Source organism: Pollicipes pollicipes, unplaced genomic scaffold (genome assembly GCF_011947565.3).
Source record: "Pollicipes pollicipes isolate AB1234 unplaced genomic scaffold, Ppol_2.1 Scaffold_3087;HRSCAF=3621_pilon_pilon_pilon, whole genome shotgun sequence".
NCBI lineage: Eukaryota > Metazoa > Arthropoda > Thecostraca > Pollicipedomorpha > Pollicipedidae > Pollicipes > Pollicipes pollicipes.
The window spans coordinates 14,324,710-14,465,945 of NW_023596225.1; the positions used below are offsets into that span (position 1 = coordinate 14,324,710).

The following is a 141,236-nucleotide window of genomic DNA, read 5'->3' on the forward strand; positions in this document are numbered from 1 at the left end:
CCCATGGACTACTATGGCCCCTATGTGTCCTAACTGTTACACACCTAAGATGGCACGAAAACTCTGACAATTTTGTCATTTATAAGTAAAACAGCACGACGCACCACGGCACTGTGTAAAACCGAATACGACGCGAACAACAGCCGGGCATCCGCCAGTCCTACGGCCCAGCAGCGCCGGAGCTGGCGGCCGGCACCGCGCTCACTGTAGATCATGCCGACGCAGGGCGTGTAGCTGGCGTCGCTGCTGCCCTTCATCTTGATCTGATAGTCGAGCTGCAGGTCCGAGTCGCGGATGGTGGGCGTCGGCGGACTGTGTGGATGCGAGTGGTACCAGCCCACCTGCGGCGCACACAATCAGACCGGCGCCGGTCAGCCGCGGCGGCCCCGCCGCGCCAGACATACCGCCGCCGCCGCCGCCGCCGGGCGCCGATGGCAATCGGCGGCCCAGGACTTGCCGAGCGACAGTCGTGAGGGAGGACAGGCCCTGGCGCCCGGCTAAACCGCTGCCCCTACCGATCAGTCATGTTCTTCCCTGATACTCAGGTGAGGTCAACGACCGTTCAAAATTAGCTAAGCACCGAACGAGTTAAGCAAGCGAGAAATGACACACTCAGTAAAACACCGAGGCACATCAGCTGTAATACGCGATCACTCTCAGCCCCGTTCATCCTCTGAGGGAGCCAACCTAAAGTGGACGGGTATTGTGAGCACGTTTGTATGCTCTAACTCTCCGGCATGCCCAACATATGTTGCTAAGCGACGATTCGCATTCAATTCGAAACCTGCCTCTCGGACCACTGTTCAGTGGCAGACGTAACGTTACCACGCCACGCTGCATCCTCTCCCACTGGCCGGGCCTACCAGCGTGAGTTTGCGCTCCTCGATGGCCGTGTAAATGTCGTACTCGACACGCTTCCACTTGTTCTTCTCCGCCAGACGGCAGCGCACCGGAAACGCATGGGTGATGGCCAGATCTGGCCAATCAGCGTCGCGTCAGTGAGTGACGTCATTCGCCCGGACGACCGAGCGGATCCTGTTTCTTACACCCCACCCGCATGAATATTTATATGATACCTCGCTTATTATTTTTTTTTAATAAGCGAGGCATCCATCCCCACACGTACCTAGGCTAAAGGTGCGCTCGATTAGTCCGGACGACGCAAAATCTACGTGACGTCACGAACATTCTTTGCCGTCCGGCTCGTCTTGGCTGTTCGTCGACAGTTGGACGGTGTGGATTTTGCATGAAGTCACATCCAAATCAGGAGAAATGCGCGGAATATTTTGGGCGCGCTTGATCGCTACGAGTCAACTGTGGCGGGTGAACTCACAATGTAAAGAGGTGAAATCAAACGCCATACGGCGGGAAATACTTAAACACATCGAGCAGTTTCACAAACACAAAAGCATTCAAAGTTGCATCGTGCCATAATGATTCCCGCGCTGTTCTTCTAATAAAATAAATCACGAAGCGCCTCTCCAATCTAATGAAAGCCTGCAGCGTTGCCGCAGACTATGTGCGGATCGAGTGACACCAAGAGCCTGCATCATATGACTTTACGTATACTCTGTTGTTCTGCAGCAATCAAACGCACACCAGCACACATCAGCTGGTTCCCAAACAGTATGCCCCTATCTTACCCAGCCGTCCTCCGGCCCCTCCCCCCTGAACAGTATCCCGTCAGATCACACAAGCAATGTGCACTAAACAGGGGCCACCAGAGCTTATAATGATGACGTTTTCGGCTTAACGGCCTGGTCACCTGGCGCATAAACATGAATGATCATGAGACGCTGGTGGCCCCGTGTGCTAGTGTTCCAGCGGCGCCGCCTGTGCCGACGTGTGCTCCTCCCCACTGACCGTGCGTGTTGACGTCCCAGCGGCCGGCCAGGTATCCGACCACCTCTGAGTCGGTGAGGTGAGAGTGGAAGCCGACCACGGTGAGCGCAGTGCTGCTCGTCACCGTCACCGTGAACGGCTGGATCTTGCCCAGCTCGCTGAACGGCACGCACTCCAGCAGCGTACTCGGGTCACTGGAACGCAGACGCGTGCTGAGCACTACCAGTAACGCGTTCAGACCGCTGGAGCACTCGCTCAGAGCGCTGATGGCTCAAGCGGCGTGCTCGGCCTATTGCAAGACGAACACATGCTGAACCGTGCAGCGTGGTCGGGTGCATAGGATATATAGATAGATAGATAGATGTGCATATATATATATATATATATATATATATATATATATATATATATATATATAAGGTATATCTTGTACCTAGGATCCCTCACAACACGGCTTTTCCGGCATCCATGTCATATACGTTGGACACAAAAGTGAAAACACATGGACGATACACATGACGATAACACGGCACAACAGATTCATCTGAGCCGCAGGCAAGCGACGGGCGTGCCGTTTAAGGCCCGAGCGTTTACAGCGGAAGACGGGGAGTGTCTGATGGTGGCGAATACCACATGCAAGTTGCTCGGAAAACACACGGTCGACGCGAACTCGTTGCGCGCTCGCGGGGACTGTCACACGTAGTCAGCTTTGGCTCGGGTGGCACGTGCGGACACTGAGGCACGCCTCCGGTGCGCGGTGCGTCAATGGTAAGATGGATCATCTGATACAACAGGAGTACGCAAATATATGCAGTCAGACAGACTTACTGGTCTGCGCTCCTGGTGCCCAGCACCTCGTGTTTGACGATGATCTTCTGGATCAGGGCCCGTTTCTTCAGCAGCAGATCCTTCTTCTCATCCTCATATGCTGCGGTTCGGCAAAAGGACCATACGACAGTTATGGCCACAAACGATTATTCGTCGGTCTGGACCCACGGAACACACTAACTGCGGTTTGGCATAAGGACCATATGACAGTCATAGCCACGAACGATCACTCATCGTTCTGGACTTACGGAACACACGAACTGCGGTTTGGCATAAGGACCATATGACAGTCATAGCCACGAACGATCACTCATCGGTCTGGACCCACGGAACACACGAGCAGCGGGCCTGGCTCACAAATGCTCGGCTGGATACGCAGGGTACCATAACCTCGAACTAAACGCATTACGATTTTAAAAGGCCCATAATTCCAGTCAAATATTCAACAGCACAGGCACTATAGATGCTACATTTTCAAAGGTTATTACCCGATGACCCACGAAACCAAATGTGCCTGCAAAGCTCCTTCGCGTAGTACTCATGGCAGATGACCAAACTCCTTGACCAATTACGCATCTAACGACATGTCCATACGAACACTGCCGGTGTTACACTGACCACTCTCATATTCCTCTTCTTGTTCTCCTTGCTCACGCTCTCTCTCCCGTCGCCTTTTAAATAGCATGTTCTTGAAAATGTCCAGTTTCTTTCCACGGTACTTAACCTGTAAGAGAAGCGAGCATTGTCAATGGTACTGACCTGAATTATAACCATGGAACCATTGCATGAACAAACCCTGAGCAGCGTCAACCTTTCCCCTGAACCTAACAGTACCCCAATTGGTGCTGCAAGAGTAGGCGGCCAAAAAAAAAACATTTAACGGCAAAAACAAACAAACAGAAAACAACACAAATAAAGGGCCAAGCGCGCTATGCCGCGCTACGCCGCGTGTATTTTCGCGGGCACCAGCGGCGTGCACTACAGTCCGGTAACCGACCATGTGACCCCGGCGGCAGACACAGACTGCCCGTACCGAAGCCCAGCCGCAGCCCCACCGGCCTGCACTACAGCCCGGCGACCGACTGTGTGACCCCGGCAGCAGACACAGACTGCCCGTACCGAAGCCCAGCCGCAGCCGGACTTTTTCTCCGGGTTGACGATCTTCTTGCAGTGTATGGCCCAGGAGCTGGGCGAGCTGAACAGCTCGGAGGTCTCTTGGGAGCGGATCTGACCGTCGGCCAGCAGGTCACCGCGGAACTTCTGGCCCTGAATCACGACACGCAGGCACACGCTGTCAGGCACTGGGGACGCGCATGGCAGCGGAACACGCTCATCTGAACCAGCTTTAACGGTTCGGCCATGACAGTTGTCAGTGCACCCCCAAAACGGACTGGTTTAAGTATGGACCATAGCCCGCTCAACGTCAGGGAGGGATTGGCTTGCGCTGATTTTTTGCTCATGGCAAATCATCCGCTAGTGATGACTACAACGTGTGCTGTGGCGCTGACTTGTGAAAATATACTTCAATGGCAGTTCAATGTTGACCCTGATTTGTTCAACACAGCCCACCTCAACACTCCCTGAGTACATTCAACAAACCAGCTCGTCATCGTGCCTGCCCTGCATTCTGCCGTCCAGTCAGAAACACGTAACTAACATTTTTCTCGAAATTGGGTTATTGCTGTCATTAGATTCGTCTCAACGAGCCGCGTATTTTGACCACGTGAAAAGCGTATGTTCATGATTTTGAAAAGAATTAAAAGGGATATGAGGTTGGTAGATTCAAATATAAATAGCACCTGTAAGATTTCCAAAGACAGAAACGAGTAGCTGGCACGTATCTGTGAAACACTCAACTGCTCCCATGCGCTCCGCGTTCAAGGTCACAAACGCGTATCCGCTTACATACGCGATTTGGCCACTTACGATCAACCTCAGTACCTTGTCAAAAACGCGTATCTGTGAAGTTACGTGTTTTGTCATTGGGAACCGTTGGAAATTGAGCAGTTACGTGTTTTTCGTCTCTTTCATACACTAGAAGGATAACAGTTTCGGTGTGTTTATACCATAGGTCTAAACCAGGGGTAGATCCAGTAACAGTGGGTCTTGACCACGGCTATTTACCACCAAAAAACCATCATCATTCTGCCATGCATAACGGGTACGCCTGACTCCACGTCTGGCAGTACACCTAGCAGATGGTTAACGTTTGTAGAGACGTCCCCGACCCTGAATGGGTTAAGTGCGGGACATGACAACATCCTTCCTTGGTTTCATGGAATAGTTCAATCACCCATACGATGCGTAGCAACTGCACGACAAACGCGTAACTGTGCAAATACTTGTTTTTGCCGAGATACGAGACATTGCTGAGTCCCTCTGTACCACTGACAAAACACAAATGCTATCATATACACATTTTTGCCCAGATATGCCTTTTGGTTTTGACCACCATTTGGTTTCAATACAGTCTTCCCATGCCAAAAGACATCCTCAGCAGTTAGGACTGGTTATTGCCAGTTATTTTAATTTTGTATATTGCAAGATAGGGAATTGTTTTGTCTCCTGATTGGTGTACAATTTCTATCTAATGCTTCTTATTTACAACCATGATGCCAAAACAACATAAAAATGGTCTCCTGAACAATTCTGAACTTGCTGGCAATGCATTTCTTACTTTTGACAGCAGCACTGCATTCATGGCACACATTCACTGCCCTCATTTCTGCCCTGATACGTGCCATTTGTTTCACCATGTTTCACCATCCAACTTCCTGGGGACTTGGGTAACCAAATCCCACAAACTGGCTGCGTACAGTCACCCCTGCAGAAGCCGCCGTCGGCCGCCGCCACTGACCAGGTAGTCGATGGACATGGCACCATCGCCTGGCTCCAGGAACCCCTCCTTCATGAGCAGCGGGAGCGTGACACCGCGGCTGGCCAAGCCGCCGCGGCTGCGTGCGCTCCGGCCCGACGGCAGCGTGTCTGAGTCAGCAGTCGACTGCAGGTCATCCTCTTCCTCCAGCACACTCGCGTCATCATCGTCGATCAACGACTCGCCAGTGACTGACATTGTCCTGCTGGTGTGGGGGAAAGGAGGTCAGAGGTGAGCAGTAAATGCTGGTGGAGGCAAAGAGACCATCAGGTTGGCTGTGTTGATAGTGGTATGGTACTGCTGCCACATGTGATGCTGATCTGAACAATGCTGGAGTGTGGGGACGTTGTGTAAAAAGAAGAACATTTTGCATGATCGGTCAAAAATGTTTTGACAAGCATTGCTGAGTGACAAAATTGTAGTGCAGATGGAGAAGTTTATAAAAAGCTGACTGAGAGCCTTATGATTCCACAGACAATCATCCATGGAGCATGGTAGCTGTAAACATTTGCATAGTAAAGTGTTACTAGTGAGGGTAACCTTCTTTAATACAGTGTCATGAGATGAAAGCATGCATAATAAGAACATAACTTAACTTTATTAGGATAAATAGCCTTTTACATTTGGTTTCTAAGGATGTGTCACAAGCAATTGAATATAATTGTCCCTACAGAAAGAAACCAGTGGCCTTTGCATAATCCACAGCTCAGCAGTCTTATTAAAGCACAAATGGGCCAGAGCCAAACATCTATTTTTAGCCTGTGATCATAATTACAGCATTATATTTTCTTGAAACATGTCTCCCTTGCACCAGACTGCAAAAAATACACCTTTGCCAAACATGTCTGGTAAAGCAAAAACATCTGCAACAATTTAATAATGGATGCATCATAAATCCTAGCACTGATCAGTAGGCATCACTGATCAGCATCACCTTCACTGCATGTAGAATGTATGTGTCAAGGTGCTTCTGGCAAAAACACCTTTTACATGTCTGCATGAAAAATGTGTAAGAGTTTCACATAACCAGATATTGCATGGTTTTTGCACATGCAAGCATAAAGTTCAGCACACCAATGACACATAAGTGCCAAGCAAAATTAATGAATTTTTAAGACTGGCCCATGCCCTGAACTTAGTGGCAGATGTTCAGCAAATTCAAGGCACTTGGATTTACAGCTTACATGCACGGAAATATTTGACGCAGTTTTGCCGCTAACCGAGCACCCCCCAACGGTCCACGCACTTTTAGTCCGGATCGTGGACCGGCACGTCAGGGCACCTCGACCCCCGTGATGTGCCCGCGAGCCATCAGTCACAAATGGTGGCATTTCAGACATAACGAACAGCACACATTCATTACCCATGTAATAAGCGCACCGATGCATCTACAACTATCGTTGACCGAATTTATTTGCTTACCTCCCGCCACTACCGCTGCTCGTACCTCCAACAACGAAACAAGCGCGTTAGATCGCCTTGCAAGCGCCCCAAACAACCACTACCGCCACTCATCGTCAACACGCGGCAAAAAAGTGCGCACTAGTGACCGGTCGCTAGAGACTTTTCATGACAAAATATCTCGAGATAAACCTCCGAGTTCTAGATCACTGAGATCCTCTGTGTATTTTGTTTCCGGTAGCAGAAAAACGTCCCTGGTGGACAAAATCGAGTTGTGTTTCGTTGCAGTCACCTCCATTCTGGAAAATCTTTATTTAAGTTTGGTGGCCCAGGCTCAGCCCCCACCGCCGCCAATGATACCCGCTAGACGCAACCATTTTCTCAGAGGTGCGCGCGTGCTCGAAGCCATTCAAGATTTGGCCATGCGTAGAGCGAACGAGAGAGCAGAGCGAGATAAACTCATAAACGCACGCAGAAAGACCATTTTACCATATACATCTTACGTCAATTAGCTTCTGAATGAGCGTAGGGGCCCAACGAAAGCTGCCCAGCTGTACTTGAGAACTTGTACAGCGTCAGAGAACACCTATGTGCTGCCAGTGAATGTTTGCTTAGTTTGGCGAGCGCCGCTTGGAGGCGCTCGCGTTCCCCTCCTCCTGCCCCAGGCTCCAGGCATCCCTCCCCTTCTCCTGCCCCAGGCAGGAGGAGGAGAGGGATGCGACGGGGGGGGGGGGGCAGGAGAGAGGGAAGACAAAGGAGAAGACTCAGAGAGCCGCCGGCGCGGGGACGGATGCGCCGGCGGGACAGACTGTGGAGTGCCTGTGACGCGTATCAAATACTGAAGTGCCTTTGGATGTACTGAATGTACCAGTGAGCCGGAAACGAGACGCCAGAACAGCAGCACTTACATACTATCCTTTCTCGATATAGACCAGCACGTCTCACAACGCCTGGCATTACGCGCTTCACGTCTTATTCCAAAGAAGCCTAGTCAGCCGCTACCTTCCGCCACGGTCATGACAAAATCGATATCAGCAAACAAGCCCGTGGAAGACGCCCGCCACTAAGAGAGGGGCCGCTGTGTGTCCGAGTTGCCGCACATCGTCCCATCGTCCAAGGGCACGATTTGCAGTGCCTCATTCTCGGCGAGGTTATGAGGTGCAGCCGCTCGTTGGCCATTCGCTGCACGTAAATCGCGCCCCACAGTTAGGGCCATTTTGGCCGACCGACCAGCGGATACACGGGCCCGGCCACGGAGGTTGACAGAATGGTGGTGCAGCGTTCCCGTTGGCTGAACGCCGATGCGCGTGGCGTTTCTCCCTCGGGTTTGCAGGCACCCGGACAGCATGCCGACCGGCACCGCTGGAGTTGTGTCACTGTCGCATGGAGGCGCCTGTGACCCTCTCTCAGTACGGATCAGCCATTGTGCGAGCGCCCATGAATGCCCATGAGCCACTGAGCAAACTCAGTCCACGCACGCTGCACCCTGGCGTCCACCTCCGCCTGCTCCGGTGAGGCTGTTCTCGACGGTCCCGACGCCGCGGGGTCGGCTGCCCCTACCGGCCCCCTTGACCCAGTGCCGGACGCTTCCGACAAGGGGCGCAAGAGGCGCAGACCGTCCCCGCTGGACCAATCACGAGGGTTCGTCTATTCGCACCAGAAGAGGTGCGCGCGGTGGTTGTCATGGCAATGATGGGCGCGACTTTGGAAAATAGGCCTAGTGCTCTTGGAAGGCGTTGACAGCGTAAATTGGACTCGTATAATTTTTTAGTCCAATTTAAGTTTAGAAAACTAGCCTGGACTCGAATTTACAAAATTCGAGTCAAGTTAGAAGACAGCAGTGAACATTTCGACTCGCTGCGACCGGGCAAATGACAGGTGTTGCGCTCCCTGACTCGCACGTCCCTTTATTGAAACACATACTGATTATATATGTGTTAGAGCATATTGATTTATTGACACCGCTGACAGCATAAAATGGGCCGATCCTGGCTGTAGTGCAATGCCAGGCCAACACGCGGCAGGGCAGGAGCAAGCTCCAGTAACCCTACCAATGTTTAAAAATCAGTTTAACATTCTGGTCCCCTTAATGTAACGGAATGTGGACACTGCGCTAAAATAACGATTGCATTGAACATTATCAAATCCGCTGAAGTCCTTTTGTGTGCTATTCATTTAATATCATAGATATTTCCATTACTGACTTACCGCGCATTTGACACTTTCTCCAGGCGCTTTCCTCCCGCTAACATCGCTCCGAACCAACGGTGATATACTCAGTCGGGACGTGTCAGCACACGATTTACCGTCACGATTCCCAGAACCAGGGCCTCACGCGCACAAGACCTACGCCCAGCAGGCTTACGCTCACTGGACCCTACGCCTACGACGCCTACGCTCACAAGACCTGATCAAGATTCTCTACAAGATCTGCGCTCGCTGGGCCTACGCGCGTGAGGCTTGCGATGACGTCAGTCCCGAATTATGGATTCACTGTTGAAGGGCACATCGACACCTATCGTAGAGAGCGTAATCGAAAGACAACTGTTACGTCACAATAGAGCGTTGTCCGCTACTGCATGGCTCTGCATAGCACCGCGCTACACTTGAGCAAAACTGGCATTAAGACGAATTCAACAAGCGTAAAAGTAATGAGCACAGCAAAGTTTTTCGTTTCAGCAAACCCAACAATCCTGTTAAATACAATCTCTATGCGATTATGTTATGCTGCCTAGCAGTACCAATATACCTGGAGCGTTGCAATGATCCATTTGTACCAATGTTTTGCAACGTTTCAGGCGGCACTCCGACGCATTAAAAAAAACTTGGTGTTGATGTGCCAACGCGCCACCCTGACGGACGCTGCCTGAACCCAGAGCGGCACGCGTGTCCGGCTGTCGCACTTTCTGATCGAGCGTGACGTTCTCGGGGGTGGGGCCGGCAGTCACGGACAGGGGTGTAGTTTTCCTTTCAGTTCGGGAGGAGGTTAACTTGGGCTCCAGCCCCCCCTTTCCTAACAAAAAAAAACTGAAAGGAAATGGGCCAAATTTGGGGAGAAAACTGATTTTTGGCGTACTTGAGGGTAGGTTGGGTCATTTTTCACTGTTCAACCCCTCCAACTCATTTTGTGAATCTATGCCCCTGGTCATGGGGCATGATGAAACGCAAACAAGGGAGGTCGGCAGGGACGCAGCGGAGTCAGGAGATCTCCATTAGGCCGTCCGCATTGTTTGCTTAAACATCATAGAGGGCTCCCTCGATGCCCTCGTCCTCCCTCGATTCCCTGAGTGCTTACTTAGGTGCCCCCTTCAGAAAATCATTGATGCACCCCTGTAGGCCATCAAGGCCGGTGTAAGGGTCAGGTCTCCGAAACAATGAAACCGTTCGCAGGCGGACGGACGCAGGCCCCTAAATTCATAAGTATTTCAGGGTGAGACCGCAAGATCGGGTCTCCGTAGAAATTTTACCCGAAAAGATGACATGTACCCTAGTGAGATGAACGACGAAATGGCCGATACGAGAGAGCCACGTCTGCGGATGTTTCCCAGGATGGGGTTAGACGAAACTAACGTGCTATGAACATCAATATATAGGATCACAGAGGCACAGTCACATTATAGAAGCCGAGAAGCTCGCCTACGTAGGCCGGATGTGGTCTGAGGAGAGGTGGGATGGCTCTGTGCCCAGGACAGAGTCCCATCATCCCGTCACGTCCCCTGCGCCACATTTCCCGCTGCGCCCTCAGAACACCACCGGCCACACTCTGAGAAACAGAGCTTTCTTCTCTACCTTGCCTCATGGGCCAGAGGTGTGACTAGCCCATGTGGAGCCCACTTGGTGCCCACCTACATAGAAATCAAATGCTGTTGTGTGAATTGAATTAACAGTGTCTGGTTGTCGCCTCTCTGAAAAATGCTGCCTCGTTTGCTTCATAATAGGGTTTAATGAGCGCTTAAATTATGATGGCCAGCCCTATGGCACCATTTGAAACCAAGTCTCTTGCCCATGCTAAGTCCGTTGCCCATCTGAGCCCATGTGAGCCATCTGAGACCTATGTGGTATCCAAATGAGCGTGCTGGCTGAGGTGGGCGGGTTCGACTCGCTGTGGCATTCGCTTTTTGTTATTTGACCCACCCACGAAGCAGTCATACCCAAGACCTAAGCTTCAAAAGTGATGTGACATTTTGATGGCGCTTTTGCTACCATAGTTTTTGAAGAAATCCGCCAAAATGTTTGCGAAATGAACTGATAACCAATGCCGATGAGGGCATCCCAAGTTGATCTACTGCGGGTCAGTTATTCCAAAAGGACGTTTTAAGGCGGGGGTGAAAGGGCAATTGACTTTGGTAGCATTCACTCTACTAACGCCAAACGGCTATCCGCCTGCGCAGCTCAGTTGGTTTGAGCTCCTCTCTCCTGTCCCAGCGGCGGCCGGTAGGGTGGGCGAGAGCCGTTCCGGTGGTCGCTGTTTGCTCCTGACGTCATGAGACCAGTGGACAACAAAAAAATTGGTCCAGCGATCTAAAGCCACGTGCGGATTTATTTCTGACTGCAGGCCAGGGAAAAATTCGTTAGGCTTGCCTTTCTAATACCGCGCACAAGCGAAATGATAGATGCATTTCGTTAACCCGGCTAATGTTACACGGCAGTAATGTAAGAAATGTCTGCGAAGTCTAGGTAACCCGGCCTTATTTAGCCCGACAGCAAATGTGAAATAAAGCACGAGACGCACACATTTTGTTCTGATAAAAACAATATACTTGAACAAAGTACAGACAGTGCAATTCCGCAACGTTATAGTGACTGCCGTCGGCAGTCTGTGTACTAAAGCATTTTATATAATCAAAGGAACAGCGCGACTTTACTGACACATATAGCATATTAGGGCTGGACACAGGCACCCCTATCAGAACCAAGGGCAGGCAAGATGCGGACAGAAAGGCTCCTCAAACCGGCTAAATAACTGAACGAGTAGGACGGCTGAACAGCCAGACGCACCCATTGCAATATTTTGCTGGAAGCGTTGTGTTTTGTTTGTTTTTTGTCTTACGCGTGCCTTTTCCTACCTGAAAACCGTAATTAAGGCAGTCAGTGCAAAATGTGTTACATTGTGTCTCCCTGACCCTCGATGCATGTGGTCCACTCGTAGAAATTGTGGGTTAGGCACGGCTATGAATGACATAGCTAAGTTCGTCTTCAGCTTTCGTGGTTTCAAAATCTAAAGTGGATGAATCCCACCAAATAGAACCCACACAGAGCAGTCAACATGCATGAGCGTTTAACAGCTGCTGGCCATAAGTGACGAGCGAATCCTGATTCATGAGCGGTCGGCATATTGCAGTGATGCTGCCGTCTGTCTGAACAACGGAACAAAACAGTGGCTTTGCATTTTTTTACCATCTCAACACCTCAGCCTGAATCGATATCACGATTAAAAACAATGATGATGCTAATTCGTTTTTAAATGCCAGATCGGTCGCCACGATCCGGACTTAGTGTCCCAAGCTACTTTTTGGCCGCCATGGGATTTGTATAGGGGTTCTGTGAGTAACATCCGAAAATCTGGGTTTTTAAGGCACACAGAAGACCTTTTCATATATCCATACCCTTCCATTGAGCTAGCCATTGCTGTTGTGTCGGATATGTCATTAATTTGGATGTTTCCAATGTCATGTTAAATACTCACAAAAAGTTGTTCATGAAAATTAAGGACAAATGGTGTTACTTCGACTTTGGTACTGAGTTCAATTTGTCAATCTCTGGAGCATGAAAGATGGAAAATGGGTTCATGTCGTGTTTTAGCATGCTTTCTCTTCCTGTCGCTCATGCTCTTGCTCTCTGTGCATTAATGTTTTTTTTTACTCATGTCATCATGGATGCCTTCAGAAGCTGCCACGGACAAGCTTTCTGCAGACAACGCGCAGGACGAACTGCAAGGGAGGAAATGCCTGTATAACGTGGGTAGACCGCACTCCAGTGAACGACAGAAACCGCGGGAACAAGGCGGGCGCTGATGCGGCGACACCCCGCCTCCCCCCCCCCCCCCCCCCCCCCCCCAACGTTATTCTGGGTGGCTATGCAAGATTAAGCTGTTCACATGATGGAGGCATGCGATATCTGCAGATAAGGTGTTGGAATACAGAGCATTGCTAATGGATTGTTTTGGGATTATGTAAAGGTGTTGTAATATCGCCAGGCATGACAACAATATTGTGAGACCACGTCAAAAACTTTGTAGCCTTGGAGACATTGAATACATTTATAGTGTGGAAACAGGCAGATTTACGCGACTGGAGGGCAAATAACGTCGGCTGGACAACGAGGGTACGTCGGCTGGAGAGCTGACCAACGTCGGCTACAGAGCTGGCGAACGTCGGCTGGAGAGCGAAACACGTCGGCTGGAGAGCGGGCGAACGTCGGCTGGAGAGCGAGCGGGCGTCGGCTACAGAGCTGGCGAACGCCGGCTGGAGAGCGAAACACGTCGGCTGGAGAGCGGGCGAACGTCGGCTGGAGAGCGGGGCACGTCGGCTGGACAACGGGCGAACGTCGGCTGGAGAGTGGGCGAACGTCGGCTGGAGAGCTGACCAACGTCGGCTACAGAGCTGGCGAACGTCGGCTGGAGAGCGAGGCGCGTCGGCTGGAGAGCGGGCGAACATCGGCTGGAGAACGGGGCGCGTCGGCTGGAGAGCGGGCGAACGTCGGCTGGAGAGCGAGGCACGTCGGCTGGAGAGCGGGCGGACGTCGGCTACAGAGCCGGTGAATGTCGGCTGGAGAGCGAGGCACGTCGGCTGGAGAGCGGGCGAACGTCGGCTGGAGAGCGGGGCACGTCAGCTGGAGAGCGGGCGAACGTCGGCTGGAGAGCGGGGCACGTCGGCTGGAGAGCAGGCGTACGTCGGCTGGAGAGCGGGCGAACATCGGGTTGACAGCGGAGAGAGAGCCCAATGTGTATGTCGGCTGGACGTTGGTAAATGTCTAGGCTAGACATCGCTGAACGTCGGCTGAACGTCGGTATGTGCGGATATATCCGAAGTCCAGCCGACGTCGGTATGTTTGGGGAGGGGGGGGGGGGGGGGGAGGAAGGAGCCTCCTGACTGAATAAGAACCTATACCCAGAGGAGAAAAAGCATGGGCCTTTATGGGAGTTCTTCTTGAACAGTCCGCAACTCTCTCTGCAAAAGAACAAAGATTTCACACAGGTCGTGGGAGATGTTCCAATCTTCGCACTTTTTTCAGGTGGTATTCGAAATCATTCTGGAAATGCATCAGGAGTTGATCGGAAATCTGGACATTTCGACAAAAGTTTCAAAACGAGTGGGGCTTCTGATCAGTGCGCTCCAGTTACAGGCAACGGGCACTGTTTAAGATGTTCTCTAAGGCGAAAGCCTTTAATGCAGACCAATAAAGAACAATTCAATAGCCAGGATAACCACGAGACTACAGCTTGTTTATTTTCCACCTTGAGTTATGAAGTTCCGACCGGCTTCATGACCGGTCGTAAATTAAACTGAGACGAAACACTATGCGGCGACGGAAGCCGACCCATAATACGACCTCGCTCCACCAGACTGCACTGCCGGTAGGCTATAGCGCGACCTCGCTCCACCAGACTGCACTGTGTATCACCTGTGCATCCCCGGTAGTCTATAGCGCGGTCCCACTCTTTCCACCAGACTGCAATGAATCACCTGTGCATCCCTGGTAGCGCCATCCCACTCTTTCCACCAGACTGCAATGGGTCACCTGTGCATCCCCGGTAGTCTATAGCGCGACCTCACTCTTTCCACCAGACTGCAATGAGTCACCTGTGCATCCCCGGTAGCCTATAGCGTGACCTCACTCTTTCCACCAGACTGCAATGAATCACCTGTGCATCCCCGGTAGTCTATAGCGCGACCTCACTCTTTCCACCAGACTACAATGAGTCACCTGTGCGACCACTGCAGCAGTCGGTGCGTTGAGGACTTTTCCGGACTTGAGCTCGCCAACGTCAACCTTGGGGGCAACGACGGCAACACCCCGCTGGACTACACCCGCCGCCCAGGCAGGTCAGTGACCTCGCCAGGTCAAGAAACGGAGATCGGTGACACCACGTGACGTCGGACAGATTGGTCAAAGGTCCCAATCTTAGGTCATAATTCAGCGGTCACTAACCCTGCATGAGGTCAGACTCAGTGCGTGTCAGTTGGTGGGTGCACGGGTTCAAACTCTGGGGGAGGGCGCACGTGGTCAGACTCTGGAGGCACCAGTCAGCCGCACCACGTGAGGTCAAAGCACATCCCAGAGTGAGCTGTGAGTTCAAAACACCGCTATCGATCCCGGGAGGACGCATCGGTATGTGACCCGTCACGATTTAAGGACAACTCCATGCTGTCGGGACACATCAGCAATGGCACCTCAACGATTCAGGGTGTATCGTCAGGTGACCCCTCCGATATATCAAGTCACGTTGGGTGATAAGTAATTCGAGAGGCCGTGACACTTCAGAGTGAACTACTTACGTGAGGCCGAGAAGCCTTTTTTTATAACATTTGCAGCCTTTTGAACACGGTCGTTCGTTCGCAGCGGGAGGCGCTGTATGTTTTTCGATAATTCATATGCTGACCATAAGTGGCGGCCTTCGTTGTTCATCAGGATGCTAGTTCAAAGTGCATGTTCGATGGTGTTATTGTTTGATTAACTTTTAGGCGATCGGTATTGAGCGAGATCGTATTCAGCCTGACGCCACAGCGCTTTCAGGGCACGCCGAAGTAGTAAGTGCATTCCTTAAGAATTTTTACGGCATTGCAGTGGATACCAGGAAAAAGGAAGGCATTACTCCGCTCAAGGCATGCGTGCAAGGCAAAGAACGATGTGCAAAACTGCTAGACGGGCAAGGCAATATGTAGCACACCCACACAGAGTATGCACATCACCTCCAGTCCTTTGCAACCGACTCCTTGCAAGTTCCTTGTACCATTTATGTGCAGGCAATTCGTTTCAGTCACGGCCGAGCTGTCGAATTACGTAGAGATGTTCGCGTGCCAGCTCGTCTGCAGCATACGGTCGTGACGGATGGGGCAGCGACAGAGCCGTTGCCCACTGAACAGCTGCCCGGTGATGATGATGATTTGGGCTTTATAGCGCGCCGACTACCCTGGTCATATGGCACCCACAGCTGCCGGGTGGTGACAGGTGGCGCGGGACCCTGCTGCGCTCTGACCAGCACCGAGTGGGCCTACATGTGCGACTGGCCAGGCTGCGCCCGCCTGCTGGAGGCCCAACAGCTGCCCACCGGTCCCAGTCCCAGCGCCGGCGCTGGGTGCTGTCGCGGCGCGGGAGCAACGGTGTCGGCCGGCCACGCCAGCGAGCCGGAGCTCAACGGCGACACCGGCATCGCCTAGCTACCGCGCTGCTTCTGGGCCTCGGCGAGTTTTTTCTTTTGCGGCCGCCAGCGACAGTCCACCGGCTTGGCCCGCCACTGCCGGTCGGCCCGACTCGCCGCCTAGCGGGCGACAACCGAGCCCAGTATCCGCGTGCTGGAGGTGGGGGCACCCGTCGAACCGGTGATGGTCCGCTTCGGCGATCCGGTGCCGCCTGAGCTGTGTGCCCGGCAACAAAACTAGATGGGTCTCCGCTGCGTTCGTCGGCGGAAGTTGATGGCGGCAGCGGTGGCACCTGAGAGAGGGCGACCGTCAGTGGAAGGGGCGGCGGCGGCGGCGCGCCATGCTGAGGTGGCAGCGGCACCTGAGAGAGGGGTCAGTGGAAGAAGGGGGCGGCGCGCCATGCTGAGGTGGCGGCAGAGACGAGGCGAGCGGGGGAAGGCGGCGGCGGCGGCGCGCCATGCTGAGGTGGCAGCGGCATCTGAGGAGCGGCGACCGTCAGTGGAAGGCGGCGGCGGCGGCGCGACCATGCTGAGAGGTGGCAGCGGCATATCTGAGGAGCGGTGACGTCAGTGGAAGGCCGGCGGCGGCGGCGCGCCATGCTGAGGTGGCAGGCGCGGCATCTGAGGAGCGGCGACCGTTGGTGGAAGGCGGCGGCGGCGGCGCGCCATGCTGAGGTGGCAGCGGCATCTGAGGAGCGGTGACCGTCAGTGGAAGGCGGCGGCGGCGGCGCGCCCATGCTGAGTGGCAGCGGCATCTGAGGAGCGGTGACTGGTGTAGAAGGCGGCGGCGGCGGCGAGCCATGCTGAGGTGGCAGCGGCATCTGAGGAGCGGTGACCGTTGGTTAGAAGGGCGGCGGCGGCGGCGCGCCATGCTGAGGTGGCAGCGGCATCTGAGGAGCGGCGACCGTCAGTGGAAGGCGGCGGCGGCGGCGCGTCATGCTGAGGTGGCAGCGGCATCTGAGGAGCGGCGACCGTTGGGTGGAAGGCGGCGGCGGCGGCGCGCCATGCTGAGGTAGCAGCGGGCATCTGAGGAGCGGCGACCGTCGGCGGAAGGTGGTAATGATTTTCAGGCTTGAAGTTCTTTGAACGGACCCTGGAATTGGCATGCCACTTCTCTACCTCTGTCATATGACGTGCTGCCAGCCATGCAGCTCCTAATGACGGGTCACCAGGAGACATCCTGAAATGCAGGCAAAAAAAAAACGTTTAATCCATCCTGACAAGCAACCGGTTTGCGTTAGATAGGAAGTTGTAGGGCGATCTCAATAAAATCATCTTCGCTAAATGGACAAAAACGTCATCATTCTTTCATGTTAGTGGCATGACCACTGGTAACAAAGCACCGTATATGCTTAAGTCCCTTTAGTGACACTGGTTTTTGGTATTTACCACAGGCAGCCAGGATGTCAGAGCATTAATGAGGGCATGTCCGTGATATCCCCTACAGGCATTTTGGTGAAGACCAGTCAATATCTTGTCTAGATACACATGACCCACGTGACCATGGTCTGAACCACAGTGCCCCAACCTGACTCCAAACAAAGACCCAAGACCACTGAAGCGTGACTGATCTAATCACGCCATTCAAAATTAATTTGCTGCATAACAAAACAAGGCTTGCAAAGCTGGCGTATGATGGCATCAGTTTCGAAACAAAAATTGTTTTGATGAAAGAGGAAGGAACGCATGCGATCCAAGTGGAAGTGAGAAATTGGTGCCTATGCTGGCCATAATCATCTAGTCATGGCAGTTGCGTAGCCTATAACTTATTCATTTCCGTATTATTAACATAATTTTGCAACTGAAGCCCCCGTTGTATAAAATTCACATCTCAGGAAAAAAGTAACTTCACGAAAATAAGAAACTTTTTTCACTTACGTCGTGAAATATATCAGAGACTTGTAATTTTAAACCTGCATGTTACTCTACCAAGATTGTCATGTAGGATCCTTTTTCACCAACCTTGAAACAACGTTGCTCGTAGTTCGTGCCGTAACAGCTTTCAAGGTGACGTCCTTTGCAAAGAAATACATGAATCTTCTAAATCGTGAAGTCTCATACTTATTTAGCTATACAGTGGCCAGACTTTCTGTGGTAGTGGATGACTACTGCTGTGACCTAGCAAAGCGCGGTCTTACTGAACACTTTTGCACTGCGTAATAAAGGCGCCATTTGGTCTTCAGCACATCAACAATGGAAGTCATTTTGAATTACCACCGCATACCAACTGTTGTTCATAAATGGGATGTGATTACAACCATTCAAGCAAATACATTTCGGCTGTACTTTTGGCAAGAGCCGTGCTGCTTCATGATGTGATTGCGGTGGGCGGAGTTTTCTCCGATCGGTAGCCGCATTAGCCAGAGCCGAACACCAGTTCTTCGTAGAATCTGCGCTTTGCGCATGCGCCAAGTTTTATCCACAGCGGTGCGGAGATTGCTTTACTTTACTCGTAGTCCACTCCTCCGGAGTGGTGATAGCTGTCAGTGGCGGCGCCTGGGTTAGCCCGTCGGGGGTTCAAGAGACAGGGAAAAGGTGCCTCGCCGCACTTAGAGCCAGAGGCTGACTGGGAGCAGGGGAGTGAGTGCGCGGCGCGCTCGGGTGAGGCATTGTGCTGGAGCGGTGGGTGGTTGCTGGTGCTCGTCCGTGGGAGCGTGGCGCGTTGTGAAAGTTCCCTTTGTGCCGAGATCGTCGGTGTCTGCCCTGCGACCTGAACAGATCTACCACCTCGAGTCGGACCACTTTGTGCAGTCTGAGAAGCGTGAGCGTGTAATCACCAGCAGGTTAGTGTTGATCTTTGATACTCTGTGTTATATTTCCTATTTGTGGCCTCGTGGACCTTACATTTTGGTTGCCACTTAATGCCAATGTGTGCTCTCTGTATCCATGATGCATTTACTATGTGTAACAGAGTGGAGACCTATGAGAGCAGTTGAACTGTGGCTTTCTTCCTTCACATTGGGGCATGATATTATGTCGTGGTGTAGGTGTCTGTAACATCACCAATGCCTGTCAAAAGCCACATCTGGCCACACCTTTAGTTGATGTTGGTCATATCACTACTTGGTAATCCTGCTATGCTTCAAAAATGCACATTTTACTGGCAGCAGCAGCACCTGTGACATCAATCAGCCAACATTTTATTACATGTATAGTGGTAATCTGTGTGCTCAGAGTTTGATGCATGGTTACCACCAACTTCAGCACATAGTGAGCCAAGTTCCAAGGAATTATGCGATTTCAAAACTGATGCCATGCAGTTATGTTTGAAAGTGTTGCACACACAATAACTTGATAGTTCAGTGCAGAATGGCCTGACCTGAGTATGATGCTTGCAAGCACACAGTTAAGCTCATCAATGTCTTGTAAACATCCCGCATAGAAGATTATCTTTGCTGGCAGGGATGCCTGCCTTTACTTATCGGTAGGTAGGTGTCTACTGGTTTAAGCACATTATGTGAACACTGATGTCACAAGGTTAGTTTCTCATCTTGTTAGGTCCATCTTGCAATCTGTTAGGAGGCTAAGGTACTGTTGCAAAATGTGTGTGCAGAGATTTGAGCTGTATTATGAAAATTTAACTCCACTGTTAACCATTCTACTATAATTATAGGCTTATAAAAGCAGGGAAGTAGCAACAAAAGTCTTATGTTCACTCATACTGGGGTCCTTTAAGGAATCATTTGATTTGTTGTATTATCAGTTGGGTATCTTATCTTTTTAATTATGTCATGGAATGTTGGGTGTGCTTTTCATGTTATTTGCATTATGATGAAATTGGGTCAAATGTAATCCTAAGATATTGCATTCTTAGTGTTGTTCTAAAACTACAATGACTCAGAAAGGTAATTCTTGGATTATTAAGTTATGAAGCTATCAGCCATCAGTTCATCACAAAATCAGTTAACCAGCAAGCCACTGGAGTCAGGTCAGTTAAAAGTGGCCCCCAAAACTGGCTGTTTGCAACCAAACTGTTATTAGATACTGCTTTCCCATAAAACCTAGATGCAATTATGATGCCAGGCCAATGTAAGGTTGATGTGTTACACTCTATTCTTTGTTTTGCCCTGAATCTGGTTATCAGCCTTTGCTGCTTAGACACCAAGTTGCTCAAATTGTCCCATGTGCTAGCATGCCAACCATGGCAGGTTTCCACAAAACAGGTTTGGGTCAGTGATGCAGCTCAAGATGTGAGGCATTGAAGCTGCCTGAAGTATCTCATTGGCAACTTACATTTCTGCTGGAGTTCATACACTCAGATATGTGTGACCCTTTGCACTAAGTGCTGATAGTCCTGTGGCAGGATGTTAAGAAGCGTTAGCAGCACACGTGACAATGGAATTTTGGCTACTTTTCAGCTTTATCTTCCAGGCTTAGGCTTGAGCAACTGTCCAGTCCAGGTCACCAAGCCATTTCATTCAATACTTCAACTAGGAGCCCACTCAAAAGATTGCTTCCCAAAGGTCTAGGAGATGGCACTAATTAGCGTGGCAGATGCTATTACCAGGCAGTCTGGGACAGCCCATTGGAAACTTCCCCATGGTAGCAGGCTGACTATCACTAGTTGCAAACTCTTGGGTATGGCATTAGCCTTTGTGAAGATAATGTAAAAAGAATGTTAATGTGCTGTTTAGATATTGGTGCTTAGTATATGTTATGCTTTTTTAGTGTGAAGTTAGTGGAAGTCTATATCAGTCAGATAGGTATCATATTTGTAAACATTTTGTTGGAGCCCCCTCCCCCAAACAATCCCAGTAGCCAATTAACATGGAACCATACAGGATCCTGGATCCACCCTTGCAGTGCAGGCACATAAAGGGATACTAGTGATAATCATCAAATGTTTGTCATAATAGTGATATAGGTTCACTTCTTATGCCTGCTGGCTGGCCTTAATTGGCTTACCAAGATACAGGCAGGTGGCCTGGCATGAAATTGATGCTTGCCACTCCAATTTTTTAGTCAGCCATTGATAAAATGATAGATAAATAATTCAGAGATTAGTGGCCTGTTGGAAACATACAGAAGATAAATAATTCAAAGATTAGTGGCTTGTTGGAAACATACAGACCACTAGTTTAGATCCCACCATCACAGTAAGCAGTTGTTTTTTCAAAAACAGTTTCCAAAAATATGTTCTGTAATATGGAACTTGGAGCCATGGCACAGGCCCTGTGTCTGCTTGTTTGGTGTGGCACAGACCCAGTGTCGGCTTGGCTGGCATGGCCAATCACCACCTGGGCATCAGTTTTATTTTGCCATATATAGTTTCTGGAACACAAACCCACCTGCCTACTATACAGTGGCCATATGTCTAGTTTGCCACCAACTTGACAACAGGGATGGGTGCAGTGGCTTCTTTGAACCGCAGTGTTTTTTTCTTTATCACAAGTTTGAAGCGATGCCAAATTGCACAGATTTGCTGTTGCAAGCCACTTTGTTTGGAAACTCAGATGGTTTGGCCATTAAGCTCATGAAGTCACAGCATTGAGTTGTTTTCTGTCCTGTGCGACATTCACCCTTCAGTGTTCTTCAGGTCATCCTGTCCTGTTGCGGCAGGCAGACCTGCAAAGCTGGCTGGCGTGTGTACGCGTGTTGGCGTAGATGTATGTCTGTGTGTGTGCTTTGGCTTGTGCTGTGGGGACCAGGGGGCGGGCGGCCGGCAATGGGGGCGCCTGCTGGGCTGGCTCCGTACTCCAGCCCCGGAACTGGCAGCGGCCGCGTCAGGATGGCTCGCCGCGTCCTCGCTCCCCAATAAACATCTCGGCGTGATTGACGTGTAAATGTGTTTTGTTCGAGCGCTGGTATTTGCGGTGCGCTCATTGGACAAAAGAACTAGCTCACCTTAGCTGTCTGTCAATGACGACATTGGGGTGTGGCCTGTTGATGATCGCGGTATTTTGATATTGAGAGCGATTTGACACACAAATATACTCTAATTTAGAATATTTCGGCACCGACATTTTGTATTCACAAACGTTTATGTGTATTCGAACTCCCTTTTCACTACGGAGATTTCTCGGGATGCAATATCAAATACAAGTTATGGGATCAACAAAGGAGTCAACTCTTTCAGAATGCATTATCAAGTGAAATAATTGGGATCTAACAGAGGTAACAAAACACCGTCTATAGCAATGGCAACGAATCAGTCAGTTCAGTTATTCCTGTGAACTGACTTGCCCGTCTGCGTCCCGCTGTGTTGCCCTTCTTATGACCCGTGACCGGACCTAGACCGGAGCCACATCTGTCCACGTGTGGGCGGACATTACACCACTCTTGTGATGACATGTAACCCGACCTGTGACCCGATTGGCGACTCTGGTCAGCCTGGCGTGCGGCGCGCCGCCCCTCTGGTGACCTGTGACCTGACCTGTATTGGTCCGCAGGCGGCGGGCATGGCACCGGCCCTTTAATGACCCTGTGACCCGATTGGCGACTCTGGTCAGCCTGGCGTGCGGCGCGCCGCCCCTCTGGTGACCTGTGACCTGACCTGTATTGGTCCGCAGGCGGGCGGGCATGGCACCGGCCCTTTAATGACCCATGACCCGACCTGTGACTCGATTGGCGGCTGTGGTTAGGTCGGCGGGCGTCGTGCCGTCCCTCTGATGATCTGTGTGACCTGTGGCCTGAGCCGTGACCTGACCTCTCGTTCGTCGGCAGGTCGGCGGACGCTGTGCTGTCTGATTGTCTGTGTGGACCCGTGACCTGAGCCGTGACCTGACCTCTCGTTTGTCGGCAGGTCGGCGAGCGCTGTACTGTCTAATGGTCTGTGTGGACCCATGACCCGAGCCGTGATCTGACCTCTCGTTTGTCGGCAGGTCGGCGGGCACCGTGCCGCGCCTCTGATGGCCGTGGTGGGCACCCGCAGCTCCCGGCAGTGTATGATGGCGTTCCACGCCGTCAGCGGCCCGCAGAATGCCATCTTGGCCGCCGCCCAGCCCATGTTCGCGTCGGTGGTGCCGACCGACGCCCAGCCGGACAGGCCCATCGGCTACGGCGCGTTCGGCGTCGTCTGGTGAGTACCGCGGCCCGCCACTTGGGCTTCGGGACGGGGCAGCACCGCTGGAGACGGTCCGCGGGCCCAGTCGCGTGACGCGCGCCCGCCGCACGGCAGGAGACAGGCACGCGGGGCGGGAGAGGACGGAACGGGGCGTGTGCGCAGGCGAGGGCGGCGCACGTTCGTGGGAGAAGAGAGATGCTGCCGTAGGTAATATCCCTCGACGACGCAGGCAATGTATGGTTGAATGAACTCCGGCGAAGAGAGCCCATCCGGCTCCACTCCCCGGGGAGGCGAGCGCCGTCGGGGACGGGTGGTCGGCATGGCGTGGGGCGTTCGCGGGGAGCGATTACAGCTCACTGACTGGTGCGGGCGGCGGCTGGGGAGGAAGAGCTGGCAAGGCTCGCATCGGCAGGGGGAAACGGATGACAGTCGTCGGGTATTGATTTGCTCTGCTGAGGTTCAATAACGAGCGACACCAAATTAATAAATGTCGCTGATTTCGTATAAACGAAGCCATCATTATGCCAGCACGACCCCCGTTTGAACGGAAATGGCTCTTCCAGGTCAGCTGTGACCTTTCACCTGTTAGAAGCTACTCCCTCCGCCAAGACGGCCGTGCCCTGGCCCCGGCCCACGTTAGCTCTCCGCTCTGGGCTGGCGCCGCGACAGATGCTCCGGCTGCAGCCGGCGATCTGTCGCGGCGCCAGCGTGCCGCGACGACGTTACACAACGTGCTCCATCCGATGGCAGTGCCCCGTATCGTTCGGACCCGGGATGTAGAACTAAACGGCGGTGGACAGTGCACGCTGCAGCCGTCGGGCTGAGCGCAGGTGACCACGCCGCCTTACAAAGCGGCTGGCTCGTTCACTGCCGCCGGGGTGGTGGTGCTGCCGGTGCCGGAGTGCCCCCCCCCCCCCCCCACCCCCACCCTCCTGGTGGCGGAGGTGCGCCGTCCCGTCTGACACGAACTCTACTGCGGCTGCAGCTCGGCGGCGGCCGCTGTAACCATGCGGGGTTGCCTCGAGCCCCCTGCTGGCCGCCAGCAGCCCGCGTAAGCGCGCGCGCGCGCTCGCGCGGGTTTCGCTTTCATTGACTGCCAGCGCTTCGCCTGACCTCGTAACCCACTTCGTTTCCATACGCCAACTGGCGATCGGCGGAAAGGGAGAGCCGCGGCGGACTTTCTCTGGAGGTGCACGTGTGCGCGGCTTCGGCCGCTGCGTCCCTCTGGACCGGTGGCGCCCGGCCAGCCCCCACGGGGGCTGTTTTGTCGGGACCCGCCGCACTGGCCATCTGCCGCTCGCGCGCCCGGCCGGCCGACCCACCGACCGTCGGGCGAAAATAGGCCGCGGGTGGTGTTTGCGACGCGTCTCTGGTCCGGACCAGAGTTGTGCTCGCGCCTCGCTGAACGGCTCACTCGCTGCCGCCCCTGACGGCGGCGGCGTCCGCGTGCCGGCGCCGGCGCCGGCTGGCCGCCGGTCGCTGCCTCGTCTACGGTGGCCCACATGCCGCGGCACGCGTTGCAGCGCGGCGCCGACCGATGACGCAAAGACCGGGCGGTGGGCAGGCGGCGTTCGCCGGCGGTGCGCGGTCGGCCGAGCGACCTCCGACCGCCGCTGCCGCTGTCGACACGAGCCGAGCGCTGCAGCGTGTTGGCGCTCGATCGGTTCACAAGATGAGCGCCGCCGCTGCCGTGACCATCTAACCGAGCACGCCTCCTTATCGAACGCGAGGCCACGATCCGCTTTCGCGGCCGGCAGCCGGGCGCTGGGTCAAAGGCGAGGCGTGCTTGCCCGGGCCGCGGAGAAAGGCGGCGTCGCTGGGGTGTATCCAGCGCCGCCCGTCGTTCCACCAACTCCCGACCGCCCGAGCCGGTAGAGAGGTCGCGGGCGCACGCGCGCGCGCCGCGGCGGTGCGGCCCGCACGGGCGCGCGCCCCTCGCCCGGGTGAGAGGCTGGAGTGGGGTCGCGCGCGCCATGGCCGCGACTAACGCGCCCTATTTGCGGCGCGCCGTTCGGCGCGGACCAGATGTACGAGCAGCTGTCGCCGGTGACTGGGGCGTCGGCAGCGGCGGACACTGCTGGCGCCGGGAGCCGTTCGAGACCTGCCGCGCTGCAGCGGCGCCTATTGTGACGCGGCCGACTGGGTGCGAACCGAGCTGCACTGCCCGCTGCAGCGGCCGGCGGCGGCGGCCAGTTTCATCATCACCGGCCACGCGGCCGCGCGGACCCGGCCGGACCCGCGGCAGGCCCGGCGGCGCGGCCGGCCGGCGTCGCCGCTGACGCACGAGTGAGTCGGCGCCCGGTTATGACGCACGCCGCTGACTCTCAAGCTCCATCCGGCTGGACAGCAGCGCCCGCTGGTCGGCCCGGAGCGTGGCCACGCACGGCGCATGAGGAGCGCACCCAGCCGGGCTCTTGAGTGAAGGGTTTCGAGGGCCGATGGCGCGCCAGGTGGGGAGAACGGCGCCGGTGGCCGGTCGTCGCCAGTCGGACTGGCGTTGGCTGGCGCCGGTGCGACGCACGCCGACATGCGAATCACCGCCGCCGCGGTGGCCCTGATTGCTTAACCCAGTTGGTGGGCGGCCGACTGGCTGCGGCTGCGCTGCTGCGCCAGCCGGCCGGTCTGCGGCGGTCCGGACGGCCGGTGAGGTGATGTTGGACGCCCCGTGGGGTGAGGACGGCCGGCGAGGTGAGGACGGCCGGTGAGGTGACGTTGGACGGCCGGTGGGGTGACGTTGGACGGTCGGTGGGGTGAGGTCGTGACGGGTCCGCGCTGGCGGGACCAGTTTCGCCTGCGGTGTCTGCGCTTCTGTTCCGCCGATCCCCTGCATAGTTTCCTCACCCAATATGCATTTACTGTCTGTCCGGCGGCTCCTTTCCGGCTATTTTTCTGTTGTTTCCACCGACTTTCCGTAATCGGTGTCCTTTGCTCTCCTGTCCGCGCCATTTTCCTCTCTGTTCTCTCCCGCTCGTTGTTCTGTTCTCTTTCCTACCCGTGCTGGCGCAGCACGGATTTCGTCTCTCCATCTGGCGCGGGTCGAGTCCGTCTGAGTAATGGCTGATTAGGCATGGCCTGGCTCTGTTTGACAATACGATACAATTTGACGTGGCAAGGACGCCCGGAGCGACTCGCTGGAAGTGCTCGCTTATGAAACATTTCGTCATATCGCACGCCGTCTTGGTCCGCAGTTTGCTCCAGCGTCGCTTCCATGGAGTGTCCCACGGGACGTTTGCAGCCATGTTGCCTCTCGTCAGCCGACCATCGGGCATTGTCCGCCGCTGACACGCCGGTGACAGGCCCACGTGGTGTCCCCGTGCTGACCTCCGGCCGGCCGACGGCCGCCTCCTCCGCCCGCGCCGCCCCTTGTCGGCCGGCCCGGCGCGCCCGGCCGCTTTGTGCGCTTTGTGTGCGGAGGAGCGGGCGCCGGCCTGCGCTCCGTGACATTTGCCGGACGGGCAGGTGTGTGCGCGCGCCGCCGGCGGCGCCACCACCTGCCGGTGCTGTGCGGCGCGCTGTCGCGGCGGCCTCGGCCGGCCGGCAGCAGGCCAGCGCGCCCGGCCGGCGCACTGCGGCCGACAGCCGACCGGCAGGAGAAAAGGCGGGAGCTGACAGTCGAGGACGGGAGAGAGGCCGGGCCGACAGCCGCCGGCACGAGAGTGTCAGCGGCCGCTGGAGGAGGCAGCGAGAGCGGCCTGCGACCGAAGCCTCCAGCCGGAGACCGGAGCCTCCAGCCGGAGACGGGAGCCTGCAGCCGGAGACCGGAGCCTCCAGCCGGAGACCGGAGCCTCCAGCGAGACCGGAGCCTGCAGCCGGAGACAGGAGAGAGGACCGGTCGCATCGCTGCGCCACTTCACCCGGCTTTCCACACGCTGCTTGCCGGCCGGGTCTTTGTTATCTAGCTTCCTGTTCGGTCGTTGGAGCCTGTCGACGACATGCCTAGCTGCCTGTCGTGATGTCCCCATCCGGCCTGAACGCGCTCATTGTGTACGGCACCGACCATCAGATACCACTCCCTCTAGGTGTCTCTGGCGCTGTTCAGAGCGGCGCCACCATGTCCGGCGCGCCGTTCAGAGCGGTGCCACCGTGTCCCTCGCGCCGTTCAGAGCGGTGCCACAATGTTTGTTGGACGCTTGGCGGCTGCCGAGCGGGGCCGACTGTTTTCTCGGAGGCGAAGGCTGACAGATCACGCCGTCGTCAATGCCGCCGCTCTCCGCGGTGCCTTGTGGCGCCGCATCGGCCGCCGTAAATAGCCAGCTGTTATGAAAGCCACTCGCGGTATTGATTCGCGGCGCGGTTCCCACGCTCACGGCGGCCGTGTTTACGCCGTGCGTCGTCTCCGCGCCGGTCGGGCCGCCCGCTCGCCCGAAATGGCCCCGGCGCCCCATTAGCCAGCCGGCGGTAATCGGGCGGTCTGGGAGCCGTGCCGTGCCTGGCTGCCGGGAGCGGCTCCTGGCGGTCCCGGCGGGCCAGGCGCGGGCCGCGCAGGAGCGTCTCCCCCCCTCCCCCCCCTCCCGGCGGTGTGACAAGCCGGGAATCGGCGCGGGCAGCGCGGCAGCGTGACCGAGCCGTGTTTTGGCGGCGGGTGGCGCGCGTCAGCCGTCGCCGTCTTTGTGGCGGCCCGTCCGTGCACGGGAAGCCCTGGCGGAGACGCTACCGAGTATCTCTATAAGGCCGCCGCCGAATCGGAGGGGCGTCGTGTAGCGCGAACCGGCCGGGCCGGGCCGCCCCGCGGCCGCTGGCCAGGAATGTCCGCCGGACGCGATCTGATGGCCGCCGCTTCAGGGTCAGCAGGCGCCGGCGACCGCGCGTCCACGCCCGCTCCGTGGACAATGAATGAGCCGGCGCGCTGCTCCGGCGGCGTGCCGCTCGGCCGGAGACTCAGCATGCACGCCAGCCGACGGTAATTGGCGCGCGCGCGGCCGCCGCGTGACGTCACCGCGCGGCTCCCACGGGCCGGCCGGCCGCTGACGTGCCGGACTGGTTTTCGGGATCGCGGCTGAACAAAGGGCTCGGCGCGCGGCGCAAGGTCAGGCGGACGCCGCCGGGAACGGTGGCCGCCGCCGGCGCAGGGGTGGCGCCGCGACCGACCGCCGCCAGCGGCGATGACGGTGCTCGGCGCCCCGCGACAGACCCTGGCCGGCGGTGTGACGTCACCGGCCGTACGTGACGCGAGAGCAGCCCTCGTCCTGTGTCGCGAGCCAGCCCGGCTCGTGTGCGCGGCTCCTCAGCGGGCGCGGCGGTACCGGTGCGGTTTCTAGAGGGTAGGAGCTGGTGGTCTCAGCCCTCCCCGGCGGCGTACCCTGGCCGCCGCTCGGGCGGACGGGCCGGTCCCACGCGGCGGCGCGGCCGGCCGGCCGGTTCACGGCCGGTCTGTGTGTCGGCGGCACCGCTGAATCAGAGCCGGACATTTCCGCGCGGCGCGCCGGCCTTCTCTCTCCGCAGACCCTGCCGCCGCGGGCAGCCGGCAGCCGGGCGGCGGCGGGATCTGCGGCGCCTCGCCGCCCCGACCCCGGCGTCACGAGCTGCGGACGCGCGCCTCCCCGGGCGGGGCCGATGCCCTCCGCGGCTCGCAAAAAGCTCCGGTGCCGTCCGCCCGGGCCAGCGGCGGCCGGCATGTCCGGGCCGGCACCGTGGGAGAGCGATGCTCGCGCGCCGCCTCCGGGGCTGACGGCGCCACCTCGGAGGGCCTCGGTCCGTCCGGGTCAGCTCGGGGGCGGTGTGGCTAGGGCGTGTCCATCGCTGGCGCGACCGCACCACCTCAGCGGGGGGTTTTCCCGGCTGCCTGTCGATGGATCGTGCGAGTGCCGGGTGACACAGCGCAGCTGCCGGGGAGTGCGGTGGCGCGCTGACGTGTGAAGCCCAGGTGAAGGCGGGGGCTGAGTCCGGTGCGTCACAACTTACAGGAGGTGTAGGTTACGGACGCGGGTCGCCTTTGGAGCGCCGAGACCGGTCCATGTCGCCGGGAGTTGGTCAGGGTCAGATCGGTCGGCAGCTTGTCCGGTCGGACCCCGACCCCGGTCGCCAACGGGTTAAAAACGCAGAACACGTCGAGGTCGGGTCATCTTGACAGGGCCCAATCTGGCGTCGGCTGGGACGCTGCGTCCTGTCGTGTGTTCGGTGGCGGTAGGTGGCGCCGGTAATCCCTGGGGATCGCCGGGGGTCTATATATCCAACTGCGTCACCATTTGAGTAATCGTGCCTTACTTCCTGCACGCTGTGCGACCGCAGCTGTGTCCCGACGTTGGTTGTGGCGGAAGGGGGGGGGGGAGGGGGCTCCGGGAAAAGCCCCACTCCAGTTCGGCCCCCACATGGTTATCAGGCACCACTGTCCGGCGCCGTCTGCCTGGCGGCCAGCCGGGTCAGTTACACACTGGCACTGTCCGGCGCCGTCTGCCTGGTGGCCAGCCGGGTCAGTTACACACTGACGTGCAGCGGTCTTGACGCCGTGAAGCCCAGCCTAGTCGGGCCGTGCTGCTCAGCGAGGCTGCCAGCCTTCTGACGATCGGCGGCGCCCGGCCGGCGGGGCCGAGCTGGGACGTGCCGCGTCCCCGCGTCCCTAGTCGGGCTGGGCTGCTCAGCGAGGCTGCCAGCTGTCTGACGATCGGCGGCGCCCGGCCGGCGGGGACCGAGCTGTGGGCGGACGTGGCGTCGGCCCCGCCGTGCCGGCACCACAGGACGCGCCGCCGTCCCTGCGGCGGCAATGGACCAGATTGGGCGGCCCCTTCCGCCGTGCCGCTGACCGCCGCCATCCGGCTCAGGACGGCGCAGTCGGCCGCCACAGGAAGGGGCGCTGCCCGCCGTCGCGGCTGCTGCGGCCGCCGCCACCGCCACCGCCGGCCGCCTCCGCCACCGCCGGCCGCCTCCGAGTCCCGCCGCGGCGCAGGCGGCCGCTTTCTCCACCGGCCAACGGCACGGCGTGCGTGCTGGCTGGCTGGCGTAGCGACGGTCTGCCGGGCCCTTGCGCCGGCTCGGGTCGGCCACGGGGTGAGCGTCGCCGGCGGCCGGATGTCGACCGCGGGCGTCGACCCGCCGCCGCCCGGGCGCGCCGCGCGGCCGGCGGCGGCGCGAAACCCTAGCCGGCGTGCGGACGGCTTCGCTCGCCGTCGGCGTCGGCCGGGTGGAGCCGGCTGCAGGGACGCGCCGACAGCCGACGGCCAGCCGAGCCGTCGGCGGGCCGCACGCGGACCGGCCTTCAGCTGGCGGCGCCGACAGGCGGGGCGTCGCGCTCGAGGGTCGCCAGCTGGCCCACTGCGCACAGTTTGATTCGGGATGGATTGTCTCGCCCGCGATCCGGGCGATGGCGATCACACCGGCTGCACACGGGTGGGTCGTACGCTCGCCATTGGTCTCTGTCACGTTGCCAGTGTTCTCAGCGGCAGTTTGAGCCATTTGTGGGGCTGTGGGCGGCCGGGTCGGGCCTCGCCCGTCGGAACTGGGCGCTCGGTCGCGCCGCAGCTGGCCGGCGGCCGGTCGTGCGCGGCGTGCGGTGAAGGGCCGCCGGCGCCCGGCTGCAGGGCCGTCCGCCGTCCGCCGTCCGCCGTCCCAGGGTCATCCGCCGGCTGCCGGCCGTGCGCCCGCGCCCGCCGCAGCTGCCCCCACTCACCTTGGCCACCGGCAGCCCGGCTCCGCGGCGCCGCTTTTTACCGGCCACATCAAGGCTCCGGCGCCGAAAAAACGGCCTGTATCGGCCGCATCAGCCTTGGGTGCGCGCCGCGCGGGGCCGGCGTCCCCTGCCCCGGCGTGCAGTGTCGCCACTTCCTCGTCGGTCGTGCGGGGTGTCGTCGTCATCGGCGGCGGCGGCGGCGGGCCCGCCAGCCTCGGCGCGCTGGCGGCGTGCCTCCCTGCCGGCCCGGCGACGCGGGAGGCCGCCCGGGGAGGGGGAGCGGCGTCAGGTCAGCGGGGTCAGCCCGCCGCCGGGCACGCCGGCCCAAGGACGCGTTGAGAGCGCAGCACGACGAGCGCCCGCGCGTGCGCGACGCAGGGCGTGTTTGTGCGCGCACCTCCCGATCTAATTTTAGATGTCTGTTCCCGCGTGCGCTGGTGTTTGTATGGCGTGCGAGCATTGGCGGGACGGCGAATCGGAATGAGAGCGTGGATGCTGGGCTGGTGGACGACCGACGCGGAGGGGGCGTTGGTCGGGCGCTTGCGCTCGCCGCCACTGAAGAGGAAGAGAGGGGTACAGAAGGAGGGCGTCATTTGCAGGCGAGTCACGTCCTGCGGAGTATTGTGATCCCGCCCGTGGCGTGCATGGTCGGAACGCTTCTCCGGAAGAGGAAACTACGTTCCAGTCAGCGCATGTTTACAGCCGTGGTTATCATGCAGTGGGCGCCCAATGTGACGTCAGTGTCGTCGGTTTCAGGGCCGTCACAGATCCCAGGGACGGCAAACGAGTGGCGCTCAAGAAAATGCCCAACGTCTTCCAGACTCTGGTGTCGGCCAAACGCGTCTTCAGGGAGCTCAAGATGCTGTGCTTCTTCAAACACGACAACGTGAGTAGTTGGGCCCGCCGCCCAGGCTCGACAACTTGTCTTGCGCGCCAGGGTCGCGCGCGCCCGTCCGGCATGTTGCGCGGCCGCCGAAGTCGTGTCGACACTCGGAGCGACGCGCGCTGCCTCCCAGCGGGTCTACGGTCCGCCTCTCCGCCGGCCTCGCGCGTGCTTCGTATGCCCGCGCTGTGCACGCGCGCTGTGTATGTGCGCTGCCGCTGCAGACCAGGCCTGCTGGACGACGGCAGCGTCTGCTGTGCAGCAGCTGACGGCCGGCCGGCGGCCGGCGGCTGCTCTGTGCGCGGCGAGCCGTCCTGACGCCGGCGGAGGAGCCCAGCGCGTGTGTACCGGGCCGGCCGTGCGGCCAGCTGCGCCGCCTGGCCGGCCGCCACATGTCGGCTCTTTGTCCCGACACGGCCGGCCGGGTCCTTGAACCGATCGCGCTCCGCCCGGCTGGCCGCCGCCGCCGAGCGGGCGACGCGGCCCAGCTGCGCGACGCCACGCGACGCGATGTGGCCACGCCGCCGCGTCGAGCTGGGTGGGCTGCCGATGAGATGTGGTGCCGCTCCGGTCTGCCGGCGCGTGTTTGGGTTATCTGCAAAATAACAGCATAATAGACACGGCGGGTTTCCTCGCTGCCGAGCAGCGCGCGTTTGTGATGAACCCGATGTTTGTGTGCATTTGGTGTGTATAATGGAGCTCGTGTGCTGGCGTGGAAGGCCTGAGCTGCGAGGTTCGTTGTCCGGTGGGCCTTGCGAGGGCCAGTTTGTTGCTAGCCGCTGTTAAGCCCCAGCAATCAGCTGATAAGCTGGCGGAAGCCATGACCAGGCGTCCGCTGCTTCCCTATCACCCATGCCCCGCTTCCCTGCTTCCTTGTCGCCGATGCCCCGCTTTCCTGCTTTCTTGTCGCCGATTGTGGTCCCACAAAAAAAACTTCTGTCCGTGAAATGGGACGCCACTACAACAGAGGCTTCTGGCTGTACCTTGCAGCCCCGGTGACGCGGAGTAAAGCCTCCCGTGCCTTCAAGGCTGGCCTGCTGGTATATCCGCCATCTGAAGTGTACTGGCGGCGATGTGTGTTTATAGGCAGGGGTGACCGTGTGTCGGTCTGTGCGGGGCGGTCCTGTGGAGCGCAACTGACGGATATGACGCACGACGATCATTCTGACCCACTTGCACTTCAATTGGCGGGGGGGGGGGGGGGGAGACGGGACTTCATTGCCGGGTGGAGTTTGCAACGATAGGCGACACCAACCTTCTGTTTGTCTTTTTGCCTTACGCAACTCCCCGGCAAAATGTCGGGTCGAGGAAGGCCCTGCAGCATTGCTGCACCACTGAATGCGGTGGCTGGTGCTGCTTGGAATGTGTCTGGTGCAATCCTGGGTGGCCGTAGCCGATCAGCTTCGATATCCTGAACTTATCCCTGTAAGCTCACATGGATATGCCTCTGTTCACGCTTCAGGCATTGTTTCCGTCCTATGTTAATGCCCGTGCAATGCTATAAAACGGAAAATCTGTCCGTGTTATCAAACTGGACTTGTACCGTTTTTGTTTTCATCAAACGCATCTCAACATCGTCAACAACGCTGACTTTTAAAGTCGCATCAAATGAGATCTGTTTCTGTACGATTCATGAAGCTCTTCATAATGGGAGTGGTTTGACCCCAGCGGAGGTCAGGGATGGCTGCCAGCTGCTCCCGAAGGGAGAAGTCGTGGGAGATCGGCCAGCGCATGACATGCCTTGAAAACGTTCGACACCTTTTGTGACGCATCTCCGAAACCGCTCATCGGTACGGCGCCTGCCCCCCCACCCATCGTGCGGTTGGCCAACATCATGTCCGGCGGCCTCCGGGTCTACCAGCTGTGATCAGGGGAGAGGAGGGGTCTGGAAGGAAAACCCTGACTGAGGAATAAAGCGCCACCAGAAAATGACTCACCACTTGTGACTTACCGGGGTGGAAATGGATGCACTCTGGGACAGTATCGTCAAAAGCTGGCCTCAGCGGCTTTTCGGCTTCGACAAGATAGCACGAGGCGCGTGCACCGCTGTCGTCTGACGCCAACCGTCTGTTGCAGGTGCTCTCGGCGCTGGACATTCTGCAGCCGCCGCACATAGACTTCTTCCAGGAGATGTATCCTTTTCTCGCCGGATTGAGGGCGCGCGGCCAGGGGGCACCGTCCAGAGGGATGAGTGCTCAAGTTGGCCAGACGTCCGTGCCGTGGAGCGAGACGGCAGGGTGGTGCTTGGGCGGGGTGCTGAGCCACCCGCGCGCAGAAAGGTTCCTTCTGTGGCGGGGGATGCCTGGAGTGGACGCGGGCCGGGGGCGCGGGGCGCGCTGTTTGACACGCCCGGCTCCCGGTCCGGCTCGGGACACTCGGGCCAGCGGCGGGCGAGGAGGACCGCGGGCCGGGGTCGCGGGGCGTGCTGTTTGACACGCCCGGCTCCCGGTCAGGCTCGGGACGCTCGGGTCAGCGGCGGGCGAGGAGGATCGCGGTCCGGGCGCCGCGCCGAGCGCTCGAGACCGACAGCACGAGGTCGGGAGAGGGGACGCGGCGCGTCGAGCCGAGCCGAGCCGAGCCGAGCCGAGCCGAGCCGAGCCGAGCCGAGCCGAGCCCCGCCTTTGCAGAGCGGCGCCGGGCGACGGGGCGCGCCGCCGCCGGCCGCCGGCCGCACGCTCGTGTGCGTCTGTGCGCGCCCGGCGCGGGGTCAATAGCACGGGTGGAGGGCGGCGGCCGCCGGCCGGGGCGCTATCACCCGCTCCTCCCCCGGCCGCGGGGTCACCGCACCTGCTGGCTGACCAATCATCGGCCGCCGGCTGCGTCACAAACAAACGCGCGGCCGGCCGGCGCCGCCCGGGTCACGGGAGCAGGCGGGCCGGTGCCCGGCGGACGGCCGCGCCCCGCCGGCTGCGCCTGAGGGTCGCGCCCGCGCAGCCGCCACGATGTTTGCGTGGGGTTTTGTTACGTTTAGTTTATGCTGGTTGTTGTCGCGGGGCTTAGGGGGTGTTGTGAGCTCATGGCGGCATTGATCTGGAGGGTGCGTGGTTGATGGTGGATCGGCGCGGACTGCCACGTTGTTGATGGGGCAGCCGGGCTAAGCGTTTTGACGCTAATCGTTACAGCGCTTACGTGCGTTGTGAGATAATTTTCTGATACGCCCTACTAATACGACGAGTCATCACAGAATATCTTAACGGCGCTGATGGGCCGTTTCACGAGTTTTTGCCGGCAGAGCAGACCTGCACTAAATAACTGCCGGGCACCGGCTCGCGTTCTCCCCCTCCCCCTCCGGTGCCCCTCGCCCAGTCGATCGGCACGCCCCGCTGCGCCGAGTTGGCGCGGACATCACGTGGGGTAACCGAGCTCGCTCAATATGGATGAGCGTCCAAGCGCCGTGTGCGGAGGTAATTGGGGACTGGAGCGTGTTATCTGATGGTGCCGACGCCGGCCGGTCGGCGGCGGCCGCCTCGCACTCCCTCGGCACCGACGCGACACCGACACCGACCGGCCGGGCTGCACGGTTTGACGGCTTATGGCGATCATAACACGGCGTCGAACACGGCGACATCGCCGTCCAGATGCGTGAACACCACCCGTCGGCGGAGGGCTTGCGTGGGTCGTAAACGCCTCTGCGAATGGCAGCCTGTTGATTTGACGGGCAAACGCTGAGAATGTGCTGCGGTTGTCTTGGACGTCCCGTTGGACCTGGAAGCCGCACATGATGGTGACGGCCGTCTAGCTGTTCTGCCTCACGTTCACCAGGTCAAACGTCCGATGTGTTTGACCCGTTTGGCTCCGTCAGAGCGCGGCCGGACGGGCTGCCGCATCCCTGAGCCGTGTCGTCCATTTCGTCCGCCTCGCCCTGCCCCGTGTGCCCGTGCCGACCCGTGGCCGGCCGTCACGTGGCGGCGGCGGCGGCGGCGGCGGCGGCGGCGGCGGCGCGTGGTACTCCAGGTGCGTGCGCGTGCGCGGCCGAAGCCGGTGACCGCGCTGCGCTCCGGCGGCCGGGGCCGGCGCTGACGCAACAGCCGGGCGCCGGTCGAGTCAGCGGCCGCGCGACCCCGCGCCGCCCTCTGCAGCGCGCCGCCGCCGCCGCCTCCGCTGCCGCACGGCCGCCGCACGACCGCCAGCGGCGCTGATTGAGGATGTCGAGTGCGGTGGACAGTAGGGGGCAGGGGCGCCGACAGCCAGCGCAGCAGTTTTGGTGACTGCTCCTTTTTTTCGTGGCGAGCGGGTTCTGTCGTCGACACCGCCTTGTTACTGGCGAAGGCAGCGGTTTTGGACGTCCCGGAGCGCGGCGGCAGCTCTTGAGCGCCAGCCATCGCCGCTGTTCGGAGTTTTTAGCGGGCTGACGATGGTTGGATCACACTGCACCCCTATGTCGCCTGTCGCCGCCCCCGCTGGCTTGCTAGCTGCGTCATATGGCCCCCCCCCCCCCCACATGAATAACACATAGCGATTTTTAGCCTGCTATAGGCCCTTGCACGTGTGCGAAAGCGCGGGGCTTAATTGTCTGTCCCCTCTCCCTGCTGCATGAACCAGAAAATGGCGTCTGATTGTGTGCCGCTCGGCCGGAGAGACCGATCTGTTCTGATTAGTCGTCGGCCTGCATCAGTGGGAGGGGGGGGGGGGGGAGGCTGTCGTTCCCCCTGCCGTGCCGCGCTCTCCGTCTGCACGTGCGCCCGGCCCGGCCGGACCCCGTTAGGCGATCAGCGGGCGGCTGTCGGCGTCGCCCACCAGCTCCTGTGATGTGGCCGCCTGTGGACCGGCCGGCACGGACGCGTGTCGCTCCCGCCCCCTCCCTCCGGGCGCCGGCGGCACCCGCACAGGTCAGCTGGTCCCAAAGGACACAGCCGGTCCTGGCAGGTCAGAGGGACCCGGGACGCGCAGCAGAGGTCAGGATGTTCCCCGGAGGCTCGGCACCCCATATGCCAGACATGTCAGCCGGCGCGGGAAGGCCAGTCGGGACTAGAAAGGTCGGCCACACAGGGGAGGCCAGTTGGAGGGGTCAGATGTGTCTCGGGAGTTCGGATGGGCGGGAGAGGTCGGGCGGACCAGTGACGCTGTCAGGTGACGAACATGACAACGGCTCTGTCGCCCAACCCCATTACGATTTGGCCCGGGTATTCTCCAATTCAAAACGTGCCAATGCCACGCGCTAGTTTTGTTCAAATCACACTGGATCGAGGCTGGTGTAACGTGACGAGCGCGTGTGAGACACACCACGCATGCGGTGCGCAGGCCGGCTGGCGGTGCTGGCCGGACGAAGTGTGCCGCGAAGCCCAGGCCGCGGCGGAACGGACGCCCCTGCCCGGCCCGGGCAGGCGGAGAGCACCGCTGCAGCACGGCCGCCGGCCGGCCGTCCGACCCCCTGTCTCGGGTCTGCGGCTCGAACCAGCGGCAAAAACGGGCGGCCATCGGCGCCGCGCCGACAAAGGCGCGCGCCCATTGTGGCGTCGGGCGCGGCGCGGGCGACGAGTTATGACGGGGGCCGTCCTTGTTTCCACAAGGCTGCGGCGGACGGCGCAGACGCCGCCCGGCCCGGCCCGGCCCGGTCTGGCCCCGGAGACACAAAGCGGCGGAGCGGCGCCCCTCCACGTGGTGCGCCGCCCGCCCCTCCCGCCGCGCCGCTGAGAAAGGGTGCTGAAGGCGGGGCAAGGTGCCGCGCGCAGGTGAATAGCACGGCGGGGAGGGCGGGCACCGGCCGGCTGTTTGGCACGCCGCGACCGCTCAAAGAGACGCGCAGCCCCCTCAGTCGCGAGCGGTCGTCCAGGGGCCGGGCGATTCGAATGTAAATGCCATTGCGTTCCTTCGTCGGTTCTCGCCGCGTTCCGGTCGGGAGCCGTTCCTCTCGACCTCGTTTGATGGCGCGCTTGCGTCGTTTCATGGCCGGGCTGGTGTCGCCGGTCGAGCGCCTTGTTTGCGGGAGATTGGGACCGACCTGACCGACGCAAACAGCGTGTTAGCGGCACGGCGGTGCGCGAGAACGGCCGGCCTGTTGTGGCGAACCGCGACAGCGGCAGGCCGCCGGCCGCTAATTGACTGGGCCGAATTCTCGGAGGCGGACGGCCGCCGCCGCCGCCATGGGTCGCAGTAGCCGGAGCCGGCCACTGCCGGCGGTATCCCTGCCTGGAGATATGGCCGCCTGCACGCGGAGGTGGGGACGGTTCGGGAGGGTAGGGGGGGGGGGGGGCACCGAGCCGTTGTCGGCGTCGCTCCCGCTCCGGCGATTTAAACCGCACCGCAGCACCTGCCGGATACGCCGGTCGGTGCCCCCTGCGCCGCGTGTGCTCCCCCTATTTGTATCGACCGGCGGCGCGCGCCCCGCGCCGTCACCATTGTTCGTCCCGTCGCGACCGACGCGGCGTCCGACGGGGCCGTCGGGGGACGCCCCCCGCTCGCTCGATAGGCGGGCCGCGCGCTGCATCTGTCGCCGGCGCGCCGCTGCCGCCGCCGCCGCCGCCTCGGCGCGTTCCCACGCCGGCGTCGCTGCAGCCGCCGGGCGCCGCTGGCGCCGCCAACGGCCGCCATTTAAAAATTAAAGGGCTGGCGAGGGGCGTCCGGCGCTGTTTACTGCCAGCGCGCGGTATGCGCCGATAGGATCGCCGCCGTCGGCCGCCGGTCAGCGCCGCGCGGTTTTTGCGGCGGAGAGCGCGCCGCCGACCCGGTCGACCCCTTTGTCTCAGGCGGCTCGGCCACCGTCCTCGGCGGTCTTTGTGGCGGCCGGCCGGTGCGGCACCGGCGCGATTAATGGAGTCGACGGGCGGAGCAGGGTCTTTGCGGTGCGCTTTCGATAATTGTGTTTGTGGATGGCGATTGTCGGGCGCAGTTCATCATGGTTAGCTGTCTCCGCACCGTGTGGATCTTTTTATCAACTGTTACATCTGTCGCTTTTTCTCCGTGATCTCATTTGCCGTATCGGTGCAAGCCTTGTTCCGCTGACTTCTTATCGACGCGCCACGGTTGCCGGATGGGCTATTGATAGCGAGGGAACCGTTGTCTGGCAGAGACGAACGCTGCAGATGATCGTGCTCAACTGAGTGTTTTGTTCTGTTCGAAATGAATCGCTCATTTGTTGCACCTCTCACCACACTGTCCAGACACTGGGCCCGAGATATAGTTTATATCAGAGGGGATGATGAGCTGCTCAGCTATATTTGTCGAACTTTTTTGTTTGCTTGCTGCAAAGTCGCACGTGACACAGTAAAAGGTATTTCAGATGATGTTGGAAAGAATTGTCCCGGGCTCCTGGCTCTTCGACATTATGAGTTCAGGGTTCTTAATGCCGAATATGCCGACAGTTAAAGACCTTCAATGCGCCTAGAGCTTCTAGTTAAACAACCTTATCCAGCGAATATTGGTTATGTTGCCAATGTTCCGCGTTTCAGCATGCAGTTTGAATCACGAGTTAATGGCGTTTTACACAAAAGAAGCAGTTAAAAACCACAACACGTGAATTCAGAAAATGCTCCGAATATGGGCAGACACTGTCACCATGAAGTTATCAAAATAATAGACTATCCGAGCTTCCACATCCCGACGCCCGAACCACGGCCGTACGCCAAAGGCTGCATGAGATACGGGCAACTGAGCCGAAAGGCTACGGTAACCCATACTGGGTATTCATGTCCTAGCGCCCAGTGCACGATGCTGCTAAGATCTGCTCAGGGCTGCTAAGGCGCTGCTCAGTATGGGTCATCATGACATCACTACGTAACCGCCCGTGTTTTGTGCATTCCTTGGTGCATGATCTTGTACTAGGTGTTAGGATGTGGGAGCTCGGATGATTCTGATATCTTTTTATTGACAATATTTGCGCAGGCTCGCAGTGTGATTGTCTAGTGTGTAGTCTTACGTATCTTGGTTTATAATGTATTTTTTGTTTAATCGTATCGACTCGTGATCATAACCGTAGGTTAAGACGTTCGGTATTTACAATGCAAATAGTTTTTTCTTCTTGACGATATTTGACCATTACCTCCTGGCGAATGTAAGTTACCATAATGACTCTGAGCCCAAATGAGGGTCTTAATTAGTCAATTATAGCTGAGTCTTCGCTGGTGATTGACAGAAGATAAATGATCAGTTCCCTGTATGTTACGACTTACTTTCAATTTCACAAAAACGTGGCGGCTTGTGTAAGTCACCGAACAAAGAGGCTGTTACCTTGTTTCTCGTGATCAAGATAATTACCAGAAAGTTACATGATATGCCGTCAAGAACCCGCCCGCGGGAATTGCGTGCTGCCCTCTATTCGAACCAATACTGTTCCAGCTCTGTTGCGAGGAAGTTTGTATTGAGCCCGCTCCCTCTACCGTAGTCGTACGGACACCGGCAGGCTCGCTGTCTGGAAGGGAACGGTCCTCGGTTCTGCAGCCCCGCCAACCTGCCCAGTACAGTGGCGTAGTGAACGGTCGTCGGCTCTGCAGCCCTGCCAGCCTGCCGAACACAGTGGCGTAGTGAACGGTCCTCGGCTCTGCAGCCCCGCCACCCTGCCCAGTACAGTGGCGTAGTGAACGGTCCTCGGCTCTGCAGCCCCGCCACCCTGCCCAGTACAGTGGCGTAGTGAACGGTCGTCGGCTCTGCAGCCCCGCCACCCTGCCGAACACAGTGGCGTAGCCAGGATTTCGCCCAGCAGGGAACCAAATTATGGCATACGAGCCATTTTGTCCAATGGGTCTTCACTTCATCGCCAGAGGTTTGTTTTTGGACCCGGGAGCCTTTTTAGCCTCGGGATTTGATTTTAATGCATCGAGGGCGCATTTTTATGTTCTAGAAGCCGTACTATTATCTTAAGCAGGCAAGAAGTACTTGGCGTTCGGACTCATAGTGCCCCCGCAATCTCGAGAAGCGGAGGGTTTTTTGGGCTCTAGAGTATTTTGCTCTTCTCGGCTACACCGCTGGCCTGGTATGACGACGGTGAGCCACTGCTCCATTCGTCCAGTGGGGAGCCGGGGCCTCCTGTTATGACGCCGCGGCCCCGGCCCGGCCCGGAGAGAGAGGGCACTAGATCAGAGGCAGGGACGTAGGACCGGTCTGGGCAGGCCGTCCCTCAGACCGTCTCAGCGGTGTAAACAGGTGGGCCGGGCTGGGCTTCGGGCCGCGGAGCCAGGCCGGGGACGTGTGGCCGGCCGGCTGGTGGGCCGGACCGGGCTGCGGGCCGCGGAGCCAGGCCGGGGACGTGTGGCCGGCCGGCTGGTGGGCCGGACAGGGCTGCGGGCCGCGGAGCCAGGCCGGGGACGCGTGGCCGGCCGGCTGGTGGGCCGGGCTGGGCTGCGGGCCGCGGAGCCAGGCCGGGGACGCGTGGCCGGCCGGCTGGTGGGCCGGGCTGGGCTGCGGGCCGCGGAGCCAGGCCGAGGACGCGTGGCCGGCCGGCTGGTGGGCCGGGCCGGGCTGCGGGCCGCGGAGCCAGGCCGGGGACGTGTGGTCGGCCGGCTGGTGGGCGGGCCGGGCTGCGGACCGCAGAGCCAGGCCAGGGACGCGTGGCCGGCCGGCTGGTGGGCCGGGCCGGGCTGCGGGCCGCGGAGCCAGGCCGGGGACGCGTGGTCGGCCGGCTGATGGACCAGGCCGCCCGGCCCGGCTCACCAGCCGGCCGACCACGCGTCCCCGGCCTGGCTCCGCGGCCCGCAGCCCTGTCCGGCCCACCAGCCGGCCGGCCACACGTCCCCGGCCTGGCTCCGCGGCCCGCAGCCCGGCCCGGCCCACCAGCCGGCCGACCACGCGTCCCCGGCGGCGCTCCTTCGGTCCGGCCCACCAGCCGGCCGGCGCTCGGCCCCGGCGGCGCTCCCTCGGTCCGGCTCACCAGCCGGCCGACGCTCGGCCCCGGCGGCGCTCCCTCGGTCCGGCCCACCAGCCCGCCGGCGCTCGGCCCCGGCGGCGCTTCCCCGGCCTGCGCGCAGGAGCGCCGCTGCCACCCAATGCCAGGCCGCCGATAGCTACGCAGCGTTCAGGGATAATGCTAGCGGCACAGGTGCGCCCAAGGCGGAGGATGGCGCTACTGCACCGCGTCTGGTAGCTATGGCAACCGAGTTGTCATAGGAGTGGGGGGAACACCCAAGCCGTAATGTTGGGCTTAATGACGTTCGTGTTGGTATTTCGCTGTGTTTACTGAGCTTCGTGGCTGAGTCCACTGGTAGAAGCAGCTTGAAGTAAGCGAACTCCCTAAGCAATTGGTTGTGGTCTGTGTTGCTCTTGGAGAGCAGTGTGAGGCCCAGATACCATTGCGTGTTGTGCAAATGCCAGGCGCGTCGGGCTGCGGTTAGTACGCTAGCACTTGTGCTTCTCGCTGATAAAGTGAACTGTATTTAGCGTCCACAAAATTGGACATGTCTGTCTTCAAAGATTGGCAATTGGGTTAGTGATATGGTTAGCGATAAGCGATCGCTCATGCAGTCAAACTGCATATAGGGAAATCGCTCGTCCATTCCAACTGTGATACGTTTGTGTGAGGCGGAATATCTTGGGCCATTCCCAGGAAAAGTACTTGTCAGATGAACGTCTAGCTTGGAGAACAATGAAAACACAGAGATCTTGTGTTAGATTTTCGTCAGCAGGCTAGTTTTAAGTTCGGCGTGGTGTCGAAGTTCCCCCACCGCACCGCGACAGCTGGGGCCTGGCTGAGATATGCGATGAATCACGCCTCGAAAGCCACTTTTTAATCGTGCTCGTCACGTACATTGTCGAAACCTGGTAAACATGCTGTGGGCCGTGCTGATTCGGCTCCAGGGAGAGACTGCCTGCTCTGGGCCGCGCTGATTCGGCTCCAGCGAGAGACTGCCTGCTCTGGGCCGTGCCGATCCGGCTCCAGCGAGAGACTGCCGCGGGGGAGCATGGCGGCTGCTGTCATCAGTCGCCGATCTCGGTAGCGCCCGCCAGCCGCGGTGGGCGCTGCTCCGGCCGTCAGACCGATCCGCGGCGGCCGACTCCGGCTTTGGACCGGCGCCGTCACTACCTGTGAGCGCCAGCCGCGGTCGTGTTTCAGGCTCGCTCTCTCTGGGTATTGATCTGCCGGCGCTAATCTGCCCCGACTCGGCGCCGGCAACCGGTGGTGTAAAACGCCCGTAACGGTGCAGCTGCGAGGGGTGAGCCGCAGGGCTCCGCGGCCGGCGCCGACTGGCTGGCGGGCCGGTCCCGTGGCACGTGTGGGCTGCCGCCCAGCCGGGTGGCGCTCCACCTGGCTCTGGCCGTGGCCACACTCAGACGACACTTGAGGCTTTGGGGTGGTAATATAACGTCAATCTTGTCGTTGCCGTATTGGATGATGGGTTTGCGTGTGGCAGTCGGCTGGGCGGATGGTCGCGGACGGACCTGACGGGCTGGCGGGGGGGGGGGGGGGGGGGGGCGCTGCGCTGGGCGGCCGCCGGCCGGGGACGGGACCTGGGAGCATCGAGCGACCAGGTCAGCTCGCCGCGACAGGACACGACCACCTGTATGGTCTGAGGCATGACACGCCCGCCGGCTCTGGGTGTTGGTGGCCACCGGCCGGCCGTGCCGTGCCGTGCCGTGCGATCTCCTTGACCAGGCGCCGTGCAGATACGTGGTGACGGAGCTGATGCAGAGCGACCTGCACAAGATCATCGTGTCGCCGCAGCATCTGTCGGCCGACCACGTCAAGGTGTTCCTCTACCAGATCCTGCGAGGTGAGTGCGACGCTGGATCCGATACCCTGGCCTGGTCTGGTGTGTGGTCTGGTCTGATCTGATCTGGTCTGGTCTGGTCTGGTCTGGTCTGGTCTAAGGTCTGTCGCGCTCTGGTGGGTCGGCTGAGGGAAGGTCATGCTGTTGAGTAACGGCTCGGAAGCTATTCAATTATGGCGGCTGGTAGTTCTGATAGTTCTGATAGTTCAACTGTGTGTGGACCCCGGCGACCGTCAGTATGAGGGGGATGGGTGGGGGTGGAGGCGGAGGTGCTTCGCTCCTGCCAGGCCGTTGCCGACCGGCCGGCTTTGTCTTGCCCGTCCGAACGCTTGCTCCTCTCCCCGGCGGGCCGTGAGTATGTCTGTCTGTCTGTGCGTGTGTTTATGTATGTGTGTGTGTCTGTGTGTTGATGACGGCGGGCTCGGTCGTTGCCCGGTCGGCCGGGCCGGGCCAGACCGGCCGACCGGGGGAGGGGAGGGCAGATTGAACTCGCGAGCTCGGCTCCTATCGATTCTAGCCCTGTGGCATGGCGACGACCGGCCCGGCAACCCACTGCTGCCCTCTCGCCGGCGCTGGCCAACGACGCAGTCCCGGGTCACCTCAGCACACCGTCGCTCTCCTCCCGCCACCGGCTGGCGGCTCCGTCCTCTGTCGGCTCACTCGGCTCGCTTTCTGGTGGATCCCTGCAGGCTCCGGGCCCGTTTCCGATCATGGGCATGCCCTGATCACTCCCATTCTCTATTGCTTTTCTTGCTGGCTGTACGGGCTGGCCGGCCGGTCGCTTTTTGCGCTCATCTTTACAGAACATGATCTTTTTGCATTGTTTCTTGCGTTCGGCCTTCCCGGTCGGCCCTCCCGCCTCGCATTGTCTCCTGATGCAGCCCTGTCGCCTTGCCGCCTGCACTCCCGCGCTGGCCCCTATCTCGCACATCATGCTCGCCTTCCTCGGATCCCTTTTCTGATACACAATCCCTCTTCATCGCCCCTCCCCTCTCAGCAGCTTTCGCGCCGATGGTGGATACGTGGCAGTTGCTGGGCGCTGTGGGCTCGGCTCATTTCCCCGGCGGCTCGGCGTCGGTTAGATTTCCCTGTGATTGATTACAACGTCGGAACAGCGTAGGGGAAGCGGAGTCGGAGGACGGCCGCCGCCAGGGCCGGGTCGCGCCCGCTGGCCGCACTCGGTGGGGCGCGTCTGCCGGCTGCGATGGCTGCCGGCGTCGCACGGCTCGCGCTGGACCGAGGCGCGCTCCGGGATCGGGCGTTCCGACGGCGCTGGACTCGCGGGATGTGTCGTGTAAACTGATGGTTGTACAATGTCTACTGATGCCGAGATACGCGAAACGCTGGAAAGGCGGCATGTGCGGTGCGGTCGTGCTTTAGGCGGCAATTGTAATGAACCATTGCAAAGGAATGTCTGCTATGGCTGTCCCGACATGGGCTGCCAAATAGCACCCTTGTTTGTGTTAGTTTTTGTCTTAGTCGGGCGTCCAATTTGACGGGGAACCTTGGGATCAGCATCCGAATCGTCGCTAGACAGTCCCGTTCGGTCATCACCGACCTCGCCACGCGCGTGGTCCCAACGGCGGCACGCTCCGCTCCCGTCTGCCATCCCGGCAGCGTTGAGAGACCTCCGGCGGGCCAGGCGTTACCAGCCGGCCGCTCGCGGTGAAGGCGGGATTGTCTCCCTCGCGTCGGGGAAAACCGGCGGCTGCGGCGCTCGCCGGTCGCCGTTTGCCAGCTCGGCGGTCACCCGTGTGACCAGTGTGTGTGACACGGCTGGTTGCAGACATGGTCACACGAGTGGGGCCAGCTGCTGCTTGGCGACTGTTGGCGGCAGCGTTGTTCGGTGCTGGGCTCCTCGGTAAACGAGGGCTGTCTTGCCGTTCTCGCACGTTACGCGAGATAAACGCACGACGTCAGCCCGTGACGCCATAGGTTCCTCTGCACCCCCAGCAGTGTGCGCTCCATTGCTGTGAGCTCATCGGCGCCGCGCGCGTGGTGGGTGCTGTCGTCACAGACCTACCGACACGCGCCGTGGGCCTGTACCCGGCACGTGGTGACGACCGTGGCGGCCGGTCGGGTTCAGGCGGGCGGCGTGTGCGCTGGCGCGGCACACTCTGGCGCAAAGCTGGCCAGCATTTCGCCACCTATTTGTGTCAAGGCTGGTCGATGCGGAACGGGTAAATTGTTTTCCTTCGGCTGTTTCTCCCTAAAGGGACCTTTATGATGCGGCATAATTGCTTGGTTGCCGTTAATTGGACGCAATCATGAGTTGTAAGAGATAAATGATATCGCTCTCTCACATGACTTCAGCACGCTTTAACAGGCCAGTCTTTCCAAATTGACACGTAGTTCCATGAGGAGGCCAGCTCTGGTTTGCAACATTCAAATCTCAAGAACTGCATTGTTCCGTCCTCTGGCGTTGGTCGCGGTCTTCCAACAGCGAACGCTGGTCGTTCCAGGTGTGTGCCCACCTGTCTGTGCTTGACCCTGTGGCTGGCCTGCGATCTGGCCGCTTTTGAGCACCAGTCCCAGTCATCCGAACTGGCTCGTGCACCAGTCCGAGTCATCCGAACTGGCTCATGCACCAGTCCGACTCATCCGAACTGGCTCGTGCACCAGTCCGAGTCGTCCGAACTGGCCCGCAGTCGGATGCCGTAATGGAGACTCGCATGTTTGGCGTGCATGGTTGGAGGAGTGCTTACGGTACCCTTGTCAGGTCAGCACGGCGCCTTCTTTAAAGGGTGAACACATTCCGGCGAGTGGCCGACCGCCGGTTTTCGACCCGCGGACTGTTCTGCGTAAAGACAGATCCATCTGACGACATGAAACGAGGGCGCCAGGTTCCCACAGGCTGGGAAACCATTGTGTCCATTGCAATAGCCAGGCTGCCGTCCTGTATTTCTCGACAGCTTTCAGCAGTGTCATTTTTTATTGTGCAAGGGATGACTTATCGCCGGCTGACCGGCTTTTGCAAGTTTCCACGGTGCTGGAATAGTCGAGACGAGTTTTGGACTGTGCCTCAACATGCAACTGTCTTCACAATGTGGGTCAAGTTGCCAAACGTATCGGCACCCGGCTGTCAGGAGTGACGTCACGTCTGGTGTCACCTGGTCCGGCTTTGTCTGGGCGGCCGGCGCCGGCCCGTCCTCGCCGCCGCCTTTCGCCGCGCGGGACAGGGACGGGTCCGTCCGGCGACGCGCTGACAGCTCTGTTGCGAGACGCTGACAGGCGCCGTCACCGCGCGGCCGACCGCCGGCTTCTTGCGGCCCGGTCGAGGCCGGGCTCGGCGACGGCGACCGGCGCCTCGGCGCGCGGCCCCCGCGGCGCCGGGCGGCGCGCGGGTTGCGTGTGCCGGCGGCGGGTGACCACACAACACGCGCTGCGGTGCGGCCGGCCCCTGTCGCCGCCCGGCGGCCTTCGCCGCATGCTCCGCCGACCGTGTCGGGCAGTTGGCCGTCGGCCCAGCGGCGGCGAGCGTCTTGCCGGCGGTGCGAGCCGAGTCGCCGCTCCTGTGTCGGCCAGGCTGGCCACCACACGGGAATCGGCCGCCTCTCGATGTGCTCGGCACGTCGGACGGGGTTGGAACCCTCTTTTCGATGTACTGGGCACGTCGGACGTGGTTGGAACCCTCTTCTCGATGTACTGAGCACGTCGGACGTGGTTGGAACCCTCTTCTCGATGTACTGGGCACGTCGGACGTGGTTGGAACCCTCTTCTCGATGTACTGGGCACGTCGGGCGTGGTTGGAACCCTCTTCTCGATGTCCTCGGCACGCCGGGCGTGGTTGGAACCCTCCCTTGGCGGGAGTGATCGTTCGGCTGTGGTTAGAATCACTTCTGCTTTGGTGGGATCGGTCGCCCTGTTCGAGTAGCATTCCTGCCGCCTTGGCGGAGTCCTCTTGCGAATCCTCGCCCGTTGGGACGCGCGGCAGAGCGCTCATGCGCGGTGTTCTGCGGCGCTCTCCGAGGCGTGGACGGCACACCAGGCCTTGCGGCGCTGGACCGCGGTCGGGCTGGCGAAGGTTCGCCGCTCTGACCCGGATGTTGCACCCGCGGCCGGTCGGGCCCGCTCCGTGCCGGACGCCGGTGCGTGACGCCGGTCAGTGGGGAGGGGACGGGGAGGGGGGCAGGGTATCGTCAGTGGGTTGAGGGCCGTGCCGGAGGGCCGGCGTGAGGCCGGGCGCGCGCTTTGGTGCGTCCTGGGGACACGGCCGGCTGCGGCGGACAGACTGCTGCGCCCAATCGCCGCCCGCTCTCACAGGCAATCGCCGGTTTCGTAAACCCGACGTGCGTTCAGGCAGCGCGAGAACTTGACCCACATCCAGCCGCGTGTGGGCTTCACTCTCTTTCACCGGCCGCTTGCGCTGCCGGCCGCCGGCGGCGCCACCGTCGCGCCGCCCACCTCGCTTCGCCCATGGCCGGCCCGGCCCTGAACTTTACCTACTAAACTCGGGGAAACAGGTCATGTGTTACGTGTGCTACTGGGGCCGTGCCACGTGGATTTGCTGGGGACTGTCCCCGGACGGGACGTTTTGGACGGGCGAGTGTCACGTAAGGGCCCGTCCTGAAACGTTGGGTTTGGTGCTGTTTTGGTCGCGAGACCCTGTGACTCGACGACGCGCCGCCTTTTGGTAATCCGATCGGTGGTCAGTGGGCCGGCTACGCAGCCAGGGTCCGCTGTGGCGAACCGAACCGAACCCGCGCCGATGCGCGACATGTGGCCCGGCTCCCCCGCGTACCGGCGTCTTGTTTTGGCTCTGGGCAGCAGGTGGGCGCACGCGACCCGTGCTGCCCTCTGCGTCGCCGGCCGCCGGATCGGGTCTCGCGGGGACGCTCTCCGCGGAGGGGACGCTGCCCGTTGGCGGCCGCGCGCCCGGCGCCCGCGCGCCCGGCCCGGCGCCCGTTCGGCCTGCTTTCCGCCGGCCGTGGAAAGTGCGTGGCAGCAGAGAAACCGGGCAGCGACGACCGTGAGCCGCGAATTCACATGGCGGCTGTTGTGACAGATGTACGCGCGGCAGCACAAGACCGTCTCCGCCATTGTCGCCACCGAACTCCGCTTTCGTGCGGGAAACAATGCGGCGCGTCCTGGCGTCGACAGCAGAGAAACCGGCCGGCCGCCGACGCCGGCAGCGTCCGGCCGGCCCGACGCTCGGCCGCTGGTGGCGTCCGTAGACTGCACGAGGGCTCCTTTGTTGTAGAGGTGCTGGCGTCGCGGCGCGCAGCGTTCCTCACTGTGTCGGCTATCATGGCCTCTGCAGTGTCTGCCACAGGGCCGGTCTTGTGTATGTCTTCTCGCTGTGCGGGACTTGTGACCTTGGTGGCGCCTCCTGTCAAGGGAGCGCCCGTTCCCTCCGCGGACCGCGGACCGAGACCCTAACCGGCTGAGCGCCGGTGCGCGGGCCGCCCCCTTCGCCGCCGGCTGTTGTAACGTGTGGGCAGAACGCGCCGCCGCGTTGGTCAGCGTGCGCCGAGTGGCGCCGCCTCGGTTGACTTTCGTCAGCGCGGCTTCTCACGGCCGGCGGCGGGCGCCAGGCTCGCGCGTGGGCCGGCGCCCGCCGCCGGCCGGACGTTCCTTGAGCGCCGGCCTCGGACGGCACTCGAGCCCAGCTGCGGCGTCACATGTGATGACAGGAAGACCTGGCGGCGCGGCGCTGGGCGTTCGGCCGGGTCGGTCGGTCGGCCGCGCCGGGTGGTGCCGACTGTCCCCGCGCCGGTCCGGGCTAGTGTGGCTGGTGTCGCGGCCTGGCTCGGCCGACCGCAAGAATGGCGCCGCATCTACGTCCGCCGGCCGCTTGTAAGACCGCCGGCCGGCTGCGGCGGGAAAGGTGTCCGTCGGGGCAACGGTGTCGGCCAGAGCAGAGCAGCCTCCTCCAGTCGTCTGGGGATCAGCGACGGCCGCTGACAGTGGGGCTGTTGTCGCTAACGCCGGAGGTCAGGCGGATCTACGCGCCGCTGACCTTGCCGGGCCGGCGGCGCCCCGGACGCGGCGGAGATGCCAGTGGTGAAGTGGTATGCCGCCGCCGCCGCCGCCGCCGGTGGTCCTTTCAACTGGCGGCGTCGGCCGCGTGCGGCGAGCTGCTGGCGCACGACTGCTGACGAGTCAGATGGTGTCTCTCTCTCTCTCTCTCTCTCTCTCTCTCTCTCTCTCTCTCTCGCTCTCTCTCTCTCTCTCTCTCTCGCTCTCTCCCTCTCTCTGGTGGTCAAGGAGGATGTGCCCATCTCCTGCTTTGGGCGATCGGTTAAGCTGGTTGCCGTTGCGATCAGCTGCCCGCAATGAGATGCGGACACATTTGATATGCACCAGCAGGGAGTGAGAGGGAAAGTGTAAGGAAGCTCTGAAGGCAAGTGTTGTAACTTCAATAGCCCTTTGTCCTCTATGCTGCACCCACTTGCATCAGTTTGCGGTGTATAGAATGCTTCTCCGAAGGGAAGAAGTAGACTGCCTCTCTATGCACTGAATGCTTCCTTGCATTATCGCCATTTCCGCAAGACATAGCTGAGGAGTATTTCCGTCTTTTGGGCTGACTGGGATGACAGTGCTTACGTGACACACGCGCCAGGGTGACAGTGCCAACGCCAACATGACGCACGCTTGCGCTCATGGAACCCGCTGATTAGTCACCAGATTACGGCAGTTTTCCCGTCTTAGGACTGAACTCCCCGTCCTGACCAACCGCACCAGTCACCAGGACCAACCACACCAGTCACCAGGACCAACCACACCAGTCAATAGGACCAACCATACCAGCCACCAGGCCCAACCGCCCACGCCAGTCCCGCCCACCGCGTCCGACCCATCCCCCAGCTCCCCAGGGCAGCGTGCGGGTTGGCGTCAGCGGAGGCGCGCGTCCGCTGACGCCGGCGGGCGGCGGGCCGCCGGCGGTGGGCGGCGGCGAGCACGGCCGCGCCGGCGTGGGACTTGTGAAAGGGAGGGTCGTGAGGGCGCCGGACACGCTCGGGCGAGCCGCGCCGGCCCGCACCGCCGTAGTGTGGCCTTGCGCGGCCTGGCCGCCCGGCCGCCAGCCGCACGGCGAGAGGGCGGGCGGCGATCAATAGTTGGAAATAGCAGCGGCCAGCCGCCGTCGCCGGCCCGCCCAGCTGAGTGCCGCCCTGGCCGGCTCACGCACCCTCGCCCCGCCCGGCCCCGCCTCGGTAGCACGGGCATTGTCCGTGCGCCTTTGTTTGCGTTTGCGGCCATGCGGGCGGGTGTATTGGGACATCGTAACGAATGGGCACCACCGTAATGCGCGCTGTCACTGGTCACGCTCAGGGGACGCTGGGAGCCGTGCGCCGGCTCTTGCGGGCTTGTGCGTGTGTGCGTGTGCGTGTGCGTGTGGGTGTGGGTGTGCTCTCGTGTGACGTACTGACATATTTTTTTCCGAAAGCGAACATGTGATGAGGGCGATTGTTCACAGCGGGTGTACTCGTGACACGTTTCGATAATGGTGCGGCTCCCTTGTCGGCTCTCGGGAGTGCGTGGTGTGCGTTTGTTGTTACGGCCGCCTGTCCAGCGGGTGTTCGTTCGAATGTGTACGGGCGTGTTCGCACGTCGCCGTCGGTGCCCCGTGCGCCTGCGCTGACCCCGGTCTCGCCTTGCAGGCCTCAAGTACCTGCACTCCGCCAAAATACTTCATAGAGATATCAAGCCGGGTAACCTGCTGGTCAACTCTAACTGTGTACTGAAGGTGAGCTCCCGACTCGTCCCGGCCGCCCTCAGCGGCGGCGCGGCGGCAGGCAGCCCCGGCCGCCCCCGGCCCGCCCGACACCGGCAGCGACCCACTCTCCCGCCCCACGCGGTTCGTGCAAGAAGCGCGCGCAAAAAACGGTCCGCCTTTGTGGTGCGGCGGGTCGGCCTGCGCCGGCCGGCGCGACCGGCGCAGGCCGCGATCTGTTTGCCCTCCGCTGGCCGGTAACTGGGGCAGGCGGCGCCGAGCCTTGGTGCGCTCGCGTCGGTCGGCGGCACTTTCACTGGCCGGCCGGCCGTCGACGCATTGTGCGCGGGCGCTGGTCGGCGGCGTCACCCTTGAGGGGTTCTCAGGCGGCCGTGTCCTCGCGGCCGGCCGTTTCCAGCCGCGTCGCCCGCAGGTTTTCAGGGCGGCCCCGGCGGGGGGCCGGCTCCGGCGCCCGCCAGTGGGAACTGGCTTCGGACTGGGTGGGAGGCGGGACGGGACGCACTGAGATACACGAGCGGGCGCCGAGCGCGGCAGTTCCGTCGGCGGGCGCCGAGCTCAGCTGCCCCCACTGACGATTATGACGCGCACTGCAAAGTCGCTTCGCCGGTCTTCCGTCACCCGTTCGTCCGCAGTAGGGCTCGATGACGCGCCGGGGTGACCGTCACGCGGGTCACGTGACTCACGTGTAGCGTCCGGCGCACGTGTAACGGTCTGGTGTTAGGTCATGGTCGGGACCAGCCCGAGGTCTGAGTCAGGCGCCGGGCCTTCCGCCAGCGGCCAGCTTTGACTCAGGCGGCTCGGTGAACGCCGCCGGGCGATCCAGCAAGCAGCAGCTGACGAGCCGTGCCTGCTCCATGGCTGTCCGTTTCACCAGGAAATGGACCGTGCTCACGCGGCCGCCCTTCCGGGAAATTCGAGACATGCTCGGAAATGGGATCGACAGGTTAGCGCACGTGGCTGTCGGTCCAGCTGCCGCCAGCCGGTCTTTGTCGGCAAGTCGGACTGATTGGATCGGCTCATGCGAACCACTCAACGGGGGCAGGAGCGAGGATGGCCGAGATTTAGATGGCATCGGACCGGGAATGGAGCGGACCGAACCAAAGCCCGGCCGACCGCCGGCGACCGACGAAGCAGCGGGCGCCGCTCCTGACCGCCTCCGTCGCGCCGGTCCGCACAAAGAGGCGTGCACCCGTCGCCACGTGGACAAAGGGCTGCATTGCGCGCGTGGCCGCGCGACGGCCGGCGGCCGTGTTGCTGCAGCGGCGCTGATTTATTAAAACGGCGGACGAGCGGCGCTCTGTCGGCGCCGCGCTCGGAGCGCGCCGAGCGCCGTGGCCTCTGCAGCGGCCTCCGGTCGGATGGCCGGCCGCGGCGGCGATAGCGGGCCCGATTAGCGCGCCGGTGCCCGCTTTCCAAACGCGGCCGCCGGTATCTCGTCATCCACGGAGCGGGCGGCCTGCAGTTTCCTCGCTGATGTCAACGGCCGGCCGGCTGGCTGTCGCGGGCCGGGCGCCGTTTCCCCGTTACTGACAGTGCTGGGATTTGCCGGCGCTCGGAGAAAGCCGCGTGGAGCTCGTGCTGTCAGAAACAAAGGCTAGGTGCATGCCGCTGCGGTGGGCGGGATGTATCATATCAAATATCGTGCTGGAGCGTAATACCCTTACATCAACCACGAAGCCATTCAGCTAGTTGTGATAGAGCGCTGACGTGCGACGCTAGGCTTCGAACGGTTTTCTATAAACGTACTCGGCCTGCTCCTGAACAAAGACTCGTCTGCGCTGTTCAGGTGACTGGCTCTCGCTGCTGGTGTGTTGACGATCCAGCCGCGCACCTGGCCGCCTCTCGCGATGCGGCTGTTGATGACCAGTGTTCATCCCCGTGATGTTTCTGGCGGCGCCCATGTCCGCCGCAGCAGTCTGCCCACCTGTCACGCCCCCCCCCCCCCCCCCTGTGACGCACCTGACCCGTCCCGTCCGCCGCAGATCTGCGACTTTGGGCTGGCGCGGGTGGAGGAGCCGAACCGGCGCCGCCACATGACCCAGGAGGTGGTGACGCAGTACTACCGGGCGCCCGAGATCCTGATGGGCGCCACCCACTACGACGCGGCCGTTGACATGTGGTCGGTGGGCTGCATCTTCGCCGAGCTGCTCGGCCGCCGGATACTGTTCCAGGTGGGCGTCGCACAGCGCTGCTGTCGGACCGCGGACACGGACGGTGGGAGGCGGTCCCTGAGGTCCTGCGTCACGTGTTCATTGAAGGTTGCCAAGCCACGCCCACCCCGTCACACTCACGCCCATGCGGGCCCTGTTGGGGCTGGTCTTGGCCACAGTTTCAGGGCTGTGTTCAGTTGACTCGTGTTTCGGTGCGTTACTTAGTCGTGCGTCTAGTATCGGTCCGCGCTAGAAGACACTGGGCCTGACAGCGACTCTATCAGCAACGAATGTGATCTGACCTAACGTGACCCGGCATCGGCAGGCGTCAACGCCCATCCAGCAGCTGGAGCTCATCACAGACCTGCTGGGCTCGCCGGGCGCCGACGACATGCTGACGGTGTGCCAGGGCGCGCGCCAGCACATGCTGCGTCGGCCCCTACAAGCCGGCCTCGCTGCACGTGCTCTACAGCCTCTCCAGCCAGACAAGTCCGGACGCCGTCCACCTGCTGGCGCAGATGCTCGCCTTCAACCCGGTCAGTGGCGACCGGTGATGTTTATTTACCCAGCGCCGTGTGACCGCGCGTTGGTCTCGCTCGCCTGCGCGCCCGGCTGTGCCGCCTCTGCTCCGGCCGGGGGGCGTACGATCCTCTGCCGTGGCCAGCTCCCGTCCGCGTGTCGTCGTGCCTCTTCGCGTGGCCCCACTGCAGCCTGCTCTGCGGTAAGCCTGCCGTGGCCGCCGCGAGAACATCCGCTGCGCGGCGCGCCGTACGGTCGGCTCGGGGATGAGGCCGAGTCGGCCAGGCGGCTGCCATACCGCGGTAGTGCCGACAGCCCCTCCAAATGCGATGGGGGTGGGGGGATGGCACGCTGACCATAGGGGCCAGCGGTACAGGGGAGCCGATGCGTCCGGTGAGGGGAGCGGGAGGAAGCTAAGCCCAGCGGCTACCTCAACTAGTGATTACCCTCTGGGGACAAATGAACTCCAGTCGATATGACAACGAAGGGGGAGGGGGGGCACATGTGTGTGGGCGAGGTCCACACGTGCGTGTGTTCATCTTCAGGTGTGTCGTTTGTGTTGATATCACGGCTTACGCCTCGTCCCAGTCTGTACAGCTGGGCCGAGACACAACGCATCCCCGTCCAGTGGGTGGACCGGGGCTCTGTGGTGTGACTCACCGTCCTAGCGACATCTGCCCAGTGTTTCCCCACTCGCGTGAGGCCGGCGACGGCCACCGGTGCGTAGCTGCCATCCGTGCCCCGACCGAGAACGATCAGCTCCTCGCGCACGGCGGCGCACGCCAGACGGGCGCGGCCGTGCGCCGCCGCCGGGGTCGGGTCAGATAGCCGTCCGGGCGCGCCGGCGTCGCCTCCCGACACCCCTCCCCCAGCGGCGCTCTGTGCCGGCGGCTGGCCGACGCCGCGCCTGTCCCGGCCGTACGGGTGGGCAGGTGGCGTGCCTTCCGACGCGCGCCGCGTGTTGTGTGCGAATGCTTTACGGTCGGCTAGCCGGCTCGCTTGGTGCGGACTATCTGGCCACCGAGCCGTCTCCTATAATGACGCCTCGTGCGCGCACGTGTCGCGGTCGGCCGGAGGTGGGACGCCGGTGACGTCCGCACACTGCCAGACGAGTGAAGCCTCGGATCGCAGCGGATGGCGGCAACAAAAACACTGAGGCTTCGGCGGGCGCGGGCCCGGCCGCCGGCTGATGTTGGCGGACGGATTACCCGATAGATAACATCGTGTTCTTGTCGGTTCCGGAAGCGGACGTCCAACTCAAGGACCGTGACTTTCCAATGTGTGCAACGACCGCGCCGCTGAAGGACGGACCGGGCCGGCCGCGGCGTGGCACTGGACTGGCCAGGGGTCGGCCGGTGGGGCGCCAGGGAGCGGCCGGCCCGCCCGACCACCTCCGCGGCCGTGAGGCAATCGGGACAGGTCACAAGGCCTCCTCTGTTGCTGGGAGCCGGCCCAGCGCAACCGCTCCACAACGGCCCGCTCGTGCGCCCGTTCGGTGAGAGGCGACATCTGCCGATGTAGCCGCCAGGGCCTCACGTAACCCGCTGCACGTGCCTTAACCGGCGGGCTTATCTGATTCCGTAAGGCCTCGGGGACCACCCGTGACCGGGCCCGCACAGAGAGCAGTTGGGACAGGACAGCTCTCCGACCGCCCGCGTCACACTTCAAAACTACGCCGCACCGCACTGACGTCAAGCCAAAGCACGCCTTGCGCGGCATCCGTGTGGGCTCCGTTACGCCTACTCCGTGCACACGTGCCCGACAGGCGCTTATGCTGTTCCGGTGTGCGTTATTTATGACCCGTGCGGATCGGCGTGCTGGCAGTACACGGCGGCCGGTGCGCCGGACCGCCGTGCGACGGTTTGTCGAGCGGCGGTCGTGGCTGCCGCCCGCCGGCGCCGGACCGTCCGTCCGGGCCGTCCGTCCCGCCGTCCGGGCCGTCCGTCCTGCCGTCCTCCTGTCACTCTTCAGCCCGCCGCGGACTCAACTGCTTCTCGGTGCCGTGCTGCGCAGTGTCGTGCCACGCTGTGCTGTGCTGTGTTGTGTTTGGCATTGCCATGTTATGTCATGCGATATCGTGCTATGATATGCCATGCAGACTGGCGCCCTGTCTCCGGGTTAAGCGTTCCTGGTGCACTGTACTGCGCTGTGTTGTGCTATACTGTGCTGGTCGGCACTCAGTCCGTGAGGGAGACGGCTTTTCCACGCTGCGCTGCGTTGTGTTGCACTCTGTGCCGTGCCGTGCCGTGCCGTGCCGGGCTGACCGGCGCGTCGTTCCCAGGGGAAGCGGCTGCGTGTGACAGACGCCCTGAGTCACCCGTACCTGGACGAGGGCCGGCTGCGCTACCACGCGTGCATGTGCCGCTGCTGCTGGTCGTCCGGGCCGCAGCGGCAGTACACCACCGACTACGAGCCGGCCGCCCATCAGCCGTTCGACGACACCTGGGAGCGCGAGCTCACCTCGGTCGTCCAGGTCAAAGGTGGGCAAGGGGGCGCGCGCGGCGCTGCTCGCCCGACGCCAGGCGGCGCTGCGAGCGGCAGAACACTGGTCGGTGTTCGTTGGCGTGTGGGTGGAACTGGGAAGCAGCGGGATGCAATGTGTAGGCACCGCTTGACGATGTTGCATCGCAACTGATTCTTGACAGCGTTGCAGATAATTTCGTCTGCATTTCAAATAAGCGCTACCTTAGTTCGGATAGTTCGCGCTATTGTGCGCTCTTGGTGATGAAACACTGTTGGTATTCTGGAAGGGCAGCGGCTTGAAAGGCACAAACATGCTTGACAAACGAATGTCGCATGAAGTGGTGCGGCTTAATTCGAAAAAATAGCGATGCTCTAGCATCTCCTTTCTGTCTTTTTTCGTCGCTGCCCTGTCGCTACCGGCAAGCGGGTGCCGGGTTTTTATGTCTGCTCGTCTAGTGTGACCACTGACCGCCTGTGTCGGCGGCCGCGCCCAGTCTCCGTGTCTCGCCGCTCAGTCTGTCCTCTGCTCTCGGCTGACTGCCTCCCTCCCGACAGACCGGATGCGTAAGTTCATCGTGAACCACATGAGCCCTGAGAAGGTTCCGCTCTGCATCAACCCCCAGTCGGCCGCCTACAAGAGCTTCGCCAGGTGAGTGTGCGATGCTCTGTTACGAGGCCGCTGGCAGGTGCTGTGGTTGGGCCGCTGCGCTCATTCCTCTCTCCAATGTTGCGCAAGGTGTTGGCCTTTCTGGTGCCGCGTTGTGCGGTGCGAGAGGCGTCCGGGTGTCACATTTTCGTTGGATCCGCGTCCGGCAAAGTTATGTTTGAGATAGACAGTTTGAAAAAAGATGAAGGCAATGGTAAGGTAAGGTAACCCGTACAGAGAATGCGTTCTCGTCGGAGAACGCGGACGTTTGTTGAGATGCGCGCTGTCTTTGGCTGTTTGTTTAGCATGTTGGCTGAACTTCGAGTCGGCCGCACGCAGCAGCAGCCCTGTTTCTGTCTTGCCTTGGCTGCTGGACAGTGGACACAGCACAGTGGCAGGCTTGTTTGGGTCATCACAAGGCACAAACGCACCTTAGCGGATATCGTGATAATGTATTATTTGGAGTAGCGCACATGGGACTGGCAGAGGGCAGCGCCGTGATTTTCGTTTCAATATTTTACCCGCGTTCTGACCGGTCGCTCCTTTGCAGCTCGACGGTGGCGCACCCGAGCGAACTGCCGCCGTCGCCTCACCAGTGGGACGCGTGACGGCGCTGGTGACCTAGCCCCGCTCTCTGACCTCGACCGGGCATTGTCTCGCCGCCCTGCCCCCTCCCCCGACCGGACAGCACGGGCCGAGGCAGCGCCGCCTCCACTGCCGTTAGGTGATAAGCGCCGGTGCGCTGAGCGGGCGCGCACCGGCTCGCCGCGCCGCGCCGCGCCACGCCGCGCGCCGGCCGACTCGGCGCTCCGATCTCAATGGCGGCCGCGCCGCCCCCGCCTCTGCCGCTGCCGTCGTCCCCGCCGCCACGGCCGCGATCGCCGGCCCAGGATCTCGTGAATGATGCCGTTGAACTGGGACCAGCGCCGCGCGCGCGGGCGAATGGTGCGCCTCGCCGCGCGCGCGTGGATCTGTGTTGTGTGCGCGCGCTGGCCCGCCGGGCGCAGTGAAGCCGATGTGTCTGTCTTTCACTCGCGTAGCAGCTCCCCTCCGCCGGCCGCGCCCTCGGCCGCCTCATATCAGTCAGCCTGCCTCTAGTCGGGGCCGCGGTCGGCTGGCTGCCCGGCCCGGCGTCCGGCAGTCGTCAGCCCGGTCCGGCCTTAGCCGCCGCCGCGCCCCCTCTCATCTGTACATAGGTCGCTCGGACGTGCCGCGGTGCCCCTCTGACCCGACACAGCCCGACCTGACCTGACTTGACTCCGCGCGGGCTCGCGCGTTTTTTAGTCGCCGTGGTAGGTGCTCCGTAGTAAGCGTCTTCGTCGTTTCTACTTATTTTAGCTGTGTGTAGCGACTGGCCGGTTTTAGAATACGGGACGCTCGGAGTGCTCCCCGCCGCTCCCCACTAGGGTATTGTGTGAATGGTTTAGTTGCTTCCACGCCCGACCCCAAGTGCGACTTTCACGATGTCTGTGATGTAATTTACAATCAAATGCTGTACATTGTGTGCATACCGCTTCTAGGTGCGAATATCTCGAGGCGAACCTCCCGATAGTGTCTGATGAAATGCTCAAAAATGGCTAGACGGTTTTATGTGGGTTGCACGATCCTCGACCGACACACGAGTACGGTGGATGTTACTTCACTTATACGGCTAAGTGATGCAATTGTCGACTAATGATACACAGTGACCCGCCATCGAATGTAAAACATGTATATTAATACACTTTTGTATCGCCCGACAATGCGTTTGACGCCGGATGAGCTGTGGAAAGGCGGAAGCTGAGGGCTTCCGCCTTTTGATCCTCACGATGTCCGCTTTCGTAACACTTGGAAAAACTCTGGGGTGGGTGGATGGGGGGTCGAAGATGAAGGCCATCTAAAACGCAGTACATTGACATTTTTTAAAGAAATGAATACAACAAAGCGGTAACCATAGCGAAATTTGTTAGGTTGACTTTCGTGACACCTAGAGAAAAGTAACTTTAATGCCAAGGTAACACAAAGCGTGGCACCTTGGGGTTGGTTCATTTGCAAAACAGATGCGACAAATGGGTTTCACATTGGTGCTCGTGATGTCCACTTCAAGAACATGTGCAAAACAAAACCCAAGGTCAAAGGACGGGGTCACAAAACGCGGTATCCTGGCATGTATTCGTTTACAAAGGACATCTAACAAGTTGGATAGCATAGTGATGCTCATGATGTTCACTTTTGTCACACTTCAAAAACAGCTTTCAAGGTCAAATGTCAAGTTAACAAAAAACGATACTCCAGCATGCATTTGTTTACCAAAGAAATACAAGAAAATATATGTCTTATTGATATAAGTGATGTCTGCCTTCGTCACATGTGGAAAAACAAGCCTAAGGTCAGGGGGTAAAGTCACTCAAAATACGGCATTCTGGCACGTATTCGCTAACTTAAAAATTCATTTAAACGGTATCATATTGATGCTCCAGATGCCTGCTTTTGTCATACTGGGAAAATATGAAGGTCAAGGTCACACAAAACGCGCATTCCTGATATTCATTTATCTATAAAAGATATGCAACAAATAGGCCATAAAAATGATCAATATGATGTCCGTCTTCGTTTCCCTTGGTAAAACCAGCTCAAAAGTCAATGTGAAACGTTGAGCTCACACAAAACGCGGTACTTCGGTATCTATTTGTTCGTTAAAGAACAGGACAACATGTCTATCATAGTTGTGCTCGTGATGTCTTTTTACGTCACATCTAGAAAAAGTGCAAGTGCAACAAACGCTGACACCATGAGTATGAATATTCGCACGATTGTTGTATCTCCTTACTAAACAAATAAATGGTAGGGTACGGTACGGCGGTTTGTGCCACCTTGACCTCTCACCTTGAAAGTTGATTTTTTTGCACGTGTGACGAAACCAGGCACCACGAGCATATCCAGTAAACAATTTTTGTTGATCTTAGGTAAACTAATAAATTCTGGGGTGTCGTATCAGTTCGACACATTTTTGTCGCATTTCTTCGTTAACAAAGAAATGGTAGTGTAGTGCGCTTTGTTTGACCTTGACCTTTGAAGTTATTTTAATGCAGATATGACGAAAGAGGATATCACGAGCAAAAACTGACATCCCTTTTGTTGCACTTCCTTTATGAGCGAAGAAATGTCACTGGATCCCATTTTTATGTAAGCATGATTTTTTATCAAGAAATTGAGCTTCTGTGGTTGTGACGAAGGTGAATATCGCGGGGATCGGTGTGATGCTCATTTTTTGGATTTCTCAGATAAACGAAGGAATGCGAGGTTACTCAAGTTTTAACCTTTTGTTAACCTGTAGTGTCCAAGCTAAGTGACATAGAGAAGAAAGGATTACAGAAGCGTGAGTAGCTCAATGAATTGACTTGGGAAGACAGCTGTTGGAGAGCTGAACTCAACGCTCAATTTGAACACGAACACAACAGCGTTTGAATTTTTTTCCTGTATCGTTCCGTTATCCTTTAAACCTTTTCCTTACTCCCTTAGTCATACGCTCAGGGTGGTTCGACACCCAGCCGGTTTTCTCCTTGAAATACTGGTACACGACTTATCATGTATTTTCATTTGATGAAGACTGCTAATAGAAATGGTAGCGTGCTGTGCAGGCCATAAAGAACAAGATGTAGCACTCACAACACTCAGGGATATAATCAACACCTACACACTGGTACTAGCACTGGAAAACTACAAAGACCGACTGTCCATCGACAGTCACATTTCATCCCGCCTAACCCGGGATGCAAGGCCTAAGTCCTTACATGCTAGAAGAGGCACGGAGTCTCAGCAGCACATGTAGCGCTGGCCCTCGCCAATCCTGGCCAGAGCGAGTGACTCGAATTCTATAACCAAACATTTTATACCGCCGGAGAGTGGTCGGTAACGGTTGGGTAGTGTCAGCCCACCCGACGCTGAAGAGCAGTTGTTCGCCAGGCGTGAGTGACGCAGTTGCTGTGCTGGGCCACCGTTCAGTGGTGACGCCCTGCTCCTGTGCCCGCCGTCGCGTGGCCTAGGACGCTGCGGCGCATGACACGACGCGGCGGCCGTGTCAAGCCGCAGGGGACGCCGTGACGTCCGGCAGTGGCCACGCGGCGGCCGTGTCAAGCTGCAGGGGACGCCGTGACGCCCGGCAGTGGCCACGCGGTGGCCGTGTTGCTACCAGGGACGCTGTGACGTCCGACGGAGGCGACGCGGTGGTCGTGCTGAGCTGCAGGTTGTATGGGTCTCGTAACATCGAACGCGGTCCCCCCTCCCCCCGGCAGGCCTCCGCCCTCCGGGTGGACAGTCGTTAGCCCTGAGCGCCGGCCCCCGGGACGGGCCGGTTCGGCGACACTTCCGATGGCGTCCGAGCGTAGACCTTGAGCGCAGGTTTTCGGGACGGGCCGGTCCGACGGCCTGCCTTGTCCGGCGGCTTGGTGAAAGTGTGTCGGTCGCTGGGTCGGACTGTGGCACAGCTCTTATTTCCCACAATATCGGTTGATGGACATCAATGCACCGTAGTGGGCGAGCAGTACTAAATAATGATTATATTGGCAGTGCTTAATATAACTGTTATTCATCATTACAACGTCGTTTCACCAGTATCTCGTGGCATATCGTAGGTTGTTCACACAGCATAAGAACGTTGGACTGGTGGCACCCAAAAAACCCGGAGCTGAGTGTTTTTCTGACATTAGGTTCAACCATGACACCGAATCAAGTGAAAGATATCCGCGAAGAGATGAGTCTGGAAAGTATAATGGATAAGGCTCATGAATTTGCCCCCCCCCCGCACCCTGAAAGCGCAAAGTTTGACCCTGTTTTTAAGTCTGCAGTAGTAGTGCCGTTTGTAGGTAAAGGCTGCGGAAGTTTTCGCAGTTGAAGTACAATTGAAGCGTTGTCGCGTAGAACTATTGCCGTCGCAGCTCTGTCGGTCCACGTTTTGCAACAACACTATAGCCCCCCCCCCCTCCCCGTTCCTATATGAATGGCTTCGCGACAATGGCAAAGGTGATTTTTAATCTGGTGTGTTTTCTCTCAATGATGACGGGCAATGAATACATTTTAAAAATGGGAGCACTACGTAAGAATGTGGTAGCGCTGCCCACTATTTCCCAAACTGGCGCAAAAATGAAATAGACTGGCGCAGACAAACGCAATACGGTGTTTTCGGTTCTGCGGGTCGCTCGCGATCTCAGATATCTTCGTTTCTATTTACATTACTGGACCGAATCCACGGTTCGAGCTAACCAACCTTCCTAGCCCCATGCTAAGTGTAATGCCCTTGCGGCATTGAAGCTCAGCAAGGCGGTGATGCTGACTTGTTGGTGACAAGCAAACAACTCCGTGGGGACCTGTCAATTTCTGATTAACTTTGCAAATGAAGTTTCGGGGGAAAATTTCTGGGCCAGTATGCATCAAGCAGTTCACCTGTAAGTTATGCTTGTTGCTGTCATGGGGCTCTGTTCCTTATTCAGAGATGGAGGTTGTATATCATTGCCTGCTGCTCACCTGGGCAAGAAGTGTGGACCACAGGAAATTAAGCAAATTAGTTGTTGTTTGTGGATCATACATGGTAAAAAGACAATTGTAGGAGCTTTCTCATAGCTTATTTTTGTATGAAAGGCACCCGTGATATTTATGCCTGTGAATGGACTGTCCAGCCCATCATGTGATGTTTTCTCAAATAGGTTAGCATGCATGATAAGCATATAATATGGTATCATGACCATATATATGTATGTACATGTATATGTTTATGCATACATATATATATATATATATATATATATATATATCACCATATAGCATGATTTAAACAAGAAATACAACTTTTTAGCATTAAACTGTCACAGTGCCTGCTGCTAACACTGAAAAACTACAAGTGAGAAGCTGCTTACAATGTTAGGACTTTTCAATGATGCAGAATGCTTGAATGGCCATCGCAATGAAAGTAATTTATGGAAATAAGCTAATGAGTTAATGTATAGGTGACAGGAAATTTTGCACTGACAACCTAGCAAATGAAACTTGCAAAAAGCTGCAAACAAAATCAGTCATAGATTACATGAAGTTTAATTATAACAAAAATAACACTGCATTGCTTGATGCTTGCTCAATTACATGAACTGCTAAACCAGCAAATAACAGCCTAACAGGAACAAGGTATATAGTACCGATTAAACTCACAGTCTCTGGAAAAATTGATAGCAAAGATGTAATGATGATAGAATAAATGATGGTGGCAGATAGCACTAACAACATAGAATGGGATATGTGATGAACATAGGATAGCAGTGTTAGCTGCTCTTTCACCCATTTAAATACCATATATCCAAGCCATTTGGGGTGTTGTGATGCCATCGATGTAATATGATTTATCTTATTTCAGCTGTTATCAGTACTTTGGCAAAGCTTGCAAAGGTATGCACCTTTCGGATTACTCCTTCTCATCTCTATTTTGTAGTGATGGAAGCATCCAGCCTGAGCTCCACACCAGGTTTGTTAATATGATATGAAAGCAGAGGCTTTACATTTTGGTAACTTTGTTGTATGGTAGATTGTTGGGCATGTTGTATCAGTTATTTACATGCTTTCTGGTTAATGCTTTAAGGTGTAACAATTTGTCACATCTGTCTCAGGTAAATTGAAATAGATTATTATCTGGTAGCATGTGTTGCATTCAGTAATTGATCATAGCCTTTAGGTAACATGTTAGTGGATTGAGTTTGCATGTAACAAAAGTATATCAGTCTTTTTTGAGTCAAAGGTCTGTTCTTTTCAGGTTTGTGGTGTGAATTGCAACAAGGTCACTTCTTCAATGAGTATAATATGGAAGGAGTATCTGCAGAGTTTAATGAAATCTATCTAGAATTAAAGCCAGGTAAGAGTTGTGTTAGTGTGTAACTGACATATTCACCATGTGTAAATTGGGTTGTCTGATGAGCTTTTAAGTATGAAGTGATGAATCATGGCTAGTAGCTTCTGTTTTAAATTTTAGCAAAGTTTGAAGTATTGCATATCATGTGTTCTTTTCTGCCTTTGATTGCTTGTTCTGAGGCATTGATATTATAAATATTATCTTTACCAAGCTGTACCTTTTTCAGACAACCTGGCAAAAACACTCAGCATTTTAAAATCCAGCACTGCTGTCAGATCTCTCAAGATCAAGCTCACCAGGAAACACTCTGCATGTCTAACTTTTGAAATAGAGTCTGTGAGTAAAATCAACTAAATGTTTGGCTTGTGTATATCATGTGCATTTTGCATATATATATATATATATATATATATATATATATATATATATATATATATATATATATATATATATATGTATATATTATATCCAATATATGGTATGCTTACATATATAAGCACATAGCTTATAGCCTGCTATATATATATATATATATATATATATATATATATATATATATATATATATATATATATATATATATATATATGGTGTGGAACTGGCCTGTTGATCTTACATCTGCAGTCATCTTTCATATTCCTGTTATTTCCCTGTTTTTACATATGATGCTCTGGTAGTGCTGTTAGTGCACAAGCCTTTTTGGAGCAGTTGTATGCCATGCTGATTCATTTGATCAGCTGTTGTTTATTATTATATATATTGTGTTCCTTTTTGTGGGCATTTAACTATGAGTTAGAGCAGTCAGTGCTCCAGTGTTATTGTGGGCTCTCAGCTTCTTTTATTCGGCTGAGCCTCCGGCCAGGCCGTCCAGTCGTGCCTCTCTCCGATCTCTCGCCGATGGTCGGATGGAGCTGGGGCCGGCCGGCCGAGCTGGACGCGCGCCGTTGAGCCGTCACCCCAGCCACGTCCCCGTGACCGCTCGGTCCCCCGAGCCGTGTGGCCGTACCGTGCACCTGCACCCGCCCAGTGTGCCCGAACGCGGCTGACCTGCGGCGGCGCGCGCCGGCAGCCGTCGCAGACGTCTCTGAGTCGCCTCTGCACGCACGACATCCCGGTGGCAGTGCTGCCGCGCCGGCTCTGGGCCTCCTACGCCGAGCCGCGCATGCCGCAGTTCCAGGTCAGCTGCGACCTGCCGCCGCTGCGCCTGCTGCGACCCGTGGTCGAGCGCATGCGCGCGCTCGGCCCACGCCTGACCGTGTCGGCCAGCCATGCCGGCCGCCTCCTGCTGCGCGTCGAGTCGGACCAGGCGTCTGTGGCCACCCACTTCTGTGGCCTGCGCACCCACCCCGCAGGTGAGCCGGCCGCCGACCGTGTGTGGACGGGTCACGGTCACGTCACGGCCGCCGCTGGGGCTCCCGTGATGAATGCTCGGGTGGAAGTAAAGTGATTCGCGGTGATGGTGGGATCGTTGTCGAGTATACTTTCAACGGGAACTTGAGAGCCTGTTGGGGTGTATTCTTGGAGAAATAACGTGTGTTCAGTGTGAGTGGGGTTCACGTGAATGCAACTCCTACAACGCAAGCTTTGGAGTGGGCTTTTGCCAGCTTGCTATTTGATATTATAACTTGATTACTGTTAGTGCGTGCTATTGACTGCGTCGTATTCTCCCTCGCAATCCTCGATTCGGGAACCGTAAAAGCATCACAAATCGCTCTAGTTTCCATGTGATATCCTATCCATTTTATAAGCGTGTTGTGTGATTTGTCCGTCACCCATTTGAAGACCTGGTGCGCACCATGATTTCGTGGGGCTCCGGGTGGACCTGCACCGGGTTCGTCTGTGTGTTGATGCCGGCTGACATACCAAACGCTGAGGTTCGTGGGGCTCCGGGTGGACCTGCACCGGGTTCGTCTGTGTACTGATGCCGGCTGACATACTGAACGCTGGGGTTCGTGGGGCTCTGGGTGGACCTGCACCGGGTTCGTCTGTGTACTGATGCCGGCTGACATACCAAACGCTGGGGCAGGGCATGGCCAAGATCAGGAGGCGGACCAACAGCAGATGTTCGAGGTGCACGTGGACATCAAGCCGTTCGCCATGTTCTTGGCGGGCGATCAGTTCCACCCTGCCAAAGCTGTCTGCAGTGAGTGCTGGGATGGGTATCCGATCAGGCCCGGGGACACGGGGGGGGGGGAGGGTGGTCGTCAAGCTCTGCTCAGACAGGGTCTCATCAGTTTATTCGCGATGTACGGATGTCACACCAGCAATCGCCATGTGCGAATGTCACATCAGCAATCGCCATGTGCGAATGTCACCACCAATCTCCATGTACGAATGTCACATCAATCGCCATGTGATGTGCGAATGTCACACCAGTAATCTCCATGTGCGGATGTCACCAGCAATCGCCATGTGCGAATGTCACACCAGCAATCTCCATGTGCGAATGTCACTCCAGCAATCGCCATGTGTGAATGTCACCAGCAATCGCCATGTGCAGCGAAACTGTGATGTTAGGGAGTGATCTCTTTGTGTGTGCCGGGACAAAGTACACAATGAAATTGTACACCTGGGTAGCTTGATTCTCACTGTAATTGATCCGCTCGCCCATTGCATGCGGATATCCCAGGGACGTGTGCGCTCAGCGCAAGCCTTCGGGGCCTATTACAGCGGTGTGCCCCCCCCCCCTCCCCCCTCCCGATGCCGGTCATCACAGTGGCTTGGGCAGAAGCCTCCACGTGTCCGTCCGCCTCCACTGCCGCAGACCTGATCGAGGATCGAATGCTGCACCTGTTCCTGATCCACGAGGATATCACGCTGCAGTACTTCATCCCGGCGTGCAGTTCGTGAGGCGGCCGCCCGGGTCACCTTGGTCGGGCTGCGCCGGCCGGCAGAGGTTCGCGGCGCTGTGAGCGCACCGCTGCCCTGCCCGCCAGGCCCCATCGCCTTGCTCACGGCTGTCATCTGGAGCGCTTATGTCTACTTTCAAGCCCATGCTGCACGGCATGCTGTCCACGGCTCATCGGGAATGGTTGGAAAGCAAGACGTAAAGAACACATACCGTACCCGTTTAAGCCGAGCGTGGTAGGATCTCGAACTTGTAACTGCTGTGTTCGTTGTCTTATTATATTCTGGTTTGCTTGTATAGCCGGTTCAGTTCTAAATACTAATAGCCCCGCTTCGGCTTTCAGCCGAGGACCCCGTTATCGGCCCCTTTCGCGAGGATACTGCTGCTTTCTTGCGGCAAACCATAATCTTCGTGTATTCGCCAACATTCGATGCAGACTCACGCCCCATTAGGACCGCACTTTCGCTGCCCGGTCCGCGGAGACCGTATTTGGTTTATGTCTGGTAAATGACGCATCCAAAGCGGTGGAGGTGCGATGTGCCAGATGTGATACCGTCAGAGAACCCCAAACCGGATTTGATAGTCTCGGAGAGCCTCAAATCTGTGTTGCTATTTGTATTTACCGTTGTTGGCACATGCCTGAGGTAAACGCAGTGACAGACTTTCCGCACTTTTCTTAAGTTTACGCCAAACCTTTTGCGGAGTGTGGTCGTTTTGGCGATATTGGAGCGGATAAAGTACGTATACTGTGAGAATATTTTCGTCAAATTGTCTTATTTTCATCGGTGTAATTTTATCAAACGAAGTTCTTGTATCTGTATTTGGACACGTGAATGGGTATTTTTCGAGCCATGTTTCGTTGTTGGTCGTCGTGCGTAACACATTGTGCAGAACAAATGTATTTATTGATGTGGAAACAAAGACAATACACGTCGAATACACCAATGGGCGATCCGTTCATATTCTACCGTGCAGGAACCAGAAACTGATTTGGAACTGACAGGCGATTCACAGAAAACTTCAGCGTGCTCAAACGCAGGTTGTGGATGTTGCACACAACTACGCAGCACACGCCAACGTACGCACGGGAGCGCCTTTCGGCCATCATTCACGTGCACGAGGCGAGTTCGTTCCGCGAACAAACTGAACAGGGGGCAAGCGAGCAGAGACCCATTGCCCGCACGCTTGTAGAGTATTCGCGCCTGAAACCCAATAGTTAAGAGTTGTGCTGACGTAAGGCCATCGCACAGTTACACATTAGCGCCGTGAGCACTGCTGCGTGGCTGTCGCGAAGGCTTGGAAAGAATAGAAACTGCCCCAAAAGGAACTGCAAAATGATTTTAAAGAACGACGAGCAGATATAAGTGCTCCGCCGTTAGCTTTGAGGCACTGAGATATGAGCGGCGTGCAGTGCCATATGCCTTCAGACTCAACGCGGCTTAACAGCTGACCTGCGCGACACGACGGTGTGATTAACGGGGATCTGTCAGCCTAAGGTAGAGTCTAATTGCATCTGGGGTGAGTTACAACGCCTTCCCGACGAGCAACGTCTCCAGGCACTTTGGTATCTTCACACAGTAACAGTAAGAAAAAAGCTCTGTCTCCAACCAACATCTTCTACAAAACGAAATCCCGGTGAGTGAGTTATGAACTCGATGGCCACCCTTCGCTTGCCGTCACAAGACTGGCTAGAGCGAGCCGTGTCCTCCGGGATGGCCAAAGCCGGTCCCAATCACCAAACGAGCCTGTATCTGTGCCGTGCACGTGCAGAATGTGCCGCCCCGGCCACCAGCGTCTCGAGGACGAGCAGGCCACAGTATCACAGCGACGTTCCCCAGGCGTACCAGGCCGCCGGACGCGCGGTGCCGCGGCACCAACCGCGGCCGGCCGGCACCCGCCGCCGACTCCGACCGGCGACCGGTCCAGCTGACGACCAGACAGCCGCCAGAGGTCCGAGACCGGGCCCCCGACGTGGCCATGCATGTCATAAGGCGGCGAGAACGTAGCTCAGAGCGGGGGCAGCCCGTCAGCTTCATAGCCCAGCTGCTGGCCGAACAACAGCGTAGCCTAGTCGCATGACAGGCCACTAGCGTAGCAGCCAAGGTAGCAACCAGGTGTCTGTATCACTGGATGCGCGGGCCGGACTTCCAGCTTCGGCTACATCGAGTGACGCATTGACCGGGCCGACGCTGCGTGGTGGGACCTCAGGTCCTAGCGCCGGCCAACGTCCGAGGCTGCAGGCTTTGGACGTCGGCCGGCTGGTTGGTTTCGGCCGGTTGGTTTCCTATTCTAGGCCGTTGGACGTCGGACCCTGCTGCTGGAGGCGCCAGGTTCGCGAGTCTTAATCCCGTCTGCTTTCCCCACAAAGAACCACATCCAGGCCTCACCGTAGAAAAATATGGAAACCAAACTCCTCCAATACCGTCTACAGAGAAAAAAAACTGGGCACTGCCGGTGGCAGGAGATAGGATCTGCCAGCCCTGCTGATGTATGTTACAGAGGACAACGCAAGGGCCCCGGCGTTAACACAACCCCAGGCCTCACGTCTGCTGCGCCCGCTGCAGAAAACAACATCTGGCTATCGCCGGTGGCAGGGTCTCGGGCCTCCGCCCCGCCCCATCTACAACAGAGAACAACGCACGGCGCTGAGACCGCGTCACAACACGACGTCGACGGAGAGTGCGGCGGACGGTACCCTGTGAGGGGCGGCGGCAGGCTGGTCGGCGTCGGTGCTCAGTGCATCCGGGTCGGGGGTGGACCGCCGCACTCGCAGGCGACCGCTTTGCGCCAGAGGAACTCGTGGGTCAGCGGCGACTGGCACACCGTGAAGATGTCGCCGTCACCTGAAGGCAGCGGCGCGTCAGATGAGATGGGCGTCAAATGGCGACCTCGCGTTTGGCCGGGACTGACTGTGTGATGACCGGTGCTGCCATCTGCTCCACTTAAATCGTCAACGATCGCACATGTACAAAGGTAACACGAGAGGGAGTTGCCAACGCGGAAATGAGGCTGTTTGGCTGACAGTGTGCTTCCCCTGGCAACAACACTCGGATGGTGCTCCTGTTGTCCTTTAAAAGTGGTGCATCGCTCCCAGCTACTTTGATGATGTCCTACAATGGACAGTGTCCGAACATTGCATTAAATGAATACTACCGATTGTATGCGCGTTCATCCAAAACCTTTTCGTGGACGCCTCGTCTGGGCACAGAACGTACGTTTCACCACCATCGGCGCATCCATTCCAACCGGTGCCTTCTTCACGGTCATCTCCACCATCCTTGAGAACACGAGATTGGTGAGTATGATGGAAGAGCACCAACCATTTTTGGAGCACGCGCCTGAACATGTCGAACTGCAAGCTCGCATACGGTAATTCGATCACTTGCGACTCGTCATGAGGTAACAACCGGTTCAAAAGCCTCCCAAACACGCATTTCCATACGGACACGATACCGCCGACAACTAGAAATAGCAATTACACAGGATGATCCACATGCTGACTCCACAACGCTCCCGGGTGGCACATAACGCAGCAGACCTTGATGGCGCGTCCATCGTGGGACAACACCGGCCTGGTCTGTGCCGACTGCCGGGCGTGAGGGCTCTCCGGCCGACACTCACCTGGTGCACGTGTCGCGCCGGCTCGGAGCCTCGCCCGGCTGGCCGACCAGCGCCATACCGCCGCTGGCCAGCTCCCGGTGCAGCTGGAACAAAGGTCAGGCGGGGTCAGGCGGGGTCAGGCGGGGTCACAAGCGGCGGAGGACGCCGCAGGCGGGCGCAGCCTGCGCAGCGTTACGACGCAGGCGTGACGCGTCCCCGCTCGAGCGCCCCAGCGTGACGTTTACGCGCGGCTCGTCGTGCCTCCTCGCCAGGTGTGCGGCGCAGAAGCGCAACCTAGTGCAATCAACGGAAATACGTACGTCTCACGACGGCGAGAACACCTTAACGTGCACCGTTTTTGCTGATTCTAATGCAATTGACACTGGATTTGGAACTTTCATGCCGAAGCGGGAATCTACCCCTCTCAGGATATCATGCTGAGTAGATGTCATGCTCGCTTTCCTAGTGTGCTCGTTCTATCTGAAGGTTCTGACTTCGTGTCGCTATTCTTCATTGTGAGGTCAGGCACACTGTGTGTCTCAGTCAGTGTTGCGTTACCGACCGACTAGCACGTACGTTGGTCATCGTACCTCGATACTGTGCGAGTTTCCTACTCATCCGGTTCACCTCGGCTATCACCAATACTGGCACGTACGCCGGTCATCGTACCTCGATACTGTGCGAGTTTCCTACCCATCCGGTTCACCTCGGCTCTCACCAAAACTGGCACGTACGCCGGTCATCGTACCTCGATACTGTGCGAGTTTCCTACCCATCCGGTTCACCTCGGCTCTCACCGATTCGTCGCGTTCGATCGTGTCTGGTCAACACGTCCATATGTCGCACGAGATCGCCCTATCATTGCGCTGTCTGTCGCCGCGCTATCACCGCGCCGTCGCCGTGTCCTTGCTCATGAGATCAGGTCCCACAGGTCACATGGCCTGGCGTTCCAGTCGCCGTGACGTCGCCCCACGTGACGTCACGAATACTCACGTCAACAGCGGCAGAGACGAACTTGTCGAACACGGCGGTTCGGTTGAACAGCGAGCAGCGCGCGCGCCACCTTCCCCAGCAGCTTCATGGTCATGTTTTTCTTCGCCACGTTGTACTGCTCCCACGGCTGGATGGTAAAGTTGAGAGAGACGTTGTCCGACCTTCTGCAGCGCGCTCTCGAAGAAGTCGTAGGGCAGCGGCATCATGGGATGGACGTTCTGATCCTCGAACCAACGGCTGTGTGAGCAGGGGTGTCAGACCGCCCCGGTGCGGCGAACCGTGGAGACTGGGGCGGGGGGGGGGGGGGGTTCAGAGGGGAACGAGCCGTGCATACGTGAATCGAGGTTTACCTTTTTCTTACGTAGCTGTCCAGTGGTCCAACACGTGTATGAGTTTGCTGTGAGTGAGAGATGACGTCTTATAGCTGCCACAATAAGAGGACGATTTATAACCCGTGAGATCAAGCCTGATATATAACTGTGATGTCCTTGATACGTGACCCGCAACGCCTAAGCCGTCGAGATTCCTACATGCAGCTTCCACAGATCTCCAGACGCCATGGTGACGAGGGTCGACGCCGCCATCAATGCCGCCTATCAGATCGACAATGGTGCATTGGTAGGCAACGGTAAAAGCAATGCTGGATTGCATCGCTGCTGGCGTGGCTTTTGCGAATTTGACGCATCATGCTCATCACTAGTGGAAAGCAGAGCTCAAAATCGCCCGAAAAATTGAGCGGGCCAGGCGTCTCTGAAGTCAATCTCACCCATGCTTCACCACAAGGCCACCGTTCAACTTCAACAAAATTTGGGTGAACCATTGATCGCTCGTCCCCCACCCCGTGTCCCCACGCCAATACACACTGCTCTCACCCCATGCTCTCCTCCAGTGCCGACGGGTAGCCCTCCCCGAAGAGGGCGATCTCCTTTCCGGTTCTCAGCTCACGGATCAGCCGCTGCAGGTTCGCCACGAAGCCGCTGTCGACCCGCTCGTAGCCCGGGATCTGCGGCCGGGCGGAGGTGGGACGGCCGGGCTCAGTCGGAGGTGGGACGGCCCGGCCCAGTCGGAGGTGGGACGGCCGGGCTCAGTCGGAAGTGGGACGGCCCGGCTCAGTCGAAGATGGGACAGCCGGGCTCAGTCGCAGACGGGACGGCCGGGCTCAGTCGGAGATGGGACGGCCGGGCTCAGTCGGAGATGGGACGGCCCGGCTCAGTCGGAGATGGGACGGCCGGGCTCAGTCGGAAGTGGGACGGCCCGGCTCAGTCGGAGGTGGGACGGCCCGGCTCAGTCGGAGGTGGGACGGCCGGGCTCAGTCGGAAGTGGGACGGCCCGGCTCAGTCGAAGATGGGACAGCCGGGCTCAGTCGCAGACGGGACGGCCGGGCTCAGTCGGAGATGGGACGGCCGGGCTCAGTCGGAGATGGGACGGCCGGGCTCAGTCGGAGACCGCCGACCGTGCTCACACGGCCACTGGGCAGCACTCGCCACGTGGATATTGTGGCCAACTTGACGTCACGCGGTGACTCCGATGCAGCGCCGTGCATGAAAGGTGACCACGCGGTCGGTATCCCCGACCCCAGGATATGTTTGGCGTTTGTGGCCCCCTGTTTGCCCTGCTCCAGCCACAGAGGCGGACCTGGCATGGGTCAGTTGAAATGTAGTGCCCACCAGCTGCAATTAGAGCGGGCACACACTGGCTGAGGCCTGGCACCCACCAGCCCAGGCTTGAGGCTCACCTCCTGCACGGACGTGCCCCAGACGATCGCCTTCAGGAAGCGGCGGAAGTTGATGTTCATCTCCTCGGACATGCAGCCGGGCAGGTTGAAGGTCTGGATAGCTGCCGCGTTCCACGTGACTGGCCACCCTGCCCACAAACTGCTGCAGCCGCGACATGGGGCCCATCATCCTGCCGGCGGGACCAGCCGCTCACCTCGCCGTCGCAGTGAGGAAGCAGGGCCGAGACCGCGGTCCGCTTACTGCCGTCCGGCCGAGACCGTGGCCCGCTTACTGCTGGCCGTTAGAGACTGCGGCCCGCTCACTGCCGGCCGACAGAGACTGCGGCCCGCTCGCTGCCGGCCGTCAGAGACCGCGACCCGCTCACTGCCGGCCGTCAGAGACTGCGACCCACTCACTGCCGGCCGTCAGAGACCGCGGCCCGCTCACTGTTGGCTGTCAGACAGTCTGGCGCCGCACATCAACTCATCGGAACACGCCTCAGGCAGCTGGGCAGCGACGAGTCGTGGGTCCGGTGCTCGGGGCTATACCAGCCATATGTCTGGTGTTCTCCTCGTATAGGCGTGGTGACAGCAGCGTTACGGTGCCTCCACATGCGAAAATGTCCGGCAGCCGGTCGTTCTCACGAAAGTTATTTCGGAACTCCTCTTCGGTTATCCCTACTTTTCCAACACGCGCGACCCTATCCAGATGTGTGCAGCAAAAGACGCAGCTGCGTTCGTTCAGGCTATTCAATGCTTGGGGCGCATGCACCGCAGCGGCACCGACTATCATCATTACAGGCTCAATAGGTAGGAGCACCATCGAAAAGCGGGTGGGAAGGTTACCCACCTCATACCCATTTCTTCCTCCATTCCGCCCTGGTGCTGACTGTAGGAGCCCTCGAAGAAGGTCGAGTAGCTGCCTGATCCGAAGTTAGGCATGTCCGTGGCGTACGGCTGGTACATGTCTGGAAACGACACCGCACCGCCGGTCGGGCCTCGACGCGGAACACAGCGGGTCAGGATGAAGGCCGCGCTCACCGTTCGACTCAGCTGTGACAGCGAACAAGGCAAGGTCCCCTTCACGCCAAGCAACTGCGAAACGTGCTCTCAAAACTAGGAAGACGTGGTTTGATCACGCCAGGGCTTCCAATCGCAGGACACTCAGTTCACAAACGTACACGCATGATGGATATGGGAGGTCGTGCGAGCGGTTTTACATCTACCGTTGCTTTTAACACGAAGGCTTTTTTATTAAAAAAACGTGGTAGCTTTTCAGGCCCTTTGCCCCTTTAATACCAGTGAGATACGAAGGATGCAGTGACCGCACATCGACTCGGGGCTGTCCCGTCGGCAGCTGTACGCTGCTTCGGCCATGGCATGAGCCCATCAGATCCGTGCGCTGCACCGCACATACCAGAGAGCTTTCGGCGACGACAGGCTCGCAGGGGCCGTAACGATCGAGCTGTTAACGCGTCGGTCTCTCATGTGGGAAGTCCGGTTTCGCACCTGGGTTGCACCATGGCCCTGAGCGCTCATATGGCCAAGGTAGTCGCTGCCGCTCCATGCAAGGGACGTGACGATATGCGTCGCGTTTTCTAAAGGCATCAGGCCCTCACATGGCCAGGGAACTTTTGTTACGGTGCCATGCACGCCCCCGACCCTGGCGGCTGCCTTTATGGAAGCTGCCATAAACTATGGCGTATGCAGTGGCGCACGCAGGGGGGCACAGGGGCACGCGCCCCCTTATGTTCCGAGGGGCCCAAAGGACCCTTCGGAACCTACGATTAAGGGCCCAATTGAGGGCCCGAAGGGCCCAAATGGCCGGAGGGCCAGCCGGAGATCCCACTCAGGGTCCCCGGCCCGCAGGACCGGGCACTCCAATGCCAGCCAGAGCGCCCTCCGCGTTGATCAGGGGCCCACTGAGTCGATAAAGGCCCATATTTCGGTCCGACACCACCAGTAACGCACAGCCGGCTCCGTGGCGGCATGGGCCTGAGGGCCCATTTCTAAAGCAGGGACTAGGCCGGGGTTGGCAATTAATATTGCTCGTAGACCCACGGCGCCTAGCAGGGGCCCTATGTTGTCAAGAGGCCCCGAGTCGTCCAGGGGCAGTGTTCGAGGAGGCCCGAGGAGCCTAGAGGGCCCACGGGTCCGACAATCGAAGGCCCGACTGGAGGGTCCAAAGGCATAAAGGGCTGACCGGAGTCTTATTCAGGGGCCTCGGCCCGCGAAGGCGGACGCTCAGATATTGGTCAGAGGGCCCTCTGCGCCGATCGGGGACCCCTGAGCCGATATGGGCCTATACGTCGGTCAGGAACCACCGTACCACATAGTCGGCTCCATGTCGATATGGGTCTGAGGACCCACTTCCCGATCAGTCATAAACCCGAGCCAATGGTTTACACTGGTCTGGGGTTTTGTTTTCTGTCAAGGGCCCACAGCGCCTAGCAGAGGGCTCTGTGCTCGCAAGGGCCCCGAGCCAAACAAGGAAAGTGTTCGATGACGCCCACAGAGGGGTCCGGGCGGCTCATCGGAACCGACGATCAAATCGTGGTTGGATCGACGATCGTGGTTGGAGGGCATAAGGACCGGAAGAACTGGCTGTAGGTCACAAAAAGAACGGCGGCCCGTGGGGTCGTGACCTGAGATATCAGTCAGAGGTCCTCTTACAGTGTTTGAGGAAACCCTGAGACAAGCGGCTATCTAAATCTGTCACCGACTGAGACCACGAACACCGAACAGTCGGCTCCATGTCCGTCTGGCCCTAAGACTCATTTTCCAAGCAGAAACGAGGCCGGGGTCCGCCATTTTCAATGTTCGGGGCCGCTGACAACAAGGGGATCCTGTGCCGGTTTGCGGCCACAGTGCCAAGCAGGGGTCCTGTGGCGGCAAGCGACCCGGTGGTGTTTGAGTGTCAGTGTTGGAAGTCGGTGTGGTGTTTGAGGAGCAAGAAGAGGGGCCGGGGGTCACTAAAGACCAAAGATTAAGGGCCCGATGGGATGGCTGAGGGATCCGAGGGGCTGGCTGTAGGTCACATTGGGGACCCCGCCCATGAAGTCGTGGTCTCAAATGTCAGTAAGATGATCTCTTTCACCGATAGGGACCCCTGAGAAAGTGCGTTCCTCTATTTCGGCCATAGATCACGAAAAACGAACAGTCGACTCGGGGCTGCTCTGAGCGCTGGGGCCCACTTCTCAAGCAGGGACAAGGCCGGGCCTCCGATTTGCATCGGTTGGGTTCTTGTGTCGTTCAGGTGTTCATAGTGCCTAACAGGGCACTGTGGTCATTCTGCGTCAACAAGGAACCTCGAGTCGGGAAAGGGGAAAACAAACAGGAAAATATTTGCTAAATAGGGGCGGAGACGGAAGCCTGAATGGCAGAGGGTCTCTTGCGATGGTCCGGCCATTGGGCAATTAGAGGAAACGTAAGAAACTTATAAGTGCTCATATTGCGGTAAAAGAAGAGTCCTGTGCCAGTCAGGGTCCCAGTACCGAACGGTGGGCCCTCCAACCCCATTCCAGCATGGGTCCGTTAAGCCCAGCTGGAGTCTGTGTGCCAATAGTTTGACCACCTGCGGCGAGCAGGGATGCTGTAGCCTTAATAGCGGTTCATGCGTCGACCAGCGGTCAGCTGTGCGGGTTAGGAGGCTTGCAGTGTCAGGGAACGGACCAATGTGATGTGATGTACCCCTCTAAGGACCTCCGGATCGGCCAGAGGATGCCGCCGGCGACTTCTTTCACGCAATAATTTCACGCATGATTTTGTCGGTAACCTTACTAAAACTTTGGGCAAAACTGATCTCGCAGTAGCTGACTTCAATAATAAATGGTCAATATCCGGCGATTTGTTTGCGGGGGGGGTCGCTTTTACTATCGGGAGGCCTTTTGTCAACCCTTTGCCCCCCCCCCTTGCCAAGGCCTGGCTGCGCCGCTGGGCGTATGCCATCAAGGACACAAACTTGCGATGCCCAGACGTTAGGTGCGGGTCATGTTCATGGACAGCAGCAATGCGCAGTTTCATCTGAAACGGAGAATGCCGCTGACGAAAAATGTGAAGATGCTGTTCAGTTAAGTTCCCGGCGGTTGGTGGCAAATGCCCTACAAGTTGAAACATCCCCAACCCTCTGGAAACATAGTACGCAGTTAGGCAGCGTGGCCACACACTCACGGTTGCACAGCGCATGCGCACTTATACGCATTGCATATCATGATATGGATGCCGTTGCATGCCACGTCACATGCTCCGCCGTGAACCATAATTTGTTCTGAAATATCATGCTCCTTCACTCGAAAAGCCGTTTGTGGGGACGAGTGACAGACGCGATCTACGCAGACAAAATGGCATCGGAGTTTGGCGCGCAGCAGCCGTACTTGCGCAGAGGTTCGGCGGACGCCGAACAGCGCCGGCTCAGCGCCAGTTTCAATGAAACGGATTCACGCTGAGGGGCGTGCAGGCTACTGGTGCGCTGCCGGCAGCCTACGGGTGATCGGATGCACACAGCTGAGTGACCCATGTCACTCATAACCTCAGTGACCCACGCCTCTTACGACACACGTCAGCGACCCACGTCACTCATGACATGCACGCGCGTGAAGTGCAGAGGCGTGTGCAACGCGTGCAGCGGCGTGCACACACTGTTGGTGCACGCCAGCATGTCCTCCACTGCGTTTTAGGCCACGCCTGCGCATAAACCATATCAAGATCGAACAAGACGTTGTGCCTTAGTAAAAATGTGCGTGTCTTTGTGGTACCAGACTTAACACATTCGGTTACCTCCACTGTGACGTTCGTTGGAGGAGCGAAAGAGAGAAAAATAGATCAACGACAGGTAGGCATTTGGGCAGCCGAATGACATAACTCCAGCATAGAAGCAGTGCACATCCATCTACGCATGTCAAACAACCACGAACATGTTCATCAATCAGGCAATTATTGTACAACCCGAGCGCCCAGAACGGTGTAAACACCGCACAAGACGTTTAAAACCGCACACAGAGCGGCGTTTTACGTCTTGTTACAGGTGCCTGATCACTGCGTTGATTTACGAAGTGTGTTGCGGTGGGCGTGGCACGCTGTTTCTCAAGTAGCCCTCGCCAGACTGCGGCGATCTCGTGTCGATAACGGTGCTTCCCGCTTGTTATCTCCTACATAAGTGTCTTATGCGCTTGTGCTTATGCGTTGATGGGTGTGTTACTTGATTCCTTGCGTACCAAGATCATTAATGACGGCGATGTTTACATCCTGATTTCAGACGACCTTATTAAGCCACTCGCGAGTATGACAAATGTCATAATGGCTTCCACTAAAGTGACTAAGCTACTCGCGGGCAAACAGTAACGTGATTTGTCCTGCAATGGCGTGATATGCCCCACGGGCTTGGCAAAAAAATAACAAAACAGTCAGTTTGGTAAAACGTGACATGATCCCGTTTAACCGGACCTCATAGGCAACAGAGAGAGAGGACCTAAATGGCCCCCTAGTAATACTCTATCACTGTTAATTACGTAGTTTGTGTTACACAGACTGGGTTGCTGACCAATAAGTTTCCACTACCACGTCACACACCAGCACCAGCACAAAATTTTGGGCTTGTTACACCGGTGGGCTATCGTCTAGCTAACAATGGGGCTTTCACCATCGCGTCAGCCACAAGAATCGCGAGTCCTGCACCCGCAGTAATTATGTGAGGATAGTGAATGTCACCAACCCTCCCAGCTCATTGTATGATAACGTCACAGAAGCAAAAGTGATATTATTTTGAGGTGACTGTAGAACCATGCTATCGTCAACTATAGGGCTACAGGGATGCATGCGGTCTTGCAAAATTCGTAGGCGTGAAGGAGGGATGGGGGACGGGGTGCAGGAAGAAAAAATGTCTGTGCCGGCCTCCTAAATGCACTTATAGCAGTTCTCTCCAGATTTGACGCACTTTCCTTCCGCAGTTGGAAACAGGAGTGTAGTCTCTCAAAATTAGTTTGGGGGGTACTGAACCTTAAACATTATGATTAATGGGAACTAATGGATAAAAATGATAACTAAAAGTAGGCTACATCTCTGGGCAGGCGGCATAGTCCCCCCCCCCTCAAACCACCAACTGGATAGAAAACCACACACCTCTAGGGTAGTTATGTTAAGTGTGACTTTATCTGATAATCTTATGAGTTAAGTTTCAACTATCATCCAGTGTTTGATGTCCAGCAAATGACACTTCAGGGCGAAATAAACTTCCGATGCCAAAATGTGTGACGGTTATGCCGCATTGCATTTAAGTTGTCTTTGTTTTTGTGATCTACCGCATTGAGACTTATAGTGCGAAGGGTTGTGTAATATTTGATCCCAGGTGACAATTAATACGGTTTCAAACTTCGTAGGTGACAGGAGTGAAACTGTTTCACCCCATCCTTCGAGTCCTTATGGACGAAGGTGGCGGGAACATGACAGTGAGCAGGGGCTATGTCTACACCACTGGGCCTTGTATGTATACTGGGTCTATGTACACTCACTCGACATCCATGCCGCCGGGGAAGATGGACCGCGCTACGCGGGCGTTTAGTGGCGCGGGTCCAGGACCGGCATTGCCGCCTGTCCCGGGGAGAGGGAACACCTCTGGACCACCAGAGCTGTAGTCGCTGTAGTCTCCAGAGCTGTCGCTGTAGTCGCTGTAGTAGTCTCCAGAGCTGCCGCTGTAGTCGCTGTAGTAGTCTCCAGAGCTGCCGCTGTAGTCACTGTAGTCTCCAGAACTGCTGCCGCTGTAGTCGCTATAGTCCCCAGAGCCGCCACTGTAGTCGTTGTAGTCTCCAGAGCTGCTACTGTAGTCGCTATAGTCCCCAGAGCTGCCACTGTAGTCACCATAGTCCTCCAGATCCGCTACTGTAGTCACTGTAGTCTCCAGAACTGCCACTGTAGTCGCTGTAGTCTCCGGAGCTGCCACTGTAGTCGCTATAATCCCCAGAGCTACCACTGTAGTCACTATAGCCCCCAGAGCTTCCGCTGTAGTATCCAGAGCCGCCGCTGTAGTACCCGGAGCCGCCGCTGTAGTACCCGGAGCCGCCGCTGTAGTGTCCAGAGCCGTAGAAATTGCCGTCACCGCCATAGCCAGGGTATCCATTCTCACTGAAATCCGGCAGCTTTTATCAGCACATGCACCCCTTTTTGGCCATTCTACTCTAGCCCACGCGTGAGGCGTGTTTGCTAGGTGCTTCCATCTATCGGTGGCTATGTAGGTGTGCGGAGTGAAAGGTTAGGAATATACGAGATACCCTTTTAATAAGAAACAGCCAAGCACACGATAAGGTTTCCAACATGACGTGGTCAGAAGCTCACAGCAAGCAAGGGCGTGCGGTACGGCACCCTACGACCAATACTACAGATACCGCGGTTGCCAGTTCAGCCGCCCCATCGAGCCACGGTATGTATATGGAGCAGAGTGTCGTGGGCCGCTGGGTGTAGCACGAGTAACGGCCCCGCTTATGGGCAGCACGAGGGCGTCTGGGTCTTGCCAGTCCGATCTGTATCTGCCCCTGCTTAGTCTTGCGTCGGTGGGCGGTGCGGGCACACAGCAGGTCTCCAGGCTCGAGACCATCTGCTGGACGACCTTCGAGATTTGATCCGGCGCTTGTTCTTCGGGGTCGTCGGTGGGAGTCTTCACGACTGATCACTCAGCGCCCTCGAGACGAGGCACCACTCAGAGCGAGCCATCGTTCTTCGCCGTGTGGCCTTGCCCTCAGAAGCTCAAGGGCCTCATGCGCGCTATATAGCGTTCAGTGTTCAGGGGCTCACGTGCGCTCCCTAGCGTCCGGAGCGCAGGGGCTCACGTGCGCTCCCTAGCGTCCGGTACGCAGGCGCTCACGTGCGCTCTCTAGCGTCCGGTGCGCAAAGGCTCACGTGCGCTCTCTAGCGTCCGGTGCGCAGAGGCCCACGTGCACTCTCTGGCGTCCGGTGCGCAGGTTCTCACGTGCGCTCCCTAGCGTCCGGTCCGCACGCTGTGCATCAGCGCTCAGAGTGGATGGTCTGTTCCCAGACGCGCGTGCTCGTCGAGCGAGGCAGATGAGTTCAGCTAACGCTTGTACACTGCGTGCGTTCCGCATGCACGAAGTGATGTGCTTTACTACACCCTGTGTGCACAGAACAGTATGGATTACTATACTGAGTGTGTCCTGTATGCACAGAGCAGTATGGATTGCTATACTGGGCGTGTCCTATATGCACAGAGCAGCATGGATTGCTATACTGGGCGTGTCCTGTATGCATAGAGCAGTATGGATTGCTATACTGGGCGTGTCCTGTATGGGCAGAGCAGTATGGATTGCTGTAGTGGGCGTGTCCTGTATGGGCAGGGTGATGCGATGGCTGCAACTCACCCGTCGTAACCGCCACCTCCCCTTCCCGGTCTGAAAGCAGTCGCAATGACTCGGTTCAGTGTTTCAATACAGCATCGGTCCGGCAACAAGGGGGTTATTGGAGAGATTTGTGATTTCGTTTGCAGGATGGTGACATCCGACGTATATATTTGTGAGATATTATTCTGCTTTATGGGTTTTTCAATCATCAGTAAGATCACAAAAGTCATTTTCAAGCATAATTCACAAGTGCAAGCTGCAAACGTTAAGAGATCGTAATTACCTGTTCCCTTCCATGCCAGGTCTGAAAAAGAAAGCGACGCTGATTATGCTCTGGACAGGCTCTAAGCCCACGACCCAACAGACGCTCGAGGCTAAGAGGTACGCAAGTTTACAACAGCACAAAATCAAACGAACGTATGCACGTGGTGAGCTACATGAGCTACGGCTTAAACTGCCGACAGGGGCGGCGCCCTTGCGGTCACCCGCCAGAAGGCGCGGCGCCCTCGCCGTCATCAGCCGAAAGGCGCGGCGTCACCAGGGCGCTGCCGCCTCTTGCCGTCTGTCAAGCTGCCAATAGATATGCTTGCCCCTTTGAGATTTCAGAGGATCCCTGGGAGGTCCCAGGTAGCCGGGACAGCACATTTTACCGAATGAAAAGCAGAGCCCTTAGGCATGCGGAAACCAGTGCTTCCCGCGGATGGCCAGTATGGCCAGCGAGCGGTCCTGTTTGTCAACAGGAGGTCTCCAGATGATGCGAAAAAACGCAATGAGATCCACGGGAGGCTCTACAAAAAAGCAGGAAGTCTGCCAGCTCAAAAGGAGACACCACCCGAAAAATGGAGTCCGCCTGACCAAGCATCTTTATTCAAATACATAGCGTACCTAAGAAGTCCTGAAGGGGACCATGGCGAAATTTCGGGGAAATTGTTTTAGAGAGTGTGAGCTATCAGGCTCCAGATCTGCTTTGAAGGTTCCTAAGCCTTATGAAGAGTCGGTGACGTCATTCTTCCGCCCCACCGGTTTCTCTGACGAAGACGGGCAGCACTGGCGGCGGCCAGCTCATCACGTCACCCGACACGAGGTGTTACGAGTCATTAGTGGCTACGCGCATTAGGTGTTGCGATGACTCCCCGCCACCGTCCGGCCAACCCCTAACCGAGGGGGGGGGGAAGGGGGGCCTCCGCGGCGGTCGGAGCGGCTTCAGCCGGGGGGGGGGGGGGGGGGGGGGGGGGGGGGGGCAGACGTACGAACGCATGTCGCCCTCGCCATGGATGATGGTGCTGAGGATGGTGCGCAGACTACCAGGCTGCTGCAGCAGCTGGCCCACCGTCTCCACCACCAGCGCCGCCATGTCCAGCTGTTCGGACTCGTTCATCCCCTGGGACATCATAATGGTTATCAGGCGAAGAGGCTGGCTGGTGACGCGTCATATGCCAGCGCGTGTAAAACGTCGGGTGATCGGCCCGCAGTGATGGTCTGCTGGGTGTGGACATCAAAGCTTTGTTTTTGGTCAAAACTGAGAAGGAACTATGTCCGTAAAGCTGGCGACAAAACCGATTGTATTCAATGTGTGAAAATCGATCAAATCGAATTGATTTTTTGCCACTGCTCAACATATGCCACCACCCGATGTCCAGCTATGAGAATGAAGTTACCGAATCACAGTGCTGCAACCATAATGCTGGTTACCGAGGTCTCAGTGAGACTGGGAGACCCAAGACAAAATACGATTTCCACGCGAAAAACAAGACGGAAAACGAGACGGAATAAAATTCGAAGGCAGCGATATTGGCTTAAAATGCATGCACTGAGGTAGCAATCTTATGTCGGTGTTCATTTAACATGTCATAGTTGGACAAATTGCCGATTGTTGTCGACAGTATAGGGTTATATCATTCTTTTCTAGCTATCAACGTCTCGTCCATTGTAAGACAATGCGCATTGTGGTTACTTGTGCTTCATGTCTTGGCGAGCATCCACGTTTTTGGCCTCACATCCACCTTCTATTTTACGGTACCGCTATAACTAACATAATGGCAAATGCAAGATAACATTTATCTGGGACACATCCAACATTTTGGGGACCTCCTTTTAAAAATAGATGGACGTCCCCAGTTCTAAATGACTTTGTGAGGCCTTTGTATGTTCAGTGTGAAGCGAGCTTTCCCGTCAATGGGCAGAGATCCTCATGTGCATCTACGGTCATTCATCTGTGATGATGGGGAAAATGATGCAATACCACCTCTGCTTTGCCGAGATGGCGTTACATCTCCTATCAGTCTACGACGGCAAAGATAGCCGCGTAGCGAAGTCGAAAGACGCGGTGCGAAAACCAATGTAGGCGTTAGTCGTGAAAGAGATATACTTAGGTACTAGGTAACGATAAATTGCTTATAACTTGTAGATAGCACATCAGGCAGTTCCTTGACCTCTGTCAAACTCTTTAATTCTAAATTATAGGCAAAAATCAAAATATTTAAATCCAAACAGATCCACATGCATTCTGCGCTCATAACTACAAAAATAGTGTGAATGTAGCTAATTGTTACGAAGAGTAGCGCAAGCATTAAAATTGTGTAGTGTATCATAAAGTCTGCACGAAATTTCGTAAACGTCTTACCCATGACCGCACCAGTATCCGTAATTTTCCCTAAATCTGCACCAACCTAAACCGTTACCCACTCCATACGGGTACCTAGGGGCTTACCCAAGCCATTATGCCTTACCGTGGTGACAGACCCATTATGTCCTCCAGCGGGGACAGACCCATTATGTCCTCCAGTGGGGACAGACCCATTATGTCCTCCAGTGAGGACAGACCCATTATGTCCCCCAGTGGGGACAGACCCATTATGTTATCTAGTGGGGACAGACCCATTATGTTCTCCAGTGGGGACAGACCCATTATATCCTCCAGTGGCGACAGGCGCATTATGTCCTGCAGTGGGGACAGACCCATTAAGCCCCCCAGCGGGGACAGACCCATTATGTTCTCCAGCGGGGACAGACCCATTATGTCTTCCAGTGGGGACAGACCCATTATGTCCCCCAGTGGGGACAGGCCCATTACGTCCCCCAATGGGGACAGGCGCCAAGCAGCGCTGAGTGGCCGGCAGCTTCGACGGCGGGTACTTACGGTTGTCGACACGGCGAGGAGAGGAGCCCGGATGTTGGCCATGCTGTCCGCCAGACGCCCCAGGATCGACGAGCCCCAGGTGGGCGGCTCGGCATCATCAGCGGAGTCGCAGCTGAGGGCGGGCAGAGAGGGTGGGTGGGGTGGGCTGCTCAGGTCCGCTGAGACTGCGCTCTGCACAGGCCGTCCCAGGCCCAGCGACGGTGGTGTGTTGAGTTATGTCTGCTTCCGTCGGCAGGCGAGTGTAGCCACGCTCTGCCATCGTGACTGGGGCGGCTATGGCTGACCACTTTTGTACAGTCAAAGAGCTGCGCTAATATATCACGATGTAAGCAGGCAAGCGCCATTCCAGACTTGACACCTTTTCCAGCGCAATGGCCGGCTTTTTTTGTTTTGACGGAGACAACAGACCGAGTTACCAGTAATATGCCTCCAGGCGGCGCACGAGAAGCGATCCAAAATGCTTTGATTGCTCTTCAGACATTAGCTTCACGTTCAAGTTTCAGTGGCTAGCGCAGCATTAGCAACATAACAATATACCGTTCAAGTTCACGCCCACCCGAATATGCAGACACATAAGCCTAGGGTCACCAAGACCTGTCAGCGCGACCTCTGAGTAACCTTAATATCCTGCTGCACGGAGACCTCATACTTTCAGACATTGATTGACGGACCGTCCGTGGCATTAGAATTCTATTCGTCTGACCCTCCGGCGGCCTACCAGCCCTACAGGCCGTGGTGCTGACTTTACAAACACATCCCGGCACCACCTTTCCCTGCTTCACAACCGGTAAGCTCCTGATTAAATTATGTCAGGCTTGGAGACCCCTTGCTAAAAAGCAAGCGATCATCGATCTGGAGGTGACTTGCACTGGTTCGGCAACCTAAAATTGCTTTCTTATTCTTCTCATAAATTGCCCATTTATCTTTGAACTCTCAGTTTTGCGTTACATCGCCGACATTCATCCAAAACATCAGTGCTCGCCCGGCCTCAGTTGATCGGCACCGCCGCTCAAGCCGATCAGCACCACCGCTGGAGACTGACCTGCCGATGGCCTGGAGCCGGTCGACCTCGGCCTGGACGGCGTGCGTCAGCACCACCGAGTGCATCAGCGACACCCGCTCGGTGGCCGTCATCTCGAACGGATGGAGCGGCCGGATGGCGCCGCTTACCGCCCGGTACTCGATCATGTTGGACGGCTGGTTCATGTAGTCGTGGTGCAGCGCCACGAGCGTGCGGCCCGGCGTCGGCATGCCGTACAGGAAGCAGCGGCCGCCGGTGGCTGGAGCGGCGTGCGGGGGTCACCGACCGCGGCCGGCGCGGGGGCGGGGCCCGCGGACCACGGCGGGCGGAGGGATGTCGGGCGGTGGACGCCGCACGGTGGTCTTGTGGTCACAGTGGTCACAGTGGTCAGTGGTCTTGTGATGCACAGCCGCGACGTCACGCTCTCGCTGCAGCGGTTCGCGCAGGCCGCGGCGCGGCTTTCGGGATGAATGATGCGACAATGTCAACAGAGAGAGCGTTTGTGTGCGGTATGTATTGACTCGCCGTTGCGCCCACGCCTTTCTTCGGCTTCTCCGTGCCATTACGGCATATTACACATGCCGTAATGGCACGGAGATGCATGGAAAAGGGATGACAGGGTGAAGATGAACGGAAGCAGAGAACGCATTGCGGCCGTAGCCTCTCATGAGCATAAATGTTTCCGGCCTATAAGTGACAAAAATGTGTGCCCGACGTTACAGCGAAATGCGGTGATCCACACGTTCACGTACGCATACACGCACACACGTACATACGAACAAACGTACATACGAGCACAAGCACACACGCGCACGTACACACACACACACACACACACACACACACACACACACACACACACACACACACACACACACACACACACACACACACACACACACACACACACACACACACACACACACACATATTTATATATATATGTCTATCTATCTATCTATCTATCTATATCTATATATTTGCCTTCTTCTCCTATCAGCCATCGCCCCTCTCCCACCGTGAACAAGTGAAGTAACCCTCCACTGACTAATCGGCGGCCTTACAGTCGCATCTGCTGCGGACCCGGATGCCGACGACGTTGTTGGTCATGTTGGTGTCGGTCATCTCGCCGATGGGGTCGACGTTGATGAAGACCACCGCGTCTCCGCACACCATGTCCGAGATGGCCAGCTCGGTCAGCGTCAGCGGAATCGACGAGCCGGCCGGGATCGCTGCGGCCAGCGCAGGTCAGGTCAGGTCAGGTCAGGTCAGCGGGTCATGTCGCACGGAGGGGGCTCCATCAGCTGCAGGTACGGATCCACCAGATGTGGGCAAGTGCCATGGCGCAATCAAGTCACAGGACCTGGTCAGGGCTGGTCTGGAACTAGTTTTGACTGGATGTCAAGCTTGGTGTCCACGGACGTCCCAACATCCACAAACCACCGTCCGCCGATCACAATGCTGGCCTCCCCAGCCGCGTGGACCAGGCTCGCTGTCGTACCTGGACAAATACGCCCTGATCACTGCACTCCTCTGGAAGTGCTGATCACATGCCTTTCGATCAGCATCTCCGGCTGGGCAGCCGTCCAGTGAGTGTCGCTCCGCCGGCCGGCATGGTCTCCCACCGCGGCCGTCGGCGAGGGCCGAGCACCGCGTGTACCGGGACTGCTGGGACCGCGTGTGCCGGGACTGCTGGGACCGCGTGTACCGGGGCTGCTGGGACTGCATGTACTGGGACTGCCGGGACCGCACGTACCGGGACTACCAGGACCGCACGTGCCGGAACTACCAGGACCGCACGTGCCGGAACTACCAGGACCGCACGTGCCGGGACTGCCGGGACCGCACGTACCGGGACTGCCAGGCTCCGTCTGACCGAACACGTTGGCCAGGCTGATGACCGCATCCCCCGGCGCCGGCATGTGGCCCTTGTGCATCGCCACCTCCTCAGTCAGCGGTACCAGCCTGCGCAGACACAACAAAGACGGCTGTTGTGACGCTGGAGCGTACTGTGACAGCGCGTAACGGCCAGCGTATAATATGCATCGAACTGAAAGATGTAATTCCACACGGTCACAGACAGATGCCGTGAGGGTACATGACTCATCAAGGAGACAGATAGAGGGAAAGAGAGATGGAGAAAGAGAGAGAGAGAGAGAGAGAGAGAGAGAGAGAGAGAGAGAGAGAGAGAGAGAGAGAGAGAGAGAGAGAGAGAGAGAGAGAGAGAGAGAGAGAGAGAGAGAGAGAGAGAGAGAGAGAGAGAGAGAGAGAGAGAGAGAGAGAGAGAGAGAGAGAGAGAGAGAGAGAGAGAGAGAGAGAGATATATATATATATATATATATATATGTAAATAACCTACACATAACATGTATATGTGTATAACCTATATATAGATAGCATAAATATGTATATTACCTATATATATATATATATATATATATATAAGCGATTTCTAAAAATATGCCGTGATTCCAACTTTTTCAAATCCAACGCTACATATTGGTAACCTGAGGCATTTGAATTATCCGGAAAAAATAGGGTATCTCATGGGGGTTAATATTCCCTACGAGTGATGAGCGGGCAATAGAGCACCTCTGTCATACGACAACCTTCATCCCCTTATGACACTCCGGCTTGGCCCGATAATGTTGTCTCATATTTGCTGGTGGCCATGAGCGCCACCTCGAAACGTCAAGTTCGCTCATAATACACGAACGTAAACATATACATGTTTATCTATCTTCTTCAGATATACACATATGCATATATCTATACACATACATATATTCATATACATATGTACTTTCTTAATTCATACGCACGCTCGTACATCATGAGAGAACAATACGGTTCGAGATGGTGCTCATGGTCACCAGTTAATATGAGACAACATTTTCGGGCTAAGCTGGAGTGTCACATGACAATATGTATATATATATATATATATATATATATATATATATATATATATATACCGATGATTGCTTAACCAGCTCGCAGCACTTTGAAGGCTCGTTATTTTCAGTAAACGGGCCTCCAAGTACAAAATACGCCAAGCGAGGCAACATCGATGCACTTTGCTTTCGCTTTAAAAAATGTGACGTCTCGCTACACCGAATGTAGTTTGCTGACGTCCTTGGCCTACTTTGTTGGTCCAGTCCGGCATCAGCGCATCCCCAGACAAGATAACGGATTGGATAGTACCTTCCCACTGCGGCTTGTCCATCAGGCGCCAATCACCAATATTCGCAGCTTAGCTAATTGCAAAACTTCGCTGCGTTGTGTGGCATTACCAAACACATTCGGCCATTGTTCAGTCGACGGATGCCATGGAAACGGCACACAAACAGAGCACACCAGGCGAACAAATAAAGGACCCCGGCCGATCATCGCTTTGAAAACAGTGAGACCCGAGGGCTGTTTGCAGGGGATAAGTGGACACTGTAAGGCTCGCGAACCGCAGCCAGGTGCCTGAGGGTCGATACCGACGGTTCTAACAAATCCGACGGTAGGTGGGCACCGTAGAATGTCTTCTTTAGAAGGCACCGAGGCCCGAACGTGTCACGCTCAGAGGTGAGACGTCTACCCCCGACACGTGGCATGCTCTTAGTGCGCCCAGTCGTCCGGTGAGATGCCAGAGCAATACCATTCGATGGCAGGCCAAAAAGGCCAGGGGTACGACTCATGCCATGCCTCTGTGGTCCGATCCGTTTATATGGCGTTTGATACGGCAATAACTCAGGACTGACCCAATCTTCTCAGACGCTATTGTGGCACGAACTCCAGGTACGGGTACGCCCAGGGTTTTGATTGGTGCAAAACAGTACTAGGCCCTCATGAAACACACACTTAATCTTGTCATAATCAAAATACGAAGAAGAAATAGCCCTTGGTGCATTATAAGTTTAAAGGCTGAAAATGACCGCCCTTCAGCCAAGCGAATGGTACGGGTCAAACGCGCAAAACCATAAATTTCAGATATTTTTCCTCACATCTAGACTCAAGGTCGTTCAAGCATTTCAAAAAGTCCATCAAGTGGTATGGTCTGTACGCGAACGCCGGGTTCTGCTGTCCATTCATACTACAGCCATTTTCATATCATCTCGACGTATTATGATGTGGTTGTAGGAAAGGCCCAACCTTTCGGGCATATTTCAACAGCGTACTCTAGTGAAGCCTCAGGGTTAGTTTTGTCCAAAAATAACGCTGGGTATTGCCACTGCAGTACAGTCAAGACATGATTAGATATGCATTTTAATTACTGTCGATTCCAAATTACGTCGTCAACGTTTTTAATAGCACTGTACTGCTTCCCTGCAAGTGGGCAAGGGCATGCTACCAAGCAGGGCATTGGTCGAAGTTTGAGCCTGTGCGTCATGTGGGTCACATGATACTCTCATTCTCAAAACCAAAGTGCGCCTCAAAAAGAGCGGCTGTGGTGAGTGCCATAAGGAAGAAATCAAAGCCATAGTATAGCGTTTTGGTTGAAGTTGCGGGATGATATCTTCATGTTTGCATATTTTTTAAATAAATAGAGTGCTTCTAGCTTTTGTGCCATTTATTACCCAATTTTTTTACACATCAGTGCGTTGCAAACATTATAGAACACACACGTCGGAAAGGCAATCCCAATGAAATACATCACTTTCATAACGGTGACGAACGAAGTCAAAAGAGATTTCTCCCCAGGAGCTTCCACTCCAAATAACAATGCTGAGCTATTCAGAAGGATCTCGAGAAAGCTGGTGTTACTGATCGAATCGTAGGCGTCTGATGTAACAATAAGCGAGAAGTACAAAAAGGTGGGAAACTCCACTTCAGACAACTTCTTTAAGTTTAATTTTGAGGAGCATGCTCAAGTAATATCACTGACCAGGCATCACAACGTTTCTGTAGAGGCCAAGCATAGAAAATTTGGAGCGCGATTATAACGCGCATGTATTTTCCTTTCTAGACACAAGCTTTCAATACAACATAAAACAGTGCCACTCCCGCCAGCCGACGTCACGGCCCGCCGCGCCAGCTGCGGCCGGGCCCGGACAGTACTCACGGCGAGCCGAACGTGTGCTCGGCCATCATCATCCTCTTGACATAGACCCAGACCTTGAGCGCGTCCGGATCGGTGCGGGCGGCGAGCGGCGTCGAGCCGAGGTTCTCCACCGAGATCCGCACCGCTGCCGCCGCACCAGCCGGTCACAGTCAGCCAACGGAGACACTGTCGCACGTGGGCGCTGGGCAAACGACGCCGCGGAGCGTGCTGTCATCCCACTCTGACTCTCAGGCCGGATAATCGGTGGCGAATTTGTCCTTTTCGATGGTTAAAGACCGCTATATCGTCAGCCTTATTGCCAGAGCCGACGTTCGACTATGGCGTCATTTGTTGTCATGAGCGCACGCCTGGGCGCTCAGTGATACATGTCTCGCGTCGGTTGCGATAAATGACCCTCGTCGGGGACAGTGACGTATGTAGACGTCGATAAGTGAGCCCGTCGTCTTAACTACGAGTTCAAACTTTCAGCGGCCACACCAGTCAAGCCTTAGAGACGCCGGGCCAAATCAGAGCCAGCACGGCGGGCTGAGAGAAAGGGAGAGGGAGGGAGGGCGAAATGGAGAGAGAAAGAGAGAGAGAGAGAGAGAGAGAGAGAGAGAGGAGAGATATAGCTAGATATCGAGAGCGTAGAGATAGAGAGAGCGATCTATAGAGATAGCTGAGAGCTCTCGCTAGAGGCGCTCTCTTCGATCCTCATCTCAGCGACTATTCTAATAGCGCTACTCTCGGCTCTCTCTCGTCTCTCTCTCTATCTCTCTCTCGAGCATCTCTCTCGTATCATCCTCGATCTGCTAGAGACTCGGCTGAGAGAGAGAGAGAGAGAGAGAGACGCGCGGTCTACAGTTCACTTACGGACGCGAGGCGAGAGAGAGCTGACAACGACGGCGCCGTCGTAGTCCTTGGTCCACGAGTCCATCTCGTTGATGACTGGCTTGAGATCCACGCCTGGAGAGAACAAAAACTGTGGACGCGCGCTGCTGAGTGAACTGCGGCCAAAATCATTGAGCCCCAGACACGGACGGCCAGTTCCACCCTTCACCCTTCGGAAGCCCCTGCTCCTTGTACCTCGCACCTAAAGCATTCGGATTTTTAAAGGTCGCTTGGGCCTGTGGCATCCGATCTTATCCAGCTCAACTCATGATAGTGTATTACATGATAGTGTATCACATGCTTTGTCCGACTAATGAGCGTCTGATCCGTTTTGAATTCGTTTACTGCTTTTGGCACTGCTTTTAATTCGTTTACTGCTTTTGCCACTGTTTTGAATTCGTTTACTACTCATCACTAATTATGTGATGCTGTTGCATTGGTGGATCACTCTGGAGCTAGAGCTGTGATGGCTCAAAAAATTGAATGCCTGCGCTTTGGCTATCTTTAGGGGTATTTTTATTTTTTATTTAGGGGTATCTTATTGATCCTTCGGTTGCTACGGCGAAGAGGTGCCCAGCTTCCAGGTAAAAGATCCGGTGTAGGATTTCGTATGATGTGAGCATATGTTCCCTCACAGCCTGTAGTACAGGGATGGGAGCTTTAGTTTCCTGAAGTGATCTTTGTAAGGCAGATAGCTGTCTGGGATAAGGTGAGTAGCTATTCTCTGCACTCTATCAGTTCTTTGTCTCCCATATGGAAAGGTGCCCGAACAGCACTTCAATTCTCTAGTACTCCTGCCCCATCCCCCACGGCGTGGCTGGTGTGGCCGAGTAGGTGATCTGACCGAGAAAGGATGGTAATGACTTGACCCACCTGAGGGTATGTGGCGATGTAGTAGTCCCCGGATGGTATCCTGCAGTTCACGACACTTATTCTCCCCAACTACCCACCATTCCACCTGACGATCATTGCTTTCGTGACACCAGTGAACTTAAGATTAGGTTAGGTTTGGTCAGATTAGATCAATTTAAATTAGGTACCAGCCCTATGTAAAGGCTGCCTAGCCACTCGCCAACGTGAGGTATAAGTGATCATAACACCCACGGCCCTGGCCGACGTACCGCTCTCGTCGGGGGGCTGAAAGGAGGCAGCCATCGAGACGGAGTCGACGAAGTGGGTGCCGTTGTCGAGCGCGGCCAGCAGGTAGACAGTGCCGTACCGTGCGCCCAGCGCCGAGCGCACCCCGGCCAGCGGGATGTCGTCCAGCACCAGGCTTCGGATCGCGTACAGGTTGTTGTCAGCGAACTCCTCTGGAATGTACACACGCCAGAGATGTTGGGAGCACGTTCGACGGGCAGCGTTTTCGCTGATCTCTGGCGATCCCAGCCGCTGTCACAACAGGCTATGGAGTGAGACGCTGTAGAACCGTTCAATTAGTATTCGAACATCACGATAAGCATTTCAAAGTCCTAAATATTGTTGCAACAGGTAAAGTACGAACGAAGGGTTTTATTAGTGGCGAATAACATTTAGTTTATGTGCACTATATCAATTTATATGCAAACATTTTACGTGTAAATAAGTCATTCCATGAATATTGTAACGCGTGCCGATGCCAATCAGACTTTAGCATTTCATATTTCAATGCACGATATCATGTTACGTGTTGCGTCGCGAAGACATTCAGCTACTATTTTAACGTGACCTAATGTTAATAAGTTCTTAGCATGTTAATGTTTCATAACACAACGAGACACATGTCCATGACCAATCGCAAGACATGATTGTCCAATGACATGTCAATGCATGTCTAATCAGATTCATGTTTCAGGTGATTCCAACTAACTGTTTCTTGTTCCAGTTATGTTTTCATTCTATCATACTTCACTCTGACTCTGTTAAGCTCGGAATGGGCCACGTTCAGAACCGCCGCCAGCAGTCCTCGACACTCCGAGGCCCCGGAAACGCCAAGTCACCTCAGCAACCTAAGTGCCGACTACCTAGCGCCCAAACAGCACCCGGCAGCCGAGTGCCGACTACCCAGCGCCCAAACAGCACCCGGCAGCCGAGTGCCGACTACCCAGCGCCCAAACAGCACCCGGCAGCCCAGCGCCGACTACCCAGCGCCCAAACAGCACCCGGCAGCCCAGTGCCGACCACCCAGCGCGAATAGCGGTCAAGGGCCGGGCGACACTCCACGTCAGCCAGACGGGTATTGAACGGGGAGGCCGAGTGAGGGCGCGGACGTTCGATATAATGCTGGCAGTGCAGTGCAGGCCAGCTCGAATATAATGGCCATGTGCACGGGAGCTTGTCACCCGACTTGCCTCATGGCACGCGGGCACGCGGTGACCGCTGGATGGCGCCGAGCAGGCAACAATGTATTTGGGTCGGCTTCCCAGCGCTAGTCTGGCATTGATTCGCTGCATGCTGATCCTACTAGTAGTCCGTGTTTGTTGTTCCTTTCAAGCGGGAAGCAACGGCCTAAACAGCAGCGTGTCGTAAGGTGCCGCTAGCAATGCTGGCCTTAACAGCAGCGTGTCGTAAGGTGCCGCTAGCAATGCTGGCTTTAACAGCAGCGTGTCGTAAGGTGCCGCTAGCAATGCTGGTCTACCAAATAAGCATCGCTGTTAAGGCAACACCGATAAATATCCCCGGGTGGTAGACTCAGAACACCAACGTGATCGTTCCCCAAACAACAGGTGATCTATTTTTGTTCAGTGAATGCTCGGAAAGTTATCTGAATCTAATGTAAGTGAGGCATCAATTTATATAGTTGCTCTAATTAGTGGGTCAGTTTTAGAACGTAGCACACTTACCTGACTTATTCACCAGTGCAAAGACCTTCGGCTGTCCCATGTAGGAGCCGGCAATGTCTTCGCGTCCAATGAATTCCGTCAGGGCCGACAAGCCGAGCATGAAGGAGTACGTTCCGCTCTGTTCGGGAGTGATCTCAACTCGTAGCTGGCAGGCATCCTGAAGCGAACACGGCAGGTCAGACTCTGGTGTCAGACTCTGGTGTCAGATTCTGGTGCTAGACTAGCGTCCGACTCCCCACGGCAGGTGCGGCTGGGCATCACACTCGATGGATGTGCTCCGCCGGCAGCCTGCCGACGCCCTGATGGGGCACACAGGGAGGTCAGAGGTCCTGCAGAAGGGGTTCGGTAGACCCTGACAGGCTCTGTGGTTATTCTGCACTTCCAGTGATCTCACGGGGCACCTGATGTCTCACAGTTCGGAGACAAGTCCTCACGCTTGATCTCAGATTGACCATGAGACAATGGCACCGACGTCAATGAACCGGTCAATCACGAGCATTTCCAAAAGTTGGCACTTGTCGGCAGTCGCCAAGAATGGCCTTTGCCAATGCGCATTGATGTGCGATGGATCTTATGATTACCCGGCATGCTTATAAAGCTTTTAGAGGAGCAAACTGCTGTCAAAATGTTGCAGGTCTGCCTTAACATAAGCCAAGAACCAGCAACTACAAAGGGCCTCAAAGGTGAACATTGCATTCACAAAACATTCATGCATTGGTTATTGCGGCAATCAGAGCCCGTGGTAGTATGGTAACGGGACAACAGCAAGTAAACACGCATCTAGTAACCAGGCCAGCCTGACCATTGTGCATTTTCTGACCGCATGACCGCGCCATGCCAATGTCGACGTTAGCACTAAGGGCAGCAGTGCACACGAGCTTGAGGTCAAAACAACACTGAGTTACTGCCGCCACATTCCGAGCTTTTCATTGTGCAACAACTGCCGGACCCAGAGTCAGCACGCGCACATGAGACATTCCACGAGAAAATCGCACGCTTTCATCCATTATCGGTGGCATCGCAGACACCGAAGAGGCAAGGCGCTGTTCGGTGTGCCCACCGCCCGTCTAGCATTTTAGGCAAGCCTTGAGCCTACTGTCGATGCTCTCCACTTCTTGCCCAGTCCCTGACGTTACATCGCTCTGATTCACTCATTTGTGTCTGAAACCATTACATCAATGCAGTATTTAATTAAGATAACACATGTGGCTGAAAATAACACCTCTTGCATTTTTTCTCTCGCATTTCGTGGGCATTCTCGTGCCTATTTAAGCTTCGACTACACGGCCAGTACGTTGACGTCACTAACAGCGGCTGGTAGAATGACCTGGTAGCACGTAACGTTTTTTTTTTTTGCCATGTAAAAAGTAGCGAATGGTGCAAGCATAACGGCTTTCCGGACAAAACCTGTGCTCGGGCGGCGGGACCTTAATCCGAGCTTGAATACGTGTTGACGTATCCAGTATGTTTGGTGGGCTCAGGTTGGCTGGTGACCTACAGCTATGTCAGGGGGGCTAACGAGTCACGTGTGCGCTCTTTAACCGGGCTGGGTGACCTGACCGAGTGGCTTGGACTGGAGTGAGAAACACCTTCAACAATCTTTCTGTGGAGGCCGGAGGAGGTGTGGGAGGGGGGGGGGGGGCTCAGATTGGATCGGGAAGTGGGAGGGGGAAGGGGAGGGGGGGGGGGGCTCAGATTGGATCGGCAAGAACTCGAACAGGGTTTGACAGCGTTGCCTGATGCGATTGCACGCACAGAACCACCAGAACACAAGCCAAAAGGGAACAGTGAACGACACACTAAAGTCTTGCCTTTGCCTTGCCTTTTGGCTCGCAAAATATATATGGTATCATAAAAAGCTACGTCGCAAAACGGAGGCATGTGAACAGGCATAATGCATTTAAAATGAGCACAGAGATGCTTTATAACACGAAGAAAATTAACTTTACGAAACATTATGACTCGCATTGATGTGTCAATGGCAGGTCAGAAGTGCATAGCTATTAAAATAACGACATTGTAACAGAGCAACTGGTGTTTAAGGGTTCCTCAGCCCTCCCCTGCATCATAAAGACGTGCGACATGTTGTTATATACTTTATACAAAACTTTATAAAAACATGGTGCGATGGTGGCTTAGACGTACGGATGCTTGGCTGAAGCTGGTAAAGCTTGGCTTTTGCGGGCTCTCAACGCACGTCAACATTGCGTGGCACCTGCGACGGCCCCGGTGCCGTTCGCCCGGGCGTCGCCTCGACACTACCGTCTAGACGCCACTCCAGTGCCGCCACCACCGGCGCTCGTAGAATAACCAGGAGAATGGAGAGATGTGTGTACTAACGTTATCCATACCGCTACCGTACCGCCGGCTGGGCGCCGCCCGGGCGTCGCCGTCACAGGCAATGTCATTGCTCAAAAATGAATACCCGTTAACCCGGGTATTATCGTGTCGTGATGAATACATCATCATCGTGCCGAGCAGGCATCATCGTGCCGAGGTGAAGAAATAGCCACCACGGCATAGTAATATAGATAGATGGTTTCTGGCCGTGCCGACACAGTGTATCTGTCCCTCCATTCTCGTGGGTATTCCACATGGAATAAGGCTATCAGTGCTGTCTTATATATATATATATATATATATATATATATATATATATATATATGTACGTACATATGCATAATGTTCCTCGAAAATGCACTCAACAGCTTACGAAAAAAAAACATTCGTCCAAATCCCAAACAAAGTTGGCACCGCCTTGCACAAATTCTTCGTGTCGGACCGCTCGGATAGCTTTCGGCGCGCGTTTCTGTTGAGGCTGTCAGCATCAGCGTGCGCTAGAGCCGACATCTTTACAAACACGGACCTGACCCGGGTTCCCATTTGCTGCGCGGTCGAATCAATAACGTTTGTATCGCCGAGCATCCTATCGACACGTTGTTCAATGTCATTACCGCGGCGATCACCGGCCGTGACGGTGGCGACTTAAGTCCGGTGCGGAACGCATAAACAATGCCATTGTCAGCTACTTGCGATCCTGAGGCGAGCCGGTGCACGCTGTTTGCGGACCAGGTCAGCAATGTTTCGTAGCAGGGGTGTCCCAACAGGGTTTAGGTGTGAAAACAAAGGCACGGTGCTGTATGTACATACGGTGCACGGTGCTGTATGTACATACACAAATCGATAAGTAATTTCAATGCGGCGCGCTGCGGAGGCGTGCCAGCAGCCGAGCGGCAGGTGGCCGCCGTCGTCTGTGTCGAAACCGGTCTCGAATACAGCACGCGCTGGGCTACGTCAAGACAGGGTGTCCACAAAACACGCATAGAAGTGAAGACATGTCTTCAGTACTTTGGTGACGGCCACCAAAGCCATAGTTTTTTAAAATAAATTCCTCAATTTGGTTTTCAGGCTCGGCCACACCAACAAGGCAATTTTCAAGCAATGTGATCAATACAATAGCGCAAGCGCGACATCAAGAAGCCCCTTCGCTCGCTCAACCGTCTTTGCAGTCCTTTCACTGGATTGGCATGAACAGTGGTCTGCATGCGGTATGGTATGCATGGCTTCTGAAAGGTGCCCGACTTCATAGCTGTAGGCTCTGGTTACGGGTGAGGATGCAGACCGAGCGAGCGAGTGCGTGAACTAATTCCCAAGTTGCGCAGCTTGAGCGGCCCGGCCAGGCTCGGCTCAATTGGTCCCGCTTTTCAAGGGCTTACATTTTCACAGCCACTGACCCCACCTTCACGAAGTGATCAGCACCCCGAAGGATGATTCGTCAAATTGTGCTGCAATGTTTGCATGACAGTTACGTATAAGCTGTTCCCTGGGGGAGGGGGCTTTTAATACAACAAAATATGGTGCAGGGCGTCTCAGATAAAAGTCTACTCAGCCGCCACGAGGAAGGACCGACGTCCGAGCGGCCCCTTCTTTGAAGAACGCGAGTCTGTCAGCATCACCTCGGAGTGCCACATCGCTACTAGTCGGATACTCTGCTGGGCGTCCCTGGGGATAATTCACGGGATCGATCCAGACGAGGAGCGGCTCTACGGGAGCGGCGGCAGGACGGGGCGACATCGCGCACGGCGCTGGACTTCACTGGACGGGGCGACATCGCGCACGGCGCTGGACTTTACTGGACGGGACGACACCGGGCACGGCACTGGACTTTACTAGACGGGACGATACCGCGCACGACACTGGACTTTACTGGACGGGACGACACCGCGCACGGCACTGGACTTCCCTGGACTTCATTGGACGGGGCTTCACTGGACTGGTCGGACGAACCTTTCCCTGAAAGACGCGACAAACAAAATGCAATGGTATTTGCGCGATGCCACTGAATTGGCAAGGTCGCCGCAGGCTTGACTGCGCAAATACACCTGTCGCTGTTGAGGAAAACGGGGATGAGCTTTTGCCTGGGCCACGCTGTATAGTTTCACCTGAATCTTTGGATCATCCTGCAATATATGAAGTTCTCCAAGTGTGAGCTGTCCTGAAGAACACCGGTGCAAGACAGGTCCAGGTGCCAACAGCCATACGGTGCAGCGACGTGGTCCAGCACGCTGTGTCCAAAGCAAAAGAGTGTGGCACCTGGACCCGTTTTTGGTCGTATTGGCAACAGCATGGATCGCTGTGTGCCGAATGTCATGTACTATCATGTGCAAATTCTGGCTCTGCCTGTTTTATAGCGTTTTTAAGGACGCACAGCTATTACTGCTTCTCAGTTGGGGGGCAGACGTTAAACTTTGAGAAGAAAGTGTACCAAATCCAGGGAGAACCCCGTTTGGGAGACATTTTGGTAGCACGTTCAACCGTCTCTTTTCATGTTTAGCCCTCTAACTTATTTCGCGACACCACACCACTGGCGACTTACCGTCTCGGCTGCCAGGGCAGTTGAAGACGTAGCAGCCGTGCGGCGCAAGCGTTGTGTCGTCTGCAAAACTCTGAGCGACTTAAGCGTTATCTGGTCCTCAGGCGCACCAGAGGTTAACCGGGGAGCGGACAATGCCACCTTTTCAGAAACCGGCCTAAAATGCGATGCGCTGTGAGAAAGATCTAAAAAACCAAGCAAATCGTGTCATGAGAACTCCATAGGCACATAGCGCCGTTCATTGCAAACAATATCCATCTAGAAGATCTTTGTGTTCTCCCAATACGCTCGTCAGCCTCCGAAACGTCAACTTTTCCGAACGATTTCAACATCATTCAACAGTCATTGCCTTTGCCGATGAAAATCACCAGCCCTTGCCAGATCCCAGGCTAGTCAATCTCTAAAGCACGTCATTAGTCAATGTCCGCGCGAACGCTGAACGTCATCGGACGTCTCCTCCTAAACTAACGGCGGACGGATAGTCCAGTACCTTTCGCGTGGGCTTCGAAGGGCGATGGATCGCATTTGTGTATGTTTTGGTATCACTTTTACTGTGAGGCGGCGCTCAGTCTTGTCATCTGGCCCGTTTGACCGGGCCAAAGCCGTCTTTCTCGTACGGTTCCCATGCTAGTAATTGGTTAGGCACACCTTTCAAATGTCTGCTATCACTTCGCATCTTGTGCACGGCACAGGGCGTCCTACCGACTGCAACAATCGTGCTGCAAAGTTGAAAGATGAGCTATGTCGGAAGACGTTCTTATCGTGGAAGCATAATGATCCTCATGTATGCACGTATCACCCTGCTACTGACACTGCTTATTGATACGAATCACTCTGCGATGAATGGGACTCGGATGGTTCTCGTTTGTGGCGGTAGTGTACCTCCTTGCGTCTGCAAGCAAAACAATTTACGTTTGCAGGGACGTTTGCAGGACACCAACTAGCCTGGAAGGTAATTTCAGCCAGCTGAGGTTACGTAAATGAAATAGGGGTACACGATTGTATTTTGTGGACTTTCTGGCCTGATTGAGTCTCTTGGGCTTCATTAAATGTTCATCCAATTTTGCAGCAACTTAAGTCCATGTTCGAACCCAGGCTCCTTCCACTTACGCCCGCACTCGGTGCTGTAGTCGCGCACCTGCTGTTTCCTAATTTCCCTGATTGTCCGAGCATGCCTTCTCCATTCGCTACCGGTGTTTGTTATGTAAATGCTAGGAGCAAATACTCCAGCCTTAAGGACTTCTCATGGCCCCTAATCCTTCCATTGTTCGAGTACCCATTGAGTCTTAGAATTTCAAGACCTTCACGATTCGGGGAGTCTTGGACCAGTTCGTCATCTTTTATCGTTTTTGGTGAGCTCATGCGCAGCTTCGGCTTCCCTGACAACCCTAGAGACATTCATCCTTTCCTTCAGCTTACCTGGCTATGACCAGCTTGTAAAATTGCACAAATAACGACATGTCTATATGTATAAGCCTTCGCATCGTGACACAATCGAGAGATTCTTAAAGGGAATGTTCCACACATGTATGGGGTTTTTAAATGAAATGCTCAGTTTAAAGATCATTTGCTGCGCTTCGCAGCACCACTCTTCTTTAAATCTAACTCCTCTAGCTTTTGAGTTACACGTCCGCGAAGATGTGCATACTTTTTCGGGGAGACTATTTCAAGGTCATCAAGCCATCAATGACGCCATAAAACGACATTCTAATGCCGCCATTCTATTGGCCATGCGGTGATCAAAACCACGAAAAATACAATTGTCGAGTCGTTCATATCTGATGTTAGTGCGCGCAATTTCCACATATAGCGGCCATCAGTTGGCTCTTAGCGTGGTGCAAGGTGCAATGACGTTATCAAATGATGACATATTGAGGAGTATATTTACCAAACAGAAGCATTTTGCTGTTTAAGACCAGTCTTTTCCACTTAAAGTATATAAACAGTTATAAGCAAGCTTGTTTCATCATATATGACGCTTGTTTGAATATCTTCAGATGTGGAACATTCCCTACAATCCATTCGGTGTCTGGTGCACAGCACGGCTTACAGCGTTTATAATGCATCCATGCCGTGTATCGATATGATCCCAGAGGCACCATTCAACACTGCGGTACTTCACCCGTGCCGCCATTCACGGCTTCACATACCGTCAGTGTATTACATACCACTGATAGCGCCATCAGCACAATCATTACAGCTACAGTGTGTATTATACTGCTATCGTGTGCATTCCATCAGAGCTCCGACGCATTGAGCGCTCTACCTGGATATCTTGGATCTGGCTTTTAAGTCATTACAGCCGTACAGTTTGCATCCATGGTGTCACCGGGTCGGTTCCAGTAGAGCGCGAGCGCGCTGAGCGTACTACCTAGACTGCGCCGCAGCGCTCGGCCGTCTGGCGGGTGGGCCTATACGCAATATTTGATCATAAGAGAAAATTAGCAGCAGTCACCTCTGTACCATGTCAAAGCACCCACCCATCTCAGCAGTTTCTCGAAGAAGAGAAGCAACAGTGCCTGAATATAATCGTCAGCCTCACTGGCGTCCATAGGTGCGCACACAAAAACCGTGACACAACAACGGACATAGACCGGACTGGGGTAAATTACAATATAGTAGGGGCTACTGCGATAATCTGGCGAACAGATGACGGAACAGTGCTCAGCTGTGGGCATCATGCACTTATCGTTCACTTTTGGCTCTCGGACGTTGTGTCTTGATGGGACATGATTCATGATCCGACAACAGCGTGTAACAGAGTGAAACACAGTTCACGCCGTGCCAATCGGCTGTCAGCTGGCGCGGCGCCTCCCTCACCGTGCCATGCCCAGAAGTGTGCGGTCAAGCACGCCGCCAATGTCAACACACCTGCTTCCCAGCTATCCGTGCTGGCAAACAGTTTCAGGCCAGGTGTTCTTTAATCGACGAGAGGTGATTTAGGTGGGGAGCCATATATGATACTGCGATGGTAGTCCGTCTCCGTGTGTCGACTGGTCGCACTCATTATTCCCCATTGACGGCATGATGCATGTATACACCGATTACATACGCTTGTCTGAGTCATTGGAGGCTCGCAAAAGCGTGTGTAATGTGAACATGACAGCGACAGATCGCAAGTCAGCTGTACCAACAAGCATACTATTATAACAGTGATATGTTAATAAAGCGGTTGCTGGCGTGTTCTTCGCCGTCCATTGTACTGAGGGTGGGGAGTTTCAACTCTGCCCGAATCTCTTAGGAACCAGTGGGCCGATCAGGCTGGTTGAAAGGACGAAAGATACACCTGGATCGTATGACCCCGGCAGGTCAGACTGGTGGCCTGTGGATTATTGCTGCACTGTTAATCTGTGGGCCCGCCGGTTACGCGTCAGGCCGAAAGTGACCTCTTTTCGGGCCCCTCTAAATCATATGCCCGATCAAATTCATCGCGATCATGCGACAAGGTGAGACTGAAGTCGGTTTTTGCACTGGGGGTTTACGACGCGCTTAGCTGAGGCCACATGGCGCCACCTTTCTCCCACCCTGCCGGGAAGGGGAGGCTCCGAAAATGACGCGTGTTGTTCAGAGTACTGTGCTACATCCCAGACATTGCTTTTACGCATCCACCCCGTCTCAGTTAGGGTCGCATCGAATTATTTAAAGGGTTGTGTCCTTAAACACACTTGCATGTAAAACATTAGTTTGGCACTGGTGTACAGCAGATGTAAAGATACGTATATGTGTAGCGCCTGCAGAGTAGATGTATGGATATAGAGCTGTGCAATTCCCATGAAAATGTGTGCATGTCTGCCCTTAGGTCAAGGGGTCAATTGACCAACATGGTGTCATCCTCAATGCGATACACCATGCGTGTTTTATGGAGCAATTTATGTGAATGGTACGTGAAATGTCTCATCAATATTTGTCAATTTGTACTTGTATAATATCTACAACGCTTTGTTACTAACCTCTCCATCAGACTGGAGTGATCTAGGAGGAAATGCCGATTGATCGAGCTATCGAATGTTTGTCATGCAGAGCAACTCGCCAGCAGAGCAGGCTGAGGTCCGATAGCACCGCACTTGAATATGAAACGTCTTCAGCGCGTAATTGTGTGGCGTCATTTTATCGTTACCTGGAAGGACCTGACGCACTATGAGTTCGTGACCCAAATTACATCGCTGGGCCATTCTGAGACAAGGATTGGCCGGGCAAGGCCGCTCTGACCTGCAGACTGGCGGCGGAGCTGGGGATGAGCACCTTCCTTCCCGCCTCCACATTGGCACACCTGATCTCCAGCACACCTACGGGAACACAGCCGGGAACACAACAGGTCAACTGTCGATCCTCACGCTCGCTGTGCGGACAGGTCAAAGACTCGACAGCACGTCGTAAAAAGGTGCTCGAGAAGTTCGTCATTCGTGTTGCCTGGTGTATGGATGATCGGACGCTGTTAACTGATACCAACCGATCGGTGACGATGCAGCAAACGAAATCAAATGATGTACTATTCTTAACCGGTCCTGGAGGCTTTGCAGGAAGCCCTGTCTCAAAGTGGGCAGGATTCATGGGCTTCTGGGGAAAATATCTAGTGCACGCCGAGAAGCCTTTGCTATATGACGTAGCTACGTGTTAACCTTACTAGCTATAGGTCGAATTTGTAAACACTTGATGTGGGTCTAACGCGCCCAGCCTCGGTTGGAATTCAAGCCATGGATGCGGACATCGTTAGACATATGACGTCAGCATCTCGCTAGCCTGCGGCGCTCAGATTATCTTACAGAACGCCGTCAATGTGTTGAAATTGCCATGGCTATCGATGCACAACTTAAATTCCGACAGAACGAGATGCATATGAAAGACGAGCTTCCCCAATTGAAAAGTCTTTATTTTTTAAGCTTTTCAGTGCATTAACGAGGAAAATTATTCACATAGATAAGACAGTAGTATAAACCTTATTCCTCGACGAAAAACCAGGAGAATGGAGATATAGCTGGGTTATAACTATATCTCCATTCTAATCCCACTTTATCTCCATTTTCCTGCTCTTTTCAAGGAATAATGCTGATGCTTTTGTCTTATCAAGGTTTTATTTTGACCGATGCCAAGTGAAAAGATACCTAAGTTTATCTACCAAAGACGCAAAACCGCATTAAAATACACTCGAGAACCAATAACAAAATGTCAAACATGTAGCTAAGGTATATCTCATCACATATATCCTATCTTATCGCAAGTGTCGCATCATAAAATGTCCACCAGTCCTCGCTACTGCATCCCTTCCAGCGTCAGCGTTTGATGACATCACGGTGGCCACAAGCCGAAGGACGAGTCCCGCGGAACCACTGGGGGCAGCAGACCAAGACCTGGGTGCCTCTGCAGTCGGAGAGGCCGGTAAGCGCTGAGACAGGTAGGTGTGGGTGCCCTGCAGCCGGAGAGGCCGGTGACGCCGAGACAGGGCGGTATCGCTGACCCTCACCTGCCGCCGCGATGTCCCAGAGGCAGGCGCAGGCAGCCAAGAGTAGGATGGCCCGCAGCATGACTGCTCCAAGGACAAAACATGCAATGTCAACATCGCGCCACATCTATAAACAGATCACAGCATCTTTCGAAGGGAAACGTGACAACCTGGGCGTCGCGCGACACAGTTATTGTTATAAGCGCGGCCGAGGATACAGTCAGGCGATTCGTTCCACTAACTGAATCAGGCATTACATGAAGCAAAAAAAACCTAACCAAATATCGGTGTCGGCAGCCGCGAGGGAGGATGCCGAGGACAACACCAAGACTGCTCTAGCTTTGCCGCAGCGCACATGAATGCTGGTTCGTACCAAGAATAATATCATCGTGTATATATATATATATATATATATATATATATATATATATATATATATATATATGGTAATGATCAGAGACTGAGGAGCTTCATCTGACAACCTATATCGTAGCGCAGTCAACAAATGATCAGCGTCTTTGACCCCAGACGGGGAGACCAAGCCCACCCTGGGTCCAGCGCACGACACTCAGGGCACACTCAGTGGCCAGACGCCAAGAGCCTGCACTTGACCTGGTCACCGGCGCAGCCCAATCGATGAATGCTCAAACTACGGCCACGTGACGAGAGCTGACGCATACCAGACACTGGCCGTGAAAGTGCCTTCGGCGGCAAGGGCAGCGGGCACGGATCCCTGACATTTTAATCGTGAGGAATTAAAAAAGTCACCCACTATGAAATTTTCACCAAGGGCACTGCACTAGCGTATCACCAGCCTTTCACCGCCTAATCTCCGGTCGTGACATGTCATAATCCATCCCTTCGTACACACAGCCCGACCAGGGATGTTGACTGTAGGCGTACCGTGCGTGGGCGCTGCCGGTGCCGACAGGGCGAGCGCTGGAGGCGGCGAGGCGCGCTGACCGCCGCTCCGTCACTGGCTCCCCGAGCGGCGGCCGACCCGCCGCCCGGGGCGTGTTTACCCGTCTCCCCGGATACTCGTGTAACACGGGCTCGCCCGTCACTGCCCCTGATCAATCAGCAGACAGAGGACGGCGGCGGTCGGTGGCGCTATCGGCGGGGTCAACCGTGACCCTCCCGGCCGGTCCCAGCCGCACCCGGCGCAACGGGTAGGTTAGGTTAGGTTAGGTTAGGTTAGGTTAGGTTAGGTTAGGTTAGGTAATCAAAAGACAGAGGACGGTGGCGGTCGGTGGCGTTATCGGCGGGGTCAAGCCGTGACCCTCCCGGCGGTCCCAGCCGCACCCGGCGCGTGTTTGCAGACGCCGGCCCCACTGTGACATTCAGACAGGCGCAGTGGTCTGTGCTGCGCGCTTCAGCTGCAAAACAAAGGCGAAGCCGAATGGAGCGTCAGAGCTAAATCGAATCATCAGTTTGGAACATCAGCAACGACGCAGTGTAGCCGAAGAAGACTTGTCGGTAAACCGATTATGACTCGCAAAAAATATATTTGATGTGCTCTGACTTTGATGACTCGCCTGCGGACTCAAGGGTGCAGCAAGGTAGCCGGCAGTTTTTGGGTCGGATAATTTAGCACACATTCTGGCAATCGGCGTTGGTAGACCTCGCGAGGAATGGCCCTGAGGTGACAAAGAAGGACTATGTAGTTTCCTGTCCCCAAATCTGGCGCAGATATGACTCACATGCGACCGTTATTTCTTAAAGTTAGTCAACGCCCTGGCCGGAGTTGAGGGACACAAAGTTAACGGGGTAGGTGAGCCTGTGTGCGAGTTTATTAGTCTCACATTTTGAAGTTCCTAGGTTATGACATTTGGAGGGAAGGTTAAATAAAGTAAAACTCCATATCTGTGTCCGAAGTGCTGTAAGTCCTTTTCATGCAGCCGCCTTTGACATTGATGCATTTTGAAAGGCTAAGGCTAAAAGGCTACTGGTGTGAATTCCAGGTCAGTGGCTTAAGTTGATATTCGGCGAGTCACGTTTACCAAAAACCTACGAAAATTGAAATAAATCTTTAAGGATTATGTTAGGTGGCACGTTCCAAAAGTAAAAGACTGATCGCGGTCATTTAAGGTCAGTGTCCTTCTCTGACCGCCACGAAGCCCTTATAAGATGCCTGTGGACGTACCTGTGACAACAAGTATGAAATGAACATAAAAACTGCTCCATTATGCAAGTTCTCGAGTAAGAATGAAATTTAGTTTTAGCCTCGGTCTGCTCTTCATACCCGACCAAAGGATGAACAAAGTAGTTATGATCCTAAATTTAGTTGTATAATTGTCTGAGAAACTATCTCAGGGATGCATGGCATCGTCTAACACCCCGTTGTCACAGTCAGATTGCATGATTCCCCAGGAATTCTCTTCGCTGAGAGCAATGGCCTGAATTTAGCTTGCCGTACGTCAGCAGCCTTACTAGGCACATATAAGTTTGTGTACCCAAATATTCTTTTTCACTTGCATATAGCATAAGTTTGGTGCAGTAAAACCTCACCATACGAAGGCTATTTAAAAAAACCTTTAGGGGTTAAACTGACCCCTATCCGAGCGAGCGTTGATGAACTGGATTGACATTCGAGAGCTCCGGGTTGGCGTCCTGGTAAATGGACCCAAACTTTGCGCACTAAATGTCGAACCAGATAGCCAAATTACGAAGCGGCCAGGCAATTCTGGCCCTTCAAAAGCTGGAGTAGCTGAATGTAACAGTTTAACACAAGCCTTATACGCTTTTGTTCCCGAGCTTGACGCAAGACAATTGTACAGACCATTTCGCGCAGCCCTTTAAAGGTCATCTAGTCAAGCATCAAGTCATAAAACTTCACGCGAACACCGCCAACACCATCATGTAGCGCCCTAGGTAAATGATAAATGATAATAAAGCTATTCGATTCTGGAGTACGTCTGTACGATTCGTGACACCAAGCTACATCAATTGGCGTGCAGCCGGTACGATACGTTCAGTGCAAATTTTGAACACGAATCAAGACTTGTGCTACATTCATACAGGACTTTGGGCTGTGACACGAATTGGTACGGAACGATACTGGGTATCGAATAACTTAAGAAAAGCTCCATAACCGATGATGTGAATGCAAGCAAATATATAAAACTACGGACACCTGCAAAAGAGCGCCACAAGAAAGGGCCAACACACACGCAAGTAGGCGATATTCGGGTTCAGCAAATACGCACCAGTTAGCAAGCCACCTCTCGGCAAGTTCAAGTACCATAAGTGGGTCAGCCCGTCCGCTATGGTGGCAGCTCTAACACGGCCAGTCTGGCAGAGACTCTGACTTCATTAAAAGTGTTCCATGACGTCATCAAGTGATGACGTTTTGAGGAGTATAGTCACTGAATATCTTTTTTGCTTAGAACAGCCTTTTGCGTTTAAATGCATATTAACAGCTATGAAGACCACCTTTTGAATAAGGTAACCCATGGTCTAGATTAACAGGCCCAATGCTATGTTCGGGAGGCCCATTCGTTGTCTTGGGAGGCCGCATTACGATCTAGGAGGACCCTGTTCTGGGTTAGGGGGGTGCGTCCTAGTAGGACGCACCCTCTATGCCCAGGAGGCCCTTCCACGCATCAGATGGCCGCGGTTTCACATCAGCATGTCCTGTTTTGGGATAACGAGGTCCTTGGCTAGGTTTGGAGGCCGATCGTGAATCGAAGGCATGCTGTTTTTAATTATGGAATGCCTTCATGTATCAGAAGGCCTTTTTCTCAAACAAGGGGGCTTTTTTAGGATAGTGAAAGGCCTCGCTGGACAATCATGATAATCAGCGGACCCCACTCTGGGTTTTGTAATTGTTGACATTCATTTACTTGGAAATGACACATGTAGCAATTTGAATAGAGTTAGCCCTTAGCCCTATGCCCTTGGTGCCCATCCCTTTGTGAACGGCACTGCCCAAGAAGATTATTCGTCCTGAAGTGCCTGCCAAGCTAGGTGACGCCGAATGCTGCAATGCCAGCTTGATTTGGTAGTGTAGACCGGTGCGGGAAGTACCAGACAATGTCTCGAAAAGTTGACAAGGCCTTTGAGTGGTGCCGGGTGCTTGATGTAGGCTGATATGCGACGTGGATTGTGTGCATTCATTTGCTTAGTTTCTGATAATTAGTTTCCGACATAATAAACAGCCAACAACATGGCCGCTCAGCGGCAGATCGTGTCTACTAGTTTTGTGCGCAGTGTTTCCCATTGCACACATCCTGAGGGAAATTGTGGGCTCTCGACAAGCTCTATAGGTCGTTATTCCAATGGCGGAGCATCACTAGCTCAGAGAACAGAAATCCAAGACCCACGAAGATATTAAGTGAGATCGCGGCCCAATGAAGAATGAAGTCCTACCCTCAGCTAGTGTAAGATAAGCTACCACACAAGTTCCGTCAACAAGTGAGCAGCCTGGCCCAAGACTGCCAGTTGTGGAGAAGCATGGTTCATTGACTTCGAAGATGATCCGGATGTGTACCAGGATGCACGCGACAACCCACGAGTGGCGACATCCAGTAATGCGTCATCGTGAGCACATTTAAAAGAGCGAAAACACGTCCATAGTTGCATTTCTCGTTTCGCAATAAATTTGTCTGGCTTGCGCGGAAGCCCTCTGTTGTGGCACTCACGCAACTACAGTTATACATCACCCGAGAAAGCTACCTAGTACCAAGCGCCAATGCTGCCTTCTGGGAACGACCTTAATCGTCCCGTGTCATTGCTGCAATTGGCTTAAAATGTGCGTTATCCATATGACCAACTCAGGGCTATGATATAACATCGCGCTGTTAGTGGGTAATGCTGTGGTTACGCTACCGATCCCAGTTGACCATATGACCCAAATGCCCAGACGAGTGTACGTGTACCGTACAGCACACAGTACCTACCGAGCGCAGAATACCTTCACCTGATAGACGCACGTGTTCACCAGTCGACACAAATAAACACTTGTTAATCTGAGATGTGACGGCAGGACCCTGGTGACAAATGCTACCAGCAAATCTCCCAAAATTATCACATTTGTTGTAAGCCACGCGGGCCAAGCCGCAGGTGCTGCTCTCATTTGGTAGCAATACCTTGTTTATGCTTCTTGCTCCACTGCACGCCGTTCTATATTGCCGCGTGCCAGTCTTCCCTGTGTGCCTCTAGTGTGTGTTCGCTCTCCGTAAACGTGCGTTTCCAAGGTGTTCATGAAGCTGGTGACGAATGCTATGCCTTGTTTCTCGCACATAAAATATCACAGCGCATAGGTTACAAACGGACTTACATGCAGCGTTTCTCCGTATGTGTTTTATTTTCAGGCGTCCATTGGCACGTGCATGACAAAACGTACCACAGCTGGAGACGTTGAAGTCCCTAGTGCTGATCGCACTAGCACGAACTTTTAACTAGGACCACTTGTCCACACCGCCTCAAGGCGGCGCAAACCATTCGATCGTACAGCGGCATTGGTCTGCTTGCACAGTTCATCATCTGTCAAAGGAGTTTTGCTTTGCATAATTTGTTTACCTTCCCGCGGCTTCTTTACGAACCTTTACGTAGCGTTAGACCGAGAACATGAGACACAGGCGGCAGACCTCATCCGGCACACTAAACATCCATTCTCACAGAAAAGCGACACTTTTGCTAGACATGGTCACACAAGTCTCGATCAATGTATATCCGCGTCGCTCTTCGCATATGTGACATAAAGCCCACTTTCTTAGTAGCCATGGGCTGAGCTGAATGGTAATGTTGTGTACTGAAGCCGGCCATGGGTTTAAAGTTGAATTATATAGTAGAGGTTCCAGCTTGCTGTGCCACACAGCTAGTGTCAGAAATGGAATCGATCCGTTTTGTGGGGAGTGTTCCCGTGAACATGAAAGATACACCACATAAAATGTTCCATGCACATTCAGTCACGTAGTGAGCGGATATTCTCCAAAATGGCATCATTCCAAAGGTTGTAAAAAGCACAAATACAGCTATTTCCGTACATACATGCTGCACTTTATGGCCAGTCCAGCCTCGGGTCCAGAACATTTGGGGGGAATATGATAAACCCAGAAACACATTGCCAGCATGACCGCGAACTTGCCGCCTCCTGCAGCCCGTGTTCGCTGCCGTAGTGGAAGAGGCGTATCATGATTCGTGTGGCCACAGCACAAAAATCATGCTGCAATGGGGAATGCAAATATGCTGCGAATATCAGAAGGCTTCCCGCATCTGAAGAATCGGTGCAGCACCTAAATGCCCGAATTCCAACGTTTAGCTCAAAGGCGATGCTAGGAGTGAGCTCACGCCATCAGTACTAAGGTTTGCTTGCAAGATGGCTTCCACACTCTGACCATTATGGTATATACGCTTGCCTAAGGTACTTGGAAGTGGGTCGCCGGAACAGGAGCGTATGGAGGAACTCGCACAGAGGAGGGTGGCATAATTAAAACAGTTCACTAAAAACCCAGATTAACGCCTCTCACACTTGCAAAAATAATTGCGTGACGTAAAACATCATCACATAAATTGGATGAGTTCAGCTTTTTGTGTCGATCTCAAAGGTTTAATTTTCACTCGCGCACACATTCATGATAAATGCATGTGGTAACTTTACGGGATCGGGAAGGAAAAACGTGCACCCATAGTCACACAGTGCCCCACCCGGGGCACTGCATGAATACACCACTACACCCGGAGCCACACAGCGCCACACCCGGGGCACTGCATGAATACACTACTACACCCGGAGCCACACAGCGCCCCACCCGGGGCACTGCATGAAAACACTACTACACCCGGAGCCACACAATGCGCCACCCGGGGCACTGCATGAATACACTACTACACCCGGAGCCACACAGTGCCCCACCCGGGGCACTGCATGAATGCGCTACTACACCCGGAAGCTCTAGTTGCAGAAAAGTGCCGACAGAAGTGACGAGTTTCCTTGTTTTCAGATCATTTACCGGATTTTGAAGCCGCATTAGTACTTGAGTGCACAATATTTCCCAGAACACCTTCGTTTTGCCTTTTTCAGTTGGCGTAACACGATAGCTGTTCAGACCGCATATCATTATCCACATCGTCCGCAGCCTATCATTTCCTACTACTATTTGGTCTTAAGGCCCTCTACATGGATATCTACTGGCAAGTGACAGGCGTCCTTCTCTTCGCATGTGCGCCCGGAAGAAACAGACTTACATGGCCGACTGTGTTAGTGTTTTGCATGCTCGCATAACAAAGTCGTTATGGGACCACAAACATAACCCATCAAAAACATTCAGTTCTTTCCACCTTACCCTACGTCCTAAGATAATGAGACGGCTTTGCTGGGTTACGCATGGCCTTATAACACGCTGACTAGCTCCGTCACCAATACCGGCTACACTGCAGGGCTAATGCCTGTCCGTCGTACGTGTCATTCTGAGGGCGGTCAACACGTAATGCCGGATCCATTCGTTTCCGAACAGAAACTAATGGGCTTCCAACAATCTTCAGCATGGGGGCCAGGGGAAGGGGGAGGGTACCAGCAGGAAGGTCAGGTTTGCCACCACGCCTTTATGACGCATGTATTGAGTAAAGTGCGGGTGGTCAACGGCATCCCGGCCGGGGACGGAAGCATCAGAAGCTCGCGGGCATAGCCATTTTTGGAGTCGGTCCTCTCCAAGGGCCATGATAGGGCTGCAGCCAAACCTCCGCGGAGCTTGGGGGAGCTGTGGGGTCCTGGTACTCCCCCGACCCCGGTCCCCCATGCTGCGTCAGCGACGCTACACGAGGTGTGAATAAATCCGGAGAGCTGTGGGGTCCTGGTACTCCTCCGAGCCCGGTTCCCCAAGCTGCGCCAGCGACGCTACACCAGGTGTGAATAGATCCGGAGAGCTGTGGGGTCCTGGTACTCCCCCGAGCCCGGTTCCCCAAGCTGTGCCAGAGACGCTACACCAGGTGTGAATAAATCCGGAGAGCTGTGGGGTCCTGGAACTCCCCCGACCCCGGTTCCCCAAGCTACGTCAGCGACGCTACACCAGGTGTGAGTAAACCCGGAGAGCTGTGGGGTCCTGGTACTCGCCCGACTCCGGTTCCCCAAGCCGCGTCAGCGACGCTACACCAGGTGTGAATAGATCCCGATGTGCACAAGTCCAGCAGTCCGGAAGTAAGCGCGTAAGTCGGGTGCCACTCTCAAATGGTGATGAATATTGGACGCGACCTAGTGTTTTCAGCATGATATGATCGCTGTTCATCGTTATAGAAAAGTGCATGTCATGGAAATCAACACGCAAAGGTCTGACATGTTTCGGTCCACCCAACCTCAAGCAAACAGTTCAAGAAGAAGCCAAAGAACCAACGCAAAACGCCACGCCCAATCCCAGACATCACATTTCTGCGTTATCCTGGGACTAGTCCATTAAAGGTGGTTAATTTTTATGGTCTGCGTAAAAACTGACCTGATGAACAAGACCTGATTGCACGTGCGGACCTTAAACAAGAGTCTCTTTCCCTAAATTCTGGATATTCACATGTGCTTTAACATTTACAGCTTTGTATATATATATATATATATATATATATATATATATATATATATATAAGCAGTAAAAATTAATGGCAAGGGCAGCAATCACTGTCATATATGCCATTCGTCGACGTTTCCATACATTGTGCATCATCATCAGAGCACAAGGGTACAAAGATACAATAAAATAGAAGAAAATGTGGCATGCTCGCTACACATGGCGATGGTCGTAGTTAATACAATTATACACGACTCATTTGCGCGCAAACAGGAGAGCTTGCAAAATACGAAATCGTAGACGTAAGATCTTTTAGACTTCCAAGAAAAGCTACCTTATAATCTGCAGAGGCCATGCAGGAACATCGTTTTTATTTCTGGCGTGTCCAATTACATTTTCACTTTATCATCAATTCATTACTCACTTCATTTAATTACACATGCGTCTTGTATCACATTAACATAAAAATACGACTTGTGCTTCGCCCAAATGAAGCGGGCTTAATCCGTTGAGAAAATGGGAAAGAGTAGGTCGTCAGGACCCCGGCTCGGCCTTCCAATCATTTACAAAAATTGACACTCCTGGGGCCCTGTCTGTGACGGTAGCCGCAAACAGTTCCTGAGGCCCCCTAAAAAAGAAAACAGGAGAAAATGATGCATTCAAGTAATTTCCACCGCTCAATGCGTAAACTTTGTGAACGATTGGCGGAACTCATTCGAGCGTGTTTGAGCCGTCGGCGTCAACATTTCAAACATGTGATAAAACAAACCTGAAACTGTACAGAGAGTTCTCTTCGGCATTAAATTTGATGGGCAAAACATACATTGCATCAGATGTTCCGCGAAAATGTCACGTTCTTAACTCAACAGGTAAACCAATCATTATCACTGGCAATAGCTGCAAACGTAAACATAGCACCTTTGTCACCTATGTATTTGAGACACACGGTGTATATAATTCCTAATGCTTAGTGTTTCCAGAAAAAGTGACCCAACGACCTGGTCCCAACAATATCTATACGAGGAACAAAAGTCTAGATTGCCATTCGATGATCGTTAGAGTGCATCACACCATGACCCGTTCAACCCAAAAAATAACGCTCCGTATCGACTCGGCAGACTCGGCGGATTTTATCGATTTGGTTAATCTGGTGTGAATCAGCGGCAAAGCTGTTTAACACACACTTGACCCCACCCATAGATTTTGTATCGATTCGGCTGCTGAAACGTTCAACTGCAATGTTTTTGAAAAAAACGTAATGAAAAATAAGGTGTTCGGCAACCGCCATCTTTGCTTTGACACTGGGATGGTCCAAGCGAGATGGCCTGCGCCCTTCCTCTTCATGGATCGGCTCCCACGTTGACTGTTAGCTCTATGCAATAACAGCGCGTGTCCATTCGGCGACGTAATGCGTGACGACGCGCAGAAAACCTGGTTATTTACGTGACGTACGTCCCAGCTTAGACAAGAACGTACCAATAACCTTGTTCCTCAAAGAATAACCAGGAGAATGGAAGGATGTTTGGATTGATTCATCTATCTCTCCATTCTCCCGGTTATTCTACGAGGAATGAGGCGACGGTACTATCTTATCTATATGCATAAAGTTCCTCGCAAATGCACTTTACAGCTTATGTAGATCCCAATTTGCTGATTATTCGTGGAAGGCCCGTGGGTGAGCCTGTGGTCCGACTCGGACGAACATCACGGCTGGAAGCTGCAGGGAGATGAGAGGTTATTCGTGGAAGGCCCGTGAGTGAGCCTGTGGTCCGACTCGGACGAACATCGCGGCTGGAAGCTGCAGGGAGGTGGGAGGATGAAAGGTGGCAATGCAATAGCACATCATTCATTCCGTGACATTTCAGTGGCCACTGTCATTAAGACTAAAATGACTACTACAGTGGCCAGCAGTGCGCTTTTGGTGAACTGTAGCGTCAGAAGTGAGGGCAACGCGACGTCATTGTAATAACGCGGAGTTAAGCAGAAGATATTTCGAGGTACAGTAAATGCTGGGCCAAGGGGGATGGGTCTGAGAAAATGATGTTATGATATGTATATTATGTCGGATTTCCTCCATCAACGTCAAAACCTAAATGCCGTCGTAATATGGAAATAAGAGCATATCATACACCAATGTGAAAATGATTCGCCCAAAGGGAAACAGATTCGTCGGTATTGTTTACATCTTACCTAACACCCGGGTACACAATAAAGCTGGTAATAATTTTTTTAGTTATTTGAATCACCTTTTCACCTTATCTGACAATGGAGCAGCCGAAATGCTGGAAAAAATGGAGTGGTGGGGTTCGTAAGTCGTTTTTCGTTTGCTCGTACCCATATTTCCAGACACGTGCCTGGATCGCAACGGTGGAGAGACCTGGGATCCCATGGCGATCCATGTTTGTGATATCCAGAGATGTTTTTTAGAGCTCCAGACACAACTATTTTAGCACATTTAGCACAAGTATATTTAGCACGTCTTCTGAGGTACCAGCCACGAACTTTGGGAAAAGTAGACGAGTTTATCGCGCCTGTTAACGTCAGCTGATTACTGCTAACACCTGGTCGTTATTAAGTCGAGCCCCAAGCGGTCAAGACGGCCATGCACCCGCCGCTGCGGTGCCAGGCCGGTCAGTTCCGTAGTTCAGGGGTCATGGTGGGCGGGCTGAGCTCAATACAGCGCTCGCGCCACGGGCCGGACCTGGCGGTCGCTCAGCGAGCACGCCTACTGAGCAACGGCTAAACAAGTACATGCACCGTTAATGAGTTCTGCTTATGGCGGCTCACAGGGCCGGCGGCCTCTGACGCCGTACGCCGATCGAAGCGCCGCTGATGCATGTGACAGGTGTCGGCCTGTCGGCGCCGGCTGGGCCTCCACCGATTGTCCGGCGTCTTTGAGAAGGCTGCAGCCGTTCTCACTGGCCGGCGCAGGTCAATACGGACAACAGTGCGCGACCCTGAGCGCGAACGAAGGCCTGCTCCGGGTCGGTGTGCTGAGTGGTGCAACACAAGGTCGATGGGCGCGTCTTTTGAAAGCGACAGCGCCGACCTATTTCGCGGCCGCGGCGCGGACATTCAGTCGATGTGGCCATCTTTGCGACCGTTGTTGACACTGCTCAAGCGATTCTGGCTGGGTCCAATCGCCATGGGGCTCGTGCTGGCAGCACCTCTGCCTCCTGGTAGCACTCTCCCCCCCCACAACCGCTGCTGGGTCCAATCGTCATGGGGCTCGTGCTGGCGGCACCTCTGCCTCCTGGTAACCCCCCCCCCCCCCCCACAACCGCTGCTGGCCGCCTATATGCATTTCCCTGTTATGCTATGACCTACCTAAAGTACATGAACAGGGGTATCATTACGGCTAATAGTGCTCTCGATAGGTCCCTCACTTTGCTACATCCGACCAGCTGGCATCTCTCTTAGAGTCTGTGGTAGGAAAAACAGAGCAGCATATACAAAACGTCAAAGGATTTATTGATTTTATTCACATATTTAACATACCGGCTTTTCAAGTTATAGCACCTTTTGATGTAGTGTTCCTTCGTGACATCGATCCCTACTGAAAAGGCTCGCAGTACGGAGGACTAATTGACCAAATCATGAGGTCGGACGAGCATGGAGTTAGATGGAGTTATTCAACTCCTGCGTTCATGCCTTGCTACCACGTGCCGCCAGGCCATCGGTGACTTTAATAAACAAACGAGGGGCGCAGCAATGGCAAATCCTATCAACGTGACTGTAAGCACTTTGTGGACAACTTGGAATGAGAGCCGTTGTATATTTTTTCCTCATGAGGTCGAGGTATAGAGGAGGTGTGTGATTAACACGAGTGTCGCGTTGAAAGACCACCATGTTCCAGAAATTCTCCAGTACTGAGCCCGCGAGTCAAAGACGAATCGCAAGATGGCAACATGAAGACAAGTGTTTAAAAAGGGTACGTAAAAGGGTAAAAAGGGGGCAACACGCACGGGTAAGTATTTGAACTTGTGTTTAAAAAGGCAACACGCACGGGTAAGTGTTTGAACTTCATGTCACATCGCGGCAATCAACACGAAGAGCCTGTCGTAAAATCGCTAGCGCAAAGAGCGGAGACATTTTTGCCAATTCGAGACAACAGTTGGACAAATGTTACGCACATTAATCAAGCTTTGATATCTCAATAGCTACCTAAAACATTTTGTTAAATAAGTTCGTCAAAAATTTCATAATCAACAAATACAGAACGCACCAGAGGACAACCCAACCCACGTGACTTTACCTTGCGTGAAAGGAGTGTCCGCAAAGATAACGCGGCTTTTAGAACCACACGCTCGCGCAGCCACCAGACCGTGTGCAAACCTTAGAAATTATATAGTTCAGCCCAAAGATAAGTTAAAAGCGGATCAAAACACTGGAATAATTTACCGATGCACATACCAATGGGGAGAGGTTTGAGTGAGGGGACATGACAATGCTTTAAGACAAGAAGGGGGGAACACCAGGGTGGTGCAGAACACGGGTATAAGCCATTCGGACTATCGAAGCACGTTCTGGTCACAGGTCATTACAGGGAACACCAGAGTGGTGCAGAACACGGGTATAAGCCATTCGGATTATCGAAGCACGTTCTGGTCACAGGTCATTACAGGGAACACCAGAGTGGTGCAAAACACGGGTATAAGCCATTCGGACTATCGAAGCACGTTCTGGTCACAGGTCATTACAGGGAACACCAGAGTGGTGCAAAACACGGGTATAAGCCATTCGGACTATCGAAGCACGTTCTGGTCACAGGTCATTACAGGGAACACCAGAGTGGTGCAAAACACGGGTATAAGCCATTCGGACCATCGAAGCACGTTCTGGTCACAGGTCATTACAGGGAACACCAGAGTGGTGCAAAACACGGGTATGAGCCATTCGGACTATCGAAGCACGTTCTGGTCACAGGTCATTACAGTGAACACCAGAGTGGTGCGAAACACGGGTATAAGCCATTCGGACTATCGAAGCACGTTCTGGTCACAGGTCATTACAGTGAACACCAGAGTGGTGCAGAACACGGGTATAAGCCATTCGGACCATCGAAGCACGGTCTGGTCACAGGCCATTACAGGGAACACCAGAGTGGTGCAAAACACGGGTATAAGCCATTCGGACCACCGAGGCACGGTCTGGTCACAGGTCAGGTAAGAAGGGGTGAACACCAGAGTGGTGCGAAACACGGGTATAAGCCATTCGGACCATCGAAGCACGCTCTGGTCACAGGTCATTACAGGGAACACCAGAGTGGTGCGAAACACGGGTATAAGCCATTCGGACCATCGAAGCACGGTCTGGTCACAGGTCATTACAGGGAACACCAGAGTGGTGCAAAACACGGGTATAAGCCATTCGGACCATCGAAGCACGCTCTGGTCACAGGTCATTACAGTGAACACCGGAGTGGTGCAAAACACGGGTATAAGCCATTTGGACTATCGAAGCACGCTCTGGTCACAGGTCATTACAGGGAACACCAGAGTGGTGCGAAACACGGGTATAAGCCATTCGGACTATCGAAGCACGTTCTGGTCACAGGTCATTACAGTGAACACCAGAGTGGTGCAGAACACGGGTATAAGCCATTCGGACCATCGAAGCACGGTCTGGTCACAGGCCATTACAGGGAACACCAGAGTGGTGCAAAACACGGGTATAAGCCATTCGGACCACCGAGGCACGGTCTGGTCACAGGTCAGGTAAGAAGGGGTGAACACCAGAGTGGTGCGAAACACGGGTATAAGCCATTCGGACTATCGAAGCACGTTCTGGTCACAGGTCAGACAAGAAGGGGTGAACACCAGAGTGGTGCGAAACACGGGTATAAGCCATTCGGACCACCGAAGCACGCTCTGGTCACAGGTCAGACAAGAAGGGGTGAACACCAGAGTGGTGCGAAACACGGGTATAAGCCATTCGGACCACCGAAGCACGGTCTGGTCACAGGTCATTACAGTGAACACCAGAGTGGTGCGAAACACGGGTATAAGCCATTCGGGCCATCGAAGCACGGTCTGGTCACAGGTCAGGTAAAAAGGGGTGAACACCAGAGTGGTGCGGAACACGGGTATAAGCCATTCGGACCATCGAAGCACGTTCTGGTCACAGGTCATAGCATCGCGTGGCAGGAGGGGGAAATCTTAGACTATCAGGCAAACTGTAGAAAAGGGAGGATTAAGCAGAATATCTTCATTTCTAGTACTAACAGTTCAAAGCCTTTGAATAAAAAACCCGGGGTACTGATAGCGAGCGTAGGGGAGAGTAGGATGAGTTGCATCGTGTCCAAGAAGTATCACGGTGATCTATCCAAATCTATACGACAGATGGCAGTTTTGAGTCAGTCAGCTGACGCAAAGCAACTTTATTTACCTTTCAGTGTACTTCTGGCCACAAACGTGTCCACTTCTTGGGGTGAGCACATGTCTGTTGAATTCATTAAATATCGTGTACTATGGCGATCGATATAAACGTGCGTGTTGACACATTACCTACACAGACCCATAATTTTAACCTCAGCACCCGCAACCGAGGTGACGGTAGTCGTAGACGCAACACTGACTGGTTAATACGGCAACACATTGTTTTTCCAACAAGCAACTCTTATTTTCAGTAAGACCCAGTATTTCGAATATGTATATATATATATATATATATATATATATATATATACATATATATATATATATATACATACATACACACACACACATATATATATATATATATATATATATATATATATCCTTCGATATCGTTGTCACTAATCCCGGTTTCCAGGGATCAATCGACGTGGACGAGTGTACTAATTCGATGAACGACGAATGCAATTCCGAGGCACAAAAAACAAGAAACATCAAATTCGCGTTGCCCATTGCAAATGTTCTGCTGATCTTTTTGGCTTAACCACAATTAAACGTTATGCTTTCTGGCTGGTTATGATGCGCTGACTGGCGCTGATTCAGAAGTTGGCTCAACGACGCTTACCAAATGTATCAATCACTAGCTTTGCAAAGCTGTTTCGAACACTTGGTAGGCCAGCCTCATGTGTTAGAAGGGACCTTTCATCTAGGAGGCCCTAACTCTGCAAGAGGAGATCCCATGCACGCATCAGACGGCTACGGTGCAGGATCAGGATGACCTGTCTTGGGATAAGCCTTGGCCAGATTTCGAGGCCCCATTCGTGAATTACAAGCATCCTGTTCTGGATTAGGACGTCCCCTATGCATCAGAAGGTCTTTTCCGGAACAGGAGGCCTTTTGCTGGACAATTAGAAGGCCCCATTCTGGCTTTTACTCGGATATGATACATGCGACCATCTGATATGCGCATATCTCGGTTCCCCTCCGCTTGAATAAGACATTGCCTGGGAGGTCCCTTCTGTAAAGAGGCCTATTTCGTCCAGGAGACCCCTGGAAAATCCCGCCCCTTCGAGTCACAGTCTGTGGCGCTGCGCCTGCCTGCGGGTGCGCCGTCAGCAAGACACGGTGGTGCATTGGTAGCAAGATGGATTAGCCTGTACCAGTTGGTTCCAGTTTGACGGGTACCGCTTGGATCTAATGGGACTGGAATAGTTGGTTTCAGCCGATCGACGACCACTTGATACGGATTGGAGTGCGACCATTTCACTCAAATTGGAGTGTGACCAATCGGTTCCAACTGGCTGACCAATTGAGACCACTTGGCACCGGTCGGTGGCGACCAGTTGTCGAGCGCACAAAATTCCAACTGGCGGGCCTATCGGTACCATCTGATGGTGACCAATGGCGTCCAATTGGGCTGCAACCAACTGTCTACCAACTGTCTACAACTGGTACCATTGGCTGAGGGCCAAATGCTTTTTTCAGGGGGTTAGGACCAGGATCCAGTCAGGTCTTTAACGTCAATGATGAAAACATATTCGGAGGGGTTTTCAGCGGAGAGAAAAGCTCAGATCACTTGACCGTGTATTCAGCGTATAAGGCAAAATAATGACAATAAAGTGAGACTCGCGCGGTCACATGAACTTCAAAATAATAGAAGCCTGTAGATATTTCTAGCACGATATCACGACAAACCATCAATTCACAAAGCAACCATAAAATAAGACCATTAAATAATGCAAAGAACGTCCAAATTCACCGGACATCACTGAATGCGACAATGAGATGCATGATGACGTAGACTATATCACAAGATGGTGGGCAGCCGGTGGCACGGGTTTTGATTTCTGCACGTGACCCTGACCGAGTCAGCGCCCCCACTGCACAACGCCAGCGACCACCCCGGAGTGCTCACGGGGGACTGAACGATCACCGGTGTGACGACGTACCCTCGGCAAGCCACCGAAAGCGAAGAAAACCGACCCTTCCAGATGCACCGAAAAGCACGCATGAGACTGCACGACCTACTAGTAGTGCCGACCTCTACTAAGTTCTGAATAATGAGAAGTCTTGGCCACAGATCACGCCGTAACGTGTTTTTGTACGTACAGTCACATGGGCCGACCGAGCCGGGCACCAGATCGCGCCGGGTAAATGCAACCACAGCACAGCAGCCAGCGATCCTGACCCTCGAGAATCGCCGCGGCCCCGAGCCGGTCAGCAAGAGGCGCGAGGAATCTCAACACAGCAGCCAGCGATCCTGACCCTCGAGAATCGCCGCGGCCCTGAGCCGGTCAGCAAGAGGCGCGAGCAATCTCAACACAGCAGCCAGCGATCTTGACCCTCGAGAATCGCCGCGGCCCTGAGCCGGTCAGCAAGAGGCGCGAGCAATCTCAACACAGCAGCCAGCGATCCTGACCCTCGAGAATCGCCGCGGCCCTGAGCCGGTCAGCAAGAGGCGCGAGCAATCTCAACACAGCAGCCTGCGATTCTGACCCTCGAGAATCGCCGCGGATCTAAGCCCATCAGCCAGAGGCGCCAGGAATCTCAACACAGCAGCCAGCGATCCAAACCCTCGAGAATCGCCGCGGCCCTGAGCCGGTCAGCAAGAGGCGCGAGCAATCTCAACACAGCAGCCTGCGATCCTGACCCTCGAGAATCGCCGCGGCCCTGAGCCGGTCAGCAAGAGGCGCAAGCAATCTCAACACAGCAGCCAGCGATCCTGACCCTCGAGAATCGCCGCGGCCCTGAGCCGGTCAGCAAGAGGCGCGAGCAATCTCAGCACAGCAGCCAGCGATCCTGACCCTCGAGAATCGCCGCGGATCTAAGCCCGTCAGCCAGAGGCGCGAGCAATCTCCTCAACACGGCAGCCAGCGATCCTGACCCCGACAATCGCCGCGGATCTAAGCCCGTCAGCCAGAGGCGCGAGCAATCTCAGCGCGCATGAGACGGTTTGGCTACTCCAGAATCATGGTAACTGTTCACAGGGATGGTGCTGGGCGAAGGCAAAACCACGCGCGTTACGTTATGCCACACCCAGACAGGCGTGACAGTGGATCTGCGTGACGCAATTGCCTCTGTGACGGTACACTGCCTGGACGAACTGAAGGCTAGCCAACGCTAGCACAAAGAGATGACGAATTGCCAAATACCGAGGAAGATCAATGCTGATGACACGAAGCGTCAAACAACACACCGCGGAAAACCAACAAACCAATGCGTCGTTACAAGGACACTTATAGACACGCAAATTTTTCAAAGGAAAACGCTGGTTGCTAAAAACCGCAAACGATTCAAAAACAACAAACCGGGTACATCTTTCAAAGTTAAGCATAACTTCGCGCGCCCACTGAACACCCCATTCACGCACAAGTCGGTGGGGCACAAAAGCTGACAACATCTCCCGACATAAAGACTGGCGCGGCCGCCAGGATGCAGCCTACCAAACCATGTGGTCGGGCAGCAAAGACGAGGTTCGGACACTATATAGGGTACCAATTTCACGTTCCGCACGGTGTGAGTGTGTAAGAGATGACTACACGTAGATTCATAACATCAATGGTCAAGAGCTGACACAGACAGGCAGATAATCGCCACTGATCATGATCACCAGCAGAGGATCGCCAACAGATCACTGCGGCCGGGCGCTGGCCTTGCCCGAGACACGGACGAGTGGTCGTCGTTTGCGCGGACGATGCCAGTCTGTAACCTCACGAATGCTGAACATCGGAACGTGCCATGCTGGGCACACGATCCTTCCCCATGAAGAACGCCCACGAAACCCCGAGATCAGGCCCCGTACCCCGCAGAGCGGCTCACCGAGCCCTCCCTCTCCCCCCCCCCCCCCCCGCTGCAGCCGAATCAAAAGGCCCGAGGCGGCAAGCGGCAGCTGCTGCATCGTAGGGAGGAAGAGGGATGGCTTGGAAAGGGACATTCCCGCTCGCTGGGTTATTTTTTGGACAAAAGTGAAGATCTCAAGCCCGTACATAACAAATCCATGAAACACAGAGCGCTTCAAGAAACGTTCACGTATTGATGTTCCAGTCTCCATTGAAGATGTTATGTATACCAGGAAGCAACACTGATTCTTCATTGTCACTGACTGACGTTAGAACAATTCGATGACAGCCAATCCACCGCCTACCATTATCGTCCGTGTCTGGGTGTGCGTGTGAGTGTCAGTTTGTGCGTACATGCGTGAATGGGCGGGTGTAAAAGTGCGCAAATGCTTTTCAGAGGCTCTATGCTTCATGGATTTTACGTATCCCGATCTGAAGTCTTCACTGCTGTTCATAAAATAAACCAGAGCAAGATTACTCCACCGCTGGTGATCTTCCAAATGAGAATTCCTTTTAAACCGCCCTAATAGGCAGATGTCACGTAAACTCCGCCATACCAATACAATGTTTGCAACAGCTTACGAAAGCTGAACACAGCACCCTGGTTGAGATACCTGCAATTCACCTTATGTACAAAGAGTCAGTTAGTACCAGTTTCCCTGACCAATGTTCTTCCCTACATGGTGATTTCCCAGGCAAGATCGTGGATGGGCATTCCCTTGAAAGCCTTCCTTGTTGCGAGGGGCGAGTGGCCGCTGTCTAGAAGCCCTCTCCACTCCCTGGTGGTCTCCTCTGTCGGAGTTCGGCCGCGGCGCTGCCTTTGCGCTCAGCGGCGGCGCTCTCTCCCGTCTCCCGGATGTCGCCCTCGTCACCGCGCGGACGCCGGTCATCACCAGTTGCTGCGACAGGGCCATCGGCGGCAGCGGCCGACTCAGCCTCCCGCCCACCCTGGCGCTCTCCCGCCGCCGGATCCCCGTCAGGGACGCTCTCCATTCCGGTGGGCACAGCACCAGCGGCGGCCCAGGGGCACCGGGGCGCCCCCTGTGCCTGCGACGCGCCCTGGCCTGCCTCCGCACCGCTGGTGTCGCCCGCCGCCTGCGGCGTGCGGGAGCCGTCCTCCGGCGCGGTACTGGCCTCCGCCGGCGGCGGCTCGGCGCCCTGGCCCACGAGCTCCGCCTGACACAGCGGGCACTTGGTCTGCACGTACAGCCACTTGCGCAGGCAGGCGGCATGGAAGAGGTGGCGGCACGGCAGCTGGCGCGCCTCGCTCATGGCGCAGTAGCAGATGGCGCAGACGTCACCGTAACGTGCCAGCTGGTCGGGCGCCGCCTCGGGCAGAGCGCGCGCTGTGCGGGCGGCGGCGCGGCGCAGCATTAGCTGCGAGCAGCCGTCGCGCAGCCGCCGCCACACGATGAAGTAGCAGTGCGCGAGCAGGACAGCCACGTTGGCCCAAGACCAGCGGCCGTGCATCGACTCCCACACGCCGGTGGCGACGACGAGCAGCACGACGAGCAGCTGCACCACGCCGGCCGTGGCGCGCGTGCAGTACACCACATCGTCCAGATGGCGCCACGGCTCGCTCCGCTGCGCGTCGTACAGGAGGACGGCGTACACGGTGAGCAGGCCGAGCGCCTGCACGGCCAGCGTCAGCGCCGACGACGACACGAGCAGGATCCAGAAGTCGCGCTCAAACAGCCGGCAGAGCAGCACCGTCAGGTAGACGGGCAACGCGGCCAGCAGCAAGCAGACGAGGACGACCCGCAGGTGCCGGCTAGGCCGCCGGCAGCCGGAGGCGCTGAGCGCCAGCACGGCCGCCTCGGCCACGTCGTACACCGCGTGGGCCGTCGACGTCGCGGCCACGAACAGCGCCACCGACATGACGGCCAGTCGCGCCCGCACGGTCAGGTGGATGAGGTCCACGTGCAGCGCCAGCACCAACACCGTGGCCGCATCCATCCAGCCGCTGTGCGCGGCGGTGCGCACGCGCAGCAGCGCGCGTAGCAGGCGCACGGTGGCCCACGAGCCGTACGCCACGGCCACGCAGAAGCTGGCCAGGCTGATGGGCGAGGCGGTGGTGCTGGCGACGGCCGAGAGCAGGACGATGTACCACTCACGGCGTGCGATCGGATGGCTGCGCGGCACGTACACGTAGTGGTGGAACTGCGTCAGCACAAGGCACAGCCAGTAGGCGAGCTGCAGTCGCGGCACGAACAGCGTCCACAGCAACTGGCGCGCCATGCCCGCCGCGTCGTACACCTGCGTGGCGTGGAAGTAGTACTTCAGGTAGAGCTGCTGGTAGTACTCGATGCAGGCCGGCACGCAGCCGAGCAGCCAGGTGAGGCAGCTGAGGATGGTGACGGCGCTGGCGCAGTTGTGCAGCGTCACCAGGTCGGCGCCGGACGCCATGTCGGCCATCAGCGCCACGACGGGCGCCGCGTGCGCCAGCAGCGAGACGCGTCGGAGCGTGTCCTCCACCTCGAGCAGCACGGTGACGCAGACGGCGGCCGCCAGGTGGACGGCAATGGCAGCCAACTGGCGGCGCAGGAACTCCACCTGCGGTCGGCGGTCCTCGCCGTCGGCCGCGTCGCCCCAGATCCGCCACACGGGCACCAGCTGGAAGAAGCCGGCCAGACCGGGCCCGGCCGGCTGCGCCGCCTCGCTCGTCACGTGGTAGTAGGAGAACTGGTTGGCGAGCACGAGCACAGCGGCGCTGATGTAGTGCATGTAGAGCCGCACCACGTACTCGAGCGGCAGCAGCAGCACGGCGAACGCCTGCAGCACCACTGCCAGCCACAGGACGGAGGCGGTGGTCACGGGCCGAGCTCAAGTCGGGGCCACCCCTGAGACTGCCTCCGGCCACAGGGCGGAGGCGGTGGTCACGGGCCGAGCTCACGTCGGGGCCACCCCTGACACTACCTCCGGTCACAGGGCGGAGGCGGTGGTCACGGGCTGTGCTGAGGTCGGGGCCACCCCTGACACTACCTCCGGTCACAGGGCGGGGGCGGTCGTCACGGGCTGCGCTGAGGTCGGGGCCACCCCTGACACTACCTCCGGTCACAGGGCGGAGGCGGTGGTCACGGGCCGAGCTCAGGTCAGGGCCACCCCTGACACTACCTCCGGTCACAGGGCAGGGGCGGTCGTCACGGGCCGAGCTCAGGTCGGGGCCGCCCCTGAGACCTATACCGGCCACAGGGCGGGAGCGGTCGTCACGGGCTGCGCTGAGGTCAGGGCCACCCCTGACGCTACCTCCGGTCACAGGGCGGAGGCGGTGGTCACGGGCTGCGCTGAGGTCGGGGCCACCCCTGACACTACCTCCGGTCACAGGGCGGAGGCGGTGGTCACGGGCCGAGCTCAGGTCGGGGCCACCCCTGACACTACCTCCGGTCACAGGGCGGGGGCGGTCGTCACGGGCTGCGCTGAGGTCGGGGTCACCCCTGAGAGCCAGCCATACTGAACACCAGTCTCGCACAGGCAACCGGAGTCTTACACAGAACAACCCTTCAGGCCCCATGACAAATCAACACAACCGAGCACGAGTTTCATTCTCTGATCACCAACAGCTCAGCAAACAGGCATGCCAAAGGCCAGCAGGAGACAAATGCGAATTCCGCATTTGGCCGCTCAGGGGTCGTCCGCATTAGGCTAGTGATGTTTTGCTCCCCAACCGTGCACTAACTGTAATAAGGGCTAACTGCGGGCTGCCACGACCAGCCCACACACGACACCCTTGTGTCGACCAGCCCACACAGGACGCCCTTGTATCGACCAGCCCACACAGGACGCCCTTGTATCGACCAGCCCACACAGGACGCCCTTGTATCGACTAGCCCACACAGGACGCCCTTGTATCGACCAGCCCGCACAGGACGCCCTTGTATCGACTAGACCACACAGGACGCCCTTGTATCGGCTAGCCCACACAGGACGCCCTTGTATCGACCAGCCCGCACAGGACGCCCTTGTATCGACTAGACCACACAGGACGCCCTTGTATCGACCAGCCCGCACAGGACGCCCTTGTATCGACTAGACCACACAGGACGCCCTTGTATCGGCTAGCCCACACAGGACGCCCTTGTGTCGGATGGAACGAGGCATCCATGAATCATGAATCAGCACTGAGAGGTTATCACGCCACCGGGAATCCAACTCGAGCCCTCCCCACGGTATCCCGTGATGCCACCCTGTCTGGCCCCTATGCACACCAACATGAAGCTCAGGTGGGTGCCATAGCACAACCTGGAGGTGAGCACATGCAGTGGTGGCTGATGGAATGGCCCCTATGTGAGCCGACAACATGAAGCTCACATGGGTGCCATAGTACAGCCTGGCGGTGAACACATGCAGTGGCGGCTGATGGAAGCCTGTTGGCGCAAGGCTCGGCCACATTTTGCCCTTTGACTAATGCAAAGGTCCCATAGCATCCCCTTGCAGGCAGCCAATGCTGGCCAATATGGAACACAACTGACAAAGGCTAATCAAGTGCTGTTCTGGTGAGCTGGCATCCTCACAATGCCACTGAGCTACTGATGCCTCCATGCTCCTAAACCAATACATGAATTGCAATAAAGAAGCAGAAACAAAGCTCTTGCCTTGCATTCAGCGACCATAGCATACTTACAAAGCACAGTAAAAACAACTGGCAATATTGTAATACACAAGAGCAATGTCATGCAGGAAAAGATGCAAACATGATGCAAAGTCAAGCAGACAACTCACATGATATGGCAATGATGGTGTTGAAGATACCATAGTTGTCCTGATTGTCAGCACCCCACAGAAGTGTGCGGTCCAGCTCAAACTGCCAGCAGTAGTCAAGCAGCACCAGGCTGGGCACTCGCAGGATGATGTCGACAGCCGGCTCAAAGCACCGGTCTGTCACCGACAACACCGACTGGCCCATGCTGCCAGCCTTGTTCAGCACTGACCACATGATGCTGGACACTAGGCCTGGGGAGAGGAGTAATCTGGTCAGTTCATCTGCTGTGCACATGAACATAAACATCACCAAGTATGATTTCTGATGCAAATCTCTGGTACACCAGTGACATCCAAGCAACAAGTTCAGAGCATCCAAGCTGTATATCTAAGAACACTAAAGTTGGTGTGCAGTCATCAATGATGTTAGTGCACTGAGAGGAGTGAGTCATTGTTTCAAGGATTCATAATGTTACTTGGGTAATTTCAAGTCAACATATCACAAAATATTTTTTCAAGTTATGGTGAACAAATTGGCAGCAATTTGGCCTCACGTGCATTCAACACAAATGCACTCAAAGTCAAACAAACAGATATTGTGTAAGCTTTTGGTGAGTTGAATCTTTTGCACACTGGTCATTTGAATTTGTAAGCCAGCCTGCATAAAATCCCTCCACTGTGGTAGGTGCCTACCCAAAATTGGCACACTGAGCCTTGAGCTTGCTGAATTCAGGCAATTACCCTGAAGGCTTAGATTACTTTCATATTGACATAAATTTCTAACATTTCACAGCTTCTTTTGCTTGCAAATTCATTCATACACCAATGAGTTCCTGGAACATTGGTTCTCTGTGCCATGAAATTGGTAGCTAGTGTGCACTGAGTTCAAGGCATTTAGATTTAGGGTGTGTATACTGTACTTTTTTGTAACAATGACCCTACCATGCAAGATGTGTGCTGTGCAATGTGTAACTTTGGCAGTCAGGTTTGTAGGTATGTGTGTATGGCAAATGATACTAACACAGGAGACAAGACTGACAATAAAACAACTTCCTATTTATAATAATGCAATTTTGTCTCAAAACTCCATTAGACTATCTTTAGGCATGATTACCATGGAAACCATGGGGAAAGAAGGCAGAGACCACTGTGCCAAACACCTCCAACTGATATAAATTGAGTTACAGCACATGGTCACCCCTGAACCTACTTTTTACACAACCCTACCTAAGCGGCCTGTCTTTCATAGAGCATGCAACACTGACGAAACCCAGAAAGCTGCCGGATTGCATCATCTTACCTTCAAGATACAGCGTGCAAGAAGTACCCGAAACAACGCCGGGACGCCGGGAACATCCAAAACACCATGGCTACGACCTGACAATCGCGACAGATTATCTATGCTATTGCAATAAATCATGTAACACTAAAAGTAGCAGCTCGGCACCGAACCACTAACCAACCTAACTCGCGAACCGCGCGGAGCCGACCCGCTCGTTTTCAAGGGCTTCGCTGTTTACAAGGCGCCGCGCACTATCTCGCACGGATTCTCACACAGCCGCTGCGCCACATCTGACACCCAGACGCGTCAACGGCGCGCCGTCCAGCTGTCCGTATATACACAAAATTGGTCGCCGTCTGTCATAATTTGACCCGGTACGAAATCGGTGCTACGCATTTCACACCTCCCACCCCCTGCACCCTCCAAGTGGCGCCGGGCGAGAACGTCATGCTCCCTGTTACGCTGTTGACATTTCTTTCTAGATTTCAGCATTTGTAACACCGCAGCGTTACATCGCATTGTACAAAACTCACACGCTTCCCTCGCCACGTTTCTGTTAGGCTTTCAGAGCCCTCCCACCTCCGGGCGTGGCCTATTTATGGACGGCCCATACAATGCTTCGTAACTGATGGTCATAAAGTCACAATCAGTACCTCGAATTCATTACCGCTTTTCGTTCCTACAAAGGCAGGCTGCCGCAACGTCAACGCATCTATATCCCTTCTGTTTTTAAGAGGAATAAGGCTCTTACTGCATAATATCTACATTAATAATGTTCCTCGCAAATGCGCTACACAACTCGCAAATGCTTTAACAACAAACAACAACGTATACCACAATCTCGTTTCGAGGCCCTGCATCCGAGTCACCGTGCCGATATGTGTGCCACCTGGACAGCGGGCACAGGCGCCACCTCAAAGGCCGATCATTCACAGGTTCGTTTATTAGCCCCGACTGACGGCGTTCACATCAGCACTCGCGCTCATTCACCGCAGCCACGCGCGCCCAAAAGCCTGGCAGTTCCGCGCCGCGGCAGGTCCGGCCAGACGGCCATAGAAAAGAAGCAACAATCCAGATCACACGCATGCCGATTGGACGTTGGAGGGCAGGGGACGGGCGACCAGGACCCGTCCGACCGGCAGTCCGCTCCGACCATCGCCACATCCCCGGTGTAGACACACAGCCCCCCACCCGGGTCGTCTCCCTACCGATTCATCACACGTGACCGACAACGCTGCCGATGCCGCCCCAACGAATACGCGTATTAATAGTCGACAGCATTTTGTGCCCGGACCTGAAATGCATGTTATTATTCAGCCAGGCCGGACCTCCCTCGATGCCACCATCTTACCAGATCGCTGTTTAAGCCCCCAGACACCCCGGCCAGGGACAGCCCGCACGTGGTCCCTTCCCAGCGCCCCCCCCCCCCCCCCCCTCCGGCGGACAGACGGGCGCCGGCCGGTGCAGACGGGTCTAGGTCAGGCCCGCGATTGGGACCGGCTGTCTCAGCCGCAGGTGGCAGCACTGTCGCGGCGCGGTCAGTGGGGAGCGCGCCATCCACGCGGCGGCACGCCTCACTATTTACAGACATCGAAGAGCCTCACGCACACCAGCCTCTCACGCGCTCACGCGCTCGTCACGTCGTCTCGCACGCGGTCACGCCTACGGGGTCGCCGGATACAGCGGCGCACACGATTGGTTGAGCACGTTAGTGACAAAAATGCGGATAAATCTCCGATACTCTACGGGTATATATAAAGTTACCTGCAAAGAGCACGACGCCGACCGACATGAAATTTATTTCACTCTGTCGGAAATCGATAACAAAACCGGTCCAAAAACCTATAGTAACGTAAACTTAACGAGCTACGCATTAGTCAAACATGGGTGGCTTACCTCTCACGGCTAGAATACTAGATTCAACACAGATCATCGGTAAGGTAGAGTCCAACAACCGCCTGTTTGGGGGACCAGCTATCCGGCGTCTACGTGGTTTGGCTTTGTAAGACCATTATCGTCTCATGTAAGTTTCAGTCTCATGTAAGCCTGTCTTTTGGTATTAGCAGCGGTGGACAAAACCCACGAATGGGAAAAAGCTTCGGTTCGAAACGATTAAAACTGACGATTGAAAACAGGCGGACCACAACAAATTTTGTGAGCTTACAGCCAGGAAGGGCCCAGGGAAGCGCTTATTGCTGAACACTATGCACAGCGGCGACCAACTCCCGGCGTCTGTTGCGCTTCCGCTCCACACCGGGCAACTGGTTCCAAAAGTTAGAGGCTGCGCGTCCGTCTACCGGTCTGCAGGATCCGTGTGGCACACTAGCGCCCTCCACACGGGAGCGGCGGCGAGTTGAGGCACTGCTGGCACGGGCTGAGGTCGCCTAGATGGGGCGCGTGAAGTTGGCCGGGAACAGGCCCTTCTGGCCCGACGTCTCCTTCACGCCCATCAGCCATCCCTCCTCCTGCAGGCGGAGACCACCAGCTTCACGTCAGCCCCACACCCATCGGACGAAATTCCCGACGCCCGACGCACAGCTGCTCTTAAAGTATTCGCGTCGATTCAGTGAAACACAAAAACCTCAGCGCCGCCGCCAAAAGTAGTAAATGGTACCTGGCAGTAGCGCCTCGAAGGTCTGACATACAAGTCACACCTGGCCCGCCCGCGTGCGGCTTAGAAGAGCCGCCGCCGCTCGGCCCAGCCCGGCTACACAGTGCGGGCTCGCCGAGACCCCGGCACCGGAGCGGCGCCGTCATCGCAATAACTCCCCTCCCTCATAAACGCCACAAGTCGCACACACCGGCCACACCTGCAGGCGGGCGGAAAGCTGGGTTCCCGCTCGCCGTCACAGCCGCCCACCCCGACCCCGCCGCCGCGCCCGTGCGTGCTGCACACCGTCCACACGCCGGCGCACATCAGCTGGCGCGCTGACGCACGCAACGCCCCTCACGAACCTGTTCCTCGGCGTCCTCGTACTCCACCACCTGGATGATCTCGGCCACCTCGAAGCTGAGCTCGTCCGCGTCCTCAGCCTGGTACTTGTAGGCGGCCTTGACGCGGTACAGCACGCCCGGCGGCAGGTTCTCTGTGGTGGCCCCTGGCGGCGACAGGGCCGAGCTGGACACAGGCGACGACGGCGGGGCCCGCCACGGTCCGCTCCCGGCTCCGGAAGAGCCACACGACTCAGCGGCAGCCGCCGGGGAGACCCGCTACTCATGGCCTGAGATCTCACTGAGCACAGTGCCACTGGCACAACGCCCGGCAGGCGCGGCCAAGGACGCACGCACGCACGCACGCACGCACGCACGCACGCACGCACGCACGCACGCACGCACGCACCGCACCGCAGGACACAGTGAAAACACGAAAAACAGCCGCGGGCACATAGCTACCGAGGCCACACCAGGTGGGAAGAGACAACCCCACGCACAGGACGGGCGGCGCGCGGTCCCCGGCCGCACCACAGATCAGTGCACGGGGCTGGCCGTAGTCACTCTCACAGTCCACATCGTGTTCACTCTGGGGTCCAGGTCAGGGCTCGGGCCAGCCGTGGTGGTCTGACAGCGCTTCTCCTTATACCCCCCCCCCCCCCCCCCCCCCCAGCAAAGCGACCGCGCGGGGACACGGCCACACCGGCTGGGCGCGCCGTACAGCGTCCCCCGCACACGATGCACTCTGATCCCACGATGCAACACGAGGCTTTGTGCGCAGACCGGACCCGCTTGCACGACACGCAAGGCTTAAATCCGGCTCCTACGGCAGCGGCCACGAGCAAACCGGCTGAAATAGCGCCGGCGGCCTCCGGCGAGGCGTGACCCAAAATGGATGACGTCACACCGACGGTATAGATGCGCCACCTCCTGGACGGGGACGCGACTTCGGTACACAGCAGGCTAAGGCAGTAACTCCATGGAACTCAGTGGAAGGAGGCCGCACAAAACGTTTCCGAAAACATTGATCAGCTTCCGTTCTCCCTTTTTAGATTTCAGTCTGTTCTGAGCCCATACTGGTGGCAGGCAAACACCGGGAAGGCAAGGCCACAAGACGCCGAGCTTAACAAAGGCACGTGGCACGCCCGTGACCAAGCAGCCATGCACCTCATGAGCCATGCATACATGGCTCATGAGGTGCCATGAATGCGCGTTGATCACGCCTACGAGCCATGCATACATGGCTTGTAGGCGTGATCAACGCGCAGTATCGGCGGCTCGCACTCCCTGCACCTCGCACAAACCACGAGGTCTAAACGAGTCGCGTAATTAGCCAAATTCAGAGGTATCAAAAATGGAGCGGACAAACGTTCTGTGCGTCGGCAAATACAAGCGCCGACTCAAAAGTATGGAAAATAAACCAGTGAGGTCCTGATTATGTAACATTGAGATAGAATACTTCGTGCCTTGAATCCCACTTCAAAACGATTAACATATGTCATTAGCCTGTGCAACTATCGCAAAACCAAACGCGTGTGCCGTGCCCGACAACACACAGTCTCACAAGAAGGGTTACATATGCGAACCGGGCACACGACAACACAGTCTCACAAGAAGGGCTACATATGCGAACCGGGCACACAACGACAGCACAGTCTCACAAGAAGGGTTACATGTCCGAACCGGGCACACAACGACAACACAGTCTCACAAGAAGGGTTACATATGCGAACCGGGCACACAACGACAACACAGTCTCACAGGAAGGGTTACATATGCGAACCGGGCATACAACGACAACACAGTCTCACAAGAAGGGTCACGTATGCGAACCGGGTACACAACGACAACACAGTCTCACAAGAAGGGTTACATATGCGAACCACGTACACAACAACACACAGTCTCACAAGAAGGGTTGCATATGCAAACCGGGTACACAACGACGTGCGCAACGAACGCGCCAGATCGAGCGCCGCACATGCGTTTTGCGGCGTGTGCGGCGCGTGTGGGCGATGTGGCGTGACCTACCGACGGGGATGTCGTAGAGCTCCTCAGGTCGCACCTTGGCGCCGCCGTTGACCGGCCGGGCAGCGCCTGTCGACAGGAGGCGCCCCACTGACTACAGGTGCAGCAGCGGCGCTCACCGCCGGCGCCGGCAGCACACAGGGTGATGCCGGCTGCCCGGGGGCCCCGAGCACACCAGGAGCAGCCAGCCATGGCGACGCGGGCTGTACGCGGGCACGGCGGCGCCGGCTAGTCGGACACAGTGCGCCCTATCACACAGGGCATGCCAACTCTGCTGAGGTGGTGAGGGACGTCCCCTGCTACCGTTGTGTGCGCGCGTGCGTGTACGTGCGTGCGTGCGTGCGTGATGCGAGCCGAATCCTCCATTAACGGGTGGATTCAGCCCACACGCATGCGCAGGTCAAAGATACGATGCGGGTGTGGCGATGTTAGAAACGACAGAAGACAACCAAGGCCAAAACTAGATGGCTAACTGGCAACTGGCATACCAGACAAACGTACGCCACAACTAACACAGCACAAGAGTTCGAACAGTCCGCTACGAAACTGGGTTGTGAACTCGCATACAAAACGAGCAAGCTGCGACCAACGAGCGAGCACGCCCAAAACCACCGCTCGGCATAAGCTGAGGCGCTTCTTAAACACGCTGAGGTTTAGGGTCTATGAGGAACCACGGGGACGCCGCAGCTTGCCTTTCCGGAGGTTATCATCACCCATACTGAGACCGATGTGGGGTTCCCTCTCAGTCAGTCCGAGTTCAAAGCTACATCAATACACAGCGCATCTTCAATCAGGGGCCGCTGCTTCTCCCCGTCATCCCGTTTCTGAGGCTGAGCACTAGAAGCTCATCTAAATGTCGCCCTCGTGTCGCGGTAGAACGTGCCTTCAAATCGGTCCTAGCCAATCTATTACCTCCGCAGACTGAAGGACGCCACGACAATGGCGCGAGGGTCACGACGAACAAATTGACAGAACAGAGCTGGCGCCTGCAGATCCCGCTGCGCGAGATAACAAAACACGAAATCAAGAGAGCTCGGCAAACAAAACAAACGTGCACAAAGCTCATATGGTCAAACTTTATTATTTTCCATGCTATTTTCCAAAGTGGGCGCCCGGCCCATCTAACAAAGAATACGATCACAGCTTTTTTATTATCCCTGGGTCGTAACTAATAGCACTTGCACGCTACCGCACGCTAACCGCACCGTTTTACCCGCTGCGTCGACAACCACAAAGGTGCTACTTTCCCCACAACGTACGACAAGCATGCACCTCAGCACAGCTGCACTGGAGGCCGAGTGTGGCGCGACCAGCGCGCGGCAGTGCGGCGACTCACGCATGCGAGCCAGAATAGGTACGCAAGACAGCTGACAGACGCCAGCCGCGGCTGCTGGCCGATGCCATCCGCCACGCCGAGGCCTCGCACTCACCCGAAGGGACCTCGCCGTTCGAGTCGCCGTTCTCTTTCTTGTACGAAATCTCTTCGTACGGCCGCGGATCCTCTTTGTTCGGCTTGTTCCTGTCAATAGACCCAGCACCATCAGCGGGTGAGTCCACTGCGGCGGCGGCGGGTGAGTCGGAGGTCGAGTCCACCTCGGGGACGCTGGGGAGGGAAGGATATATGCCAGAGACGACGGAGGGTTCCGGCTCCGCGATTGGCGCAGTGTCGCCGCCGGCGGTGGCGGCGGCGGCCGGCTCGGGCGGCGCCGAGGGCGGCGCTGGCGCCTCCTCGCCGGCCTCGGGCGTGCGCGGCGGCTTGGGCGGCGCCTCGGCCTTGGCCGGCTCGCTGGCGTCGCCAGTCACAGGAGAGTTAGGAGAAGAGGCCTCACCGGAGTTGCGGTCCGCGCCACCATCAGAAACGGAAGAAGTTATGGCAGTGACAGAGTCCGGCGGCCCGGCGTGGTCGCTGGAAAGAGCGGGCGCCGTTAGCTGGATGGCCGGGTTCGGCCCATGCAATATCGGCGGGGTAGGGGGAGGGGGAGGGGGAGGGGGAGGGGGAGGCGGTGGTGGTGGTGGTGGTGGTGGGGCGGGGGCGGGGCGGCCGACACCTCCAGGATCTGCTCGCCCGTGCCGCCGTGCGCGGGTGGTGGGGACGTCGGGACTGGCGGCGGCGGCGGCGTGGGCGCGCCCGGCCGCGGTGACTCGAGGAACGGGTTGTGGCGGCGCCGCTGGGCGGCCGGCGAGCCGGCCGGCTGCCGGAACGGGTTGTGTCCGGCGCCGGCCGCCGGCGGCTCCGGGAACGAGGCCGGTCCCTCGGCGGCCGGCGGCGGCGACGTCAGCGGCGTCACGTGGAAGGTGGCGGCGCGCGTCACCCGGCCGCCGCGTCCGCCGGGCCGCTCCTGGCGCACCGATAGCCGCTTGGTGAGCGAGCTCAGCGTCTGCTTGAAGCCGACGGCGCTGTTGCCGCGCACCAGGCGCGCGTCGTCGCGACCGCTGCACGCGCGGCCAGAGCCCGCCGGGGAGACACAGACACCGGTTAGCTGGGGGCCATGCAGCGCGGCCGCCGACCTCTGTCCCGGGAGGCGTCTGGACAAGCGGGGCGGCAGCTGGCCATGCGCCCGTCCTCGGCCGCCACGCGTGGTGCACACCGGCCGCTCGCGGCCCATGCGAGCGGGGCAGGATCGCGGGAGAGGGCCAACCACGCGCGCTCGCCGGGTTCACTCGGGTGCCGACCGACGACGGCCTGTTGGCGGCCGTCGGCCGAGGACCAGGTGATGCCCGAAGCGGATCAGTTCAAGCCACGCAGAAAACGCCACGCCACTGAACATCACGCGCCTTTGGTCGCTAGATGGGGTTGAGCAAATGATAGCCAGGATAAAGACGTTTTCCGCGTAGCACAAACAACCAACCGGCCAGGTTCCCAGCTGTCCCCGGCTTGCCATGACCATAGCCCGGCACAGACAAGGCTGTGAGCATGCACCGAACAGTGAAGCCCGTCGCCGGCACAGGATCGTGTCGAGCATGCTAGCTGCCCGCGAACCTCCGACCACGGACCAGCATGGTAGCCAGCGCATGCAGCGACGAGAACGAGCCCCGGCCAGCGGCGCAGCGTCGTCGGTGTCCATTGAGACCGAGCCGAGCCCAGCAACGCGGACAGCTGCGCCCGCGCAGCTCCCAGGCTCTGGCGTCCAGCGGCCGGGGCGAGTACTGAATGAAGGAACACCTCACGGACCACACCGACACAAGCAGAAGCATGCCTCGGAGTGACAGCCGACATGCTACTCTGAGCTAAGCGGAAACAGGAGTGCACCTAAGCTGATTTCACGTGAGTCTTTCCATGATATAAAATTTTGGTAAGAGTTCACTCGCTCCGTGCCTCTTTCGTTGTAGAAATACTGAAGGCCTGCATATCATTACTACAAACAATAATAATCTCATCTTCACAGATCGCTTTGCTGATTAGCTTCCCTCACGTTTTACCAGTGCGGGATGGGAGCCGCCGCGCCGCTGAATGACGGGCAGACCAGCCGTCGGCACATGACACACGAGCGCCACTGTTGTCACAGGGTGCCAACTGTGATGAGTGTGCCCGCTACTGTCAAGTCGCCTCCCTCGCGCAGCAGCCCGTCACACACACGCAGACACAAGCCCAGCACAGCGAGATCACGCCAAGCACCCCGCGCGACAGGGAGCGAAGCCTATCACCGGTGACAGAAAGTACCAGTCGGTGGGCAGCATGCCGCGCGAGACGGTTGCCGAAGTGCTGGGGGAGGGGTATCCATGTTTTTTTTCTCCTGTGAATGGATAACCACTAAAATGGCAACAAATGCCTGCGCACTAAATACGTTAATGTTTTGCTCAGTACGTTACAGACACCATGGCAAATCTAAAAGCCACCTTAGCCATCCCGCCAACGACGTTTGGCCATTAGGCAAACGCTACAGCCTTTCGGAGGCCCTGACTTACTGGCAAAGGAGCGCCGAGCTATCAAACAAGGCACCACCTTACCAACATCCAGACAGGTTACAGAGGCAGGCTGATCCGATTGGCAGGGCTCAACAAATAGCCAGATCCACAGTGAAATAGTGTAGCAATCCTGCTTCTCATTGCACTGCACTCCATGATCCCACGGCTCCGATGAAGTTTAAACCCATTCAAACAAGAGATAACCCGAACGGTTTTTCCGATCTGATCTGCAAACCAAATAAACTTTTCATTATCGATGCAACGCACCAATGCCACGTACATCGTAGTTCGCGTTGGTACAGTGCACCAAGGCCGCTGTGCACGGCTGACAGACGCGGATCATCAACAAAGAGAGCTCGGGTACGGCCGACGGACAGGGTGGAGTTCAGTCTGAAGTGTGCGGCCAACGCTCAGCTTTTCACGGGCTGGTACTGCGTGCCCACTCGTACTACGACGGAGCAGATCTCACCCTCAACTACCAAGCAGGGCGCTTAACAAGGCCCGGAACCCGAGCCGACGTTGGGTCGTTCAGGCCCAGGCTTATACCCGTGTGGCAGGCTTGTTCCCATTTAACGACGCTTGCTGACAACAGCGCATCTCAAGCAGGACAGAAGACATCCAGATGGAAAGAGATCAACGCAGACTAACACGAATACATGGGAAATAAGCAGAAACCGAAAACGAAGAGAAGACAGAAGCCACACCGACAGAACACTAGAAAGACTCTCACGGCCAACTACGGAGAGCGTGACTGAGAAGGCGGCGGCCAGCGGCGGCCCGACGTCGACAGTGCTGCGGGCGGGACGACGACGAGACGCCGCCTCGGCCCCCAGCGGCGGCCACCGGGGGCGGGCGGTGCGGACACACGGCACGATACGGGACGATACGGGACGATACGGGACGAGACGAGACGAGACGGGACGGGACGGGACGGGACGGGTGCGCACCACGGCAACACGGGCGAGTCCACGGAGGTGTCCGCCGCAGAAAGGCTGCCAAACGGAACAGAGGTCGACAGGCAAGACCGCAGGCATGAACTGAGGCGGGCACGGCAAGGCGCGCGGCCAACGGAAAACACTGTACAAGCCGAGTGCAGACCAAACGCGCGACTCATGCGGTTGAGGAGAGGGCCAAAGACTGAGCGACAGTTAAGTATGAGTCCGTCTCTAACACAGCGATTAGTACCGCTATGGGGCGCCGGCGGCCGAGCAGACTCACGGGCCGACCACGGCAGGCGGGCACTCACGTGGGCGACGCCGGGGTGGGCGCCGTCGGCGACTTAGGCGACTTGGGCGCGTTCCGTCGGGTCGTGTACTTGCCCGTGCTCGAGTCCTTCTGCAGCTCGTCCATCACAGCCTCCAGCTCCAGCTGGACCTGCAAGGGTGGTGCGTCCGCTGAGGCCCCGAGTGGGGGTCGTCACCGCGCCCGCTCGCCGGTCGGCAGGCCGGCCACCCGCACACGAACAGTACGGCACGCGCACGTGACCAGGCAGGACGCAAGCCCAGACCAAAGGCGCGCGAGGCAGTGGAGACCGCCGGGGAAAGCCCAAAAGCCAGCAGAAGTCTTACACAATGGTGCAAGGCATTGACAAGTTGCTGATGAATAAGCAGCCAGCACAGTTTACAGCGCAGGATGCAAAGAGAGCGAGAGGCGGCAGTCAATAAACCATTCCAGAGCACGAGACTTGGGTCTGACAGACCCGGGGCGGAGTGCCGAAGCGGGTGACGCGACGGGTCACCACAGACCGCACCGCCGCCGGCGCGACCCGCCCCGGAGGCTGGGCATGCTGCCGATCCAGGCGCCACAGCTCCATGCCCACTCCACCTGCGGGGGGACCTCCGCCGCCACCTCTACACCGGGCGGCCGGGCCGGGCCGGGTGCGCTCCGGTCGCACCGTCCGCGGCCGCCAGCTGACACGATCCCGACCGGGGGGCGAGCGGCGCCGCACTCCATGTTGTCGGCGGCAGCGGCGCCCCGGAGGAGGCGGCCACCGTGGCGCCGGCCGGTGACACGCAACGCTGTCGGGGGGTCAGAGAGCCACCACCACCACCTCCGCGGCGCGCCCTGCTCGTCAGCAGCGCCAGGGTTACGGGTCGCCAGGCACGCGCCGGCTCCAGAGGAGGGTCATGAGTGCACCGAGGGAGCGAGGCAGCCTGAAGAAACAGAGGCACCGGCACAACCACGGCACGCCACCAGACAGCGGGGGAAGGGTATAGCTCACATGCAGCGATACCTTGGCAGCCTCCGACTGGAAGTTGTGCTCCGCCATGAACAGCGTCTGCATGTTCGACACGAGGAACGGTATTCTGAAACGGAACGGCGGGCGGCTCACTATCCGAGTCAGGCCGACGTACAGCAGCGAGGCTTCATCGGCGCCTCTGGGAGACCAGAAGTACGGAGTTTGATTCCCCGCGGTGCCCGCCTTCCTGCCAGGGCGAGAGGCAGGCGACACCATATGGTCTAAGCTACTGAGAGCGCCGTGAAGCCCCAATGACGTCAACCAAGAGGCTTCGTCAAGCAAACCAGAGCTTCAGAAAGCGTTCTCATACATAAGGGGGGGGGGGGGGGGGGTACACTGGTGCACGACAACTGCTCTAAACGGACACGGTGGCCATTTGATAAACTGAACTCGCTGGAGCTGGTGACAGGAGAAAGGCACAACTACATCGCAGATCCGTTTGATCTGAGCCATTGCTACCCCCTCTAGCGGGTAAGCCAAGTTATCAGTTCACGGATGGAGTTTCAAAGCCTGGACGGCAGAGGGCTCTCTGAGAGCCCCAGCCCACCGCCGGAGTCCCGGAGAGGGTCGACTCCTGCTGAGACCAGGAGGGGCATGGACGACAGAGGGCTCTCTGAGAGCCCCAGCCCACCGCCGGAGTCCCGCAGAGGGTCGACTCCTGCTGAGACCTGGAGGGGCACATTTACCGCCAGGGGTGCTATGGAGCGTGCAGTGCAGCACACCAGGGGTTCCAGAAGGTACAGAGACCGCCTCCAGGCTCGGCGATGAGGCGGCGCAAACACCGATCTCAGATAGGGTACATCTAAAACACGGAGCGCGGGTCCGAGTCTCTGGAGGTCCACCTGCTCCAACCTAGTAAACAACAGGGCGTGGGTCCCCCATCTGTGGTTTCCCAGACAGGACGCGCCCCTCATAACCGTAGTCTCGAGGGAGGGGCGTCTCACAACTGGTGTTTTGGTGGAGGCCCAGTTCGCAC

General features: G+C 56.3%; 6 protein-coding genes, 1 long non-coding RNA gene and 1 pseudogene across 13 annotated transcripts in view; 2 read left to right on the forward strand and 6 right to left on the reverse strand.

Moving 5' to 3' along the window:
* LOC119089775 (MPN domain-containing protein) overlaps window positions 1-7,061 on the reverse strand; it is a 9,209-nt gene extending 2,148 nt beyond the window's left edge. The window contains exons 1-8 of the mRNA XM_037212589.1: window positions 6,968-7,061; window positions 5,528-5,750; window positions 3,790-3,936; window positions 3,289-3,394; window positions 2,671-2,770; window positions 1,864-2,036; window positions 864-976; window positions 206-341 (exon numbers count right to left, since the gene is read on the reverse strand). Coding sequence (XP_037068484.1) covers window positions 206-341; window positions 864-976; window positions 1,864-2,036; window positions 2,671-2,770; window positions 3,289-3,394; window positions 3,790-3,936; window positions 5,528-5,743 — 991 coding nt within the window. The 5' untranslated portion in view covers window positions 5,744-5,750; window positions 6,968-7,061. The remainder of the gene's footprint in view (window positions 1-205; window positions 342-863; window positions 977-1,863; window positions 2,037-2,670; window positions 2,771-3,288; window positions 3,395-3,789; window positions 3,937-5,527; window positions 5,751-6,967) is intronic.
* Window positions 7,062-8,918: 1,857 nt separating this feature from the next.
* Window positions 8,919-9,072, reverse strand: LOC119090739 (uncharacterized; annotated as a pseudogene).
* Window positions 9,073-18,955: 9,883 nt separating this feature from the next.
* LOC119090387 (serine/threonine-protein kinase NLK-like) lies at window positions 18,956-57,650 on the forward strand. The gene is given in 12 exon segments (XM_037213184.1): window positions 18,956-19,090; window positions 23,129-23,325; window positions 31,670-31,799; window positions 33,873-33,928; window positions 43,329-43,435; window positions 51,034-51,119; window positions 53,090-53,278; window positions 53,583-53,693; window positions 53,695-53,793; window positions 56,058-56,256; window positions 56,795-56,888; window positions 57,436-57,650. Coding segments are annotated over 11 exon segments (1,299 nt in total). The 5' UTR covers window positions 18,956-19,090; window positions 23,129-23,155; the 3' UTR covers window positions 57,494-57,650.
* A 4,404-nt stretch (window positions 57,651-62,054) lies between these two features.
* On the forward strand, window positions 62,055-69,045 carry Hus1-like (Hus1-like checkpoint clamp component). Of its 3 annotated transcripts, none has more exons than XM_037212249.1 (7): window positions 62,055-62,308; window positions 63,268-63,375; window positions 63,661-63,759; window positions 63,983-64,092; window positions 64,826-65,108; window positions 65,783-65,899; window positions 66,521-69,045. In XM_037212249.1, the coding sequence occupies exons 1-7, from the start codon at window positions 62,257-62,259 to the stop codon at window positions 66,604-66,606; spliced, it is 855 nt and encodes a 284-aa protein (XP_037068144.1). In that variant the 5' UTR covers window positions 62,055-62,256; the 3' UTR covers window positions 66,607-69,045. The 3 variants fall into 3 exon arrangements, with proteins under 3 accessions (XP_037068144.1, XP_037068146.1, XP_037068147.1); XM_037212251.1 differs by having other exon boundaries at window positions 64,928-65,108; XM_037212252.1 differs by having other exon boundaries at window positions 63,268-63,299.
* Window positions 67,493-70,265, reverse strand: LOC119089516 (uncharacterized). The gene is made up of 3 exons (XR_005093153.1): window positions 70,226-70,265; window positions 69,820-69,881; window positions 67,493-69,447 (listed from the first exon to the last, which is right to left on the reverse strand). It is a non-coding gene; the product is annotated as an uncharacterized LOC119089516 (long non-coding RNA).
* Window positions 70,266-70,271: 6 nt separating this feature from the next.
* Window positions 70,272-105,403, reverse strand: LOC119089517 (uncharacterized). Its single transcript, XM_037212253.1, has 21 exons — window positions 105,369-105,403; window positions 104,487-104,549; window positions 103,235-103,311; window positions 94,153-94,309; window positions 92,455-92,643; window positions 91,316-91,408; window positions 90,464-90,587; window positions 87,266-87,378; window positions 86,478-86,645; window positions 85,435-85,672; window positions 84,393-84,504; window positions 82,504-82,634; window positions 81,537-81,557; window positions 81,275-81,304; window positions 79,418-80,027; window positions 77,688-77,692; window positions 73,762-73,879; window positions 72,933-73,102; window positions 72,070-72,200; window positions 71,198-71,434; window positions 70,272-70,308 (listed from the first exon to the last, which is right to left on the reverse strand). The coding sequence occupies exons 2-15, from the start codon at window positions 104,545-104,547 to the stop codon at window positions 79,760-79,762; spliced, it is 1,782 nt and encodes a 593-aa protein (XP_037068148.1). The 5' UTR covers window positions 104,548-104,549; window positions 105,369-105,403; the 3' UTR covers window positions 70,272-70,308; window positions 71,198-71,434; window positions 72,070-72,200; window positions 72,933-73,102; window positions 73,762-73,879; window positions 77,688-77,692; window positions 79,418-79,759.
* An 18,532-nt stretch (window positions 105,404-123,935) lies between these two features.
* LOC119089776 (RING finger protein 145) lies at window positions 123,936-129,373 on the reverse strand. Its single transcript, XM_037212590.1, has 4 exons — window positions 129,175-129,373; window positions 127,896-128,126; window positions 124,344-125,959; window positions 123,936-124,040 (listed from the first exon to the last, which is right to left on the reverse strand). The coding sequence occupies exons 2-4, from the start codon at window positions 128,107-128,109 to the stop codon at window positions 123,936-123,938; spliced, it is 1,935 nt and encodes a 644-aa protein (XP_037068485.1). The 5' UTR covers window positions 128,110-128,126; window positions 129,175-129,373.
* A 718-nt stretch (window positions 129,374-130,091) lies between these two features.
* Amph (amphiphysin) overlaps window positions 130,092-141,236 on the reverse strand; it is a 61,380-nt gene continuing 50,235 nt past the window's right edge. For 2 of the 5 annotated variants that reach the window (XM_037213495.1, XM_037213498.1), the window contains exons 5-10: window positions 140,243-140,327; window positions 139,268-139,395; window positions 135,546-136,021; window positions 134,119-134,184; window positions 132,112-132,254; window positions 130,092-131,621 (exon numbers count right to left, since the gene is read on the reverse strand). In XM_037213495.1, the coding sequence (XP_037069390.1) occupies window positions 131,541-131,621; window positions 132,112-132,254; window positions 134,119-134,184; window positions 135,546-136,021; window positions 139,268-139,395; window positions 140,243-140,327 (979 nt within the window). In that variant the 3' untranslated portion in view covers window positions 130,092-131,540. The remainder of the gene's footprint in view (window positions 131,622-132,111; window positions 132,255-134,118; window positions 134,185-135,545; window positions 136,022-139,267; window positions 139,396-140,242; window positions 140,328-141,236) is intronic. The other 3 variants (XM_037213496.1, XM_037213501.1, XM_037213497.1) reach the window with 3 other exon arrangements.

Bases quoted from the DNA above. Each gene is read 5' to 3' on its own strand.
- LOC119089776 (XM_037212590.1), bottom strand. From the start codon at position 128,109: ATGTGGTCAGTGCTGAACAAGGCTGGCAGCATGGGCCAGTCGGTGTTG. The intron at 125,960-127,895 runs GTGAGTTGTCTG...TGTGGCTGGCAG, and splicing joins CACCATCATTGCCATATCAT to TGGTGCTGCAGGCGTTCGCC. The intron at 124,041-124,343 runs GTGGGCCAGGGC...CGCGGTGACGAG, and splicing joins CGCTGTGTCAGGCGGAGCTC to GGCGACATCCGGGAGACGGG.
- LOC119089517 (XM_037212253.1), bottom strand. From the start codon at position 104,547: ATGCTGCGGGCCATCCTACTCTTGGCTGCCTGCGCCTGCCTCTGGGAC. The intron at 94,310-103,234 runs GTCAGAGCGGCC...TGTTCGCTTCAG, and splicing joins GCTCCGCCGCCAGTCTGCAG to GATGCCTGCCAGCTACGAGT. The intron at 81,558-82,503 runs GTACGTCTGCCC...TTTCTTTTTCAG, and splicing joins GGCGAGGGCGACATGCGTTC to ACCTGGCATGGAAGGGAACA.
- Hus1-like (XM_037212249.1), top strand. From the start codon at position 62,257: ATGAAGTTTCGGGGGAAAATTTCTGGGCCAGTATGCATCAAGCAGTTC. The intron at 62,309-63,267 runs GTAAGTTATGCT...ATCTTATTTCAG, and splicing joins ATGCATCAAGCAGTTCACCT to CTGTTATCAGTACTTTGGCA. The intron at 64,093-64,825 runs GTGAGTAAAATC...GCGCGCCGGCAG, and splicing joins TAACTTTTGAAATAGAGTCT to CCGTCGCAGACGTCTCTGAG.